At 43.0% G+C, this 144,179-nt stretch overlaps 1 protein-coding gene across 5 annotated transcripts; it reads right to left on the reverse strand.

The window, feature by feature from the left end:
- Window positions 1–8,011: 8,011 nt before the first annotated feature.
- Window positions 8,012–66,248, reverse strand: LOC307125513 (uncharacterized protein). Of its 5 annotated transcripts, none has more exons than XR_013816385.1 (17): window positions 66,218–66,248; window positions 66,055–66,101; window positions 64,664–64,784; window positions 64,423–64,579; window positions 64,292–64,319; window positions 64,032–64,118; window positions 63,772–63,864; window positions 63,584–63,651; window positions 63,392–63,490; window positions 63,220–63,323; window positions 62,999–63,137; window positions 62,572–62,741; window positions 62,188–62,481; window positions 62,011–62,075; window positions 61,818–61,905; window positions 61,606–61,723; window positions 52,278–55,068 (listed from the first exon to the last, which is right to left on the reverse strand). XR_013816385.1 is itself a non-coding variant. In XM_079815389.1 (8 exons), exons 4-8 carry the CDS (start codon window positions 55,027–55,029, stop codon window positions 8,649–8,651), a joined length of 555 nt encoding a protein of 184 aa, XP_079671515.1. In that variant the 5' UTR covers window positions 55,030–55,068; window positions 61,606–61,723; window positions 61,818–61,905; window positions 62,011–62,075; the 3' UTR covers window positions 8,012–8,648. The 5 variants fall into 5 exon arrangements, 1 of the variants encoding a protein (XP_079671515.1); XR_013816386.1 differs by having other exon boundaries at window positions 54,260–55,068; window positions 64,032–64,078; XR_013816387.1 differs by lacking the exon at window positions 66,055–66,101 and having other exon boundaries at window positions 54,260–55,068; window positions 64,032–64,078; window positions 66,218–66,247.
- Between the last annotated feature and the right edge of the window lie 77,931 nt (window positions 66,249–144,179).

Consider the following 144,179-nt stretch of genomic DNA (forward strand, 5'->3'; position numbering starts at 1 on the left):
AAGAGATCCTCGGACGCCTCGGGGTATCCGCCATTTCGGCCGGCCAGTTATTCCACGAGTGGGAGTTCAAGCCACGACGCCCAGCCCGCGCCCAAGCCGCCGAGCTCTCGCGGCTTGTTCGTCACTGGTTGCTCGAGGGAACCCCCACCGCGGGTCATGTTGCGGAACGGGTGACGATCGATCGGATGCTCCGAGCTCTCCCACCGCAGGCGCGACGCGCGGTGGGAATGACGAACCCAACCTCCATCGGCGAGCTCGTCGAGGCCATCGAGCTGGTGGAGGCGGCGATCCACCGCGAGCCCGGGGAGCGAGCGCCGTCCTTCCCTCGGAGGGTGGTCCAGGAGCGACGCACGCCGGAAGGTACCCCGCGACCAGTACACAGGCCAGCGGCTTCCGGCCCCGTCGACGAGCCGATGCCCACTGAGGAACCTGCCCCGCCAGCACGCACGTGGTTGGCTGGCTGCAGCCTACATCAAGACCCGCCCCGCGGGCGGAAGTTAAAGTCAATGGACGATCAGTACTGGCCCTCCTGGATTCCGGAAGCTCGGTCAGTCTCGTCCAAGCCACCGTCCTACCGCCACAGAAGACTTCCAAAGCCCAGCTGCCTATCACCTGCGTTCACGGCGACACTCGTCACGTCCCGGCACGGCGAGTGACGATTTCTGCTGGCCCCGGCGCCTGGCCGGTCGAAGTGGGCGTTGTGAAGGATCTGCCTCTTCCTGTGCTTCTTGGACGGGACTGGCCGGGGTTCGAAGAGCTTCTTCGAGCCACCACGCAGCCAGCCAGCCAGGCCGGGAGCCGCCACCGAAGTCGCCGCAGCCGACGGAGAACCGCCCTGCTGGCGTCGGACAGCGGGAGAGATGGTGAGTCCCCCTCCCAGGATTCTAACGTGTTCCTTGATGTCTTTCAACAGGTCCAGGGAGGGGGCTCCTTAGCGAAGGCCCAGCCGGAGGACGACCGACTGAAGAATTGTTGGTCACAAGTCCGAACGGTAGATGGTCAGGACCACCAGCCAGCGCCCCATCCTCTCCCGCACTTCGTCGTGAAGAGTGGCCTGTTGTACTGTGTCGCCCAGCGGAGGGGGGAGGTAAAAGAGCTGCTCGTGGTTCCCAAGCCAAAGGTGGAAATGGTCATGGAGCTGGCCCATAGCCATCCAATGGCCGGCCACCTGGGGGCCGCCAACACCATCCAACGCATCCGGGACCGTTTCCACTGGCCGGGCTTGGATGGAGACGTGAAGCGGTTCTGCCAAGCCTGTCCCCCCTGCCAAAGAACCGCGCCACGAGCTCCTCCCCCCAGTCCACTCATTCCGCTTCCCATCATCGGGGTACCTTTCGAACGGATTGGAATGGACCTGGTGGGGCCGTTGCCTAAGTCTGCCCGAGGACATGAACACATCCTGGTGATCGTCGACTACGCCACCCGGTATCCAGAGGCCATTCCCTTGAAGAAGGCAACGGCAAAGAACATCGCCAAGGAACTCTTCCTCCTCTGCACCCAAGTCGGCATCCCAGCGGAGATACTGACGGACCAAGGGACCCCCTTCATGTCCCGGCTAATGGCTGACCTCTGTCGGCTGCTGCAGGTAAAACAGCTCCGGACCAACGTGTACCATCCCCAGACGGACGGCCTTGTGGAGCGGTTTAACCAAACCCTGAAGCAGATGCTCCGGCGGGTGGCAGCCGAAGACCGGAAAGACTGGGACCTGATGCTGCCCTACGTCCTGTTCGGAGTCCGAGAGGTGCCCCAACCCTCTACCGGGTTCACCCCGTTCGAGCTGCTCTTCGGTCGTCAGCCAAGAGGCCTCCTGGACGTGGCCCGAGAAGCCTGGGAGCAGCAGCAGCCGACCCCTCTCCGCTCCGCCATCGAGCATGTGAGGGAAATGCGTGAGCGGATCGAGAGGGTCATGCCATTAGTCCGGGAACACCTCACGAAGGCCCAGCGGTCCCAACAGCAACACTACAACCGGGCGGCCCAACCACGTGAGTTCCGACCGGGCGACAGAGTCATGCTGCTGGTCCCCACCTCAGCATGCAAGTTCCTCGCGACCTGGCAGGGTCCCTACACTGTCGTTGAGCGAGTTGGTCCTGTCAACTACCGGTTGCGCCAGCCGGGTAGGCGGCGTGAAGAACAGTTGTACCATATCAACCTTCTAAGGAGGTGGGTGGGGACCCCGGACCAGCTCACGGCTCTGGCCTCGGTCGAACCCCCGGTGGTGGACGTGGGAGAACAGCTGTCCGCCACCCAGAAGACCGAGCTGAACCATCTGTCCGTCAGTTCTCTGATGTGTTCTCCACCCGTCCCGGGCAGACCAACGTCATCCAGCACGACATTCGCACACCACCCGGACTCGTCGTAAGGCAGCGGCCCTATCGGGTCCCCGAGGCTCGGAGACAGGCCATTGAGGATGAGATTTGTGAGATGCTCAAGTTAGGGGTAATCGAACCATCTCGCAGCGCCTGGTCCAGCCCCATCGTCATGGTGCCGAAGCCGGATGGCACACTCCACTTCTGCAATGACTTTCGCCGACTCAACGAGGTCTCGGAGTTCGATGGCTACCCGATGCCCCGTGTAGACGAGCTGTTGGAGCGCTTGGGGAGGGCCCGGTACATCTCGACGCTTGATCTCACCAAGGGGTACTGGCAGGTCCCCCTGACAAACTCTGCCAAAGAGAAGACGGCGTTTTCAACTCCTAGTGGGCACTGGCAATACCGGACCCTCCCCTTCGGCCTGCACGGGGCCCCCGCTACCTTCCAACGGATGATGGACATCTTACTCCGGCCCCACCAAGCGTATGCGGCGGCCTACCTCGACGATGTAGTCATCCACTCCGAGACCTGGCAGGACCACCTGGAGCGGCTGCGGAGGGTGCTCCTGGAACTCCGACGGGCTGGACTGACCGCCAACCCCCGGAAATGCCATCTTGCCCTCGCCGAGGCTCAGTACCTGGGTTTCCGGGTGGGTCAAGGGCTCATCCAGCCCCAGAGAAAAAAAGTCGACGCCATCCTGTCAGCACCTCGCCCGGAGACCAAGACCCAGGTACGAGCCTTTTTGGGGTTGGCGGGATATTATCGCTGCTTTATCCCTAACTTCTCCACCCTAGCATCTCCCTTGACAGACCGGACCAGGAAGGGGCAGCCGGAGAAGGTAAATTGGGACAGCGCTCTGGACAGGACCTTCCGGGATATCAAGACCGCCCTGACCACGGAGCCGGTCTTGAGGGCGCCCGACTTCAACTGCCCCTTCCTGCTGCAGACGGACGCCTCCGATACGGGCCTGGGGGCGGTCCTTTCCCAGGTCCAGGAGGGAGAGGAGCATCCCGTCATATACATCAGCCGTAAGTTGACCCCAGCCGAAACCAGGTATGCGGCGGTGGAGAAGGAAGCCCTGGCCATCAAGTGGGCAGTCCTGGAGCTCCGCTACTACCTGCTGGGACGCCGCTTCACTCTGATGACGGATCACGCCCCGCTACAGTGGATGGCCCGCGCTAAGGACACCAACGCCAGAGTGACGCGGTGGTTCCTGGCGCTCCAGGACTTCCATTTCACGGTGGTACATCGGGCCGGGACGGCCAACTCCAACGCCGACGGACTCTCCAGGCTGTGGTCGGCTTACGCAGGTCTGTCAGGGCGCACTCCCCGCCCACCCCTATGTTCCCCGGTGTATGTGTGTAACTCTCGTTACAGGACCAGCGCGACGCTTGGGGGGGGGGGGGTGTGACAAGTCTCCCGAGCTCTCGTCAGCGTCGCCCTGGCAACAAACACGGATCACCTGCAGCCACTCAGCACAGCCCGGATCCGCACAGCTGCAGGCGATCACCACAGCCTTTAAAACACAGCACCATGGGACACCAGTTTGAGCACCAACTCCACTCCAACAAAGCGCTAACACTTCTCTCTCTCTCTCAGACAGCAGCCTGTGACACTCCGGCCACACCGTCTCACTGACGTCACCGCGAGCCACCCTGCACCAGAGGAGACACGAAGCACCGCGCACCAGCACTTCATTATCACCACGTTTGTTCAGACTTTGTGCAAATAAACCCACCCTCCGGGGGCTTCTCACTAGTCCTGTGTTGCGTGATTCTTCACCCTGCCACAATACTCACATTGTAACGTGATTTTAAAATACAAATAAAAGATGTAATGATAATCTAGAAAACAACCTAAACAACACACACTCACACCCCAAGCTGTCTTATCTAATTACTTATTAAAAACACCCTTTTCAAAAATGAAGATATCTGCTTCATTTTGGTTATGGGTGTGTGTGATTTATGATGCAGAACAAAACGTCAACGTTATGTTTACCACAGGTTTTATATTACACATAAATCTAAAAACTCCATAGGAAAATCTCAAAGGAACCAGCGGCAAATTAGACTTCCGGGTTCTGACTTCATACCTGCACTGCACCACTATATGTCAGACACCTGAAAGGTACTTATTCTTTTTCATTTAAAAGTACAAAGGGTCACCACAACCATCCTCTCACTGGCAACCCTTTTTGCCTTCCTCTAGGACTACTAACTGTGAGTAATGTCACTTCTAAAAGCCTACTGGAGGAGGATTTTCAGTTACACTTTATTTTTAAGTATCCTCGTTACAGTATAATTATACATTTAAGTACAGAGTAATACTAATAAGCTACATGTTCTTAGGGTTAGGATTAGGTTTTGGTGTAGATTTTCCAATCTTTCAAGCTTATATGAATAACGTTTTCATTTGATGGACTGATTTAGAGGCAGCTACCTTCCCCCTATCCTGCTGGCAAGCTTATCTCATGCAAATACTCAGAGACATCCCCTTTAGCCTGACCTTTCAGTTAACCAAGCTGTAATTTCAGCCTCCTTAATATGCTTTTCCATATCTCAAGATTCATATCTGGTGATTTTATATTTTTAATTATCTATCAGGACTTTCTTAAATGGCAACATGAGTTTAGATGCTGAAAAATCCCATTGCCATTCCAGTTAGTGAAACACACATGGTCCTTTCGGACTGCTTTAAGTCACAGTATGCCCTCTAAACTATCAAAAATACAGGAGAGATGATCTCTGCTTTATCGTGTTATGAGCTGTTATCAGCTGTTTGCCACAAAAATGTGTGCCACATATACTGTAGGTTGTTTATTTTTACACCCAAGTCTCATCATGTAATCTGAAGTTTAATGTTGTGTAACTGTATACGGAAATTATTTATGAGCAAAGACAAGGGATAGTTGTACTGGTCTGGGTGTCATAGATGTCTTTTGGACCAATAATATTTGAGAAAAGTGGGGAAAAGTACCTCCTCCGCTGGTGTACGGAAGATGATGAGCGTTAACGGTGTTCCGTACAGGTTACAATGATGTTCCGTACAGAGCGAATACCTTGATTTCAACTGCGAAAAGTGACATTTATCTGATAAATTGTGAGCTGTGTGTTTATTTTAACTAAAGAAAACATAATTTAAATGAATAATAAAGGTGAATAACTTTTTATTTGGTTAAAATGTAAGTTAATTGCAGGTTCAATAAGTGAACCATGCGAGCTACGCATGATCGTCGTGATATTAATTATGGCATGTGAGTTAAGCATGAACCATGTGAAACATTGCGGAATAATATTACCAAATATTTCTGAAGACAAAGAAGGGCAAACAATGTGCATTGATTACTTTTTTTTAATGATAAACAAATGTGTAAACTTCAAAACTCTGCCTGTCTCAACCTGAGTGGCGCCAAGCGGTCATCGCCTGAAATTTAACGTTTAAAAAATCCCATTTAAAAGCATTTATTCAACAAAAGGTCATATATTTAACAATTTGTGATGACATAATATTCATTTAATAGACTGTAATACTCTGAGAAGCATGAATTAAATCAAAATGTACATTTTCGCTGCTCTAGTCATCTCCCCACACAAGCTGCACTCTGACGTGCAGCTTCCCCACCGTCCAATTTCAAGCGCAGTGGGCGCACCATGCAAATTTCCTGAAATCTCACTGGAACAAACGGCGGTAGGGGCTCTGTCTTGATCGGATGTGAAAGAGGGAGAAATGACGATGACACAGATATATAGTTTATGTATGACCAGGAAGTATTTACCCAGCGATCAGCGGTAAAAGTTCATCTGTACGGAACATCGTTGTGTACGGAACATGGTTAGTCTACGTTATATGACATTCTTCTTTCAGACTAATACAATCGGAGTTACATTAAAGGGCCTGTTCTTCGTGATCCCATTTTTCAAACTTTAGTTAGTGTGTAATGTTGCTGTTAGAGCATAAATAATACCTGTAAAATTATAAAGCTCAAAGTTCAATGCCAAGCGAGATATTTTATTTAACAGAAGTTGCCTTTCAAAGCCTACAGCGAACGGCCGGTTTGGACTACAATCTGCTTTAATTACGTCAGTAGAACAGTTTGTTGACTAACCTCCCGCCCACAAGAATACGCGAAAAAGGGGGGCGTGGTCTTGTTGCTCCCTCGTGGAGAAGAAGAAGTGTTGCGTTCGGTTCGGTTCGGTTCGGTTGCGTTTGTCGCCATGTCGTTCAGACGCTGTTATTTTCATCCCGGAGTCAAATCACCTTTGTTTGGCCTTCAGGGGCTGTAGTTTGAGCTCGTTCATCTCCCCGTTATGGTAAGAGGCGTGACCTTCCCGGGCAACGTGCGGTAAGCTGCTGTTGAATCACAACACGGGAACCGCTGACACAATCAGAACTCATTACGTATTTCTGAAGGAGGGACTTCATAGAACGAGGAAATTCTCAGGCCGTTTTGAGGACAGTGAAAACAGCGGTATACAGATAAGTAAATTGTGTGAAAAATACTGTGTTTTTTACACATGAAACATGAACACATGTTATATTGCACACTGTAAACACAATCAAAGCTTCAAAAAAACACGAAAAACGGGACCTTTAACCCTCAGAGCCCGACGGCATCGCCCACGACGTCACACGGCACCTCCGATAAATATCTATATTATTTCATGAAACTTTTATCGATTTTCTTACTGTTTTTTTCCAGCAGAAAGCTAACGACCTAGCCATCACGGGGGTGTCTTTGGTGTCTTTGTAGCCTTTACAGAAGGTTTTCTATCCAGCCTGGAACATGTGCATCTTTTTGGAGTTGTTCAGCAATAAATCAAAACGCTTACATCCAAGATATATCCACTTGATGTCCATAATTTATAAATTTTCCGTCATTTTTGCCGCTAGCGCGATGCTAGCTGCCATTTTGGATGAGGGTTTGACCAATGACAGGCTGATCCGTCATCCACGTTGGTGTGCGTCATTACGCATGAACCACAGCTCTGTTATTGTAGAGAGATAGAGACGCACGGCTAGTGTTGAGGAGAGAGAGAGAGAGACACGCGCTGCAGTTTTGTGGAGAAAGTTTGAGGAAAAAGTTTGAGAAGAAAGTTTGAGGAGAAGTTCCTGATAGGAACTGTTTTGAGGCTTGGCACCAGTAAATATCAAAAATCCAAAGAGGCCAAAAGCGCCTGGACTTTTTTTGGAAAAATGTAAATAGTTTTGGTTCTGTACAAGTTATCATGTTTATTCCTGAGTTCCAGGACTCCAAAGACTTGAACAAACTGTTTTCCAGAGGAAATATGCTTAGCTTTTATTTATTTGTGTGTGTTTTCAATAAATATTTAAGTGATTCAATTTCCGTTTTATGTTTTCATTTGTCTTTATGGTCCCATAACTTATTTTACATTTAGGTAACATCAATGCAACACAAATATACTGACAGTGCAACTTGTCTTAAAAAAAAAAGAGGTGTGTCAATTGTCTGTGCACAAGAGGGTTGATGTTTTACAAGCTTTTTTAGTAAATAACACCAGGCGGAAAATTAATTGTAAAAATACCCTTAGGTCTTAAAAGGGTTAAAAAATGTCCTGGTTCTTCCCAGCGTTATAATGGCAGTGAATGGTTGTTTCTGTTCCATAAAAGTGAATGTATTCATCATAAAAGTGCTCCACATGGCTCCGGGGGTTAATAAAGGTCTTCTGAAGCAAAGTGATGCATTTGTCAAGTCAAGTCACCTTTATTTATATAGCGCTTTTTACAATGCCGATTGTTTCAAAGCAGCTTCACAGTGTTGAACAGGAAAATAATGCAACAGAATTTGATTTGGCTGTACAACCGCTCTGGAGAAAACGGTGATGTCATCCAGCTCATTTAAATTGTCATATAGTGACAATGCGGGCAGATCAGTAATTTAGTTGAAAATGTATTTGAATAGTTAGTCGAATATTTAGTGTACCCAACTAAGCAAGCCAAAGGTGATGGTGGCAAGGAACCAAAACACCATCAGGTGGCATAATGGAGAAACATTTTTTTTTTGGGAGAAACCAGGCTCAATCGGGGTGCCAGTTCTCCTCTGGCCAAAGAACAAACAGTATATGATTATGATTCTGGCAACATTACAGGTCAGAAGTCATAGATCGGAATGTTCGAAAGATCGAAGTCATCACGCCGGAGACAGGTTTATTGAGGATGTCGAGTCGATGAGACATTTATTAGATAGGAATATTCGAAAGATCGGAGTCATCACGCCAGAGACGGGTTTATTGAGGATGTCGTGTTGATGAGGCTATTTCAGGGGGGAGTCTAATTGACACGGTCTCTGCAGACACTTCAGGGATGCGCTGGTCATTTCTAGGCGCAGGTCCACCATCTGATCTGGATACGGCCTGGATCCGGCTGACTGCCGTAAACCTTGGGATAAACAGAATGACTAACATTATTTTTATGATGTAACGAGTACATCAGGTGTTATGGGAAGTGTTCCTGGTTCCGGCTGAACTAGTTAATGCAGCCAACCAATCATTTAACTGATTTGAATAATATAAATTAAAAATGTTTTATGTGTATGCCATAGTAAAGAGATGTGTTTTTAGTTTAGATTTAAACTGACAGAGTGTGTCTGCTTCCCGAACAATGCTAGGAAGACTGTTCCAGAGTTTAGGTGCTAAATAGGAAAAGGATTGACCGCCTGCAGTTGATTTTGATATTCTAGGTATTATTAACTGGCCAGAATTGTGAGACTGCAATAGAGGTGATGGAGTATAATACGTTAAGAGCTTGCTCAAGTACTGGGGAACTAAGGCATTAAGTGCTTTGTAAGTAATAAGCAAGATTTTAAAATGTATGCAATGTTTAATAGGGAGCCAGTGCAGTGTTGACAGAACTGGCCTAATATGGTCACACTTCCTGGTTCTAGTAAGAACTCGAGCTACTCTGTTTTGGACCAGCTGCAATTTATTTATTAAACGAGCAGGGCAACCACCCAGTAGAGCATTACAATAATCCAGCTTTGAGGTCATGAACACATTAACTAATTGTTCAGCATTTTGCATTGAAAGCATGTGCTGTAATTTAGATATATTTTTAAGATGGTAGAATACAGTTTTACAGATGCTAGAAACGTGGCTTTCAAATGAAAGATTGGTATCAAAGAGCACACTCAGGAGCACTTGACAGAGCAGCCATCAAGTGTTAGACATTATTCTAGGTTACTGCTTGTGGAGTTTTTTGTCCAATAATTAAAAAATCAGTTTTTTCTGAATTAAGTTGCAGGATATTACTAGTCATCCAATTTTTTATATCAGCTATGCATTCCGTTAATCTTGTGAATTGGTAAGTTCTGTCAGGGCATGAAGAAATATAGAGCTGAGTATCGTGAGCATAACAATGAAAACTAATGCCATGCTTCCTAATGATATCTCAAAGTGGTAGCATTTACAGGGTGAAAAGCAATGGTCCTAGCACTGAGCCCTGTGGTACTCCATACTGAACTTGTGATCGGTGTGACATCTCTTCATTTACTGCTACAAACTGATAACGGTCAGATAAGTATGATTTAAACCAGGCCAAGGAAATTCCACTAATGCCAACATAATTTTCGAGTCTATTCAAAAGAATGTTGTGGTCAATAGTATCAAATGCAGCACTAAGATCGAGTAACACTAAAAGAGAGATACAACCACGATCGAATGATAAGAGTAAATAATTAGTAACTCTGATGAGAGCAGTCTCAGTACTATGATACGGTCTAAATCCTGACTAGAAATCCTCACAGATACCATTTCTTTCTAGAAAGGAGCATAATTGTGAGGACACTGCCTTTTCTAGTATTTCTGACAGAAAGGGTAGATTTGAGATTGGCCTGAAATTGACATATTTTGTAGGATCAAGTTGTGTTTTTTTTAATAAGTGGTTTAATAATAGCCAACTTAAAAGTTTTCGGTACATATCCTTATAACAAGGATGAATTAATGATATTAAGAAGAGGATCTATAACCTCTGGAAGCATCTCTTTTAATAGCTTAGTCGGTATAGGGTCGAGCATACATGTTGTTGATTTTAATGATTTAATGAGTTTTCTTCTTCTCCTATAGCAGTGAATGAGTGGAATTTTTCCTCGGTGACACTACAATGCACTGTCTGATGTGATACTGTAGTAGACGGCTGCATGGTTATACATTTTTTTCCTAATATTATCAATCTTGTACATAAAGAAGTTCATAAAGTCATTACAGCTGTGCTGTTTACAAACTGTTTACAGAAGTTGAAGCTTTATTTTTCGTAAATGTATCCACTGTATCAAATAAATACCTAGGGTTGTGTTTGTTTTCTTCTAAGCGAGTCGAGAAATAAGCAGATCTAGCAGTTTTAAAAGCCTTTCTGTATGCAATCATGCTCTCTTTCCATGAAATGTGAAAAACCTCCAGTTTTGTTTTCTTCCAGCTGCGCTCCATTTTTCTGGCTACTGTTTTAAGGGCCCGAGTTGGCTCTTTGTACCACGGTGTTGGACTATTTTCTTTAATCTTCTTTAAGTGCAGAGGAGCAACTGTGTCTAAAGTGCTGGAAAAGAGAGAGTCAATAGTTTCTGTTGCAACATCGAGTTCCTCTAGGCTCTCTGGGATGCTGAGGAGATGAAATTGATGAGGAAGATTATTTACAAAGCAATCTTTAGTGGCAGCGGTGATAGTCCTGGCATATTTCAAATGAGGGGACGGCTTTGCAGCCTTAGCTAAATTAAGTATACATGATACTAGGTAATGGTCTGAGATGTCATCGCTCTGCTGCATAATTTCAACAGTATCAACATTTATTCCATGTGACAGTATTAAGTCTAAAGTATGATTATGACGATGAGTGGGTCCTGACACGTGTTGCCTAACTCCAATAGAGTTTAGAATGTCTCTAAATGCCAATCCCAATGGATCTTTTTCATTATCTACATGGAAATCACCAACAATTAGTACTTTATCTGCAGCCAGTACTAACTCTGATCGAAAATCAGCAAATTCTTTGGTAAAGTCTGTATTGTGCCCTAGTGGCCTGTATACAGTAGCCAGCACAAACGTCAAACGGGATTTATCATTTACACTACATATCGTTACATAAAGCACCAAAACTTCAAAATAAATTTATAGACTTCTAAGGACATCAATTAAATTTTTAGCGTTAAATGGTTTTGATGTTTTTTTTTTTTTGTATTTACTAATTCGGGGAACAGACACAGTCTCTATGTGATAATATCTAGGTGTGAGAATCTCTGTGTGTTGGGATTTATCTGACTTCTGTGACGTGAGACAGCTAGTCGACAGTCGGTTAAGCCAGACCGTCTGCTTCCTGACCTGGGCCCCAGTTAGTCAAGGTTTAGCTCAAAGACTATGTGCCAAATTACTAGAGAGAAGAGCGGCACCATCCCAGGAAGGATGGATGCCATCTTTTTTAAACAGGTCAGGTCTGCCCCAAAAGCTTTTCCAATTGTCTATGAACCCCTTGGTTATTTTGCGGACAACCAGCCATTGAGTGATGATAGTCTGCTAAGTATCTCATCACTCCGGCGAACAGGGAGGGGACCAGGGCAAAAATCTTTAATGTTAATTTTGGTGATCTCTGACTGGCGAAGTTGAACATCATTAGTGCCAACGTGAATCATGACATCATGACAATGACAATCATGACTCAAAACAAGGCATCATGAAGCTTCGAAGCGTTATGAATCAGTGAGCCGAATCATGATTCGGATCGCGTGTCAAACCGCCAAACTGCTGAAATTTGGCGATTCAAACCACTGATTCGACTCGCTGATTCATAACACTTCGAAGCTTCATGATGCCTTGTTTTGAAATCGTCATCACTATGTAAGTCGTTATTTAGGGTTTTTTTGCGCACAAAAACTATTCTCGCCGATTCATAAAGTTATTTTAGAAACACTGTAGTGAGATGGACTTTGTAACGATGTATTTAGTACCTTTTAAGGGTCTTGAGAATGTAAAGTGCCATTGTGCCGATGGAGGCCTTTCAGAGCCATCAGATTTCAACTAAAATATCTTCATTTCTGTTCCGAAGATGAACGGAGGTCTTACGGGTGTCGAACGACATGAGGGTAAGTAATTAATGACAGAATTTTCATTTTTGGGTGAACTAACCCTTTAATTAATCCAACTCACCACAGTTGTTTGATGGACTCTATTGACTAATCCAAGACACCAGAGTTGTTTAATGAACTCAGAAAAAAGGAGACTGGAGACCCGGATGAAGAGATGGCAGGCTAACAGGCAAGTGAAATGCTAACGTGATAGCGATTTAGACTAAAAGCAAGCGATGACAGATTTAATGTGATAGAACATTAGATATCTATGTGATCTATGTGATATTAGACAATATATCTATTGTGTAAGAAACATATCCATATTTAAAACGTTATAGACTAAAATAACTAGCTTCCGGTGGATAGCCATACGCAAGTCAACTTACGGCAATAGAGTAACCCCTGATGCGATGTATAGGAGCATCGCAAGCCTCTCTTGACGCCTCTAACGGATAGTACTGGGCAATAAACTCAAGCCCCTCTTCTCTTATATCGAAATCCTCTGCCATTTCTCTTTAAAAATTCTTGTTTTAGACATCTAATTCATGACCGGGGATTTGTTTTGCTCCATCCTATGTGCTTCTGCGTTCGTCAATATGTGTGCGTCAAGGGTTACTCTTTCGCCGTAAATCGACACGTACGGCGGTCCGCCGGAAGTTAGTTATTTTAGTCTATAAAGTTTTAAGTATAGATATTTTTCTTACACAAATGCATCAATTTGCTCCAGAAGGCCTTTATTAACCCCCCAGAGCTGTGTGGACCACTTTTAAGATGGATACATGCACTTTTATGGACTTCAAAACAGAACTTCCCTTTCACTGCCATTATAAAGCTTGGAAGAGCCAGGACATTTTTTTATATAACTCCGATTATATTCGTCTGAAAGACAAAGACAGATTAAGAAAGATGGATTAGTTAGAAAGAAAGAAAGAAAGAAAGAAAGAAAGAAAGAAAGAAAGAAAGAAAGAAAGAAAGAAAGAAAGAAAGATTAATTATAAAGAAACAAAGAAGGAAAGAAAAATGGATTAGTAAGAAAGAAAGAAAGAAAGAAAGAAAGAAAGAAAGAAAGAAAGAAAGAAAGAAAGAAAGAAAGAAAGATTAATTATAAAGAAAGAAAGAAGGAAAGAAAAATGGATTAGTAAGAAAGAAAGAAAGAAAGAAAGAAAGAAAGAAAGAAAGAAAGAAAGAAAGAAAGAAAGAAAGAAAGAAAGAAAGAAAGAAAGAAAAAAGATGGATTAGTTAGAAAGAAAGAAAGATGGATTATTTAGAAAGAAAGATAGTTAGAAAGAATGATTAGTTAGAAAGAGATAGATAAATAGAAAAAGTTTGAAGATAGATAGATAGATAGATAGATAGTATAGATAGACCATAGTATTTTTTCCCCCTACTAAGGTAGTGAATGCTTGCTCTATCTGCTTGGTTACAAACATTCTTCAAAATATCTTCTTTTGTGTTCAGCAGAACAAAGAAACAAATACAGGTTTGGAACAACTTGAGGGGGAGTAAATGATGACAGAATTTGCATTTTTGGGTGAACTATCCCTTTAAAGCAGTAAGAACAGAGCACTACTCGTCAATCATTAGACCCCAAACCCCAACAAGATATTTAAGATGATCAACAGTATTTTTGCACCAATTAAGCCCAGTGCTTGAAGTGGAAAAAAATAAAGTGCCGGTACTCACCAAAGGGGCGGGGCGTGGTTTTGGGGGGATTGTTTAGTCAATCATTCAAGAAGGTCTTTCTAACTTGTACTGAGCCTTAAAACTAACATATAGTTGTTGTAATTGATTAACTATAGTATTTGTTACAATAAGGGTTTATTTACAAAGCAAGACCAATGTTAACTTTTTTCTTTCTTTTTTTTAATCTATAGCATTTGTTATGAAAAATAGCAACACAGATAGAAACTATAGCTACAACATGCCACAGGTGTAATATACATATTTAGTGAAAAATCTATTCCCTTAACTGATCTATTATAAATTCTACAACTAGTCAAAATTGACCACAATAAATACAACAGAACGTGATAAATTCTTGTAAATATGGTCAACATGAGTTTAAAAAGCTTGCAGGATGATTTTTCCCCTCTTTTCATAGGTCATTTTAGTGGCTGTTTTAGTTCATGTTCGACTAGTGTTTTACTACACTCTCAATAGAATTAAAATGGGTCGCACATTTTATCATCAGTGTCGCATAGGAACGGCTTAACACTTTTGGAGCGCGTTGGTGAATGCACCTACAGTGATTCGCACACCACTTAATTAAACAATTGGGCTTCAGTCACAGTCATATTACACAGACAATTGATCCATTATAAAAGCGAGAAGTAGCGGTACGCAAGAAAAAGTGCAGGTACGCTTAAGAGTCAAATGTAGAAGTGCCGGTACTGAGTACCAGTAAGTACAGCCCCACTTCGAGCACTGATTAAGCCACTAATCTGTTCCTCAGTGCAGGAGTGTCACAAGTTTCTTAATTTCTTTATGGAAAGAAATTAAATAATCTATAAGTCTATCAGTTTGGTCCCCTGCTCTGCAGTTCCTGAGACCTATCCAATTAGTTTTCCTGAAACTGCATTCTCCAGCTTTAACACAGTCACTACTGATTGTATTTTGAAATTAGTGATGACAATGAATACAACTACATGTACTCTCGACCCAATCCCAACATCTGTTCTTAAGGAGTGTCTCTCTTCAATCGGTCCCCTCATTTTAAACATTGTAAACACCTCCCTTGCTACTGGTATTGTTCCAAAAGCCCTTAAAGTTGCAGCTATTACACCAGTCCTTAAAAAGCCTGGATGTGACAAGTCTGACCTATCAAATTACAGACCTATCTCAAATCTGCCCTTTCTTGCTAAGGTTTTAGAACGTGTGGTTATGGCACAACTCCACTCACACTTGTCTTCCAACAAGCTTTTCGAACATTTTCAGTCTGGGTTTAGAAAGGGACACAGTACAGAGACAGTTTTGAATGACCTGCTTGTCTCAGCTGACTCTGGAGCTTCTACCATCTTGGTCTTATTAGATCTCACTGCAGCATTTGACACAGTGTGCCATTCTATCCTGCTAAATAGGCTGGAGAGATGGCTTGATATCACTGGTACTGTGCTTAATTAGTTTAAATCTTACCTCACTTATCGTTCTTAGTTTGTTGTCTTGAAACAACAATTCTCAAATTGGACAGGTCTGCCATGGTGTTCCCCAGGGATCTGTCCTGGGTCCCATATTGTTTAGTGTTTATATGCTTCCTTTGGGGCAAACCATTAGGAAATATGGCTTGGGGTATCACTTTTATGCCGATGATACCCAAATTTACATGAGCTCCAAGTCTGATCCTACTATCACCTCTACAGTTCTCTCTGAGTGTGTGCAGGAAATAAAAACATGGATGCACCATAATTTTTTTTAATGAATTGTTCTAAAACAGAGGCTGTAGTTATTGGCACACCAGCGGCTATTCATTAAGGTATCAATTTTAACTTGATTGTCCATGATAGTGTCATATTTCCATTTGCTCAAGGTGGTTACCATGGTGTGATTTTTGACACTCTTCTGATGCTAGACTCACATACTGTATTACGAGTATTACGAAATCTGCATTCCATCATCTTAGGAACATTGCAAGAATTAGGCCTTTCCTCACTCCGCCTGATGCTGAAAGACTTATTTACGCATTTGTAACTTCCAGGATTGAATATTGTAACGCACTATTTGTTGGGTTACCTGCTAAATCGATCAAACGGCTGCAGTATATCCAGAATTCAGCAGCACATGTTTTTACATATACTTCATCATGTCAACACATCACAGGCATGCTTTATAGTTTGCAGTGGCTTCAGTGTTCAGTCGCATATTGTTTTTAAAACTCTCAAACTAACTTACAAAGCTATAAATTGAATAGCCCTTTCTTATATCTGTGACTCAGTCACCCTGTACACGCCTTCTCGTTCCCTTCGGTCAGCTGATTCTCTTACTCTTCAGCAGCCTCCCTGTAGATTAAAATCTATGGGGGAGAGAGCTTTCTCTGTCGCTGCACCCAGGTTATGGAATGCACTTCCTCTCACTGTTAGAGATGCTCCCACATTAGACAGTTTCAAGAAACTGTTAAAAACGAATCTTTTCAAAATTGCTTATATAGATTGTCGTGATTATTTTTATTTTGTATTGTACTGTAATGGTTATTTTATGATTTTATAATTCTTTGTATTGCATTATTTTATTTGTATTTATTTTTTTGTTTTGGGTTTGGGTTTTAGAAAAGCGCAATAAAAATAAACATTTATTATTATTAATCTATATTTAATCTGTTCAGTAAGACTATGCAGTGTTATTTTACATTTGATTATAATTTTTTGTTGTAGGCTATTACTGAATACCACCGTTAGTACATCTTCCTGAAATACTTAAAACACGGTTTATTTAATTAGTATTTTCATTCTGTTGTATTTTTCTGTTTTGCTTGTAATTAGCTTCTTTGATCTTATTGTATTGCTGATTGTTTACTTGTCTTATGAAATTGTTTTGAGGATCTTTTTCATACATTAGTTAACTTATTATTTTTTGCTGAAGTATCGATAATTGTGAAATTTTCCTGATATTTAAAATGACTCATATCAGGAAATAAGACTTTGACCAAAATAATTGTGATTATGAGTATGATCAAGCCACATCCAGTTCCAATATTAGCTTCACTTCTTGTCTCCTGAGATACTGTCAGGATTTACCAAACTCAAGAGATGTGAGAATTGGTGTAACTTAGTTTCAGATCATTTATTTAACAGTATGTGCAGAAACAGAAAATGAAAATGTCAGAAACTGCCAGTAAGCTGTTTTGAGCCTTATATGTTTGAACCAGAGTCGGACAAGGATGGACAGACTCAAAAAGTGACAACATGCAACAGGACGTTTCTGAAAGGTTAATTGATGAATTTATGGAGTTGATGTGGAGTTAACTATCTTTAAGTCATCGATTAGCATGTTCCGTCATGATAATATATACATCGCTGTACAGGTGTTTTTGTGGGAACTGTTGTAAAATGCCAGAGAATATATGCTGTATGGCGATAGAACAGGTATAGTTAAGTTTAATTATGATTATATCTTATGTTGTCATCTTGCCTTCATGAAATGCCATTGCATTGTGTTACATACTGTATTGCAATTAAGGTGAAAAGACAGATGCAACAGCTTGAGCAGACTCCCAAATGAATGACAATCATGTAATGAAGCCTGTTTGTTAAAACGTGTATTCTCTTCAGAGAACGTAAGATTTATCGTGGTGACAATTACTCCAGGTGATATGTGAGAATAATGTTCAGTTCCCCTTCGAGGGAAATCGAACTGCGTCATCATGACGACACTTTGGGGAACGCCTCTAGCGTAAAGCGTCTGAAGAATTAATTAAATCAGCCCAATCCTGATTGGAGTTGCATGATGACGTAGTATGTGACGGCATACCCGGAAGATACAAAGAGACGTCTGAACGTCTGAGAGATAGATTTTTGCTCTTCAGCCTTAGCGCTCTGTGTTGTCAGTCTTATTTTGGTGTTGTTGTCTACCATCTCTGAGACTATCTCTGAGAGATAGATTTTTGCTCTTCAGCCTTAGCGCTCTGTGTTGTCAGTCTTATTTTGGTGTTGTTGTCTACCAACGTTGTTTTCACAAGCATTTCTCAGGGCTCGCGAACTCCGTGGCTGGTCCCGTGCCTGTTGAGGCAGCCCGGTTGATCAATCACGGACTCGCAGATGGGTCTGTCAAGGGAACCTGAGAGTGCTGAGGCATCTTCCATTGTTCTCCTTCCCTCTGATGATTATGGCTGCATTTAATTCTAAGGAATTAAATAAAATATGATCTGACTTTGAGGAGTTAGATATTCAGCCTATCATTTCAGACCATGTTTCACCGTATTGTGGCTGCATTTAATTCCGAGGAATTAAATAAAAATATTATCTGACTTTGAGGAGTTAGATGTATTTTTTACTCAGCCTATCATTCAGACCAGGTTGCACGGGTTGGGTGATTATGATGACATTTAATTCTGAGGAATTGAGTGTCATGTTATCTGACTTTGATAAGTTCGATACTTTTAATCAGTCTGTCGCCCAAGCGTGTTTGACTTGTCTGGATATTCATCTAAGATGGGAGCAATCATGCATGGGCAGTTCCTGAGGGGGCTGCTTCCATGCATGGTGAGGCTGTTCCTCCTTGGAGCCCTCCGGAAGTTGATGTCGTTCTCGCCGCCTTATGGCCTGCGGGACACATCAGTTTCAGGCAATTGCTAATCGCAGTGTCCGCCCTAGTGTTGCGGCCCTGTCGAGCTGCTCCCTTAGATGAGGCCCCTGCTGGCCAGCCCCCTCTCCCGGGTAGGAGCGATCGAGTTTGCCTCCCCTGTGGAGCTTTTGGGAATCGATGCTGTGCTCCCGCCGTCTAGTACACTTCGGGCCACATCGTTTCTCCGTGCACGCGCGCTGCACCAGCCGCCTCTAGCAAGACCTGCGGCTGTCCAGCAAACGCGTACGCACACCGAAAATCTTCCTCAATTTCGCCCTGCCGGTTAGCCGTTTCAGGGGGTCGGGGAGGAGGCTCGGTTGACACCCGAGGCCGGCCGCGAGAGGATGGTTCCCTTAGCAGATTATCTTGGCGCATGGTTATGTCTCCGAAAATATCTGCATGGGCCCTGCATACTTTAGAACGGGGTTACAGGCCGCAGTTCAGTTCCCCTCCCCCGAAGTTCAACGGGGTGGTCTGGACTGTGGTCAGCCCAGAGCAGGTGCGGGTTATGGAACAGGAAGTACACTCCCTGCTGTTTAAGGAGGCTTTTGAAACGTATTCCTCCGCCAGTCAGGGAGTCCGGGTTCTACAGCCGGTACTTCATAGTTCCTAAGAAGGATGGCCAGTTGCGTCCAACTTTAGATCGGAGGTACTTGGATCGTTCTCTGAGGAGATTCAGATTCAAGATACTTGAGCATTTCCTTGTCGTGATTCAGATCCAATCTGAGGACTGGTCTGTCACGGTGGATCTAAAGAGGACGCATACTTCCATGTATCCATCCTTCTGTGTCACGGGGGATTCCTGAGGTTCGCTTTCGGGGGCGAAGCGTATCATTATCGGGTTCCTCCATTCAGCCTGGCCATTCAGCAGTTCGGCATTAACATGTCGTCCTTGGCTGCTATCAGTGCTTGGGGGTGAGACTCTACACGCAGTAGCGTGTTGACGCCTTCTCAGAGAACCGTGTTCCTGGGAGCCGTATGGAATTCTCTACGTTGTGGGCACAATTGTCCCCCGCGCGTATCGAGTCCATACGGGCGATGGTCTCCAAAATGAAGCTAGGCCGCAGCATCACTGTGTAGCAGTTTAGGACTGCTGGGACTTGTGGTAGCTGCGTCCAACAGAATTTCTCTTGGCCTGCTGCACGAGACCCCTACAGTGGTGGCTAGGAGCCAAGGGGTTTTCCTTGAGGGGAAAACCATTGTGTATGATCAGGGTAACGCGCAGATGCCTTCGTTCCCTCGTCAGATGGAAGAGACCTTGGTTCCTGTCCCGGGGGCCAGTGCTGGGAGCATCATGTTGCCAGAAAACCGTTTCAACTGATGCCTCCCTCACTGGTTGGGACGTGGTCATGGACGGCCGCTTTGCGAGAGGTCTGTGGGAGACCCAGCATTCTTCCTGGCACATCAACTGCCTGGAAATGCTGGCGGTCTAGAAGGCTCAGAGGAGCTTTCTCCCGGACCTCCGCGGCCACCATGTCCTGATACGGAAGTGAACCAAGGGGCTTTCCTTGAGGGGAAATCCATTCTGTATGATCAGGGTAAAGCGCAGATGCCTTCGTTCACTTGTCATATGGAAGAAGCCTTGGTTCCTGTCCCAGGGGCCAGTGTTGGGAGCGTCCTGTTGCCGGAAGACTGTTTCAACAGACGCATCCCTCACTGGTTGGGGCGCGGTCATGGAAGGCCGCTTTTCCAGAGGTCTGTGGAAGACCCGGCATTCTTCCTGGCACATCAACTGCCTGGAAATGCTGGCGGTCTACAAAGCTCTGAGGAGCTTTCTCCCGGACCTCCGCGACCACCATGTCCTGATACGATCCGACAACATGTCGGCTGTATCGTATCTAAACCACCAGGGGGGCCTGAGGTCGCGCCCTCTTTGCAGACTGGCGCATCAGGTTTTCCTGTGGTCCCAGGGGATGTTGTCATCCTTCAGGGCGATGTACATCCCCGGGGACCAAAATCAGGGAGCAGACATCCTGTCGAGGCAGGGGCAGGGGCTGAGGCCCGGGGAATGGCGACTCCACCCCGAGGTGGTGGAAGCCATGTGCGAGCAGTTTGGCCCGGTGGAAGTGGATCTCTTCGCGTCTCGAGAGACGTCCCACTGCCCACTGTGGTTCTCCCTCACCCATCCGGCCCCGCTGGCGTCTGTATGCTTTTCCCCTTATCACTCTGCTCCCAGGAGTTCTGGAGCGTGTCCGCCGAGAGGGCATCAGCTTTCTCTTAGTAGCACCCCGGTGGCCCACTCGAGTATGGTTTTCCGACATCATCTACCTGCTGGACAGTCCCCCATGGCCTCTGAGGAGGGACCTGCTATCTCAGGACAATTTTCTACCCCCGGCCAGAGGTGTGGGGTCTCTGGGTCTGGCCCCTGAGGGGGCCCAGTACCTAGGAGAGGGCCTGTCGGCGGGTGTCGTGGAGACCCTACTCAGCTCCAGAGCTCCTTCCACCAGGAGGTTGTACAGCCTGAAGTGGAATGTATTTTCCACTTGGTGTAGAGAGCGGGAGGTGATCCCAGTTATCTGCCCGGTGGCTTCAGTGCTGGAGTTCCTTCAAGACCGCTTCTGCGCCAGTCTTTCCCCGTCCACACTTAAGGTGTATGTGGCTGCCATTGGGGCTTTCCACGCACCTTTAGATTATGGGCCGTTGGAAAGGCACCATCTGGTTGTACGATTCCTCCGTGGGGCTCGGAGGATGAGGCCTGCGGCTCGTTCCAGAGTCCCAACCTGGGACCCGGCGGTGGTGCTCGAGGGGTTGGCTGAGGCCCCCTTTGAGCCGCTGGAGTCGGCTGAGGCGAGAATACTGACCTTCAAGGTGGCCTTTCTCCTTGCCATCACTTCTCTGAGGAGAGTGGGGGACCTCCAGGCCTTGGCTATCACGCCAACCTGCCTGGAGTTTGCCCCTGGCGGAGTTAAGGCTATCTTGCATCCCAGTCCGGGCTATGTGCCCAAGGTGCCATCTAATTTGGCACGGTCAGTGGTTCTTCAGGCCTTCCATCCTCCACCTTACGTGACGGCGGAAGAGAGCAGACTTCACCTCCTGTGCCCCGTGCGGGCATTGAGGATTTACCTGGAGAAGTCTGCTCAGTGGAGAAAGTCAGACCAGTTGTTAGTGTGTTTTGGTTCACCCAAGAAGGGGCTGCCTGCTTCAAACAAACAATCAGTAACTGGATTGTCCAGGCTATAGCCACGGCTTATCAGGTGCGCAATCTGCCTTCACCGTTAGCCGTGAGGGCTCATTCCACCAGGAGCGTGGCCTCCTCTATTTATTTATTTCTATTTATGCATTTGGCAGACGCTTTTATCCAAAGCGACTTACAGTGCCCTTATTACAGGGACAATCCCCCTGGAGCAACATGGAGTAAAGTGCCTTGCTCAAGGACACACTAGTGGTGACCGCTGGGATCGAACCTACAACTTTCTGCATATCAGTTCAGTGGTTTAACCCACTGGACCACCATCTCCATCCTCGGTGGCCCTCCTTTCTGGAGCCTCTATGCAAGAGATCTGCGAGGCGGCTGGGTGGGCCACTCTGCACATCTTCATTGGATACTTCGGTCTGCATCTTCCTGAGAAGCCTGGCGCTAGAGTGCTCGCCCCCTAGTTGTGCCTGGGTTCCAGCTTCGCACTAGGTTGGGTATGATTGGTGCGGCATAGTGGGTACTCGTTCCCCAAAGTGTCGTCATGATGACGCAGTTCGAGTTCCCTCGAAGGGGAACGTCTCGGGTTATGACTATAACCCTTGTTCCCCGAGAAGGGAACGAGACACTGCATCTCGTGTCCACCCAATCAGACAGAGCGCTCGCTTCATCGCAAGAACGCTATCTCTGTTGTGTTCAGACGTCTCTTTGTATCTTCCGGGTATGCCGTCACATATTACGTCATCACGCAACACCAATCAGGATTGGGCTGATTTAATTTATTCTTCAGACGCTTTACGCAAGGGGCATTCCCCAAAGTGTTGTCACGATGACGCAGTGTCTCGTTCCCTTCTCGGGGAACAAGGGTTATAGTCATAACCCGAGACGTTTTTCATAAAAGCATGAAATTTGGTACACATGTACAGTTTGGGGCCCTGAACATTTTCAGAAATGGAGCCATGGCAAAAACGCCTCGTGGTCACCATGGAAACCTTTTTACTTTCTACCATAACCAAATTATGCATTTTGTATAATATATCCTGAATCAAACATTATAACACAGAAAAGGTGATGTCTACCCCTATGTTTTGATGGTCAAGGATTACGATGATACCTAAACTGTTCAGGTGAATAGCTAATGATGAATTCAGTGACGTGAGAAGGAAATCACAGTATCTGAGAACCTAGGCTATAGACTTTATAATATCATGTCTATTGCATGTTGTGTTGAGTTAAAAAAGCTTAATCCTTTTTTTTATTGACCCTGGCAATACAGTAACTGTAAAGAGTAGAATATTTAATGACCGTAGCGACATAGCTTAAAAAGAATATCAAACAAAGATTTACTTCAAAAATCTACACTACTAAAAAAATGTTTTAAATAATGTAACACTTATATCACACATTGGATCTCAATTAATAAAATATTCAATTTGAAAATCTTTATTCATATACATTCTGTAATAAAACAAAATTATCAACACAATACACTGAGGGCTGGAATAAAAAAAATCACACCAAAAATCAATGTAAAAAAAGTTGCAGGCTGGTCCAACTTGCATAAACTTCATCACAGAAACTCATAATGTAAGTCAGTAGTGTGGTCTGCACAATGAATACAATTTCTAATCATGATTACATTTATGGATGCCACAATTATGAAATCGTTCAAAAGTGCCATTACAAAAAAACAGACAACAAAAAAAAGTCCACTTACAGTAGATTATTTTGTGTGTTTAAGAAATGTGTTTTTTTCTTTCAGGTTATCTTAAGGTTTTTTTTCTCTTTGTTTTAATTTTAGTTTTGGTATAACATTATAGTCAAGTCAATCACCTTTATTTATATAGTGCTTTTTACAATGGAGATTGTTTCAAAGTAGCTTCACAGTGGTAACAGGAAAATAATGCAACAGAATTTGTTTCGGCTGTAAAGCTGCTCTGGAGAAAACAGTGATGTCATCCAACTCAATTCAATTATCATATAGGCTAGTGTCAATGTGGGTGGATATAGTTGAATATTTAGTGTCCAGACTCGCGACAGAGGCGGCGGTGGCAAGGAACCAAAACTCCATCAGGTGACAGGATGGAGAATAAACCTTGGGAGAAACCAGGCTCAGTCGGTGGGCCAGTTCTCCTCTGGCCAACGAACGAACAGTGTATGAATAATCATGATTCAGGCAACATTACAAGTCAGAAGTCAGATTAGATCAGAATATTACGAAGATTTGTCCATTTCCATATTATAATACCGTTTATTTAAAAAAAGAGCAATGACATTTGAGACTTCATGCTATAGAAAAGTAATAAAAGTCTTTCCGGAAGAGTGTTTTCAGCTTGCTTATTTTCATATAATTATGTATAAAAGCTATTCAAAACATCATTCAGTGTAAACTGTGATAATTGTAATAATAAATTACAATTACAATTTCAAGGGAATAATCAACAATTATAATTTTTGTTATAACTGTGAAGCCCTAGTAGTGCCTTTGTGCACTCACAACAACATCTGGGCATGCCTGCACATAATGTCCAAGAGGTTCTCAATTGGATTCAGGTCTGGGGAACGTGAGGGCCAGTCAATGGCATGCCTTCTTCATCGAAAAACTGCACCAAGAGGAACCCAGGGCCCACTGCACCAGCATTAGGTTTGACAATGGCTCTCAGGATTTTATCCTGGTAACTAACAGCAGTAAGGGAACCATTGGCTAGCACGTGGAGGTCTGTGCGACCCTCCAATGTTATTTCTCCCCAGACCATTACTGACCCATCACCAAACCGGTCATGCTGGAGGATGTTGCACGCAGTATAACATTCCCCACGGCATCTCCAGACTCTTTCACGTCTGTCACATGTGCTCAGTGTGAACTCGCTCTCATCTGTGAAGAGAACAGGGTGCCAATGGCGGACATGCCAATTCTGGTGTTCACTGGCAAATGCCAATCGAGCTGCACGGTACTGAGCTGTGAGCATGGGTCCCACTAGAGGACGTCCGGCCCTCATGCCACCCCCAAGAAGTCTGTTTCTGACAGTTCGGTTTGAAACTTGGACACTAGTAGCCTGCTGGAGGTCATTTTGTAGGGCTCTGGCAGTGCTCCTCCTGTTCCTCCTCGCACAAAGATGCAGATACCGGGCCTGATGCTGGGTTGTTGCCCTTCTTTCTTGGGTTGTCTTGCTGTTGCCTCTCCAGTGCACCTGTTGCATACCTGCCAACATGTACGCATTTTTCGTACTCGGCACGCATTTTGACCCTTTGGTACGCTTGTAAGATTCGCTGCTCTCCATGTATGCATTTTGTTGCATCTCGCATTATGCCGGTTTCAGTGCAATCTATGACGTTGATTCTGCTGCTGAGTCACAGCGTGTAAGTGGAGTGTAAAGCTTTCGGCCAATCAGAGCGCTTCATTTTAACCCTCCACTCACATGCCCCTCCTAGCCAAATGCTTCAAATGCTTAGAGTGATATAAAAATGGCATCGGACAATGGCAGCACGAGATGTTCAGAAGAACGCAAGAGCTAAACTTCTACAAGCTCAATAACATCCACAACAAAAAAAATAAGGTAAGAAAAATAGTCGAAAAACATTGCCCATCGCTTATTAGCAGATGTGCAAGGCAAGCGGGCAAGTTTTGGGGTTGTTATGGACAATGAAAATGTGAACATGCACGTTGCGCGGTGAACTTTCAGCGAATTTCAGTGAATGAATAGAGTTGGCGTTTCTGTAATATCAAAGCTCCATAATTAGTTTCTTGTATGATTTTTTTAGGCCTGCTGGTATAAAATGAATTAACGTAACTGTTGTGTTGCGTCGCGTCTTGCCACATCCAATGTAGAAAGCATTGCTTTCGTTTGAGGGTGCTTAACTCGCACCAGGTGTAGACAAAAAGTTACCTGATTGTGTCAGATGGCCGAATTCACATGACATATTATAAATTAGCATTATAGTCTGCCATAGCCTACCCTATAGAATCAAAAAAGACCAAAGCCCTGTGATGCAGGGAAGATGAAAAATGGGGATAAAGACAGAGGTAAAGTGATGTAATGAATGAACAGTTTATCTAATTGCATAGTATTAAGATACTAGTAAATGAATGGCAGTTATTTTTACCTTAAAGTTTATGCAAACAATAATCCTGGGTTGTCTAGAGGCACCAGACTTTGTCACAATCTTGTCAGTTTTTAAAAAAAATGCATGTAATATCAGTTTTTTATTAATGTTTTTACTCTACAGTTCTGTAGTTTTGTGTAGTTGTGTTAAATTAAAATAATTTGTATTTATGAATTAAAATTCATTTTTAATTTCATAAAATATTTAATTTAATTTACATGTAAATTAGTAATAATAGGCTATTTATATAATAGCAACATTGTATGTCAAATTCAAATAAAATATCTACTACTCGGTTTCATTCATAGTGAAAATATGAAATGCGCCATAGTTTAGTGGAAGATTGCTGCCATCTACTGGAAAACAAACACTTTTGCTAGTGAATAGTTTGTTATTAATCTTGCTATTTGTGTTTAGTCTGTCTTTGGTTCTATTTTTGTATGACGTTTAACCATCATCAGCCTTTTTTTGTTTATAATATCCTGAACACAATAATGGGGGTGCAGTAACTGTATAACATTTATGGTCTACTTGTATTTGGTTATGGAGTAATTAATAAATCATAATTGGTGAAAGTATATTGTGTATATTTTAGTGTTAAGTATCTCATAGATTTCTTACTGGTGGGTGGACAACGGTGGAGCGTGCATTGGCGGAGGGGGGGGGGGGGGTATTTGACTGTGTTTTTAAGTTTAATAATACTGTGATGATTGAGTGTTCCCTTAATTTTTTGGAGCAATGCATTTCAGAAACACATTTGATTGTTATGTTGTTGTTGTTGTACCTATTATCCAATGTCTCCATTACAGTCTTCTCTACATTGACACAGAGCTGTGCACTTTAATGAGGCTTTTTTTTGTATTGCAGCCTCAACTTAAAGAGTGGACTGGCTTGCCTGTGTAAGGGTTGACCTCAATGGTCTCCAATCCAACAGTGTCCTCCTTGGTACACTGCTCTTTTGAGGTGCTGCACCAGTGCATCCTTAAAGGCAGGGATTTGTTCCATTCCTCTTTCTTTCTTTGTGAACAACTCAAGACGAGCTTGATCGATGTTGAGTTGATAGCTGGTGCAATCGTAGAGGAGAATTGTTAAGCGCTCCACAATGGAAATTACCTCCTCTGGAATGCTTTTTGGAGCCGCTGACAGGGCATCGAAGGTCTATGTTGTCATGTCATCTGCAGTCCAGGTATCCCCTGCTGTCTTCTTGCCCCTGGTTGCAAATGTAGATACTGGGCCCTATCTTGCACCCAGCGCAATTGACTTTGTACACTGACGCATGTGTCATTCCTATTTTGCACCCGCGCAAAGCGCGCTTTTCCCTCCACAGAAGCACGTCGCTAAACTAGTGAATGAACTTGCGCTACCTGGGCGGTACAGCGCAAAAAAGGAGGCGTGTTCCGGCGCAAACAATCCCTGGTGCTATTTTGCTGTTCCATTAAACAATTGCGCCACTGACCAGAAAAAACCTAGTCTAAAGTCAGTGGCGCGTTGCGCGTTGTTCATTATGCTATTTTAAGGGCGCATGCTTGACCATAATGTATAGCGTGCACAACGCGCATACACTTTTCTCATGTAATCTACACAGATGCAACAGTTATTTTTGCAAATCATAAATTGTTACACTAAAAAATATTAACACATGAGATGACGGAAATCATTGCGGTGTGCCACGAAGATGTGAAAAAATAGGCATAAATCTAGCTTACAAATTATTCAGGCTAATTGTAGTCTAATAATTAAGGAGACCTGTTTGCCCAATAGTGGCAACTTCTGGCAAGACATATATGTATATAAGGACATCTAACAAATTGGTTTGTCCGTCAAGAACCAGGAAAAAAAATCGGTGAGGGTGGACGCAGCGATGTCCTCTGCTGGCGTCAGGTCCTGAGTAGAGGCAGATCCACATCCCGTTACACGGCGTGCCTGATTGATGCTGGCAAGCTTGGACTTTCCCCGTCTTCTGATGTCATTGTAGCGCTTGCGGCACTGGTGCGACGTCCTGGGGATGCCAGCTGATGAAACAATTGTGGCTATTTCCTCCCACGCCTGTTTAACCGACGCTATTTTGGGTGGGTTTCTCCCATTCCCATACAACACAACTTCTCTGTCTTTCACTGCTCTTACAAGAACATCAGTCTCCTCGGCTGTGAACCGCTCCTGGCGTGCGCCTGGTAAATACGCCATAATAATAGCAATCCATAATGGAACTTGCGCACCTGCTTTTACAGGGAATGTTGGATGACGCTCTGATTGGTTTATTCACGTTACGCCCAAACCACACCTATGAATAATGAAGCTACTTCAGACCAACCCATTTTAGATTTGCGCCGGGCGCAAGAGCCATTTATCCCGCCGGGAAAATAGCAACCAGCGCCGAGACCCGCCCACAAAGTTACTTGCGCTTCGCGCTTTGACACTTGCGTTTCAGATCGTTAAAATAGGGCCCACTATGTCACAGTGGTGACAAGCAGATGACAAGCAGTGGTGACAAGCAGATTAGCAAATAGTCTTGATTCAGTGTACTGGTTGAAGGCCCATGTCATCAGGATATGTAGACTACTGGCAGTTACAAATTCAAGGTCCTTCCTGTTTTCTATGCCTTCACTGGATGTGACAAAGTATCTGCACTTGTAACCAGGGGCAAGAAGATAGCACAAGATACCTGGAACACAGATGACATGGCAACAGAGGCCAAACCCCACCAACCAAGGATATACTGGTGCAGCACTTCAAACAAGCAGTGTACCAAAGAGAACACTGTTGAGGACAAGCACTTGAGGTGGCAACAAACTGGGGTTGGTTGGACCCAAGCATTTGGAGACCATTGTGGTCAACACTCTCCACAGCCAAGCCAGACCATCCTTGAGCTCTTAACCCTCTCAAGTCGGCGTTTTTTCTTATCTGTGCCCAAGAGACTCAAATAACTCTGTTGTTTTTTTTATCATTCAGGCAAGTGTTATACATCATTATAATCTGTTAAGTTTCTATTTTTTGTGTACAGTCACAATAAAAACAAACTGTTTTGCTTTTTGCAAAATAAAAAAAACAAACATGATGCGCGATCTGCAGCCTCTCGGTCAAAGACGTTCATTCTGATAGTCTTCAGAAAAGGAACTCTAGCTTAGTGAATACTTGTCTCACAAACATGAGACATATGTCTAAAGAAACCTTGAAATGTAAGGTTTTAATCAATGTAAACAACATCGAAAACAAATATTCTGTGTTTATGTAATCTGGATGAAAAGTGATAGATGTCAGTCTTTCGTGAGCCACTTCATTATCCGCTAATGCGACCACGCTCTTTCAGATTCAAATACTGACGATCCCTGCATCAACGCCCACACATCAACTCATACAAACACATCTAGTGAAGCGCTATAACGTTACTTCAGCTACATCGTTTTGAGACGCTTTGAGCTATAATTCACCTCATGAAAAGCTGTTTATTTCTTAAAGCAACGGATTCAGGGCTGATTGTAAGGTAGGCTTTATTCTATTAAGTTTATTCTGTTGGCATCTGTGAATATTAAACACACAAAAACCATGTAAATATGAATCCTGCTGCATGTCATACACGCAAGACTGTTTAGACAAGATTTATTTGGCCTGTTTTGGACAGATTATAATGTGTTTAATGTAAAAGAGCCTAGTGTCACATCAATAAAGCTTTTATTCACAAATGTCTGCTCAGATGCTATAAATATAGTAGGCTATACCAGTCAAACGTATTTTTATTCATATTGATGTTTAAATATTATAGCCTAATGTTATTTTTTTAATTTAATATCAAAGTTTGTTTTATCGAGTTAATATCGAGTTTTGTTTTGTAGAAAGTTAATTTTTGTTTTGTAGAAAGTGAATTGCTTTCTTTAAAGTGAATTTCGTTTTGTATAAATTGTATCTTCATTTTAATTATTACTTTTTTTAGCATGAGACTACTTTCAAAAGCATAAAAAATAGTAAACATTTTTTTATAAAAAATGCTCTTCTTAGTAATTTTTGTCCTTTTTCTAGTCTAAATATTTAAATCTTCTTATTCTTAAATCAAGATGCATTTACTGTTGCTCTCAGTCACACACCTGAATTAAGCTCATTCATTATGCAGGACATGCAGCTCATTATGCGGGTTATTATGTTATTTTGTCCTCTCAGGTGATCTCCATCATTATTCATTAGATATCACGCCTCCTTGCATACGGGCTTTGTGAAGAAAAACTGTCTTACAAATTTTAAATCAGTGTATTGTTTTATGTGAATGAGTAGGCTCAATGATTCTCACATCAGTTTAAAGCAAAAACTCTAGACAAATACACCCATGAGTCAAAAGTCTTGTGGACACATACTGTATCTATTGTGTGTTTTAAGGCCTTCATTTTAAAACAATTTTTTTTTTCTTCTCAAAGACCATGCATAAACATTTTTCTCTCAAAAATACAAGCATGTACATACATGTTGCTCACATATTATGGTAGCCCAGTTTGTGCTGAATACAGTGTAATTACACTTTAGCCATTAATGTGTTTATAAGCAACTGAAAAAAAACACAAATGGCAGAGCATGTCAAAACTTCTAAAGGGCCCCAAAACAGCTCAGACTCCTAGGGGTTAAACTGCTGCTGCAAGAAAGGCTGCCAGTCGGCACTGCAAATAGGAACAACAACAACAAAACAATCAAACACACTGAAATAGATTTTTTTGAAATAAATCTTTGTTTGACATTCTTTTTAAGCTATGTTGCTATGGTCATATTGAATATTCTACTCTTTACAATCACTGTATGGTCAGAGTTAATGAACAAAATGATTAAGCTTTTGCATGTTACACAACATGTATGCAACAAAGTCTAGCCTAGGTTCTCAGATACTGTGATTTCCTTCTCATGTCACTGAATTCACCTTTAGCTATTCACCTCAACTTTTGGTTCCAAAAACAGAGGTAACTTTGTAAGTAGCCATGGCAACTCACTTTCTGAACATAACCTGCTCTGGAGAAGCTTGTGTTCCAAGGTTAGTTTGCTTAAGAGCTTTTCAGATGTGTGTTATATATTGAATATAGTTATGTTAATATAACTACATTTGTTATATAGTAACAGTTATATAATATACAATATTCTATATTAATTCCAAAGCACTATTATAACAAGGTATGTTTAAATGTTAATTCAATTCACATATATTTATTATTTCTTTTATTTTTCATCTAACACAAGGATCTGCATTCAATTAATTAGCTTCAAACTAACAATATAATCCTTAATCTCAGTGAAAATATTACTTAATCAACGAAAAGATAGAAAAAATTATTGCACAACCAACAAATAGGTGGCGATGTGCACTAAGTAGGTTATGTAAATTATTTCATAAACAAAATCGTCATAAACAAAGAAGAAGAAGGAAGTAGAATGGCGAATCATCGATTCGTCGCTCTGTTGAGAATGTCTTTGTGTATTAACTGGGAACATACTCTGAGTTTTCTGAACCTACTCCTGGACGTGTTTTTGGAACCAGCTTACCTCGAGTAATCAAGGTTTGGGTTAATCAATCGGTTCAAGGTATATGTGAAGCTAAGTTAACCTTGCTTTCCCCCAGGGATACCCCCCAGGTAGATAGAGGGGTAAAAACATTATCAATAAATAATAAAAAAACGAATATAATTAAAACATATATATATATATATATATATATATATATATATATATATATATATATATATATATATATATATATATATATATATATATATATATATATATATATATATTATTACAAAGGTTGTTTGTAAAATGGATAGTTCCAGTCATTGATTATTATTGGTTGAGCCACGTTCGAAGCTGTTGTAAATTATTCTACAAACATACACCTGTGGCCTCTTTACATCAGTATTACTGCACCACTGTCTGTATGTTGCAGCATCTTTCTGTTGCTTGGCAACCATTCCACTTCTGAAGAACTACATTGTTTAGCAGAAGAATATTTTATTATCAATAGCATTACATTTTTGTGTCTGTGTTTTAGGGTTGTTTAATCGATTAATCGCGACTAATCTCATCCAAAATAGAAGTTTGTATTTACGAAATATATCTGTGTGTGCTGTGTATAATTATTATGTATATTTGAATACACACGCATACATGTATATATTTAAGAAATAGTTTCATGTATATACTGTAAATATATTTATATTTTCTTAAATATACACATGCATGTGTGTGTATTTCTATAATCATAATTATACACAGCACACACAGATATTTTATGTAAACACAAACTTTTATTTTGGATGCGATTAGTCGCAATTAATCGCTTAACAGCCCTAGTGTTTATTTTTTGAAACCTTGTCATGTATGCGAAATAACTGTTTTATAAAGGCAATAAGCCCAGTGAAGCCATAATTTACAGTGATTTAGAACAGCTAAGAGTGTTTGAGTTGATTTAACAATGACTAAATGTTGTTAATTAATATTACTCAGTACTTAATTATATAATTACACTTTAACAATGTCATCCTTTAAATAAAGTGTAATCGACAACATATACATATCTTATGAATAATTCACTGGACTGCACCAAGAATCTCTTTGTTTTTCTCCCCAAATCCTCACATCTCCTCCAGGTTTATTTTCACACAGATGTAGGCCTGTCGCGATAGTCAATAAATCAATTAATAGCACAATAAAAAAAATTAGCTTGATCATTTTTCTGGCCGCAATAATTTCCAGTGTCCGTTTATATATCCTTTTTGCTGAGCGTTACATTATATGATCACGCTCTTATACATGTAAATGCTTCTAAGCGCGTCAATGTGTGTGTGGCTGCGTCTCATGTCAGCTAATCGAGGGACACTCTGACACACACACACACACTCGACGCACAGACAGACTTTCGTCAGTCTCCTGCTCACATCGAGTTCTCTTTTGTTCTTGAACAAACAATAACAACAACACAGATAATTTTGAGTATTCTCATATTAGGAGTCTTAAATTAGTTAAATAACGTCTTAAATTTACTTAAAGAGTTGTGAGGAAATGAGATGCGCGGGACAGCGCGTGAGATCCGCATTATGTTCGTCGGCGGCCGTTCTTAAAGTGACAGGAGCACTGATGATGCCTGTCATTAATGTTAATCAAAGAACAACGGGAACAGAGAAAATTGTAGCTTTAATGATGATTAATCTATATTTCATTTATTATTTATGCAGTTAAGAAAGGTGTTTGATAACTATTACATTTCTGTATATGTCTAACAGGGAAGGCCACAGGTAAAAATAACATTTATTATAATGCGGTTATGTAAAGATTGTTTTAAGTTCACTTAAATTAAAAGTTGCTTTTTTAAAGCCTAATAAATGTTGAGATTGGGAGCTTTCAGTTATACTGTAATGTAACGTCATTAATGTTTCATAGAGACATCAGTGATACTGGCCTGAAAATACAACACAAATTTAAAATATGCTGTCAATAAATTGTTTCTACATTCATTTGGAGAGTAACTGAAATTATTTTATATGCATTTTATTATTATTATTATTTTTTTTTTTTTTAATCGATTCCCAGCCCTACCTAAAACACAATAATCCGTTGCAGTTTTCCCAGCTGTTTATTCAAGTGCATTTGTTTGTTAACAGACTGAGAGTCCATTGCTTTTTTTGTTTTGGTTGTTTTGTTCATTTATTGTGGATATTTAAAATGCTTTCTGTTTTCAGTGTTAAATAGTCTTTAGAAATAAAAGTTTATTGATCTTTGAAAAGGTGTACCTGCATTATTATGCCATTATCATTATTTTAGATTAAAATGGTCTCAGATCGACAATATTATCGCTTATCGCAATAATTTCTAGGCCAATTTATCGTCCAGCAAAATTTTATATCGTGACAGGCCTACACAGATGTTATTGTCTACCCTTTTCACTTCTAATCTCTATGAGCAGAGTTTACTGGAATGTTTCTAAAGCAGGTAAACACAATATTTATTGTTTGTCAAAATCATTGAAATATCACTCAATGTTCCAGTTAATTCACATTTTTGATTAAGGCAACGTATGTTACACAATACAGAGATATATTACTACAGTGATATATTTAAAATTTACTTTTAATGTTTGATGGTTGAAGGGTGAGTAGAATAATGTCATGTCATTGTACCCAGTTTTTGAAAATGCTTATAATTGCATTCACAGAGCAAACCTTTCACTGATTGTTTACAGTTTAACGGAAGTTACTCCCATAATTTGAGCAAAAAAAAAATCTAGAACACAAGCCCTTCTCTGCATAGCAATGGTTATCTATGTTGGTTTCAAACACGTTTTTGCCACATTTAAACATCTCTTTGGGAATTTTTTTGTATCGACAACTAAAGGCAATGATCAAATATATTATTGACCGTTTAACTGAAAAGTTGGAACGGTGTTCTTACATGTTGTCACATTGATTTGTTCATACTCACACATAAACACTGACACACTTTTTCTCATTTGTTTCTGTTGTACATGTTGTAATTTTATACAAATCAATAACTACAAAATTGTTGTAGTCCAAAACAAATGAAACAATACAAAACAAATAAAACAATACAACATACACCACAGACTTGCAATGAAGGAGGGGCCCGAGCCAGATCTAACGAATCTCATAGAGACTTTTGGGGTGGGCTCCTTTGACTTGGGCCAGCATGTAATCACATAGCCATCACCCAGCACACTCTAGCAACAGCATAGCAATATGCTAAACAACCACTAAAAACACTTTAGCAACTGGATAGTAACACTATGGCAAGAACCCAGAACAAAATCTGGCATTGTGGCAGTGAGATTGACATGGGCATGCACCACTGACTTTTTCTTCCAGAAATTCTAGTTGTATGTTATATTTCCACAATAGACGTACTTGCTTAAATTACTGCTAATTTTAAAAAAATTGACCCTTATGACTGGTTTTGTGGTGCAGGGTCACATATACAGTAGAGTGTATATATATATATATATATATATATATATATATATATATATATATATATATATATATATATATATATATATATATATATATATATTAGTACAGTTAGATAAATGCTCAATATTTACTGCCAATAAGTAGTCAAAATCATTTTTTTTTTGTAATATGTTTTCCGTCATGCATTCAGTACTAATTGGCTATGAAAAATTAATTACATTTGTCCTTCCATGCAAAAGTTGGATGCTATTGAAGAAATTAAAGCTGTATGCTTTAAGCTCTTTACCGCATTCAAAGCCATTTCCTTAATGTTTCAAAACTTGCTTGGCATCCTATTTGCACGTTCCTGCAAATGTTGCCAAATGCCAACCATGATGACTGCCCTGTTGTGCCCTGCAGCTCAGTCTTGTCTGAGCCAAACAGTCTACAAAAACAAGTGCTATATATATATACTTGCTCTCTTGGCCATTTCTCTTACAGGACATGTTAGATGTGTCTGTGTGATGTAAGTGGCTCAGAGGGTGGGGTCAATCCTTGTTCAATTATGGTAAATAATCCTATAGAATATATGTAAGCAAAACATGTTTAAAAATCAATTGCTATTCTGTTGTCAATGCCAATGATGGTTACAACTTTGTCTGAAACTAAACTTTTTTCTTTATCTAAGACTAAAATACATTTAAGAAATATGCAAGACATTTTCAAGGTATGGTAGAGACAATATGTTTGTAAGGGACAGTAGTGTGAATGACCTGTACATAGATGTGTATGTAGAGTACATTCAGGCCTGCATTTCAATGCTTGCAGTCTACTGTAATGAACTCTGTGTATGAAAGTATTGTCAGTAACGTGGCAAAGTGTATTAGAGAAGTATGCAGTCAGGCAGCTTGGCTTCAAAGACTCTAAACATTTAAAACGCATTAAGATGAGAGGTTGACAGCTTCACACCTGCTGTGTTTTTTACTACAATGGAATTGCTATCATTGTGTAAATAGTCTGAGTTCAGCAGCTCATCAAGGCTTCTCTGCAGAAACAATTGATAGCCACAAACCAGCCAACAACTATCAAGCTTCTCATCACTCACAGCCCTAAATAACTTCAGGGGATATAGTGTTTAGCTCAGAAATAAACAGCCTAAGCAGAACATGATTTACACATAGCATATACTGTGTTTTGAGTTCTAAAATGTATATATTTTTTAAATGACAAAAACAAAAAAACTGCATTAAATGTTTTAACATGTTAATTGTCAAAACTCATGGAACCACACTCATTTAGAGTTTATAAATATAAATAATTTTGCTTTGTTATTTCTAACTTTTTAAATCAAAGTTAACATTTTAAATTATCATCTACAAACTGACTAATTCAGCTGCATAAAGTTTCAGTAGAAAGAACAATCTTCAAAGGGTTTAATACATTTATATCAACACAGTCATCCCGACATCCAGAGTTTGCTTTTATTGGTCATGTCCCATACAAGGTCCTGAATTATGATACTTGTGTGCAATGACCCAAATCAAATGACTCCTGTCCTGACATGTGAAAAGCGTCTGAACCGGACACCCACATTCCCCTATCTTGTTTCCGCTGTCAAAGCTACATTTATTTCTGACCATGCCAACTGCTAACATGGACATATAAGACGTTTAAACAAACAGCTGCAAGCTTAGCTCAGCTCCAACTAATTACCTGGCAAAATTTAGTTAACTGCAGTCCTGAGATTTGTAAATTAAATAATGTATTTAAAATAACACGTATTATGACAAGTTAGGTCTTAAAATCAGTTTCTTGATAACCAACCTAAAGGTAACATATAGTTTAATTTAATGGTAGCTTCTTTTTTGTGTGTATTGAACTAATCAGAAAAATTTGTTGCAGAATTGCTTTAGAGTAAACCTCTCTAGTGGAGGAGTTCAAAGATGACTCTTCTCATTGTTTCTAGACTGCTGCAGTGTAAAAAAGAGATTCACTTATAATGACTCATTGATCATTTGATATTTATATGACGGGTGTTTGAATTCATAACAAATGTCAGTCTATATTTTAGACTATTATTATACATTTATTTATAAATATTCTATACTTTGAATGTAATCATTTTATTTCATCCCTTTAACATGAAAACGTTAAAGGACATTTAATGTAGACTCCAAAGGGAAACAAAAAACAGTCATCCTGTTGACTGATACATTTAGACCCCATTTTACAATAATAGTAAAGACAAAAATAGAAGTATGGATATTATGCAGTGTATTAAAATCACAAAACTAGCTTCTTTAAAGTAATGGGTCCGTCATGGATGCTTTTCCTTTACTCTTGTCCAATTAATTATTGGACATGTCTAAAATTTTTAAATTAATATTATATTTGTAATAAGTGTAAATTTCAAGCATTGAAGTATGAATCTTTAGATCAAAGGGCCAGATCATTAGAAACATACATTCAGTCGAGTGTATCAGAGCTTTTGACTGGAACCGTAAAAAGGAGTCAGTTCTTTGTTTAGAAAACTTAGCGTGCTCCCTCATGTGGTCATTTAGTGTAACTGGATGGCGAATGTTACTCGATAGAAACCATTTCTAATGGGAGGACAGACAAAGTTGTCTTCTGCCAGGGGTTGCAATGGGTGCTCCAATAGCAACATTCTCGATCCAAATATCAGGAAGTTGTTTGTCTCATTGGAAACATTACTACACTGAATTGTAATACTTTAAAATCCTATAATAATTCCTACACAAAGGTGTTATATACAACCAGTCTAATGACTCACACAAGACATATTAATGGAAGTCCACTCCAGTAAGTACAGTAAGATAAATGCTCAAAATTCACTGCCACATCCCAAAGACGTTCAATGAATTTAAGGTCTGGGCTCAGAGGTGCTAATTCATATGTGAAAATGATTCTACATGCTCCCTCCCAAACATTCTTTCACAACTTGAGCCTGATGAATCTTGACATTCTGATCCTGGAATATGGTCATGATGTGTCTTCCTACATGGTTGTTTAAGAAATGAAAATATATAAGGCTTTTTTAAGGTATGGTAGTGACAAGATGTCTGTAAGAGACAGTAGTGTGAATGACCTGTACATAGATGTGAGTACATTCAGGCCTGAATTTCAATGCTTGCAGTCTACTGTAATGAACTCTGTGTATGAAAGTACTGTCAGTAATGTGGCTAAAAACATATTAGAGAAGTATGCAGTCAGGCAGCTTGGCTTCAAAGACTCTTAACATTTAAAACGCATTAAAACACATTAAGATGAGAGGTTGACAGCATCACACCTGCTGTGTTTTTTGCTGCTTTGGAATTGCTCTCATTGTGTAAATAGTCTGAGTTCAGCAGCTCATCAAGGCTTCTCTACAGCAATAATTGATAGTCACAAACCTGCCAACTATCAAGCTTCTCATCACTCACAGCCCTAAATACCTTCAGGGGATATAGTGTTTAGCTCAGAAATAAACAGCTTAAGCAGAACATGATTTACACATAGCATATACTGTGTTTAGAGATCTAAAATACATATATTTTTAAATTACAAAAAAAAAAAAAAATGCATTAAATGTTTTAACATGTTAATTGTCAAAACTCATGGAACCGCACTCATTTAGAGTTTATAAATATAAATAATTTTGCTGTTATTTCTAACTTTTTAAATCAAAGTTAACATTTTAAATTATCATCCACAAACTGAATAATTCAGCTGCATAAAGTTGCAGTAGAAAGAACAATTAAATCTACTTTTTTTTAAAGCCTTAAATATTTGATTATTTTGTTTATCATGTTTGAATGAAAAGGGTTTAATACATTTTTATCAACACAGTCATCAAGACATCCAGAGTTTGCTTTTATTGGTCGTGTCCTATACAAGGTCCTGAATTATGATACTTGTGCAATGACCCCAATCAAATGACTCCTGTCCTGACATGTGAAAAGCGTCTGAACCGGACACCCACATTCCCCTATCTTGTTTCCGCTGTCAAAGCAACATTTATTTCTGTCCATGCCAACTGCTAACATGGACATATAAGAAGTTTAAACAAACAGCTGCAAGCTTAGCTCAGCTCCAAATAATTACCTGGCATAATTTAGTTAACTGCAGTCCTGTGATTTGTATATTTGTATATTAAATATTTTATTTAAAATAACACAACGTTATGACAAATTAGGTCTGAGGCCCTACACAAATTCAATTTCTTGATAACCAACCTAAAGGTAACGTAGATTCATTTAATGGTATTGAACTAATCAGAATCATTTGTTGCAGAATTGCTTTTAGAGTAAACCTCTCTAGTGGAGGAGTTCAAAGATGACTCTTCTCATTGTTTCTAGACTGCTGCAGTGTAAAAGAGATTCACTTATAATGACTCATTGATCATTTTATATTTATATGACAAGGGTGTTTGAATTCATAACAAATGTCAGTCAATATTTTAGACTAGTATTCTATATTTTTTCTAAATATTCTATATTTCGAATGTAATCATTTTTATTGTATCACTTTAACATTAAAATTAAAGTTTAATGTAGACTCCACGGGGAAACAAAAACCAGTCATCCTGTTGACTGATACATTTAAACCAAATTTTAGAATAATAGTAAAGACAAAAAAATAAGTATGGGTATTATGCAGTGTATTAAAATCACAAAACTGGTTTATTTAAAGTAATGGGCCCGTTATGTATGCGTTTCCTTCACTCTTGTCCAATTAATTATTTAATTATTTCTAAAATTCTTAAATTAATTTTATGTTTGTAATAAGTGTAAATAAATACACCCAGTCGAGTGTATCATAACTTTTGGCTGGAACTGTAAAAAGGAATCAAACATAACATGTCTTTATTTAGAAATCTTAGCGTGCTCCCTCGTGTGGTCAACTAGTGTAACTGGATGGTGAATGTTACTCGATAGCAACCATTTCTAATGGGAGGACAAAGTTGTCTTCTGCCAATGGGTGCAATGGGAGCTCAAAAAGTAACATTCTCGGTCCAAATATCAGGAGGTTGTTTGTCTCATTGGAAACATTACTACATTCAGAGAAGTGTAGTGCTTGTCTGTTTGCAGCTGAATAGGCTAATATTCACTGAATAATTGCATTCAGGAACTTCAGTTACCCATGAAGTGAAAAGGACAGTTTTAACCCATTGTAGGCTACCCCATGATCGTACCTAATTCATGTGTAACAACTTCCAGACCGCTAAATTTCTGGCAGAGCTAAGCTTAGTTCTCCATCTCATTGCCACTCGCTATTGCGCCCCCAGTGGAAGAACAGACTTTCTCGAGATGAAGTTGTCCCAAATCATCTTCTTCTTACGTTTTTATTGGTGGTTGGCAAACCAGCTTATAGATGCTTTACCGCCACCTACTGGACAGGAGTGTGGATCAGAAAATTTGGCAAGATGTGGGGAATAAAAAAAAAAAAAAGAATATATATATATATATATATATATATATATATATATATATATATATATATATATATATATATATATATATATATATATATATATATATATATATATATATATATATATCTTGGTGATTTAAGAGATTGTTTAGCTAACATATCCACTTCTTAATTTCCTTTCACACCGACATGTGCAGGAACCCAAACAAACCTTACACTCAAACCTTTATTATGTAATCTTATTATTGTTTCATATATTTCAATTAGCATATCAAGCCTGCATGATTTCCCTGATTTTATACTTGTGAGTGCAGACAAACTATCCGATGCAAACGTTGTTTTGGTTATATTCTTCTGCCCACTGAAATCCCAATATAATGGCTATCAGTTCTACTGTATAAACTGAAAGATTATCTGTTGTTTTCTTGACAGATTTTACACATTGTGGGATGTACACAGCAGCACCTGTGTGTCCATTTTCAGGGTTCTTTGAACCGTCTGTGAAAATCATTATTTTATTAGTAAAATCATTTTCTAAGTAGCTTTGGACAATAAACCAGACAGATATTTGCTTTGAATGATCTTTTATTTCCTCATGTATTTGTAAATCAATCAATGGCATTATAAACATCCAAGGAAGGATATTTGAATATGGGACAGTAGGACAATATTTTATACTATTCAAAGATATTTTCCTTGTTTTTGCATTCACAACCCATCCAAAACTCCTGAAATAAGATTTACAATGTTCCCAACACTCCTGTACCATAGCTAGTCTTTGCAGGATGTGATTCAATATGCCCTTGCAGGTTAACCCAATATGAAAACATAAGTTTAAGTCTTCTAATACCCAACGGCATCTCTCCCATTTCAACCTAAATTGCTGCAACTGGAGATGTTTTAAAAGCCCCACTACATATCCTTAAGGCCTGAGCTTGTTCTGTATCTAGTTTTTTAAGATTAGTTTCAGTTGCTGACATATTAACAATACAACCATAGTCAAAAGTTGACCTCATAAGGGCCCATTATATATTTCGCAATGAAGACCTAGTTGGTCCCCAATCTCGTCATGACAAGCAACGCAATATATTTAGGATTTTCTTTGATTTTGTTTTCATTTCATTTTGTCTCCCTTGTAAGCTTTTCATCAAATACAACTCCAAGAAATGTAATCACCCTAACTTGCTCAAGTTCATTACCATATCATTTCAATTAAATTTGTTTATGTCGCTTAGAGAAGCAAATTATCTGAGATTTGATTGTAGATAATTTGAAACCCCATTTATATGATCATTGTTCTACTGCCTTAACTGCTGTCTGCATTTTCTTTGTTCCATGTATTCTAGATTTCTGCCCCCAATCCAAAGGGCCCCATCATCCGCATTTCCCTATACCATGATCAACTTGTTCAAATCTATAATTTATCATTATGTTAAATATCAGTGGACTATATACGCTACCTTGCGGTGTTCCATTTTCTACAAAGTGCAAACTAGGATACTCCTTACCTACCTTTATTTCTATTGTTCTACCAAACAAGAAGACTAATACCCAATAGTATATACCTAATTTATTTAGTCTAATAAGGAGTCTTTCTTTCCACAGCATATCATATGCCTTTTCGATATCAAAAAAGACAGCTACTACGATTTCTTTATTTGTCTGGGCTTTCCTTATCTCTGATTCTAGATATAATAGAATCCATAGTATTTCTTCCTTTGGGGAATCCCCTTTGATATGGTGAGAGCAAACCTTTACTTTCTAAAACATATGCAAGTCTTTCAGTTACCATCCTTTCCATTGTTTTCCCTAACTGGGAGGTTAAAACTATTGGCCTATAGTTTGATGGGTCTGATGAATCTTCCCCATGTTTTAGACTCGGTACTATAACTGATTGCTTCCATGCTGATGGGATTTTGCCTGTTTCCCATACTCTGTTAAATAATCAAGTTCAGCAAGTGAGCTTCATATGAGCTAACATTGTATAGCAGATATTGCCTTTTCTTGGAGATGTGAGCCGTACATTTAAAAAGGCTTTCTTTAATTCAAACATATTAAAAGGTAAATCTGTATTATCCCCTATCATAATTATTTTAATTGGTATGTGGATTTAGTTCAAGTATGTTATTACTTTCTTGATTAGCTTCAACTGATACATTTTCAAAGCTTTGAATCTTCACTAGCACTTGTGATATCATCATCTTATCTATATTACTAAAAGCCATTTTACTATTTTGACATAATACCGGTATTTCATGTTTTCTTTTTTATGCCACTCATTCTTCTAATAATTCCCCAAACATCTGATAATTGAGTCTCTCTTCCTATACTATTGCAACAATTCCTCCAATATTCACGTTTTTGCTGTTCTTATATTTTTCAGAACTATTGCTTGTGCTCTTTTATATTGTAATAACGTGTCTAATGAATGATGTTTCTTTAATTGTCTAAATGCTTTATTTCTATTTTTGACAGATTTCCTACAGTTTCCATCCCACCAGGGAACATTCGTTTTCCCCTTACCCTCTTTAGATTTTGGAATTGTTTCCTTTGCTGTCTGTATAATTGTGGAGACCAGTTCTTCCATTAAAGTCATCCACATTTGTTGGATGCTTCCTAAAAAGTTCTTCACATTTACTTTTGTTTATTATTTGAAACGTATCCCAGTCAGCTTTATTAAAATTACATTTAGCTGTTTTTGTTGACTCATCCTGATACACTTCTATTCCAACTTTGATCATAATTGGATAATGATTACTGCCAATTAAAGTTTTATTAAACACTTCACATTTTGTAATACCTGCTATCTCACTTGACATCAGAGTCAAGTCAATTGCTTTATTTTGAGTACTATTGTATCTAGTACCTCTCCCATCATTTATACACACTAATCCTTTTTCATCTATAAACTCTTCTATATTTGAACCATTTACATCAGTATACCTACTTCCCCACATTGTCCTATGCAAATTAAAATCTCCACTCCACATTATTTTACCCTGTATTTGTCCACCAATATTGCACAGTATGTCACAATTTAGCCTTTTACATGGGTTATAATAATTAATGATTGGTATGTCCTCTTGCCCTGCCCAAATCCTTACTGTTATTGATTCTTATTAACAGTTCTTTCTCTTCTTATTCTTTCCCTATGATTATATTATATTTAATAACATTCAGCAAAAATGTTGCCACATCTCCACCTTTTCCATCTTTCCTATCATTTCGTACAACATTATATCCATAATAAAATCCCATTCTGGCTTCAACCATGTTTCTTGAACATATATAACATGAGATTTATCTTGTAAATTTAATATGAAATGTTTAAACTCTTGACTATTAGCAACAAGACTTATTGCATTCCATTGCAGAATATTTAATGTATTACTGTATCGCCATCCCATGTTTAAGAACTAGTAGCTCCCCCACTTAACATTTTCTCAACTGATTCCCTTCCTAGGCCTTTAACTCTGAGCTCAGAAATTTCAGCACGCTCCTCAGCCTCCTCAAGCTCATCCAGCACCTTTCTCAACTTGGACAGGTGAGTGTTTGCTTGTTCCTCCTAAAGGTTTATATATATATATATATATATATATATATATATATATATATATATATATATATATATGTGTGTGTACGTGTGTGTGTGTGTGTGTGTGTGTGTGTGTGTGTGTGTGTGGTTCATGTATCATGTCATCGAATTAGCATTCCAATATAAATAATTACAGTGTCAAGATGTTCTATTAGATTTTACATACCGCCTCTTCACCATGCCTCTTGTAGACTTTGACCTTCAGCTGCAATTTGTCCACCAGATTCTGGAGTCTGCTGATGTTCTTCTTGTCCTCGTCAGTCTTCAAAAACATACACATTTACTAGATTAAGTCTTGATCCTTCACTAAAAATAGGCATTGTCAGTACATACACTATTATACAAACTCTTTTGTCTGAACAAACTTATGAGGAATATGGTCATACCTGGTAGGTGAGCTCCTTGACTCTCCTCTCATATTTGAGGACACCCTTAACAGCATTAACTCCACGTCTTTGCTCTGTTTCAACTTCAGCCTCCAGCTCATGGACCTAAAGAAGATAATTTTTAGTCAAACAAATCATAATATACACTCACCTAAAGGATTATTAGGAACACCATACTAATATTGTGTTTGACCCCCTTTCGCCTTCAGAACTGCCTTAATTCTACGTGGCATTGATTCAACATGGTGCTGAAAGCATTCTTTAGAAATGTTGGCCCTTATTGATAGGATAGCATCTTGCAGTTGATGGAGATTTGTGGGATGCACATCCAGGGCACGAAGCTCCCGTTCCACCACATCCCAAAAATGCTCTATTGGGTTGAGATCTGGTAAATGTGGGGGCCATTTTAGTACAGTGAACTCATTGTCATGTTCAAGAAACCAATTTGAAATGATTAGAGCTTTGTGACATGGTGCATTATCCTGCTGGAAGTAGCCATCAGAGGATGGGTACATGGTGGTCATAAAGGGATGGACATGGTCAGAAACAATGCTCAGGTAGGCCGTGGCATTTAAACAATGCCCAATTGGCACTAAAGGGCCTAAAGTGTGCCTAGAAAACATCCCCCACACCATTACACCACCACCACCAGCCTGCACAGTGGTAACAAGACATGATGGATCCATGTTCTCATTCTGTTTACGCCAAATTCTGACTCTACCATCTGAATGTCTCAACAGAAATCGAGACTCATCAGACCAGGCAACATTTTTCCAGTCTTCAACTATCCAATTTTGGTGAGCTTGTGCAAATTGTAGCCTCTTTTTCCTATTTGTAGTGGATATGAGTGGTACCCGGTGGGGTCTTCTGCTGTTGTAGCCCATCCACCTCAAGTTTGTGCGTGTTGTGGCTTCACAAATGCTTTGCTGCATACATCGGTTGTAACGAGTGGTTATTTCAGTCAAAGTTGCTCTTCTATCAGCTTGAATCAGTCGGCCCATTCTCCTCTGACCTCTAGCATCAACAAGGCATTTTCGCCCACAGGACTGCCGCATACTGGATGTTTTTCCCTTTTCACATCATTCTTTGTAAACCCTAGAAATGGTTGTGCGTGAAAATCCCAGTAACTGAGCAGATTGTGAAATACTCAGACCGGCCGTCTGGCACCAACAACCATGCCACGCTCAAAATTGCTTAAATCACCTTTCTTTCCTATTCTGACATTCAGTTTGGAGTTCAGGAGATTGTCTTGACCAGGACCACACCCCTAAATGCATTGAAGCAACTGCCATGTGATTGGTTGATTAGATAATTGCATTAATGAGAAATTGAACAGGTGTTCCTAATTATCCTTTAGGTGAGTGTATTAGAATATAACAAACTTCCCTTTGCCCACATCATAACTATAACTATTACTCTGGACTCCAACTTCTGGAGTTGTTTCTTTTCTCCCTTCATGGCCAGATTCTCCTCTTCATCCAGATGGTGCTGCAGGTCCTTCACTGTGACCTCCAGATTTTTCTTCACCCTCTCAAGGTGAGAACTTGTGTCCTTCTCCTTCTTCAACTCTTCTGCCATTAATGCAGCCTTTTGCATGAATGCAAAAATTCCTTAGATCCACTTTTTTTTAAGTACACAAGTGTCTTGTGAAACATTTGACAGATACTGTTGCTCACATCAGTGATGGCCTTCTTGGCTTTCTCCTCTGAATTTCTGGCTTCCTGTACAGTGTCATCAACTTCACTCTGAACACGAACAAGGTCAGCTTCAAGCTTCTTCTTGGTGTTTAGGAGACTTGTGTTCTACAAAATGGTGAATGGTGAAAACATTTTGAATGGTGCTCTCAATTTCCTTAATTTCGGGGAAACAATATGCACTTACCTGAGAGTGCAGCAGCCCAACAAGCTCACTGATATCCACCAGCTCTTGTTCAGACACTTTGCGGCCTCTCTCTGTCTGCTCCAGAGCAGCTCTCAGCTCCTCAATCTCAGACTGCATCAGAGTGTTTCTGTGGTCCACCATGGTCACCTGCTCCTTCATGTCTTCCTGTCCTCTCAGGGCATCATTAAGGTTCAGTTGGGGATCCTGAAAATAACAAAAGCTTTACAATGAGCATTTGACGTGGTTTCTGTTGGGCTTTACTTAACATATGTTAGATTATAAAAAAATATATGAATACATCCTAAATCGAACAGATGTCACATACCTTGAGCTGTCCCTGAACATTCCTGAGCTTATAGGAACTCATCAGAGTCACCCTACTGACTTGTATAATTGTCAGGTCATAAGGAAAGCCCAATCCTTTTAAATGAATTCTTCCCATCTCCTACAGTCTGAATTTAATTTTCAACCTTCGGGACTTAGATTTAGATTCCCCACTGTTAGAAGCAATAGGTATAGACATTCATTTATTCCTACTGCGGTTTCTTTGTTAAATTCGGGAATGGGAGGAGTTGTGGGAAGTAGGTAGACTTTTGGGCTGCTGCAGTCTTGTTGTGTTGTTTTTTAGGTATTTTTAATGTTTGTAAACTGTTTTTATGTATGTATGTTGGTCTTGTTGCAAAACAAATTGCCCTACGGAGACATAATCGAATAAAGTGAATTGAAGTGAAGTGAGCTGTTTTTGGGCCTCAGCAGCCTGGCGATTGGCGTGGCTCAGCTGAATCTCCATCTCATTAAAGGGGTTATGAATTGAGAAATCAACTTTCCCTTGAGCTTTTGATATATAAATGGTCATGGTAATATAATAATATCCTGTAAGTTTCAGAGCTGAAAACTTCCTTGTTAGTCAAAGAAAAGCTTTTATTGACACCCGGCCCAGCAAACAATCAATTTCAGAATGTGCCTGGCTACGACGTGAGAGTGTAGTGAAGCACCGCCTCAACAGAAGAAGAACAACGCCTGATTCTGTAGCCCAACCCACCGACTCGTGCCACTAACATGACAGCTAAGAGCAGCATAGAGCTAAACAGCATCGAATTTCTAAGCAGCAAACATACCACATAAGCTTCATTCGGATTCCAATATTATGAATGCATGGATGATCTTTATTTTTAATGAATATCCAGCTCACATGGGGAAGACATTGCACGCATTTTCATTTAACCACGGAGTCATTTGTAGACTGGATTTGCAGACAGGATGAGATTACATGTGCGTCTATACCTTCGCTCGCCTGAGAGGTTTTCTGGGGAAATTTGGATCGCCGCTTGATCTTCGCAGGGCCTGCAGCTCCCCGTGAGTAAGCTAAGAATGATCTTCTTTGCAACATTATGTGGTTGTGTGTGAATACCTCACTTTCTGCTAGTAGAGTCTGCTGCCTCTCCGTGCTATGTTTTCCCCCACTATGTGGGTAACTGAATCGCGCTCTTGCCCGAGGGCTTGTAGTGTAAGAGGCGAGCTGTGTTTTTCCTAGCGTAAAAGTGGGAAGTAGCTGAAGACCGGGTATGCACTAACGCACGAGCTGTAGTGAGATCTGCGCCCAGCTCTGCGGGGCTTTGGGAAAAGGGTTTTTGGGGCCTCATTGTGTATATTAGAGGTGATAATATTTCTTTCCCGGGCCCTGAGTGGATCTAGTGCGGACTTATGTCGCACCACTTGGCCTAGGCTTTGTCAAGGATGGGGGCGTTCCCTTTTAATGAAGTTGTTCGCCCCTGGCCTGTCTTTTTATATAAGAACATGGCGTTGTTTATGCATCCTTGTTTCAGCCTCCTCTGTTTCAGAGTCGTCCGGCCAAGGCCCGCCCCCTTTCTCTGCGTTCTGGGGTCACAAGGAATGCAGACGAGGTGTTGCAGGAGACAGCGACTTCGCCAGTGGTCGTGGGGTGGAGTTAAGCGTCTTTTCGCCGGTATTGCGATTAGACTTTATCTGCAGTGTCCGCCTTTCGGAGCTTGGTGGCCGCCATCTGCTGGCGGCCCCCGGCCTCTTCCTGGAGGATGGTACGGCCGGTGGATTTCATATTTCTGTGATATTGTTCCCTTGCTTTATGTCTCTGCTTCACCTCCTTTAGGGCCCGGGTCGAGCTGAACATCGGATAATCCTTTTGTCTGTACGGTTCTGGTCGGATGCTCCCCTGAGGCCCGAGCATTGCCAATGGCTGACGCCCTCGCACTTATGTTGGCCGCTGCATGGAAAGTAGGCAGCCGCCCCTATGCAGGTGACGTAAGTTGTACTCCCCTCGCTTTAGAGGGTCTTTGTTTAAGCACTTCCGCTGAGTACACTGCTGTTGGCAATGTGATTAGGTCTATGTTTGTAGGCACTGTCCGAGAGACTGCGCCGTCCTGGGGGCCCTAGGACACGGCGAAGCAGTTGTACCTAGCTGCCTCTGGGATGGAGCCAGCCCCAGGTGTGGGCATAGGAGCCAGCTGGCTGTGAGCGGCCAGCTTGGGCGGTCTGGGCCGCAGGACTTCAAGACAGGTAGTAGGCGTTAACCGGCCTCCTTGCAGGAAAGTCCCGACACTATGGCCCACGAGTGGGCCTCGGAGGCTCTTCTCCACTGGTGTCGACGTCAGCAGTGACCCGTCATTGGCCCTGGGCATGAGTCCCCAGGTGTTAAACTGGATTTCCAGGCCTTCGTCAGCAGCAGACAGCTGCCGTCAGCCCAGGTAGCAGCAGCCAGCCTTCTTAGAAAGTCACGGCAGGATCCTTGGAATCTGCAGACCCCCTATTCGGGGGGGTAGGTCCTGCCAGGCCTCCCTGAGGGGTAGGCTCCCGGTCTGGGTTACCTTCGCTTAGGAGTTAGGCCCTGTCTGGCCTCCCTGAGAGCCTGCTGTGGTCAGCAGGCACCGCCTGGTCTCCCCCGAGGGGGCACCATAGGCATTAAGTCCCTCGACGGCTGGTACGAGCTGCTAAATAGGTGGTAGGCGCTACTGGGCCTCCCTATGGGCCTGCTGTGGGGTAAGCAGGCCCACTTGACCTCTTCTGCGGATGGCGTTCCTGGGCCCCAGTCACTGGATGGCTAGCACGAGTGCTAGTAGGTAGTAGGCCTCATCCGGCCTCCCTGAGTGACCTCCCTGGAGGCAAACTCCCGGTTCCCAGCCACTGTGGCGGTGAGCATGAAGTGCTATGAGTAGCACTTTCTGCTATCAGGTGGTAGGCACGGTGGCCTCCCTGACGATGAGCTCACGGTTCCCGGTCGCTGTGGTAATGAGCATGGAGCGCTATGGATAGCACGTTCTGCTGTTGGTTGGTAGGCACTGTGGCCTCCCTGACGACGAGCTTTCGGTTCCCGGTCGCCGTGGCAATGAGCATGGAATGCTACGAGTAGCATGTCCTGCTATCAGTTGGTAGGCACGGTTGCCTCCCTGAGGGTGAGCTCCCGGCTTCCGGTCGACTGTGGCAATGAGCGTGAAGTGCTACGAGTAGCATGCTCCGCTATCAGGTTGGTAGGCATTGTGGCCTCCCTGAGGGCAAGCTCCCGGTTCCCAGTCACTGTGGCAATGAGCGTGAAGTGCTACGAGTAGCACGTTCTGCTTTCAGTTGGTAGGCATGGTTGCCTCCCTGAAAGCGAGCTCCCGATTCTCTGGCGCTGAGACGACTAGTGGAATGAAGAGCTATGCGCGGCGTGCTCTGCTATCAGTTGGTAGGCATTGTTGCCTTCCTGAAACGAGCCCCCGTTTCTCAGGCGCGGAAGTGAGACGGTTAGCGAAGTGCTATGGACGGCATGTTCTGCTACCAGGTGGAGGCATTGCGCCTCCCTGGAATCGTTCCCCGGTCCCCAGTTTCGGTAACAGATTGTAGCATGGGCTGCTATCAGGCAAGCTGCACGGGCTTCCCTGAGGGGATTCGCTTTGGAGTAGTAGGCCCACGTGGCCTCCTCTAAGGGCACGCTCTGGCTCGTGGTTCCTGGTCAGTTCCAGTCACTGAGCAGAGGCCGGCTCACCGGCCGCTGTGGTGGATGTGAAGTGCTATGAATGGAAAGCACGTTCTGCTATCAGATGGTAGGCATGGTACCTCCCTGAAGCCAGCTCCCGGTCCCCAGCCGCTGTGGATGAGCATGAAGTGCTATGAGTAGCACGTCCAGCTAAGCTGTGACAGAGGAATGCCCGATTTCTTTGCAGTTGGTAGGCCCGCAGGGCCTCCCTGGTGAAGCGAGTCCCTGGTCTTCCCAGCTACCTCGAGGGCTAGCGAGACTGCGATCAGGTCTTTGGCCCGTTTTTGGCCTACCTGAGGGCGAGCGCTCCTGTTAGATGCGCGAGCAGTCGACACATGTTACCAGGTGGAGGCCCCTCCCGGCCTCCCTGGGGAACGAGTTCCCCAGGCGGGAACACATAACTGGCTTTACGCTGACAGCTAGTGGTCACCCGCTATCAGGTGCCGGTCTCTGGCCGTTCGCGATTCCTGAAGGCGATGTTCTTACCCTAGCATGACGAGACGTCACTGCGGCTATGCGGTCCATGCAGGAGCGGGACCTTCATAGTCTGCCTACGGCATGGTTTCCTACCTGGCACGCTTATGAGCTCCTCTCAAGTGAGGGTCTGCTATGAGCTTACGGCTGCCTGGCGCTGATTTATGGTTGTAGGCCCCTCGGGGCCTCCCTGGTGTATCAGCCTGTAAGGCCCTTTGGCCTCCTAAGCACGTTTTAAAGTAAGTGCTTGGTAGATCCGAGGATTGAGCGGCTTGACTCCCCTCGCTAGCAAGGGTCTTATAGCACTTCGCTGAGCGCTGCTCTCCGGGATAACCCGTCTCTGAGGTCCGGCTAGTCGGTGACACTGCCTTTCTTGCAGCACCCTAGCGGGATGTCTCTTCGGAGGCGAGTACCAGAGGCTCTGTACTGTACAGACAGGGTTGACCGTATTACGTGTCCCATAGCAGACTGGGTCACCAGGTCAGGTCTCCCTGGTGGCATTCGGTGAGAACCTCCCGAATAGTGACTGGCATAGGGTTCCCTCGTAGTTCCCTTGCCACGCTCCCTTAAAGGAACCCCTTCTGAGTCGAATGGGTTGGTTCCAGGCCTTCGAGCAAGGCCCCGGAGGGAACTCATGTGTGTGAAGGTTTCCTTCTCAGGCGATAAGCTTGGGCTTTGACCGTAGGGAGCGCTGTCACTGACAGCCTAACGTGACCAGAAGGGGAGTGGTTCAGGCATTTCAGCAAGATTTGCTTGTCTTGACAGTTGTCACTGCCAGAGGGCATGCACTCCCGTCGGCATGGCGGCGTGGGTATATCGTTCCCCGTAGCGTCGAAGCTGACGCAGCGCGAGTTCCCTTTCGAAAGGGAACGTCTCAGGTTACGAATGTAACCATTGTTCCCTGAGAACAGGGAACGAGACGCTGCGTCACTTTGCCATGCCTCAGGGCCTGCCTGCCAAAAGAAAACAGTCCCTTCAGACGAGTAGATACTGTCATGTTGGCAAGGCTCCCTTATATACTTCCTGGTCGCACCTTGATGACATCATAGGCTGTCGCCGGTCAATAGGATTGACGTGATTCAATGTGATTTCAGGCACCAGTCACGCTGGAGGCGTTCCCCGTAGCGTCGAAGCTGACGCAGCGTCTCGTTCCCTGTTCTCAGGGAACAATGGTTACATTCGTAACCTGAGACGTTTTTAATGCTCACTGAAAATTAGAACATTTAAAGGGATAGTTCACCCAAAAATGCCATCATCATGTTGTTCCAAACTCGTGAGACTTTCATAAATCTTTGAACTCAAATGAAGATCTTTTTGATTAAATTTGAAAGCTTTCTGCCGCTCCATAGACAGCTATACAATTGACACTTTGATGCTTCAAAAAGTTCATAGACTTTAGACTCACAAAACTTGTTATACGCTGGAAAAATTTGTCACAATTGTAAGGATTGGTTTTACTGCTAAGACAAAAGCTGAGATCCAACACCCTGGAATAAAACAATAAAACTCACTAATCTGGAGAGAAGTTCTCACAGAAAGTGTGTAGGACACCGACCTGCCCAAACTGTCTTAGAGACACTCACACACACTATGTGTCCTGTGACAGATAGGATGACTCTGAAACTATTTTCATATTACTAGTAATTGTGTTTAATATTTTATGCTGATCAGTTGTGTAACATGGATTCTTATTTAATTATTTTTATTTAAGTTCTGTCTGGCCAAAATAAATGTTAATCTTGATTTATTCTGTATCTTTCTGAAATCATTATTTGACCAATGCTGATTTCTGACTGTCACTGTTATTAGCTAGTTGCAGCTTTCGTAACTATTACTACAATTACACTTGTTATGAGTAAGCGTGTGTGACCTGGCAAGGTAAAATAGTCACTCTGCATCCATTCTGCACCAGAACTGGCTAATTTGTGTCTGTGAGCTAATGTAATTTTGCGAACATTAAAGGGGTGATGAATTAAGAAATCAACTTTCCCTTGAGCCTTTGATATAAAAAAAGTCATTGTGATATAAGGATATCCTGTAAGTTTCAGAGCTGAACACGTCCTTGTTAGTCAAAGAAAAGCTTTTATTGACACCAGGCCCAGAAAATGAGAGACCTCAGAATATGTCGACCACTGACGTCATAGAATGCAGAAGCACCGTCTCAAGCCCGCCCACTGACTAGTGGAGCTAAACGTGTCGCACTACCGAGCAATAAACATGCTGGTTCCAGTGACGTGCGTAAGACATTGCGTGTTTGTTCGCTTCATTTCACCACAGAATTGATTGTAAACAAGATACAGGTCGAGACTGGATTTGCAGACATATTGAGATTAAAACACAATGCTGTGCCTTCAATATTGGATCCGACAGGAACGGTGCAACACACTTATGTGAGTAAAACATGTTTTTTATACTGTATGTGTTAGTATTGCATTGTTACAGATCGTTTGATATCTATTGATTACATACCTTAGCACGCTGTCACAGGCTGGAGAAGGTGTTATTGGTTCATTCGTGATCAGACTCGGACTTGTAACACCAGTGCTCGCAAAGGCCAACGTCACGGGGCTATGTGTTTTTCAGACGAGCATCCAAAACGTATCACCAGCCTGATGACGGGCTATCTTAAATAGTGAAATAATGAATAATTCCTTTCTTGCACACGCGTGTGTGTGTGTGTGTGTGTGTGTGTGTACGGGTCGTGGTTATTCACCGATCGGGCGGGCCAAGTATTACAAAAATAACATTCCAATCAATCGCGGGTGGATGAGAGATGAATCATTGTGTTTGTTTGATAAAGGCATTTTGCAGGCCCTGTGAGCGTTTCCCCAGACGCTTTTAACAAATCCCCACATGTACTGAGGGAGCTGAAGCTCATTAAATATGCAAATCTTATCCAATCCTAGCTGTGGGCATTTACTTCCAAGTCTTCAGTGCGGCACGCCCATCAAAACCGAGCGTTTTTCAGAGAGCCTCAAAACCATGGCAGAAAATAGCCTATTACTTATTCATTATAATGTGTTTGAATGTAAAAACCATGCGAACGTCATAAGTTGACCTCAGACAACAGTATAAAAACATTAAAAAGCCAGTTCATGACACCTTTAAGTCTCTGTGCGACCTCAGGTCCCTTTGTGGAACGAATATTTGAAAATAAGAGATACTCAGTAAAATCAATGATCTAAATTAAATCACAACTAATCTTATGATCAGCTGTTAAGTTACAAACGTAACAAATTTAACGAAATCACAAAATTGGTGTCAGATCAAATTATTCATGGAGTCAGAGTTAAAATTAGATATCAATAAATTAAGTGAACTTCACAGAAATGCTGAAAAGGCTTACATGCAGAAATCCTTCAAACACGCTGTTAGATTCCGTTGTTGAGCTGATGGATGGACCTTACCCAATCAGCACATTTACGAAAATGTAAATTATTTTCACTATTAAAATCATTAATTCTCTATTAAAACTCCCATCATCCAAAATGATGTATGATTTGTTGGAACCAGACAAAAAAGGACTGAGCTACACCTATCAATCAATATTAGTCAATTTTGTCATTTTTTAAAAAAGTTTTTTTTGTCATTTTTTTAAAAAAGGTTCCAAAACAAAATCACCTAGCAACCATACCTTAAAATCCCTGGTAATGCATAATCCCACGGTAAAGTAACACGCCAAGTCAAAGCCCATACCTATAGGATTTTTTTGTTCCATGATACTACAGTAGTTTGATTAACATTAATGAGACAGACCACCAATATATTAAGATCTACTGTAATGCACGGATCTAATATAATGTTACACATCAGATGTTTTACCCCGACAGTTAACCAAACGTACACTTAAGACATAACAGATCATGTTTACATGAATACTTGCCAAGACAGATATTTTGAAATACTTAAATTCTATGTTCATGTGCATATACGATCGTCTAGGAGGCATATTTGTGCGCACACTTCTGTCAGTCAGCCAGGTAACATAATTTTGTTTACATCAGCATCAGTTTGAAAATCACATTTTATTGGTTCAGACCTGACAGAAATGACTTGTAACGGAATTTACAAAACATAGATAAAATGTTAGCATATCAATTGATAATCATTTATGAATGTTTTGTAAATGATGAGTTCATCATTAACTAACCACTTATAAATTACTTACAACTGAACGTTATTATAAAGTGTTACCCTTGTGGTAAACCTTCATCCATGGCCAGTGTTTGACATTCATGAATGAGCGGATGTTGTATTGAATAGTGTAAAAGGACTCCCTGTAAATAATGCATCATTAAATGGCATAATCATCAATATGTACTGTTTGCACTGTTATCATTGATGTCATCTTTACTCATGACAATACTCACCTCCTCTCGGTCATTTTCACATACGCCTTCCTCATCACGTAGCCACGGCTGTGTCATTGTGACCAGAGCAGCCAATTTCTCATCACGCATCTCCTCAAGAGTACTCAGAAGACCAGCTTTGAAGAACACCTGAATTTATGTAAAACAATAAATCAGAAGATATTGATTTTACCTGTATTGGCAATATGATCATGATCAGTGAATCTTTGAAAGTTGTAAAGCTGAATATGAACCTTTGTGTGTCCTAATTTGTACTTGTCATGATCAATGCCGATGGATCCCAGGAGTTCCCATTCAGTCGGTCACGTTCGACGTACGTCGGACGTACCGACGAATTGGGATCACTTCTGGGAGCCCCTATCAGCTTCGAGCTATCTAGAACCGGCCAATGAACAATTGGCGTGCGAGATTTGCATCTCGCGCTCCGCCCCGCGGGTATAAACAGGAAGCGAGAGCGAATGCACGCTGTCATTCACTTCGGAGCCAAACGGCAGATGAAGAGGACTCTCATTCATTTAATGAGTATATCGCTACTATCAACAAGACTTCAAAGAAAGAACCGGAGATTCCAGGAGACGCGTGTTGGAGAGACGGCACACTTCAGCGGGATCCGCGCTGACTCATCGGCTGCCTCTGCAAGCAGAGAAAAACTGCTGTTATCACAGCAACAGCAAATCTGTTGGTCTGGTTGGGCGTGTTTTCCTGCTGAGTACAGGCACGAGCTGCACACAATCCCGTGCGCTGTCGCGTTTCCCCCTGAGTGCTTCAGCACAGAGCGTTTCCTCACAAAAGAGCTTCACGGGTGACGCTGCGTCTTTTTCAAGATGTCATACCACCCGTGCGTTTCTGGATGCGGTCGTTCCCTGTCCCCTGCTGACGGTCACAATCGCTGTCTCACGTGTTTGGGCACACAGCACGCTGAGGCGGCGTTTGTGGATTGTTCATGTTCTCACTGCGGGATCGAGATCGAGATCGAGATCGAGACTCTCCTACCTCCGGGCTGGGGGAGTCCCCTTACCCATCGCACGAACTAGGTCTACCCCTAACCCGGGTGGACCTTTTTCTTTGGATGGCCAGGGTGATCTGAGGATTACGTTTAGGGCAAACCCGCCGAGCGAACCTCCGCAGGCCCCTAATCCCTCAGCTCCGCAGCCGGTAGACCCTCCAAGGGAACCCGCTGGACCCTCCCACGGGAGACCAGTGGTGACTTTTGGAGCTCCAGCAGACGAGCAGATGTCAATCGCTGCATCGGAGGGGGAGTTTCAGTCCTCGGAGGATGAAGGGTCAGCTGTACTGCCTCCCTCTGGGAGAGTGGCAACGGCTGCCCCGGACCCTGAGATGGCTGCTATGCTTGCCCGGGCCGCCGAAAGGGTTGGGCTCGAGTGGAACCCTCCACCGTGTCCCGAACCCTCTAGGTTGGACGATTGGTTCCTCGGGGTGGGTCGAGCTGGTTCTCAGCGTCCCGCCCCGACACCTTTCTTCCCGGTGGTGCATGAGGAGCTCACGAGGTCGTGGACGGCACCTTTTTCTGCCAGAAACCGGCCGAGTGACTCCTCCCCCCTTACTACCCTCGACGGCAGACCAGCCAAGGGTTACGTGGGGATCCCGCCAGTGGAGCGCGCCGTCGCGATGCAACTGTGTCCGGCGACCGCCTCTAACTGGCGCGGTGACCCATGTCTCCCGTCCCGGGCCTGTAAGTTCTCTTCCAGTCTGATCGGGAAGGCTTACAAGGCTTGCAGACAGGCTGCGTCCGCCTTGCATGGCATGGCGTTGCTGCTGGTCCACCAGGCCCAGGCACTCCTTGACATGCACAAGGGTAGGCCTGACCCAGAGCTCCTCCGGGAGCTCCGGACGGCAACGGACCTCGCCCTCCGGGCGACGAAAGTCACCGCCCGTGCCATTGGTCAGGCGATGTCCACGCTTGTGGTCCAGGAGCGTCATCTCTGGCTTAACCTGGCTGACATGAGGGAGACCGATAAATATCGGTTCCTGGACTCCCCCATCTCGTCAGCTGGGTTATTCGGCGACGTGGTCGAGAGCTTCGCCCAACAGTTCTCGGCCACCCAGAAGCAGACGGAGGCGATCAAGCACATCCTGCCCCGGCGGCTTGCTGCTGCCTCCACCCCGCCGCCGGTGGCACCGCCTCCGGCTACTCGTCGCCGAGGACGTCCACCCGCAGCCACCTCCGCCCCCGCCAAGGCACCGCAGCAGCCTAACACCAGCCGACGGCGTGGGGCCGGCCGTGGGAAGGATGTCCAGCCCGCTCAGGCCGCTGCCAAGCCAGGTGGCAAGCGTCGTCGCAAGCGACCCTGAGACGGGCCGCCCAGAGATGGAGGAAACTGCCAGCGGCACCCAAAACTTCAATAAAAGAGCAGTTTCCAATATCTCTGGGTGCCAAGAGAGCGCGCTTGGCGATGGTCGACGCTCCCATGCCTCGCCACCCTCAAGTACCTCTCCCTTCGCCAGCAGGGGACGCCGGCTGTCGGGACGCACACAAGCGGCCTCCCCACACTCGCACGTCCCCTCCGCGGATGCAGGTAAGTGTTGCACAGCACACTCAGATCCCGCTTCGGGCCGCTCCCATGCCGTCCGAGCCGGATCCCTGCGTTCCGCCTCGCTGCCCCGCTGCGGGTACGTCTGTGGTGCCGATGATCCCCCTTGCTCGGAGCCTGGGAGCCTGGCTAGCGCTTCCCAGCCCGTCTCGGTGGCTCCTCCGTACCATCAGACTCGGCTATGCGATTCAATTCGCCCGGCGTCCCCCCAAGTTCAGGGGCGTTCACCTCACGACTGTAGTGGAGGCGAACGCCCCCGTGCTCAGGGCGGAGATCGCTGTCCTACTGGCCAAGGACACGATAGAGCCGGTCCCTCAAGCCGATATGAGGTCCGGGTCCGTACTTCATTGTACCCAAGAAAGGCGGCGGGTTACGACCAATCTTGGACCTGCGATTCCTGAACCGGTCCCTTCACAGGCTGCCGTTCACGATGTTAACGCAGAAGCGCATCTTCAGGTGCATCCGTCCCCGAGATTGGTTTGCAGCAATCGACCTGAAGGACGCGTACTTTCATGTCTCGATTCTCCCTCGACACCGGCCCTTTCTGCGCTTCGCGTTCGAGGGACGGGCATATCAGTACCGCGTCTTACCCTTTGGCCTGTCCCTGTCGCCCTGCGTCTTTACGAAGGTTGCGGAGGCGGCCATTGCTCCCATGAGAGAGCATAGCGTTCGCATCCTCAACTACCTCGACGACTGGCTGATCCTTGCCCAGTCGCGAGAGCAGTTGTGCGAACACAGGGACAAGGTGCTCAGTCACCTCAGCCAGTTGGGACTTCGGGTCAACTGGGAGAAGAGCAAACTCTGTCCCACACAGAGGATCTCTTTTCTCGGTATGGAGATAGACTCGTCGCCATGACAGCGCGCCCCACCGAGGAGCATGTCCAGTCAGTGTTGAACTGCTTGAATTCGTTCAAAGGCAGGACAGCGGTACCACTGAAACATTTTCAGAGGCTCCTGGGGCATATGGCATCCCCAGCCGCAGTAACGCCGCTCGGGTTGCTTCATATGAGACCGCTTCAACGCTGGCTACACGATCGAGTCCCGAGATGGGCGTGGCACAGCGGTTCCCTCCATGTCCAAGTGACTCCGAGGTGCCGCCAAACCTTCGGCCCGTGGTCAGACCCTTTGTTTCTCCGTGCGGGAGTTCACCTAGAACAAGTGTCCAGACACTCCGTTGTCTCCACGGATTGGGGTGCCACGTACAACGGGCTTGCAGTTTCGGGTCTGTGGATGGGGCCTCAACTGCAATGGCATATCAATTGCCTCCAGTTGTTAGCAGTTCGTCTTGCACTCAGCCGCTTCAAAGTGCCGCTCAGAGGCAAGTACGTTCTGGTCCGGACGGACAACACTGCGGCCGTAGCGTACATCAACAAACAGGGTGGTCTACGCTCCCGTCGCATGTCGCAACTCGCCCGCCATCTCCTCTTATGGAGTCAGAAGCATCTGAGGTCGCTTCGTGCCGTTCATATTCCGGGCCTGCTCAATCGTGCGGCCGACGAGCTGTCACGTCAGCAGGTGCTTCCGGGAGAATGGCGACTCCATCCCCAGGTGGTCCAGCTAATCTGGAGTCGTTTCGGTGCCGCACAGGTAGACCTGTTTGCCTCCCCAGAGACAACCCACTGTCAGTGGTTTTATTCCTTGACCGCGGGGACCCTCGGGTCGGATGCCCTGGTCCACAGCTGGCCCCGGGAAGAACGCAAGTATGCGTTTCCCCCAGTGAGCCTTCTTGCGCAGACACTGTGCAAAGTCAGGGAGGACGAGGAGCAGGTCCTGTTGGTCGCTCCGTAGTGGCCCAACCGGACTTGGTTCCCGGAACTAGTGCTCCTTGCGACAGCACCTCCCTGGCCCATTCCTCTGAGACAGGACCTCCTGACTCAGAGACGGGGCACCCTATGGCACCCGCGTCCAGACCTCTGGAAACTCCATGTCTGGTCCCTGGACGGGACGCGGAGGTTCTAGGTGTCCTACCGCAAGCGGTAGTTGACACCATTACTTCCGCTAGAGCCCCCTCTACGAGGCGCCTCTATGCGTTGAAGTGGAACCTGTTCGTCGATTGGTGCTCTTCTCGCCGAGAAGACCCCCGAAGGTGTTCGATCGGATCTGTGCTTACCTTTCTACAAGATGGGTTGGAGCGAAGGCTGTCTCCCTCCACCCTCAAAGTCTATGTCGCCGCTATCGCCGCTAATCATGAGCTTGTAGATGGAAAATCTCTAGGTAAGCATGATCTGGTCGTCAGGTTCCTTAGGGGAGCGAGGAGATTAAATCCGCCTCGTCCTCCCTCCATACCCTCTTGGGACTTAACTCTGGTGCTAACTGCACTACAGAGAGAACCCTTTGAGCCTCTGCAGTCAGCTGAGTTGAAAGTTCTGTTGTTAAAGACAATACTCCTGACTGCCTTGGCCTCCATCAAGAGGGTAGGGGACCTGCAGGCATTTTCGGTCGACGAATCGTGCCTGGAATTCGGGCCCGGTAACTCTCATGTGATCATGAGACCCCGGCCTGGATATGTGCCCAAGGTTCCCACTACTCCCTTCCGGGACCAAGTGGTGAGCCTGCAAGCGCTGCCTTTGGAGGAGGCAGACCCAGCCCTAGCTTTCCTCTGTCCCGTCCGTGCTCTCCGGACTTACGTGGACAGAACGCAAAACTTCAGGACCTCAGAGCAGCTCTTCGTCTGTTACGGAGGACAGCAGAAGGGAAAGGCTGTCTCCAAGCAGAGGATGGCCCACTGGATAGTGGATGCCATCGTCTTGGCTTATCAGTCCCAAGACGTGCCCTGCCCGCTCGGCTTAAGAGCCCACTCCACAAGGGGTGTTGCCTCTTCCTGGGCGCTGGCTCGTGGCACCTCGCTGACAGATATTTGTTGAGCTGCGGGCTGTGCGACACCTAACACGTTCGCTAGATTCTATAGCCTCCATGTAGGGCCGGTATCTTCCTGTGTGCTCACTTCCCATAGTCAGTAACACCGAAGTGCCTGTTCTAGTGTCGGCTTGCTGCGCCATTCCCTCCCCTATGGTAGACGGATGCGTGCGCTTATTTTGCTCCAGTCGAGTTCCCCGGAACGGCGAACCCTGTTGAGTCCTCCGCAACCCGCGGCAGTCGGACGTGGCGGAGCGTTCAACGCCAGGTCTAACACTCGTATGCATTGGTGGAACTTGTGTTAGGCTGGGTTCCATATGTAGTGACCCCCACGGCGGTCCCATATGTGTATTCTTCCACGGTACGGCTCCCTACGGCGAGCCCGTGTCTTTCCCTCTTTAGAGTGTCCTCTGCCATCCCAGGTACGTGTTGTCCCCCTCCAATGATTGGCTGGGGCCACCCCTGGGACTTCCGTATGTTGTGCTGCCCACGGCCAGCCCATACGTGTATTCTCCACATGGTAACTCCCTCTGGGCATGATGTGGCTTCCGCAGCTGCCTTCACAGGCACGCTTTCCCAGCGTTATCCAATACAGTCAGCTGAATGGGTCTTGCGGAACAGCAGCTTGGACTCTCCCTGCGTGAACTTTCCCGCCCGCATCATATCGGGGTCTGAGGGGCTCATCGCGGGGCGCTGGAAGTGGTAGTTACTATGGCGTTTTCCATAGGGATCCCAATTCGTCGGTACGTCCGACGTACGTCGAATGTGACCGATTGAATGGGAATGTCTCGGTTACGTATGGTAACCCTCGTTCCCTGAAGGAGGGAACGGGGACGTACGTCCCGTCGCCACAGTTGCTGTACCATCACTGCAGGTTGAGCCACTACGTTTGGCTCCGCAGTGAAAAACAGCGTGCATTCGCTCTCGCTTCCTGTTTATACCCGCGGCGCGGGGCGGAGCGCGAGATGCAAATCTCGCACGCCAATTGTTCATTGGCCGGTTCTAGATAGCTCGAAGCTGATAGGGGCTCCCAGAAGTGATACCAATTCGTCGGTACGTCCGACGTACGTCTCCGTTCCCTCCTTCAGGGAACGAGGGTTACCATACGTAACCGAGACGTTTCTCACCGGCCTTCTTGTTATCCATAAACTGTCCATATGGGATAACACCGGCATTCAGCACCATTAATCAAAATACTTAATGTATTTTAATTAGGAGCCTCCTACAGGAAATTATATTTTCATGTGGTCCCATTTACCTCTGCTTAAAGTCACTATATTGGATTCTGCTGGGGAAGCCCTTTCTGCAGATTCTGATACCCTCCAGTACACCGTTACATCTCAGCTGGTGGATAACCAGGAAGTTGTCCATGAGACCTATAACGAACAGTTCACACCATGAACTTGGTAAATTAACTTCATTATATATATATAGAGTGACAGAATATCTGTAAGCTTTTTGATACTTTACCTGGAGTTTTGGACTCATTAGGAATCAGGCAGCGCACAAAGTGAGGGTGAGTGCTCCTCAAGTTGGTCATGAATTTTCCCAAGTTCTCCTGTGGAGAATAGAAAAGGGTTGGCATGCTTTGCTTTGCATTTCATTTTTCTTTTTACCTCAAATAAAGCAATATTGCTGTGATGTCATCTCTACACATACATACCCTGAACTGGGAGGACACAGTCTGCATGTAACCACCCTTCGTCTTGCCTCAGTTTTTAGTATTATCTATTGAGATAAAAGTACAGAGGAACATGTATAAATGCAAAAAAAAAAACAAGAAAGAAAGTTCAAAACTGAATTAAAGTTCCGTTAAATTATTATTATTTTTTTTCTTTACCCTCAACAACAGGTGGGTAAAGAGTAGCCAGAAGCTTGTTAAAAGACTTCTGGTACAGCAGTAAAACAGAATCATTTAATGGATCCTTGTTCTTGTCCAACCAGCCAGTGACGTATTCCACAGTTCCAGCATAGTGAACCAGGGAGAAGTGGGCTTCTGCCTTGCCTTTGGCAGACTTTGGTTTCTCCAAAGCTTTGTTCTTGCCAAGATGCTGATCATACAGCTTGTTCTTGAAGCATCTTAAGCCTTGGGGAACATGCACTCCTCTTCAAGGATGAGGAAGATACCCATGGGCTGTTTATAAAAGAATGTTGTTTATTTCCAAAAATTTTAGATTTTGAGAATAGACAATGGAAATGAATAAATTCATAAACCATTAAAAACCTTCTCAATGAGCTCTATGCAAGAAGCCAAGTCCATGCCAAAGTCAATTAACTCCCAAATAATGCCCTCCTTCTTATATTCCTCTTGTTCCAGCACAAACATGGTGTGGTTGAAAACTGTTGAAGTTTCTCATTAGTGAAGTTGATGCACAGCTGCTCCATGCTGTTGTACTGATGGAAAAAAAAATTACAGAAACATTTACTGACTAAACCTTCCGACCTTGACTCTGGGCTAGCACAAAGCTTTCAGCATATCAGCAGAGTTCAAACCCAGTTATACACTTCTAATTTATATTCACACTAAACATTTTACACACAATTTCTGTGATTTATCAGCAAAGTCGATGCAACTGTCGCTATTGTAAAGGTCAGAATAAAACAGAACCAATTAGAATGAGAAGACTGACTAAAAAGAACACAAGTCTCACCCTCATTGCCATCAGGCTCAGCCTGCTCCTCACGCTGCTTCTGCTTGAACTCCATGTTACCATAATGAAGCACAGCTCCAGTGAACTTGTAGATGCCCATTTTCTCCTCAGTATTGAAACCCAGAATGTCAATAGCATCCTGTAAATTACAGAGAAGAATGAGATCTATGATTTTCCATTTTTATATAGAATATGTCAATATTCAAATAGCAATGACTCACATCAGTAGCATCCAGCTCCTCTTTATCATCAATGCTGGCCACTGTGATCTGATCCGGACTGCACATGGGGAAGTCATAGGGGTTGGTGGTGAAGAGCGTAATTTCTGTAAAATACATAGATTTTTTGAAAGAGGATCTTACAATAAACACTGAATGAAATATGTGAACCTACCAATCAGCTCAGGCTTATGGTATGTCATCATCTGGTAGAAGATGTGGTAGCCTCTCTCATCTGGAAGCTGGAATGTCACTCTAGACTTCTCCAGCAGATCTGTTGAGAGAATGTATTTGAGTCACAATCATCTGAAGAGTGACAGACAAAGACAAATGTGCAGGATGGATCAATGAAATTATATCCACCTACATGTCTCAATGTCACCACTAGCCAGTTTTCCAGATGTACGGAAGTGAATTCTGATGAATTTACCCTGTCTAAAACAAAATAGCATAGCACATGAATAATAATAATTAGCGCTAAATAAAGAGAACTCTGTATAGGAAAATCAAGCACAACTGACCAACTTTACTGTAAATAAAAAGTGGTTAACTTACAAAACGAGAGGAGTTGTCATTTCTCATGGTCTTGGCATTACCATAAGACTCAAGCAGAGGGTTGGCAGCAATGATCTGGTCCTCAAAAGAGCCCTGTGTTGTTTGAAGTTTTTTTTGTTTTTTGTTGTTGTTTTTTTTAAAGTTATTTTACATTTCATGTCTAAAGACTATTGCACAAATTTACACATCATATAGTTTGTGAGACAAGTTTAACATCTTTCAACATCTTTCAAAATAATATATATGGCAGTTTTATATACCTTTATTTTGCTGTCCTCTTTCTTCTTCTCACCACCTGACACTGCAACTGTGGCAAAGTACTGTATGACATGTTTGGTGTTCACAGTCTTTCCAGCACCAGATTGATCAATCAAAAACAGATGATTAAAAGACATGTAGACTTTTCAAAGTAAATTCAAATTATATTTCGTAATAAATATCTCCAAAAAGATTTGCCATCTACATTATACTTTACATTTTTAATTTTTGTCAAGGTCTAAGATTAAAAGAAAATACTTACATAATCAGGACAGACTGGTTTTCTCTATCTGTTGAAAGAAATTTGTAAAATATCCCATAAATAATTATTATATTAACATCATCTAATTCACGTTCATAAATTCTATAGAATTCAATTCCATAATGTCTTACCAGTCTGCATAAACTGATAGGCATTGTCAGAGACAGAGAAGATGTGGGGTGGGGCCTCCATACGCTTTTTGCCTCTGTAGGCAGACACCACTTCTGAATCATACACTGGGAGCCACTCGTAGGGGTTCACAGTTGCACAGAAGAGTCCAGAGTAGGTCTGAAATGAGCAGAGAAGTGGTCAGATTGCAACAATACAGACAAATTGAGCTTAAATGCTTTTTTATGTTGTTTCAGAATTTACGTATATCATCCATGCAGCATAACGCTCTTTGAGGTTATACAGCACAGAGGCTTCATTGAGATGGGTCATCATGGCCATGTCCTCAATCTTGTCATACTTGGGAGGATTCATTGGCGGCTTACTAAAGAGAGAAATATAAACTTATGCATTAAAAATTTCATAAATATTCCATGTAACAATAAAGGCAAGACTCATGAAATGAAACACATGAATTGTGTTAGGAAAGAGGCATATTCCTAAATTTAGGCTTAGACATGAATACAGACACATAAAACAATACTAGATAAACATTTAGATAGCAAGCAAGAAGCAGGTAAGGGGCCCATGAACGTCAAAAATTGAATATATAGAATATAGAGACTGAATATGTCTTTCTGGTGATGAAAATGATATGCTGTTGTCAGGACACGGCACATAGAGTAAAATATGAATTGTGGCATATAAGAAGTTTCAGGTCAATACAGAGATTCTCACTGTCGACTATGAGTCTCACTTGTGGACTTTCTGCTCGAGTGCATCCTCCGGCCACAAGCATGTATTAAATAGCTAATGCTCACAACACCCCATATTGGGTAAAAATAGAAATAATATATTTTTTTCTCCACTGTAGATAAGTGTTTTTGTTTTTCTCAGTGGATGCATAAGAATTCCCGACAAAAATTAAGAAATTATGCAAATGTCATCATGGATTATGATAGCAACACTGCATGTCAACAGTTCTGTAGTTAGAGCCAATTTCATGTTTTGCTCTATTATAGCATCATCAATTGGCCCTTTTTTCACTTCTTTTTCCCATTTCCCCAGAGTCTACACAGAAAGGTGTCAAATTTAGTGAAAACATTTAATTTCATTTAAGAGATATAGCCACTTATATTTATATGAACATTAATAGTTGACATACGTGTATATATCATGACTGAAAATTAGATCATAGGGAGCAATCAACTCACCATGAGTAAAGATTTTTGTTGTTTCTTACAGTTTTCAAGTTATTAGCAACAGTACTAGTATGGATAGTCTGTGGTGCTAGAGGGTTTGAGTTAGAGACTCCACATTTGCTGTGTTTCATGTCCAGACTGTACTCTATGCTTGTGCCAAATTTGTATAACTTTCCCACAAGGGGTTCTATGGGCTCTCATAGACTCAAAAGTGAAAGGAGAAAAACAGAATACAATACAACACACAATAAAAACCAAATACAATATGCTTGGCCCTTAAATAAAGGGTCAATGGGACCCCTTCCTTAAATTCATCTTACAATTTTAACACATTTATTTGTGAATAAATTAACCAAGTTTTTGAAAGCAACATGCTTCCCCAGTTTTTGTCTATTGTACAGAATATAGACTGTTTTCCTGTACCGTAATCCACACACTGAATCATAAACTTACTTGCCTTTTGTCCTGTGAGACCAGATACAATTTTCACTAACCTTGAACTAAAAGAAAATTAAATTCATTAAGATGTATAAATAAATACACAGTTACTTTAAGTACAGATGCATATGTGATGATGATAAATTGCCCTTCAGTCACAGTCAGTGCATGCTCTTACCACTGGATGGAACTTCTTCTTCTCTGCATCCCTTCTGCTCTACCCTTTTGGCTTTTATAGAAGTTGATCATGCACACTAAGCAGAATCTATACATGGGTAACCTAAAATATTCTGATATATGATAAGCTTTCTTGACCCATTTTATAAAAAATGTATGGACAGATTCACTAACATCCTACCTGTAGGAATCAGTCATAAGTAAAACCTTTATTGCTTAAAAATATATATCGGTAACAGCTTCAATCTCAAAGTTCATATGTATTATAATTATGTATGTTTAGTCTATTAATATCTTACTTTGACATATGACACACACTGAAGTAAATAATCCTTCTTTGGGAAGAGGGTGCATTAACCCCAATACCCCCCCAAACCCCCCCCCCCCCCCCCGGTCATCCCCCCCGTCCCCCCTTTTTTTTAATCAGAAAACATTTCACCTTTTCACCCATGGATGTTCTTGTAGCAGGCTAGTGTGGCAGCAATAGGGCTAAACAACAACATATGTTTCAAATCTGACAAGATAGTTCAAAAAATATATAAGAATATAGAAAAATACTGGAAAATATGTCTAATACAGTGAAAACACACAACAAATGGCAGTTTTTCAGACTGTTCTGACTCAGGTTCCTATATCTTTTCTAACTGATCGGACTTATGGTTTTTCTAAAATGACGATCAAAACTCTGAAAAATCCCATTTACATTGACGGAATTTTACATTGACGGAATTATCCAATGAGTCAACGTTGTTTAAACTCCAAAAAAAAAAAAATTAAACATCCAAAACTGGCTTAAAAAATGTGTGACATCATGTATAACTTAAAAAGTTGAAAATTGCTTACGGGCGGCAGTGGCTCAGTGGTTCATTCCAGATGAATTTGAAGTGTTTTAACTCATCATCTTGTAATGAATGTCATTTCAGTTCTACTTTATGTATATGAATTATCATATGCAGTAAAAGACACCAAGCACTGTAAAGGTTTTGCCAAAAACTCAATTGACTGGCTTCTGTCCTGTATGATTGTCTTTTCAGACCTCAGAACTGCACATGAGCTTCTTTTGACCTCCTAACTGAACTCCTTCCAACAAATTGATCATAGATATTAAGTGCAAACAATAACCATAATAGCCTGCGGCAGTGGCTCAGTGGTTCATGTACGTTGTCTACAAACCGGAAGGTTGGTGGTTCGATCCCCGGTTCCACCTGACCAAGTGTCGAGGTGTCCATGAGCAAGACACCTAACCCCAGCTGCTCCCGACGAGCTGGATGGCGCCTTGCATGACTGACACCGCCGTCGGTGTATGAATGAGTGTGTGAATGGGTGAATGTGAGGCAAAATGTAAATCGCTTTGGAGGGCCGTAGGTCTGTTAAAAGCGCTATATAAATGCAGTCCATTTGCTTAACTTATTTTGATGAATTAAAGCAATGTTAAAACATATGTCATAACTTTTTGATAATATAATTTTTTACAGTGTAGGCATCGTACACTTAACGACTTTGTAATAGTTACAAAGGAAAAACTGGGTATCAAACACTAAATGACTGAGAAACATACAACTAGAACCACTGTAGTGAGATGGACTTTGTAACGACGTCTTTAGTACCTTCTATGGGTCTTGAGAGTGTAAAGTGCATTGTGCCAATGGAGGCCTTTCTGAGCCATCGGATTTCAACTAAAATATCTTAATTTGTGGTCTTACGGGTGTCGAACGACATGAGGGTAAGTAATTAATGATAGAATTTTAATTTTTGGGTGAACTAACCCTTTAAAGGTAAGTGTTCTTGTGTAATGTGCTTACAAATTTAATGTCATAAACTGCTGATCTATGTTACCTTGCTAATAAATAGTGTTTTCACTATCGTTTGGATATTAATATTCACTGCAGAGTTGATATTACGGCCCGTTCAAATGAACGCTGGACAAGTTATTTGCACAAAATATGTGACTCTTTCAAAATTCCCTATAAATTAATTAATAATTCCCTTTGAGCTAAATAGACATGTTTCCCTTATGCATGTCTTACATAAATATCGGTTATCACTATATATATATATATATATATATATATATATATATATATATATATATATATATATATATATATATATATATATATATATATATATATATATATATATATATATATATATCTCCCAAAAATATGTCTTGTAAAGATTATATTTAAATGTTCTGTTTATGATCAAAGCTCTGTTTTCTAGTTTTTATTTTGGGGGGGAAACATATAATGCAATGCAATACAATGATTGACAAATGTACAAATAAACGTTCCTCAAAAGCCTGATGTTTCATATTCGTTACTCACATTTTAACGAGATTTTAAATTACAAAAAAATAAATAAAAAAGTATTGACAATCTAGAAAACAAGCTAAACAGCACACACTCACACCCCAAGCTGTCTTATCAAGTTTTTCGATTTCAAAAATGAAAATTCGCAGTTTGGTTATGGGTGTGTGTAATTTATGTTGTAGAACAAAACGTCAACATATCGTCAAGTTATGTTTACCACAGGCTTTATATTACACATAAATCTAAAACCTCCATAGGAAGTTTAAAAAAAAAAAATCTCAAAATTCTGACAGGTTTTTAGTGCAGGTTCTGACTTAATACCTGCACCACTATATGTCAGACATCTGAAAGATGTTTATTCTTTTTATTTTAAAAGTACAAAGTGTCACCAGTACCATCCTCTCACTGGCAACCCTCTTTGCCTTCCTCTATGACTACTAACTGTGAGTAATGTCACTTTTCAGTTATTTTCAGTTACACTTTATTTGAAGGTGTCCTTATTACAGTATAATTATACATTTAAGTACAGAGTAATACTAATTAACTACATGCTCTTAGGGTTAGGATTAGGCTTTGGTGTAGAGTTAGTTGCACGTAATTATGCATAATTTATAGTTATTACTACGTGTAACAATGACACTGTAAAAATAAAGTATTACCAGATTTTCCAATCATTTAAGCTTATATGAATAAAGTTTTCATTTGATCGACTGATTTAAACTGCTTTTTTCTTCTCACAACAATCTATACCAGCAGCTACCTTCCCCCTATCCTGCTGGCAAGCTTACCTCATGCAAATACTCAGAGACATCCCCTTAAGCCTGACCTTTCAGTTAACCAAGCTGTAATTTCAGCCTCCTCAATATGGTTTTCCATATCTCAAGATTCATATCTGGTGATTATATATTTTTAATTATTATCTATTAGGACTTCCTTAAATGGCAATATGAGTTTGGATGCTGGAAAATCCCATTGCCATTCCAGTTAGTGAAACACACATGGTCCTTTCGGACTGCTTTAAGTCACAGTATGCCCTCTAAACTATCAAAAATACAGGAGAAATGATCTCTTCTTTAATGTTATGAACTGTTACTATTTGCCACAAACATACTGTAGGTTATTTAATTTTACACCCAAGTCTAATCATTTAATCTGAGGTTTAATGTTGTGTAACTGTATACGGAAAGTATTTATGAGCAAAGACAAGGGATAGTTTTACTGATATGGGTGTCATCAGGACAACCTATCAAACAAGTAGTCGGTTAGGAAAGGTTGTTGCCAGTTGGATTTCCATCCAAACGCAAAGTGAATCTTTTCAAAATTTGGGAAAAAAACTAATGCAAATTAGGTGCGTTTCCATCAAGTTGTTTGATTGTATGACAGTGGTATTGGTAACTCTAGTAACCAACAGTAAATAAAACACCATCAGCGGAAACAGGCGATTAGTCACATGGTTTTAATGTTCGCTGTGTCAAAATTTATTCAGCAAATGCTTTTCCATTTCATTTTTTGCATTAACTCTTTTTCGCACGACAAAAACCACCTCAAGCGAGCATAACAACTTTTTTGCAAATTAAGAGATTTTTTTCCCCTGCAAAATTTGACGCAATCTGATGCCATACTTGTGTACAAAATGTGCATGAAAACAGGGTGATGGGAACAGCTAGTGAGAAGTTCTTGTTGACATTTTCTCTTTGGCACTTCTCTTGAGTGTAAAAGTATTGTCTTTGTGACTAGGTCATGGGCTGATAATCATCCCTTCTTCTGCGTTCAATAATCAGATTGTATTTGAACCAGGCCCGGTTCTGCGGGGGTGCTAAGCACCCTCAAACGCAAGCAAAAGCACCCTCAGTTGATACAGTAAGAATATTGGCGAAACAGATTTGGCAGATTTGCTAATTTGTGTCCGAGCTCTGGAGAGCGTCAAATACATCTATTTACAGCGTGTTTTTGCCGCGGTGAGTAATGTAACCAATCACTGTTGATCTCTTGAATACGATCAGGGGTGTTTAAGTTAGTCAGAATCTCACCGCTCAAAACGGCAGTTTTTATTCAGTGCTGAGTTAAAGCAGGCTCGTGAAACCTCTCATTATCAAACAAAGTCAAGACATGATGTAAGTAAGAGATTTATTGTTGACATTTTTATAACGTAACTTTATGAGATCGTGATGAACTGACAAAGCAACAGCATTTTAGTGATCGTATAGCGATCTTGGCTCACTTTGGAGGCTACAGTCTATAAAATTCATTGGATAAAAGTATTGTTGCTGAGAGGACCGATGGCCAAAGTTTCGGAAGTGACATCTAAATATAAATGCTACTGCACGAGACAGAAATATCCTCCTGAGACCCAGATTAGAGGTTTTGCTAGTGTAGAGGACATTATTTAGCAAATTTCTCTGACAACATACACAGTTTTAAGTCTGGATATTCTTATGAAATATGAGACATTTTTATGAAAATATTATTACATATCTTTTTACATGACATATTGTCCCAGCAAATTAGATACAGTGTATAGATGCATTGCCTATAATGGGAATGGCATTTATGGCCATGTTTACACACATATTGCATAAAGTGAAATGGTATATCAAATTATTCTGTTATCTTTCAGGGGTGGTTTAAACCTTTTCATCTCTTCGATTGGACATATAAACACCTAATCAGATTGAAAACTGAAACTGAAATGTTCTGCGCATATGCAATGATGCAGAAATGGCGCAAGGATGTATGACGCACAGAATGAGCTGTTGTTGAGTATTGTGTAATAAATGACAGTTCATCTGTGAAGGGGTGCCAACATCAGGAAACAACATCAGGATCTTTTGTGCATGTCAGAAGATCAATTCTGATTTGAAACTTTATTTAGCATTCATCTAAATACTATGTTCGGATTCATTAACTGAAGTGATTTAATTCTGGTTGAAACAAAAGGTATCCATGTAAACATAGCACCTGAGAGTGTGTTGTAGTGTATAGGCCCCTTCTTTAAGCATAATTGAAGAATGAATTGTTGTGGCATAATTTAAAAAAAAGAATGGCCAAAACTAAGTTAATTTGGTGTTTTTTCAGGAGTTTGAAAAAGCTTGACAACGCTATTTTTCTGGAAAAGTTCACTCCAGCTGTTAAACACATTTGGTGTTTGCTTCACTGCGGAGTGCTTTCGTTTCTCTCTAAAATGCCAAACTTAACATCCAAATCAGCCAAATAAGTGTGTTGTAAAATGCAGTCTCTGCTGTAAACTGCAGGACATGTTGGATAATAAACAGTGTTATTAAAGGCACATTATAAAGTGCATTTCAGTGTGCACGCTCCGAGTTGGAGTCCAACGAAGATAAGCAAATGGGCTTTGGAAACGCGGCTAAATGCATACACAGAAAAATGTCAAAAAAGTCATTTTTGGAGAGTATTCAAGTAAACACAGTGGGTTATGTCTTAAGTAAACGTACACAGTCGAGAAAGAAAATGCGTGTGTAACAGTATTGTGACATTGCGCACTTTCCCAGGGGATACAGACAGGAAACGAGAATCCAGTTTACAAGCACCAACGGCTGTGGTTTACAACCTAAAACACGGGTATCAGGAGGCATTTTATTTGTCCCAAAAACAACAAAATGACATGAGATCGACACAAAAACAGACTAACACCTTTGAAGTTTTCGCTCATTCTTCGCTTAAACCTGGAAGAACCTGATTGCAAATCTCTACCATCAAACTAATGAAACATGAAGGCTTTCTTACGAGGCGGCATCTGGATGCTCATTCAATGACTATGGCATAGCAAGTATCCCACATTTACCTAACTAAACAGGTTTAGTCTAATATGTAGACCCCTTACTACCAGGGGGCTTTAAAGGGTACCTAATATGTCCCTTTTTGCAGGATGTAAAATAAGTCTTTGATACCCCCAGATTGATGTAAAATAAGTCTCTGATAGTATGTGAAGTTTCAGCTCAAAATACCCTGTTGATCATTTTTATAGCATGTTAAAATTGCCACTTTTGTGTGTTGAGCTTTGTTTTTGTGTGTGTCCTTTTAAATGCAAATTAGCTGGTGGTCCCAGTCTCCTTTCCAGAAGGGTGCAGGGATTCAAGAGCTTCTGCTCCGGTGTTTTCTCACGCACTGAAAAGGTCAGAAACTGCCAGTAAGCTGTAATCAGCCTTATATGTTCGATCCAGAGTCTGACAATGATGGACAGACTCAAGAAGAAGTGACAACATGCAACAGGACGTTTCTGAGTGGTGTTACGTCATCCTGGCTCAATGTGAAGCAAGATAAGAAAGGGGAGGCCACACATGGAACTCAATTTAACAAATAAACATTCAATAGAAAATTAGTCCAATTAATAAAACAACAACTCAAGAAAAAATTAAGAAAAGAAGAAAAACAATCGGAACTGGAACTGAAGAGGAAAGATGAACGGCCACAGTCCAACTCCGCCATCCTTTTGTACTCACGGGCCATTTCTCAATACCAAGTATGCGAACTTCTGACTTGCATCCTTGGTATTTCAGACTTGCAAGTTCGACTCGGGAGAACGAACTCCAGAGGACGGGAGGAATCGTCATCAATCGTCAATGGTGAAACGTCATCAGTTGTTGCCCAAGTACTGTTCCAATTCAAAGTTCACATCTAGCCAAGTACAGTTCAAATTCCCGGATGTGTCCTTGATCCGCCCCTTTTATCGAGGATGCATCGAGAGGAGACTTGTGGACTTCAGACAGACCGGTATCCCAGAATGCATCTCACACCAACGAGCAAACGTCAATAGCGGATGAGAAACCCCTCGTAATTTAAAAATACTACTGTTAATGTTTCACCAAATGTAGTTTTAAGACTTTTTCAGGCGAGAATGTACCTGTTTAAAGCTCAAATCTGTGGTTTATTTATAAAGAGAGCGCCTTTTTGAAAATTTTATCTGGCGTTTTCGGAGTTGTGAGATCCAGTCGATCAGCGGGCGCTCTCCCCACCGAGAGCAACCTAAACACGGCAAGTCCTTCTGGCGTCTGCTGCTGGCTCTGATGTCTTCAGATATAATTCGTCTACGGGCGATCTTTGGTCTCATGAATCTATCATTTGTTCCCTGGCAAATCGTTATGACTGAGTGCAAAGTGAAGTTTTAGAACTTTATATTTTTAGGCTATTAAACACATTAACTGACATTTAACAAAAATAGACTGGGTTGTGTTTTACGTCATAATTCATTTTATTATACTGATAATCACACTTGTCTGAACCACATATTAATGTTTTTTTTTATGTAAACGAAAAGAGGCAGGGTTTTTAATATTTCGTTTTGTTATAAATATACATGCAATAACATTGCCTGCACTACATTTTTTAGTGAAAATGAAAAGAGGCAGAGTGGTGTTTTATCATATATTTTGTTTAATTGTAGCTTAAAATATACATATATACACTGAATAACACTATCAAGAACGCTGCTGTTCCATTTGCAGAGTACCGGACTATTGTCCTCCCGTCCTCGGGAGTTCGTTCTCCGGAGTTTGTTCTCCGGAGTTGAACTTGGCGAGCCTGAATTAACTACCACGGACGCAAGTCAGAAGTTCGCGTAGGCCTACTTGGTATAGAGAAACGTATATTTTAGGCTACAATAAAACGAAATATGTCATGAAACACCACTGCCTCTTTTCATTTTTTTTGTACAAAAAAATCTTAAACATATTAGCCACACAAATGTCGTTCAGGCAGCTACATTGATTATCTTATATATTTATAACAAAACAAAGTATAAAACACAATCCTGTCTCTTTTCGTTTAGATTTAAAATAACAGGCCTAAATTAAACATTAATATGTGGTTTAGGTAAGGTGACCAGATTTCTGAAATGGAAACCGGGGACATTTCCTATTTGAGTGGTCAAAATATCACTAAAATCTAATTTGTTATTATCTTTTAATTAAAAAACATTTTAAATGTTTTTGTTTCTTTATTTGTTGTTGTTGTTGTGGGCTCTCTATATTATTATTAACATTAATAATTATTATGATTTAGTTTGATTATTAGGATTTTTATGTGGATTTATTGCAATTCAACTTAAAACAGTTAATAGTTGCCATTGTAAATAACAAGCAGTTCAAAACAATATTACAACATGACTTAACAAAAACACATTACAAAAATAAAACATAAATATGATAAATAAAACTATTTAACAAATATTTTAACATTTTACAATTGTATTTAATATTTTAATTTTCACAAGTTTATACTACTATATAAGTACTAAATAAAATTTTTTTTTTTTTTACTTCAAATGTTTTATTAGGCTTGTGCTTAAAAATAACTCTATCCTAAATTGGTTTTGTTTTGCATTTTAGGCTTATTTTAAGTAGAAATTAAGTGTATTCTGGATGTGTTGCAAGTGACAAAACAATGCCATTCCCTGTTGAGACTGTTATAAAGCACATGCAAACAGTATTACTTTAATTGATGATAATGCCGCTCTGCTCTCGGTTACGTTCTTAGTAGTAGAGGCTCGCGCACAACCAAGTTCAGCTTATCATGCGGGGGTGTTGGGGGGCATTTATGATCGTTGCGTCCGTTGGTGCGAGATGCATTCTGGGATACCGGTCTGTCAGACAAGAACGCATATTGAGAAACAGCCATTGTCTCTTGACTCAAGCGCAATCACCGGTAACACACCACACCTTTTCCTGACACTCACTCTAGAACACGGAACAATGCCACCTGGTGGAAAAACACTGTAGGCCGTAACACCTCCCCTCTAAAAACAGAGGCCCCTAAAAGGGAACTCTGCAAACAACAAAAATAACAAACTGCAACAACCAAGTGTGCACAAAGTCTTGGGCTCATGTACAATTATCACTTACCCTTTTTCTTTTCATCACCTACCCAAACTCCATATTTCAGTGTTCTCAGGTGCCTTGAAAACACTAAAACAGATAAAACGAAGATCAAATGACAAGGGCAAATGACATTTCATATCACAGTTGGTTTTATTCATCCACCGGAGAACGGGACAAAGCATCTGCCATAACATTATCTCACCCTCGAATATGGTGAATCTCCAAACTATATGGCTGCAATAATATAGCTCAAAGAATGAGTCGTTGGTTAGGGCTTCGTAATAATTGTAAGAAGGTGAGTGGATTATGGTCTGAAAAAACAACCACAGGCCTCGAACCACCACCCACATACACATCGAAGTGTTGCAATCCCCACACCAACGGCAATGTTTATTTTTCAATAGTAGAATATTTTGATTGATAGGAATTTGTCACGGCTGGTAGATCCGCTGTCTCATTCTAGTTTCATGTGTGGTGTGTGTGTGTGTTTTGTTACGTCATGGTTAAGGGGGGGCTTGTGTTGTGTGCTGTGTGTTATCATCTCAACCTATTTAATGCCCTCCATCCCATTTCATGTTGTCAGATCGTTGTTTGAGTTCCCGTCTTCATGCCTGTCCTGTTCTCCCGTTGTTCCCTGTGTTCTGGACCTTGGATGACTTCACTCCTGATCTCACCACGGATTCACCTTCACGTTCACTCTGCACTTCCAGATTCCCATCTCAGTCTCTGCGTCACGCTCTCCTGCCAGCTATGTTCCTGGTCTTCTGCCATCTCTGCTGGGACTGTTATTTGCATCGATCTATCTTTTCCCTTGAGTATTTGGTCTAATAAAGACTTTGTGGCGAGGGGGCGTGGTTTAGCGAGGTCTGTGACGGGAGAGAGAGTCAGAGGACGTGCCGTAAGTGAATCAAGTGCAAATGATTGACACCTGTCTCTTGTTGCAGTAATTGGCGTGGGGAGACAGGTTAAAAGCCATGCAGGAAATGAGGACTGGAGAGAGAGATGCTGGAGACGCACACATACACACACACGCTGGGAGCTCGGACAGAGAGTACGTGCAGAGAGGAACTGCCAAAGTGAAACCGTTGATACATGAGAATTAGAAGTTTGTTTGAGTTGTGCGATGTGCACCGTGTTCTGTGACCTGAGTTAAAAAGAATAAACCTGTTCTGAGTTTCCAGCCAGCCGACCCCTCGTCTTCTTCCTTCCCAGTCTACGAACTTTTCTACAGACTTGTTGAACTTGCATTTGCTTCCGTCCTGTTTATCATTACAGAACGATCTGACCAACTATGGAAGCAGCAAGCGCAACGTTGTTTGAGGAGTTTGTGGGGCATAGCATCGCCAGGATGGATCAGCAGCAGGAGAGCATTTCTGCTACCGGACGCGCTGTTCAAGCGCTCGTGACGCAGGTGTCCGGGCTCACCCAGCAGATCCAACTACTCAGCGTTCCCACTGTGCCGCCCACACCGATTGTTCCCCCCGTCATTTCTGAGAGTCCTCATCGCCCTGAGCCACGCCTTCCTGTTCCAGAGAGATATGCTGGTGAGCCTAATTTTTGTAGAGCGTTTCTCACTAAATGTTCTATGAATTTTTCGCTTCAGCCTATGACATTCGAGACTGAGGAGTCTAAAGTGGCATTTGTTCTGACTTTACTGAGGGGTAAGGCGGCCCTCTGGGGAACGGCGGTGTGGGAGAACCAAGAACCATGCTGCGCCTCATTACACACACTAGCCGCCGAGATGAAGAGGGTCTTTGACTTGAAGGTAGCGAGCAAGGAGGTTGCCTGAAGACTCGTCGACCTTAAGCAAGGAAGCTCCTTGGTGGCTGACTATTCGATAGAGTTTCGTACTCTGGCGGCTGAGTGTAAGTGGAACGAGGAGGCACAGTGGGATATGTTCCTGCATGGGCTGGCCGACCGTGTTCAAACCGAGATTTATGTGTTGGATTTGCCTCCTCGACTCAACGAGCTCATCGATCTGGCGCTGCGGGTGGACGCTCGTATTAACCAGCTGGACCAACGCGATAAATCAGGTCACAACTACGGAGCTGCCAGATCTCATGGCGGCATGGAGGAGAGCACGGTCGGTCCCAGCGATCACGAGCCCATGCAGGTGGGGAGAGCCCGGCTTTCCCGGGAAGAGAGAGAGAGGCGGAGGTCCCAGGGACTATGTCTGTACTGTGCTGGCCGCGGACATTTTCTACACTCATGCCCGGTAAAAGATCAAGCCCGATAGTAAATTTGAGGCTGCTGTCGGGTGTGATCTCCGCCGAGAAGCCTTCACCATCCACTCTCCTTCCGGTAAGACTGAGATGGGCCAACAACAGAACACACACATGCCAGGGACTTGTGGACTCTGGGGCCGAGGGGAATTTCATGGACACTCACCTGGCAGAATTACACCTCCCCATCTCATCTCTCCCTCACCAGATTTCTGTCAGTGCCCTGAACGGTCAACCTCTTCCCAACATCTCCCTCTCCACTGGTCCCATAACCCTTGTCAACTCCGGAAACCACATGGAGACTATTCCCTTCCTCCTCATGGATTGTCGCACCTATTGTGTTGGGGCACCCCTGGCTGGTGGAACACAACCCTCGGGTGGACTGGGGCTCTAACTCTATTTCCATGTGGAGCGAGTCCTGCCACAGTTCCTGTCTTGTCTCTGCTTGTCCGTCTGTATCTGTTGCTGTGTTTCAGGAGAAGGCAATGGATCTGTCAGACGTGCCCGCGGAGTATCTGGACCTGAAGGAAGTGTTCAGTAAGTCTCGGGCTGCTTCTCTTCCTCCGCATCATCCCTATGACTGTGCTATAGAGCTAGTGGCAGGTAAATCTCCGCCTAAAGGCAAGCTTTACTCTCTTTCTATTCCCGAGAGGGAGGCCATGGAGAAATACATTTCTGATTCTTTAGCGGCCGAGTTCATCCGACCTTCCTCTTCTCCTGCAGGGGGCGGGATTCTTTTTTGTGAGTAAAAAGGATGGTTCACTGCAACCTTGTATTGATTTCCGAGAGCTGAACAACTTCACGGTAAAGAATACGTATCCTTTGCCGTTGATGTCTTCAGCTTTCGAGAGGTTGCAGGGAGCGTCCATCTTCACAAAATTAGATTTACGTAATGCATATAATTTGGTTCGCATTAGCGAGGGGGATGAATGGAAGACCGCTTTCAACACCCCCAGGGGTCACTTTGAATACTTGGTTATGCCCTTCGGCCTTTCCAACTCCCCAGCGTTTTTCCAGGCACTCGTCAATGATGTGTTGAGAGACATGGTAGATCAGTTCATATATGTTTACCTGGATGACATATGGATTTTTTCTTCGTCTCTCCAGGAACACGTTCAACATGTCAGGCAGGTGCTTCAGAGGTTGCTTCAGAATGGACTTTTTGTCAAGGCAGAGAAATGCGATTTTCATGCACAGTCTGTTTACCTCCTAGGGTACATCGTCTCTTCTGAGGGAGTGCGCATGGATCCTGACAAAATTAGGGCTGTGATAGATTGGCCAAGTCCAGATTCCCGTAAGGCCCTACAGTGGTTTCTGGGATTCGCCAACTTCAATTGGCGTTTCATTCGCAATTTCAGCCAACTAGCCACGCCTCTGACGGCCTTGACCTCCCCCAGAACAACGTTCAGGTGGTCTGATACAGCTGAGGCTGTATTTTCCAACCTCAAGAGTCGCTTTGTTTCACTCCCATCTTAGTTTCCCCTGATCCCACACGGCAGTTCGTGGTGGAGGTCGATGCATTTGAATCTGCGAATCTCTATTTTGATATACTTTCTTTGTTCTACTGCTAAATATAACTTACTCATCACCATACATTGTTTAAATATTGCCTATCACATTAAATTTGACATCGCTAGCTTTTAATCTAAATCACCATCACACGTTAGCATTTTGCTAGCCTGTTAGCTTGTCATCTCTGCACCCGGGTCTCCTGTTTTCTGAGTTCATTAAACCGTGGTGAGTTGGATTAGTAAATAGTGTCCAGCAAACAATTGTGGTAAGTTGGATTAATCAACCTACATGGTAAGTCATATAATCTCCTGTCATTGTCACTTGCACTGCATGATGCATGTTTAGTATAGGCTACTCCGCTGGCGAACAGGGCTTCACATATGATAAATGTAAGGAGATAGTTAGGCTGACGGAGAAGATTTCAGAATTAGAAACACGCATCCATACTTTATCTGAGAGTAGTGAGAATGTAACAGCTTTAGACACTGATTTGGATGTGAATAGCTTAGTGAACTATGTACATTCTTCGGTTCCGGCTGCAGGGCCCCCGCAGAAGGGAAACTGGGTGACAGTGAGACGGCATAGTCGCGGATCTTAAAAACGCTTTTCCGTTCCGGTTAGAACATCAAACAGGTTCTCCCCTCTCAGTGAAGTACCCACTGAGTATCCTGTTGAAAGTGCCCTAGTCATTGGTGATTCTATTACACGGGACGTGAAAATAGAGACACCAGCCACCATAGTCACATGTTTACCGGGAGCCAGAGCGCCTGACATCAAAGCAAATTTAAAAGTGCTGGCTAAAGCTAATCGTAAATTCTCTAAGATTGTTATTCACGTCGGCACTAATGATGTTCGACTTCGCCAGTCGGAGATCAACAAAATTAACATTAAAGAGGTCTGTGAACTCGCTAGTACGATGTCAGAGGCTGTTTATTGTTCTGGACCGCTCCCTGTTAAAAGGAGTGATGAGATAGTTAGCAGATTTTCATCACTCAATGGCTGGTTGTCTAAGTGGTGTCCGCAAAATAACATAGGGTTCATAGACAATTGGAAAAGTTTTTGGGGCAGACCTGACCTGTTGAAGAAGGATGGCATCCATCCCTCCTGGGGTGGTTCCGCTCTTCTCTCTAGTAATTTGGCACATAGCCTTAGAGCTAAACCTTGACTCACTAGGGCCCAGGTCAGGAAGCAGACAAACTGGCTAAACCGACCGTCTGCTAACTGTCTCACGTCACCGGAGTCAAATAAATCCCAGCACATAGAGACTCTTTCACCTAGATATTATCATATAGAGACTGTGTCTGTTCCCCGAATTAGTAAATACAAAAAAACATCAAACCATTCAACAGTAAAAATGTAATTGAAGTCCAACAAATAAACAACATATATAATACAGATGAACAATTGATAAAGCTTGGGTTGCTGAATATTCGATCCCTTTCCCCAAAAGCGCTTATTGTTAATGATATCATTACAGATAATAATCTAGATATGCTTTGTTTGACAGAAACCTGGCTAAAACCTGACGAGTACATTACTTTAAAAGAGTCCACCCCCCAAGATTACTGTTATAAACATGAGCCGTGTCTGAAAGGTAAAGGGGGAGGGGTTGCTGTAATTTATAATAATATCTTCAGTATTACTCAGAAGTCTAGTTTCAAATATAATTCCTTCGATGTGTTGGTGCTTTATGTAACGTTATGTAGTGTAAATGATAAATCCCGTTTAACATTTATGTTAGCTACTGTAAACAGGCCACCAGGGCACAATACAGACTTTATCAAAGAATTTGCTGATTTTTTATCAGAGTTAGTACTGGCCGTAAATAAAGTACTAATTGTTGGTGATTTTAATATCCATGTAGACAACGAAAAAGATGCATTGGGATTAGCATTTGAAGACATTCTAAACTCTATTGGAGTTAGGCAACACGTGTCAGGACCCACTCATCGCCATAATCATACTTTAGACCTAATATTGTCACATGGAATAAATGTTGATACCATTGAAATTCTGCAGCAGAGCGATGACATCACAGATCATCACCTAGTATCATGTATACTTAGCTAAGGTTGAAAAGCCGCCCCCTCGCTTCAAAAATGGCTGGACAATCACTGCCGCCACTAAAGATTGCTTTTTAAATAATCTTCCTCATCAGTATCATCTCCTCAGCATCCCAGATAGCTTTGAAGAACTCGATGTTGCAACAGAAACTATTGACTCTCTCTTTTCCAGTACTTTAGACACAGTGGCTCCCCTGCGCTTAAATAAGATTAAAGAAAATAGTCTAACGCCGTGGTACAACGAGCACACTCGGGCCCTTAAAACAGCAGCCAGAAAAATGGAGCGCAGCTGGAAGAAAACAAAACTAGAGGTCTTTCGTAATTCGTGGAAAGAGCACATGATCGCATACAGAAAGGCCGTATATACTGCTAGATCTGCTTATTTCTCGACTCTCGAAAACAAACACAATCCTAGGTATTTATTCGATACAGTAGCTAAATTAACCAAAAATAAAGCTTTAACTTATGATGTTTGTAAACAGCACAGCAGTAATGACTTTATGAACTTCTTTACATGTAAGATTGATAATATTAGGAAGAAAATTTTAACCATGCAGCCGTCTACTACAGTATCACATCAGACAGAGCATTGCAGTGTCACTGAGGAAAAATTACACTCATTCACTGCTATAGGAGAAGAAAAATTGGCTAAACTCGTTAAATCCTCAAAATCAACAACATGTATGCCTGACCCTGTACCGACTAGGCTATTAAAAGAGATGCTACCAGAGGTCATAGATCCTCTTCTTAATATCATTAATTCATCTTTGTCATTAGGATATGTACCAAAAACTTTTAAGTTGGCTATTATTAATCCACTTATTAAAAAAACGCAACTTGATCCTACAGAATTAGTCAATTATAGGCCAATCTCAAATCTTCCCTTTCTGTCAAAAATACTTGAAAAGGCAGTGTCTTCACAATTATGTTCCTTTTTAGAAATAAATGGTATCTGTGAGGATATCCAGTCAGGATTTAGACCGTATCTTAGTACTGAGACTGCTCTCATCAGAGTTACAAATGATTTACTCTTATCATCTGATCGTGGCTGTATCTCTCTATTAGTGTTACTCGATCTTAGCGCTGCATTTGATACTATCGACCACAGCATTCTTTTGAATAGACTCGAAAATGATGTAGGCATTAGTGGAATTGCTTTGTCATGGTTTAAATCATACCTATGTGACCGTTATCAGTTTGTAGCAGTAAATGAAGAGATGTCACACCGATCACAAGTTCAGTATGGAGTACCACAGGGCTCAGTGCTAGGACCGTTGCTCTTCACCCTGTACATGCTACCACTGGGAGATATCATTAGGAAGCATGGCGTTAGTTTTCATTGTTATGCTGACGATACTCAGCTCTATATTTCTTCACGCCCTGAAGAAATTTACCAATTCACAAGATTAACGGAATGCATAGCTGATATAAAACATTGGATGACCAGTAATTTCCCTTAACTCAATTCGGAAAAAAACAGAATTTTTAATTATTGGACAAAAAAGCTCCACAAGTAGTAACCTAGAATACTGTCTAACACTTGATGGCTGCTCTGTCAAGTCCTCATCGTCAGTGAGGAACCTGGGTGTGCTCTTTGATACCAATCTTTCGTTTGAAAGCCACGTTTATAGCATCTGTAAAATTGCATTCTACCATCTTAAAAATATATCTAAATTATGGCACATCCTCTCAATGCAAAATGCTGAACAGTTAGTTCATGCGTTCATGACCTCAAGGCTAGATTATTGTAATGCTCTACTGGGTGGTTGCCCTGCTCACTTAATAAACAAACTCCAGCTGGTCCAAAACGCAGCAACTCGAGTTCTTACTAGAACCAGGAAGTATGACCATATTAGCCCAGTTCTGTCAACACTGCACTGGCTGTCTATTAACCCTCTGGAGTCTGAGCTCTTTTGGGACCCTTTAGAAGTTTTGATGTGTGTGTTTTTTTCAGTTGCTTATAAACACATCATAATATGTGAGCAACATGTATGTACATGCTTGTATTTTTGAGAGAAAAAATGTTTATGCACGGTTTTTGAAAAAACAAAAAACTTTTAAAATTTTTTAAGTTTTAAAATTAAGGTCTCAAAACACACAATAGATATGTGTTCACAAGACTTTTGACTCCATCTTGTATTTCCATAGAGTTTTTTCTTTATACTGATGTGAGAATCATTGAGCCTACTCATTCACATAAAACAATACACTGATTTAAAATTTGTCAGACAGTTTCTCTTCACAAAGCCAATATGCGAGGAGGCGTGATCGCTAATGAATAATGATGAGATAGCACCGGAGATAACAAAGGACAAAATAGCCTGCATTAATGAGATTTATAATGAATGAGCTTCAGGTAGGCCTATGTGACAGAGAGCAACAGAGCAAAGGAAATATATTTTTTTTATTTTATTTTATTTGGAATGTAGTCAACAAAGGCCTATTATATTTTAAATCATCAAAAGATTGGACTACACTGCAAAAAATGCTCTTCTTATTTGGTATTTTTTCTTGTTTTCAGTCCAAATATTTAAAATTCTTAAATCAAGATTAGTTTACTACATAAGTAAAAATTGCTGGGGGGGAAATCAAAATGAAGCGAGTTTTTGATTAGTTAACTTTATTGTCCCCAAGGGGAAATTCTGCTTGGGCACAGTGCAGAGTTGCTTCATAAAGTTAGACCAGATAACTTAAAATATATTATCTGCCACAACAATTTATGATTTATTACACCAATTTATTAAAACACAACAATTAATGAGATTAAAACCATGTTTTTACTCCAAACTTACTTTATATCACAAGTCAAATGTTATAAATAGCCAAGCCAACATGGTATAAATACCACAGATAAGCCATATATTGTCGCGATTGTGTGTTTATTATCTTCAAACGTGTCTATCTGCATGTTAGAGCGATTTCTGGAAGCTGTTAATGTCAGAGAGAATGTCACATGGTATCTTCTTCATGCGTGCTATATATGGTCTACATGTGCACGGAGCGCCCTCCGGCTACCAGTATGAACTGAAAACACAACAGATTGAAATAACACTTCTCTGTATAGAAATTTGACACAGACATATGAGAATCTATCAATATTTCTCCTCATCAGCACACTTTTGAACTAAAAGCCCTGAGAGATGTTGTTTTGTAGGGAGTCTTCATGAGGAGAAAAGAGGAGTTTTTTATGAATGAGATCAGCTGACGCTCATATTACAATCAAAGGTACCGACGCGGTTTTCATATTCATAATTCCTGACACATATTAACAAATTACGGTCAATATATGACTTTGAGAATAAAACTTTTAGATCTTTTAAATAATGGATAGTTTGTCAAGGTAATTACTTACATATGACAGTAATTTTGAGCTAATTTAAACAAAGAAAGCTTCAGTGCGTCCTTGCGCAGGTTTCTGCGTTTAATATTCACAGATGCTTACAGAGTAAACTTTGCCTACTTACACACAGCGGTGGATCGTTTCTTTCAGAAATGAACAGCTTGTAATGGAGAATTATTCCAGGATTATTAAACGCATCTCAAAACGATGTACTTGAAGTAGGAATGCAGTCCTTGATGCGTTAGTTTGAGATGATGTGTGTGTGGGCGTCGTCTCCGGAGCCTCAGTATTTGAATCTCAATTGAGCACGTGCTTCATGGGCGTGGTCGCATTAGTGTATAATGAGCCGCTCAGGAACGACTAACATCTCTCTGCTTTCAACCAGATTACATAAACACAGAATATTTGTTTTTGATTTGGTTTACAGTGTTTAAAACCTGATATTTCAGTGTTTCTTTAGACATATGTCTCATGTTTGTGAGATAAGTATTCACTAAGCTAGAGGTCATTTTCTGAAGACTATCTGAATTAACGTCTTTGACAGAGAGGCTGCAGATCGCACCTCATGTTTGATTTCTTTATTTTGCAAAAAGCACAACAATTTGTTTTTATTGTGACTGTACACACACAAAAAAAGAAATGTTACAGATTATAATGATGTATAACACTTGCCTGAATGATAAAACACGACTCAATTATTTGAGTCTCTTTGGCACTGATAAGAAAAAAGCAAGCCAATCACGCCGGCGCGACGGCCAACTCGAGAGGGTTAAACATTGCATACATTTTAAAATCTTGCTTATTACTTACAAAGCACTAAATGGTTTAGCACCCCAGTAATTGAGCAAGCTCTTAACATATTATACTCCATCATGTCTACTGTGGTCTCAAAATTCTGGCCAGTTGATAATACAGAGAATATCCAAATCAACTGCAGGCGGTCGATCCTTTTCCTATTTAGCACCTAAACTCTGGAACAGTCTTCCTAACATTGTACGGAAAGCAGACACACTCTGTCAGTTTAAATCTAGACTAAAACACATCTCTTTACTATGGCATACACATAAAACAATTTTTCAATGAAATGATTATTAGGCTGCATTAACTAGGTCAGCCGGAACCGGGAACACTTCCCATAACACCTGATGTACTCCCCAGCCAGCACAGTCATGTGGGGCCCATATGGGCGTCACCTGGGCTGTCTAACTGGGGCCCAGCCAGTTTTGTCCTCAGTTTCCATGGAGGCCCCACATGGGCTAGCCCAGATGAACTGAACACTGCTCAGTGTGCACACTACAGGCTGTTAAATGTAACTGAATCAGTGTTGGAGTTAATGAGATAATTAAGTGATTAATAGAGTAATGACTGAATATTACTGAAGACTCCTGATGATAACAAGCAGAATCACTGAAGGACATAGAAACACAACAGACTTCAGACACAACTTCACAAAAGCATTATCAGCTTCCCTTTTTACCTATTAGATTGACTTTCTGTTATCTTAGTTTTTATTGATAATTCCCACTGAGCAAAGGTGTACGTTGAAAAGACGTCCACTGAGGAGCCAGAATGAACGTTTTTATGACGTCTGTTTTTGACGTGTTCTGCACGTCCGATATAGACGTTCATGGAACCTCAGGGTTAAAAACTAGTTCAAATGTGCTCATTGTGGACATATTTCCCATTTGTAATTGCAAAGCAACTCACAGACAGTGTGTGTTTGTCCAGAAATCATGAAAATAAAAGAAACTTAGCTCACACCTTTAGACACTTTAGACAACTTAGCATCTGTAATTCACACATCTTTGGATCGTGAGAGAATCGTGGGATTCAATCCAGGATCTTCTTGCTGTGAGGAGACAGTGTTTCCCACTGAGACACTGGTGCTGCCCTTAATCACAGACATAAGACTCACTTTGACTATTTCTGTCAGACGTCTACAGAAGCTCTTACTGAGAATTAACAGAGCTTTAGATGTTGATGTTTATGGTTAATTTGAAGTCACCATTGTGGTGGGAAGTGTTTGCTTTAGTTGGGCTCTTGGTCCCTGTACTTGAGTTAGCATTTCTTTGACAGCTGTAACTGTGTGTGTTAAACACAATACTTATGGCTGAGAAAGCAAAGATAAAGTGACTTCAGGTGTTGTCAGCTCCTTGTTGATGACTAAATCATCAGAAGTCTAGAATCTGATGTTGTGCTTTTGAGTTTTAGGTTCTTGTTCGGCAAATAATAATTTGTTTATATACTATAACCTTGTGAATCTGCTGTATTGACACCAATAGCAATAAACAAATCACTCATCCTGAAAGATGATAAAACAGCAGGTGCACATTGTTTTGAGAAAATATTTCACATAGTCACACACGGACATCAAGATTTTGCATATGATTCACAACAACGGTGACAATCAAGCATGAGTTTTGTACTTTGAAGCTACCCATCATGCATTGCAGCATGAAGTTTTGTTTGTTATGATTGTCACCGTTGTTGTGAATCATATGCAAAATCTTGATGTCTGCGTGTGACTATGTGAAATATTTTCTCAAAACAACGTGCACATGCGGTTTTATCATCTTTCAGGATAAGTGATTATTTTATTGCTATTAGTCCCGATACAGTGGATTCACAAGGTTATAGTATATAAACAAATTATTATTTGCCAAACAAGAACATAAAACTCAAAAGCATAACATCAGATTCTAGACTTCTGATGATTTAGTCATCAACAAGGAGCTGACAACAGCTGAAGTCACTTTATCTTTGCTTTCTCAGCCACAACTATTGTGTTTTACACACACAGTTACAGCTGCCAAAGAAAAGCTAACACAAATACGGGGACCAAGAGCCCAACTAAAGCAAACGCTTCCCACCACAATGGTGACTTCAAATTAACCATAAACATCAACATCTAAAGCTCAGTTAATTCTCAGTAAGAGCTTCTGTAGACGTCTGACAGAAATAGTCAAAGTGTGTCTTATGTCTGTGATTAAGGGCAGCTCCAGTGTCTCCTCACAGCAAGAAGATCCTGGATTGAATCCCACGATTCTCTCACGATCCAAAGATGTGTGAATTACAGATGATACGTTTTCTAAAGTGTCTAAAGGTGTGAGCTAAGTTTCTTTTATTTTCATGATTTCTGGACAAACACACACTGTCTGTGAGTTGCTTTGCAATTGCAAATGGAAAATATGTCCACAATGAGCACATTTGAACTAGTTTTTAACCCTGAGGTTCCATAAACGTCTATATCGGACGTGCAGAACACGTCAAAAACAGACGTCATAAAAACTTTCATTCTGGCTCCTCAGTGGACGTCTTTTCAACGTACACCTTTGCTCAGTGGGAATTATCAATAAAAACTAAGATAAAGAAAGTCAATCTAATAGGTAAAAAGGGAAGCTGATAATGCTTTTGTGAAGTTGTGTCTGAAGTCTGTTGTGTTTCTCTGTCCTTCAGTGATTCTGCTTGTTATCATCAGGAGTCTTCAGTAATATTCAGTCATTACTCTATTAATCACTTAATTATCTCATTAACTCCAACACTGATTCAGTTACATTTAACAGCCTGTAGTGTACACACTGAGCAGTGTTCAGTTCATCTGGGCTAGCCCATGTGGGGCCTACATGGAAACTGAGGACAAAACTGGCTGGGCCCCAGTTAGACAGCCCAGGTGACGCCCATATGGGCCCCACATGACTGTGCTGGCTGGGTCGTTACATCATCAGAAGAATGGCATCTATGCTAATGTTAGTCTCTCTGTTTTATCCCAAGGTTTACTGCAGTCAGCCGGATCCGGGCCGTATCCAGATCAGATGGTGGACCTGCGTCGAGAATATCCAAATCAACTGCAGGCGGTCGATCCTTTTCCTATTTAGCACCTAAACTCTGGAACAGTCTTCCTAACATTGTACAGAAAGCAGACACACTCTGTCAGTTTAAATCTAGACTAAAAACACATCTCTTTACTATGGCATACACATAAAACACTTTTTCAATGAAATGATTATTAGGCTGCATTAACTGGGTCAGCCGGAACCGGGAACACTTCCCATAACACCTGATGTACTCGTTACATCATCAGAAGAATGGCATCTACGCTAATGTTAGTCTCTCTGTTTTATCCCGAGGTTTACTGCAGTCAGCCGGATCCGGGCCATATTCAGATCAGATGGTGGACCTGCGTCCAGAGAAGACCAACTCATGACCCTGAAGTGTCTGCAGAGACCGTGTAAATTAGACTCCCCCTGAAAATGCCTCGTCGACAAGGCATCCTCAATAAACCTGTCTCCGGCATGATGACTCCGATTGTTCGAATATTACAATTTAATAATTCTTAAATCGATATGTCATCCTCAATAAACCCTTCTCCAGCATGTTGCCTCCGATCCTTAGAATATTGCACTTTAATAATTATTTAATCAATACATCATCAACACAATCAACACAACATCATGTTGCCTCCGATCCTTTGAATATTCCGATCTATTATGACCTCTGACCTGTAAAGTTGCCAGCATAATAATCATACACTGCTTGTTAATTGGCCAGAGGAGAACTGGCCCCCTGACTGAGCCTGGTTTCTCCCAAGGTTTATTTTTCTCCATTAGGTCACCTGATGGGGTTTTGGTTTCCTTGCCACTGTTGCCTCTGGCTTGGCTTGCTCAGTTGGGGACACTAAATGTTTCAACTAAATATCCAAATAAATCTAATTATTAAACTAAATTAACCATATAAACTAAATTACTGATCTAATTACTGATCTAATGCCCACACTGTCACTGTATGATAATTTAACACTGTAAAGCTATACGGCTATACGGCTGAATAAAATGATGTTGCATTATTTTCCTGTTTAACACTGTAAAGCTGCTTTGAAACAATCTGCATTGTTAAAAGCGCTATATAAATAAAGTTGACTTGACTTGACTTGCATCAGAGGTGGGGGTAGATGCAGTTCTCTCCCAACGCACTTCCTCAGACGACAAGAAGCACCCTTGCATGTTTTTTTTCAATCGTTTATCACCAGCCGAACGTAACTATGACATTAGTAACAGAGAGTTGTTGGCCGTCAAGCTAGCGTTGGAGGAGTGGTGTCATTGGTTAGAGGGGTCAGGGGTATCTTTTATCGTCTGGACCGATCATAAGAACCTTGAATATATAAGATCTGCCAAAAGACTCTTTGACTTTACTCTCTCGTACCGCCCGGGTTCCAAGAACGTAAAACCCGATTCCTTATCTCGTATTTTTGAGCCATCCAAACACCCAGTTACTCCCGAGTGTATTTTACCAGAGAGGATAGTTATCTCCACACTCGTATGGGAGGTCGAATCGAGGGTCAAGACGGCCCTGGAAGGGGTAACGCCTCCGCCCGGCTGCCCACCGAACCGGTTGTTTGTTCCGGAGGGGTTATGGTCCCACGTTATTCGATGGGGTCATTGCTCCAACATGGCTTGTCATCCAGGAATAAGTCGCACTGAGCACTTAGTAAAGCTACGGTTTTGGTGGCCATTAATGGCTCGCGATATTCATGATTTTGTTTTGGCTTGCTCGGTGTGTGTCGTTGGTAAGACATCTAACCGACCTCCTGATGGGTTACTCCAACCGCTGTCTGTACCTTCGAGACCCTGGTCCCACATTGCGCTAGATTTTGTCACCGCCCTCCCATCCTCTAAGGGGATGATGGTTGTTTTGACCGTAGTGGACCGGTTCTCGAAGGCAGCACATTTCATTCCCTTGCCCAAATTACCTTCAGCCAAGGAGAAAGCGGTTACCGTTATTGATCACGTCTTTCGGTTACATGGCCTCCCGATGGACGTGGTCTCTGACAGGGGTTCTTAGTTTGTGTCCAAATTCTGGAAGGAGTTTTGTAGTTTATTAGGAGCTATGGTCAGTCTGTCTTCGGGTTATCATCCCCAGAGCAATGGTCAGTCCGAGCAAGCCAACCAGGATTTAGAGAGAACGTTGCGATGTTTGGTTTCCAAGAATCCTTCTTCCTGAAGCCAACAACTTTCTATGGTGGAGTATGCCCATAACTCGTTACCAGTGTCATCCACGGGTCTCTCTCCTTTTAAGTGCAGTTTAGGGTACCAACCACCTATTTTTCCGAGCCTGGAATCCGAAGTCGCGGTCTCCTCCGCTCACACCTTTGTCCAGAGGTGTCACCGTACTTGGACTAGAGCCCGTGAGACTATACTCCAAGTGGGGGGGTGCACCAAGGCTAAAGCCGATCGCCACCGGTCTAAGCCACCCGTACACGTAGCTGGTCAAAAGGTGTGGCTTTCTACTAAAAACATTCCTCTCCGCTCCGTTTCTAATAAACTTGCTCCCAAATTCATTGGCCCATTTACTATCACCAAGATCATTAGTCCGGTGACAGTCTGCCTCAACCTTCCTCCAGCGTACAGGAGAATTCATTCCGCCTTTCATGTTTCTAAAATAGAGCCCGTGTTTCATTCACATCTTAATCCGCCTACCCCAGTTCCTCCCCCGCCGCAACTCGTAGATGGGGAACCTATTTATACGGTGCATCGTATTCTGGACTCGAGACGGAGGGGACGCGGATTACAGTATTGGGTGGATTGGGAAGGTTACGGTCCGAAGGAGAGGAGTTGGGTGCCTGCTCGAGACATCCTAGATCACTCTCTTATCGATGATTACCATCGGCAGGTAGGGTGGTCTGGGAACGCCAGGAGGCGTTCCTAGGGGAGAGGGTTATGTCACGGTTGGTAGATCCGCTGTCTCATTCTAGTTTCATGTGTGGTGTGTGTGTGATGTGTGTTGGTACTATGATGTTGACCTGGACAGCTCCAGGTTCGTCAGTGCTTCTGTCCTGAATGTGCCACAGACAGGCATTTTGGTTTTATGGCGTTTTGGTATATCGTTCCCAAAGCAGTCCTAGTGGACGCAGTGTGAAGTTCCCTCGAAAGGGAATGTCTCAGGTTATGACTATAACCACTATAACCCTTTGCCATACTCCCTGCATCCCTGTGGTCGATTTGCTTTGGCAGTTTAGCTGAAGCCGGTCGGACCGGATGTTTTTTTTTATCCATTCCTGGTCATGACGTTACCCGCCCGTGATGTTCATTTTCGCCATTGGCTAAGTTGACATACGTGCCTCAGACGCAATCACGCTGAGGGCGTTCCCAAAGCAGTCCTAGTAGACGCGGTGTCTTGTTCCCTTCTCAGGTAACTATGGTTATAGTCATAACCTGAGACGTTCAGTCACGTTATCCATCAGAAGTGACATTGGGCCTCTTACCTTGTGACCAAACACCAAATCGTTAGGGCTAAAACCAAGGCTCTCTTAACAACTTTGCGTGCAACTAACATCAACCAAAGAATTCCCTCTTCCCAGTCTTTTTTCAGTTCATTACAGTACGATCTCAACAGTTGTTTTAACGTTTGATGAAAATGTTCGAGAGCTCCCTGGCTTTCAGGATGATACGCACTACTTTTATGATGTTTCACAAGCAGTTGTTGCAAAACCTGATCAAACATATGAGAGGTAAATTTGGTTCCTCTGTCAGTTTGAATAACTTTTGGAATACCAAAAACTGAAATAAACTGGGACAGAGCTTTTACCACAGACTTAGTGGAAATTGTTTGCAGGGGATAGGCAGCAGGATAGCGAATTTTCTGACACATGACAGTTAATAAATAGTAAGAACCTGCCTTCGATGGATTTAAGGTGAGACACGACAGGTAAATATGGATTTTTTTTATATTAGAAGATATCATTGTGAAACTTCTCCAGTTTATTACTGGCATAAACATAAGAAAAAAAATGTATTACAAGTTTTGTGTAAATTAATGTTTTAATATGCAAATGAGGCCTTATATACTTAATATACGCTCATTTGCATACATTTCCAAAAACAAATTCTGGAAATTGGAAAGGACTAGGTTTAAAATTCTTGGTTCTATTTGTTGACATGTGAGATGAAAAGGCTTATACAAAGGGGATTCTAGTGTAAGGGTTGTCTCGGATCAAATAAATCAACGGGGAATTGAATTACAATGAAAGAGACCCGAATTACATATAAATAATTCAGAATTAATGTTTAACATCTTATCAACTTATTCGTCCTCCAATTTGTCGATATTAGAGTATTTTTTATCAATTCTGGTCAGGATATTACTTAGTGGCAAACGGTAATAATATCATTAATTTTATGAGTATAATTTTAAAATTATATGAGCACAGTAGCAAAATCGATCAGTTTGAGGCAGTAACTTATAAACACAAAGCCCGAGACACTTGTATAGATAAAAAGGTAAACAAGGGTTTATTGAAATATTCTAAACACACAATCTAATCTACAAAGACACACAAAAACGCATTCATTCATACAGTTTGCAGGGAAAGTGATTGGAAAGGAATGGAGTCCCAAGTTTCATTCAGACACGATTTCTTAACCACAACCTGAGAGCAGGGCCGGCTCTAGCTCTTTGGTTGCCCTAGGCGAGATTGAGTTTTGCGCCCCCCCCCCCCCCCCCCTTAATTGTTAAGCCCACCGGCAACTATAGTTGCCAGTGTATAGTTGTCATTTTCATTCTGTAAGTATTTTTCTAGATATTATCCATGTTTTATATCTTAATGACACACAAGCAGACAACCAAATAAAGGATTTCAAGAAAAAAAAAAAAGTATTAATTTCCTTCCTGTCACATGAGACTGCCCACTTCCTACCCCTACTTCCAGGGAGCACAACGAAGGCAAACCCTCCCAAAGAAAGGATATTTTCATGTTACTAATAAGTATTTTTTGTTGACATATATCAACATAATCATGAAGGTCTCTAGAATCATCCAAACATAACAAATCTTACAACAGATCTATAGTTTTTAGTATACTTAGTCAAACATAATAAATTTGATTATGAATACAGATTGATCTGTTGAAAGCAGTTATTTTGAGTTAGATGCTAAATGTTCTCCTCTTATACATATTTGACATTGAAGGGGTGCATAGGCTACAACATATTTGCCCACCGGCAACTATAGTTGCCACAGATTCAAATACGATTTTCAAGAAAAAATACAAAAACCTGGGGAAAATAAATGCAGGACATGCCATTCAGAAAAAAAATGGGCACAAATGGGTTAAGTATTTATAAAAACTATACAAACAAAAATGCTCCTATAGTTACTCCAAGACTTAAAAAGCTAATTATGACTTACATGATACACTCTAATAAATTGCACATACAAAAATGTTACAAAGAACGTTGGAGGATATTTAACAAATTATGACTCAAACTATGGATGAACAAACAAAAATGCTTTTATAGTCACTCCAACACTTAATCAAGAAAATTAAGACTTGAAGGATCAACTGCAATAAATTGTTCATACACAAATTCTAGAAAGAATGTTCAAGGATATTTACCAAATATTAACTCCATAAACTGTGCAAAAACACTCTTAAGCACCTGCAAAGACACTTAAGCAAATTATGACCCATAAACTGGATTAACTATACCCTCTACAAACAAAAGTGCTATTATGGATACACTGTAGGCCTACTTACCACTACAAAATTAAAATATATAAGGTCTTGTAGCTCTATCCCTATCTTAATAATAAAAGATGAACAGTTGTTTCTGGCATTTCTATTCACCTTCAAAATTGACGCAGCATTAAAATTTGGCTCGTCTGGATTTCCTTATTGTCAGTGAAATGCGTAGTAATATGTAGATAGCTAGCTAGTTATAGCTTAGTGACAGCAATAAAACGTCCAATGCCGTCCAATATTAGTTGATAATATCGATAATACGAAGTAAATTTATTTCGTTTGACAGCTTTATGGCTGAGATGAAAAGACTTACCTCTATACTGGGCTTTCTTGTGATCGTCTGCCTTTCTCTTTTTCCGTCCCTGTGCACTCAAGGGTTTAGACCGCGTCATTTTTGAAGAACGCGCCAGTGATGAGCACATGCCTGACCAACCGCCTGAACTCCTGTGCTCGACAATACTCACTATCAATTCAATCTAATAATCAGGTTAAGTAATTAAACGTGCGGCTGAGGGGGCGCCCAAGGATGATCATGTTTAATAAACAGTATGTTTTATTTCGCTTGTGTTATTCTATGCTTAATGGGAAGTAAGTTTAAGGGCGCCACTAGAGGGCGCCTGGCTGCGCCCCCAACACATTTGTCGCCCTAGGCAACCGCCTAGCTCGCCTATAGCAAACGCCGGCCCTGCCTGAGAGAATCAATATACTAGCAATTCAACCTTAGTTTATTCGCTTAGATACGATCATCACCAGTTCAGCCAAAATGGAGAGTTATGTACTTGCGTTTGGATACTTCTATGAGCATGAGTTCCTCTCAGGACGGCGTTGCTTGGCTGGCGGTCAGTTGTTGTGTTCGGAGGGACACTTGGTGATTGGATGGATAGTTGGTTTTGCAGGGGAGCCTCGTGGTGAAGAATCCTGGATAGCGTTAGCTGGTTGCTACGCAACGGGAGTTTCTCTGAGTCTCGGTGAGCGGCTGCGCGGACTCCAGGGAGTCTTCTTCAGTGAGGTACAAACAGAGTTTCGGTGTTTTGTGGAGAGCTCTTGGTAGCTCAAAGGGCAGTGAAATGTGCTGGCAGGAGCAGAAGTCACCGCAAAACCATGGCAGTCAGCATAAGCATGAAGCAAATGCAAAAACATATTGTTTGTCCTTTGTTTATAAGCGTGTCCCAAAGTCTGTCCTTGAAAATGTCACCAACCAATCGGCTGTGGTTTTGTCCGTGTCTTATGCCCACTTCTACTGTGCTGGTATCATTAGCATAATGTCCACACTATCACATGCTGGCATTCTTTGCAAGTTTGGTTAAACACTTTTTAAAAAAAACTTTCATAGTGTGATTATGGTGCATTTTACACAAATCTACCTTACATCAAAACGATGGAAATCGATGGATGGTTATCAAACAGCCTATGTTTCCCATGATTGGAGTAGAAGATAAGGTAACACTTTACGGTAAGGGTACATGAATTATCATGAATTCATCATGAACTAACACAAGTTCAACGTTTTTCATTCATGACTTCATGGATGAACAACTCGAGTACATCATCATGAATTATGATTTATTACACATGATCATGATGTTTTCTTTGTTTACAAAAAATTGGTCTTTCCTATCCATTGTGGATAAAGCTATGGTTATGGTACATGAATCATCATGAATTCATAATCATTAATTCATGCATGTAAGACTACTCTTCGAAATATTATTAAAGGAATATACAAAAATCCACATTACCTCATGCATGCATACAGACTAGAACAGTATATCAATTAATGTGAGAACTGTTTTTCTGAATAATGATCTGAGTTATCCAGCATGATCATGTCTTCTTCATAGCCTGCAGGTAAATGGACAGATCCCAACATTGGCCAATCACAGCTCATAGTACATGAATTCTGTTGGCATTCAAATACAGTAGTCATCATTAACTAGCATTATCTTTTAATGACTTCATCATGTGTGTGGCCCCTCAACTAAAGTGGTGACTTGGTCCTTTGAAACACTGATGAATGTGTTATTAGTGACGGCATAATTGTGAAATTACATTAATAGGAACATGAAATTTCAAGCCTTTACACAGTTTTCTTAAGCTTTTTCATAATTTAATGTGAGGTACAGATGAATATTTAAGTCGTTAAATTCAAGTTCACATAAACTCTTCCCTCCCTTCTTTGCGGATGTCAGTCGCTCTCCATTCAGAATTCAAACTGTTGCGTTTGGTTACGACAGTGTAGCGTTTTGGCCACATATATTATTAAATTAAATTTAGCTCAATAGGGAATTATGGGTATTAATATTTATTGATTTATGATTAATCATAACAGGTTATAATTGAATCATAAATCTCCAAAATCACCCAAAAAAGGGGAATATGGTTAACAACAATTTATTGCAATTGACTATGGATATATATCTATATTAAATAATTACAGAATAACCTTTAAGGAGTTGATTCAAAATTCCTCTGATCCGTTCCGTTTAACGAACAGTAGAACAGAGCAGTAATCCTTTATTAACTCTCACAAGGTCTATTCTTTCTACCCAATTTTCAGGAAGTTTATCCCTTTAGCCACAAAGGATAAACTTTCCGAACTATGATATTAATTAAAGCATTCAAAGATACTTATAAGAGCTTGTAGCAAGATCTAAACATTAAAGGGACTTATGTTTTGTGAGCGGCAACCATGACAAATCAAATGTGGATAAACTGGTTTAATAATTGATGCTATGATTACATTAGATTAGATTAGATTAGATTCAACTTTATTGTCATTACACAAGTACAAGTACAAGGCAACGAAATGCAGTTTAGGTCTAACCAGAAGTGCAATAGCAGCAAGTGCAGGATATACAATGGATGCGTAAGTGCAGGACATGGATATGTACTGAATATGTATAAATATGTATAAATAGAGAGACGTTATTACTATAAACAGAACTGAATTTACAGGTGAATATGTACAGTGAATAAATATACAGATGGCTATTACTATAAACAGAATTTACAGGTGAATATGTACTATGAATACAATATACAGATGGCTATTACTATAAACAGAATTTTACAGATAGAGGTATACAATAATATGCTAGGCTAATATGAGGAATAGCAGTGGATTAGGGTAGTGCAATAAATTATGGACAGAGCTATCCGGAAAAAAAAGTGTAAAGTGCAGTGGAAAGTGGTTGCATATTACAGTTAGAAGTACAGTGCAAAATGCAAATGTAAACATTGGTACTATAAATACAGTCGGCAGTGCAAATGAGCATAATCCAGTTAAGATATGGCAGTGCAAGATGCATATGTAAACAGTTGTTACTGTGATAAACAGTCGGTAGTGCAAATAACAAAGTGAAGGAAGATGTGAGGTAGGAGAGTTATCAGTTTATGAGGGAAGTGGATCAACGGGGGTTTGAGTTCAATAAAGAGACAGCTCTGGGGAAAAAACTGTTCTTTAGTCTGCTGGTCCTGGTCCGGTGGATCCTGAAACGCCTGCCGGAGGGCAGGAGAGAAAACAGTCTGTGGGCTGGGTGAGAGGAGTCCTTGAGGATGCTGCGAGCTCGATGCAGGCAGCGTTTCCTCTGGATGTGTTCGATGGCAGGCAGTGGAGTCCCTGTGATGCGCTGGGCAGTTTTCACCACCCGCTGCAGTGCCTTGCGCTCCGCAACAGAGCAGCTCCCATACCACACTGCCACACAGTTGGTCAGGATGCTTTCTATTGCGCAGCGATAGAAGTTCACCAGGATGGCCGAGGAGAGCCGATTCTTCCTCAGTGTCCTCAGGAAGAAGAGGCGCTGGTGAGCCTTCTTGACCAGGCTGGAGGTGTTGGTCGTCCACGACATGTCCGCCGAGATGTGGATCCCCAGGAACTTGAAACTGGAGACACGTTCAACAGCCATTCCATTGATGTGGATGGTGTCGTGTGTGCCTCTTGACTCCTTCCTGAAGTCCACGATGAGCTCCTTCGTTTTGGTGGTGTTGAGGAGCAGGTTATTATCAGCGCACCATGTGGCCAGGTGCTGGATCTCCTCCCTATAGGCAGTCTCATCGTTGTTGCTGATGAGCCCAATCACCGTAGTGTCGTCCGCAAACTTGACGATGGAATTAGATCCATACACAGGCTTGCAGTCGGCGGTGAAGAGGGAGTAGAGAAACGGACTTAGCACACAGCCCTGTGGTACACCAGTGTTGAGTGTGATGGATGTGGAGCAGGTGAATCCTGAACGAACATTCTGGGGTCTGTCAATTAGGAAGTCCAAAATCCAGTTACACATTGAAGTGTTGATGCCCAGGTCTCCAAGTTTGGCTATTAACTTGGATGGGATGACAGTGTTGAACGCTGAGCTGAAGTCAACAAACAGCATGCGTGCATACGTGTTCTTATGGTCCAGATGGGTGAGCACAGAGTGCAGTGCCATGGAAACGGCATCCTCTGTGCTCCTATTGCTGCGGTAGGCAAACTGGTGTGAGTCCAATGTGGATGGTATAGAGTCTTTTAGGTGTTCCAGGACCAGCCGCTCAAAGCACTTCATAACGATGGGTGTGAGTGCTACAGGGCGGTAGTCATTAGGGCACCTCGGGTTAGAGTGTTTCGGCACTGGCACAATGGAAGTGCGTTTAAAGCATGTCGGTACAGCTGCTTGGGCAAGAGACAGGTTGAAAATGTCTGTAAAAACCCCAGCGAGCTGCTCCGCACATGCCCTGAGCACACGTCCAGGGATGTTGTCTGGTCCAGCAGCCTTGTGTGCGCTGATCCGGCTCAGTGCCTTGCAGACATCTGTGGAGGAGAGTGTGATTGGTGGGTGGTCAGCTGAGGGTTTGAGCTTGGTGGCAGTTTCTCTGTTGTCTCTTTCAAAACGAGCATAAAAGTAATTTAGCTCGTTCAGGAAGTTGACATCAGTGGCTGCGGGGGTGGAGTGGGGGGGTTTGTAGTCACTGATGGCCTGGATGCCCTGCCACATGCGTCGAGGGTCAGAGTTGGAAAAGTGACCCTCTATCTTTAGCTTGTAGCAGTGCTTGGCCTTTTTGATGCCCCTCTTCAGGTTAGCTCTGAATGTACTGTAGGCTTGTGCATCACCTGATCTGAAGGCAGTATTGCGTGACTTCAGCAGGAGTCGAACTTCCCTGTTCATCCAAGGCTTCTGATTAGGGTATGTGGTGATCTGTTTCTGGGTTGTAACACTGTCGATGGTGGTATTGATATGATCCAATACAGAGGAAGTGAATGAGTCAATGTCCGTGTGAGCGCCACTGGTGGCTTGAGAAGCAAACATACTCCAGTCTGTGTTTAGAAACCTTTCCTGGAGTGTGGAATCAACCCCCGCAGGCCACACCTTGATGGTCTTTACTGATGGCTTCACACGGTTGATGAGGGGTGAATATTTGGGTGATAGAAACAAAGAGAGGTGGTCTGACTGTCCCAGGTGGGGGAGGGGTGTCGCAACGTAAGCGCCAGCCATGTTTGTGTAAACATGGTCTAAGGTTTTGTTTCCTCTGGTGTGGCAGGAAACATGCTGGTGAAACTTGGGTAGCACTGACTTTAGGTTTGAATGATTAAAGTCACCTGCAACAATAAACGCAGCTTCCGGGTGATCAGTCTGTTGTTTACTGATGGCTGCGTGAAGTTCTTTCATAGCAAGCTTGGCATCAGCATCCGGGGGAATATAGGCTGCAGTGATAATAGTGGAGGTGAACTCCCGCGGTAGATAAAACGGTCTACATTTAACCATGAGAAACTCCAGGTTAGCTGAACAATGACTCCCAACAATAGCAGAGTTTGTGCACCAAGCTTTGTTAATATAAATGCACAATCCACCCCCTCTGCTCTTCCCGGAGCCATCTAGTGTTCTATCCGCCCGGAGTGTGTGGAGTCCCGCTAGCTCAATAGCGGTGTCCGGTATTCCGCTGTTTAACCAGGTTTCAGTGAAGATTAGGACGTTACAGTTCAAAAGTTTCTTACTGTGTGTAATGCTGAGTCGAATCTCCTCCATTTTGTTCACTAGCGATCGTACATTGGCAAGGAAAATGCTGGGTAAAGAGAGCCGGTAAGGAGTTAGCCTTAGCTTAGCTCTTAGACCTCCACGCTTACCCCGCCTTTGTTTACGATCACAGCGCCGCCTTCTAGCACTTCCGCCCGGCCGGGCAGAGCGCATCGCCTCGGGCGTCCTAGCGATCTCAGGAAGGAGTCGAAGATTGTCCATAAAACTGTCGGAAATTCGCAAACCAATATCCAAAAGCTCACAACGGGTGTACGATGTAAAAGCACAACTGTTCTGTACGAACAGACCCGAGATGAACAAGAAAAATACCGCAAAATTGCAGAATCTGGAGAGACGCTGAGCCTCGCGATGTACTCGCGCCGCCATCTTGGTCGTTACATACAACTATAATAAAGAATACATGTATATATAGGATAACAAAAGTAATGAAAAAGAATGAAGGGAAGAGAAATAGAGAGAGAGAGAGAGAGAGAGTAATGGCAATTTCACGAGCAAGTACCCTTGCGAGCCAGCAAGGAACATTAATCACCTTAAACAGGGGTACAATATCTTAACGCATCTAAATTTCGATAGAATTTATACTTGCATGGTTCTTTGTGTTGAGTATAAAAGAATGCGTGTGAGTCCTGCCGAGCTCCCTTGAGCTTGAGTGTTCCTTTAGCTGGGGCATTCTCCTTCAATTTCCCCGGTCGGGTTCCCGATCCGTGGGAAGTTTGAACGTTGGTGCTTCAGAGTGGGACTTTTGTTACTAGTAAAAGAACTAAAATACATTATAATATTTAATGTGAGACCACTATCAATATTACTTTTTATACAAAATATAGCTGTCGCACAGTATTGGTGTCATTTCCACCACAACACTTGTCTGGCTATCACCAGACCAAGCTCAATTTAAGATTGAACATTGGTCTGGGGAGTCTGCTATGTATTTTCTACTGCACAAGAGGCGTGATAAATGAGCATAAGTCAAATGACTCTGTATGCAATTGGATAGTCCTTCAACCAATCAGACCACAAGAGGCGTAATCAACGGGCATCGATCCATCGCTTCTCTATCTGTCATCGTGTTAAACCCGCCAATAACGCGCCAGGTGGATAAGCCAGTCTGTGATTGGTTCCCGCAAAAGTGTAACAGAAGCAGTAGAAATGAATGTACAGCTTTCCAGACTGAGTTGCAGGGCAATATCAAATCGTCGGCAGATCAGGCTGGGTTTACCCAGTCTACCACAACACAGTAATGTCCCTTAAAAAAGTTTGTGTGAAAGATTGTTTACGTGGTTTCTGTGGAAATATTCAATGACATCAGAGCACATGTTGGACATGGAGGGAATTTACATTTTTTATTTAAATTGTAAATTTTCATCAACAACAAATGAAGAAAAATCAAGCAAAATATTGCTTGAACAGTCTAAGTCATTTCCAAACATGCGGTACCTTCAAGGGTGCTTTTAAAAAGCTAAACATCAGAGCACATGTTGGACATGGAGGGAATTTACATTTTTTATTTAAATTGTAAATTTTCATCAACAACAAATGAAGAAAAATCTAACAAAATATTGCTTGAACAGTCTAAGTCATTTCCAAACATGCGGTACCTTCAAGGGTGTTTTTAAAAAGCTAAACATTTTAAGTTAAATAAGTGTATTTTGTATAAAATGCTAAGTATCAATTCAAAGCTAATCAGTGAAGCTATCGTAAATTTTTTCAAAAATTAAATTTTTTCTGTGGTTGAAATTACAGCATGTGGTGGAAATTACATTTATGATTACAAAGTTCAATTGATATGGATTGCCAGAGTAGATTTGTGAAATAATTTTTATATTATAATATATTACAATACTTTTTATATTTATCTATTGTTTCTCTACATTCATGTTAATTCATTGTCATTTCCACAACACCATCATTTCCATCACCACACACATTTTTAGAAAATATTTTAAAAGTTCTCACCACACATTAAAAATGTATCCAACATTTATGAGATCATGCTTTACTTAATATAAAAATTCAAGTTATTTTTTTTTTCTAATAAGCTCTTACACAAAATAATATTAAATTTCAGAGTGTGACAGGTGTTCAGTTCAGTATTTGGTCCTTAGGGCAGTTAATTTATCTCGTTGACATATGTATAATTATTGTACATTGTGGACAAACTGGTAAAAGTAGTTACAAAAATGATCTTAGACAATTCTTGAGTGGCATAAGTTATTTTTAAATAACAGCTGTATATTGAGATGTGGTGGAAATGACATTTGTTCATTGCAGGTCGGAAATTTTTGTAAAATAATAACAATTTTTCTTGTAATCTAAGTTTGTCCTCTGACAGACCTTAAAACTAGACAAATTATTTAAACATATGAGACTGTGTTACATGACTTTGAACAAGTTTTTTTTATTCAACTTCACATGGCTAAAAGTGCCCCTAGTTGAAGAAACGCCCATAATGTTGCGTATTTTGTTTTACAAAATTAGGAAAGTCAAGCCTGATGCCTTGCACAAAAGAATGATCCAGGTCTCTTACACGTGAGGCATCATTTATTAGTTAATTATGCACTTTTTTTAAATTATTATTTTAAAATTGGATCGGTACTTTGAATCACACTTATCGGTATCAGAGGCAAAAAAAAATCCCTAACTTTAAGCACCAATTCGGGGGTCTGACCATTTATCTGCAGGCTACTATGAAGACATGAACATGCTTAACTCAGAGATCATGATTAATGAAAAACATTTGTTCTCACATTAATTGATATACACTCTAAAAAAAAGGTTCTATATGGCACTAAAATTGATTCTTGGCTCGTAATCATAGGGGAACCTTTTTAAGTGCTTCAGTGGTTATTTTGCTAAGGTGCTATATAGCACCGCTACCAGATACAGAACATGTTAAGATATGGTGCTATATAGCGCCAAAAGTGGTTCCTCTATGATTACGACGAAGAACCACTTTTAGTGCCATATAGAACCTTTTTTTTTAGAGTGTAGCCTACTAGTCTAGCCAGTGCATGCATAAGGTAATGTGTATTTTTAATAATTCAAGTAGTCTTACATGCATGAATTAATGTTTTTTTTTTTTTCATGCATGAATTCATGATGATTCATGTTGGCTAACATAACCATAGCTTTATCTATAGATAGTAAAGATTTTTTTTTTGTTGTGAACATAGAAAACATCATGATCATTTGTAATAAACTATAATTCATGATTATGTACTCATCTTAGTTTTAGTTTTAATTAACCCCTAGGAGTCTGAGCTGTTTTGGGGCCCTTTAGAAGTTTTGATATGCTCTTACATTTGTGTTTTTTTCAGTTGCTTATAAACATATTAATGGCAAAAGATATAAAATATCCCGCATAATGACCTGCATAACGAGCTGCATAATGAATGAGCTTCATACCTGACTGAGAGAGCAAAAAAATGCTTTTCTTATTTAGTTGAAAACTGTACTTATCTAGTAAATGCATTATTTAATCATGTTTAAATATTTAGACTAGAAACAAGACAAAAATTACTGAGAAGAGCATTTTTTTAAAAACATTTTTTGTACTATTATTTATGTTTTTGAAAGTAGTCTCATGCTAAAAAATAAAACATTTAAATTAAGATACAATTTATACAAAACGAAATTCACTTTAAAGAAAGCAATTTACTTTCTACAAAACAAAACTCCAGAATCATTTATTTAGAATGTAGTCATCAAAGGCCTATTATATTTTAAATTATCAAAAGATTTGACTACACTTTAAAAAAAAATGCTCTTCTTATTTAGTTAAAAATGTTACTTATCTAGTAAATGCATCTTGATTTAAGAATGTTTAAATATTTAGGCTTAGCCTGGATGCCAGCCGAACTTAGCCCCGCCCACAACATTTTAACTCGGGCAGTTTGGTCTGGACTTGATCCATAGAGAAGTAATTATGCCCGAACAGAAACTGTTCGGACCAATGAAATTGTCAGGGCGGGCTTTGGACGATGATGGACAGATGATAAACAGTAACGTAATCATCCACGTCCATATCTCCGTAAAATATATGTTATTTTGGCAGGGCTGCCTGCTAAAATTCATATTCCTGGGTCTGTATATCACATAATTGGGGTCGCTTCAACCCGCAGACTTGGCAACACAGTGCAGTTGAGTTCTGTTGACATTTGACAACTAACGTTATGCGTCGCTCCGATGCATCTATCCAATTGAGGTATTTCCTGGTTCGGTTGAAACACGCCCCATAATCACAGCCCAAAAGAGCAGTATCAGACTCAAATTCTGACTAGAATTGAGTATGACGACGTCAAGCTAATTTAGACTAGAAACAAGACAAAAATGACTAAGAAGAGCATATTTATCTTTCTACAAAACAAAACAAAAAAATCACTTTCTACAAAACAAAACTCCAGAATAATTTCTGACAAATTTTGATATTAAATAAAAAAATATCATTAGGCTATAATATTTAAACATCAATATGAAGAAAAATGAGTTTGACTGGTACTATATTTATAGCATATGAGCAGACATTTGCGAATAAAAGCTTTATTGATGTGACACTGTTACAATAAACACGTTATAATCTGTCCAAAACAAGCCAAATAAATCTTGTCTAAACAGTCTTGCGTGTATGACATTTAATGTTGCCGCAGGATTCATATTTAAACGTCTTTTCCGTTTAATATTCACAGATGCTTACAGAATAAACTTACCTACCTTACAATCAGTTGCTCTTAGAAATTAACATCTTTTCATGAGGAGAATGAATCCAGGATTACTGCTGATCTAAACGCTTCTCAAAACGATGTAGCTGAAGTAACGTTACAGCGCTTCACTAGATGTGTTTGAATGAGTTGATGTGTGGGGTTGATGCGGGGATCGTCAGTATTTGAATCTGAGAGAGCGCGCTCTGTGTGGGCGAAGTCGCATTAGCGGATAATGAACTGGCTTGTGGCTGACTGACATGTATTGCTTTTCAACCAGATTACATAAAAACAGAATATTTGTTTTAGATTTGGTTTACATTGTTTAAAACCTGACATTTCAGCGTTTCTTTAGACATATGTCTCATGTTTGTGAGACAAGTATTCACTAAGCTAGATTTCCTTTTCTGAAGACTATCTGAATGAATGTCTTTGAGAGAGAGGCTGCAGATCGCGCATCATGTTTGTTTTCTTTATTTTGCAAAAAGCAAATCATTTAGTTTTTATTGACTGTAAACAAAAAAAATAAAAACTTAACAGATTATAATGATGTATAACACTTGCCTGAATGACAAAAAACGACAGAGTTATTTGAGTTATATTTCTTTGGCACTGATAAGAAAAAAAAAGAGATCCGATCGCGCCGGCGCGACCGCCGACTCGAGAGGGGTTAAGGAGTTTTTCATCCGTTAAGTCATGAATGAAAGACTTTGAAATCCTGTTAGTTCCTGATTATTCATGAAATATTAATACATGTAGTTATGCATAAGTCATGCATGAATTAATGCAAGAATTCATGATAATTCATGTACCCTTACCGTAAAGTGTTATAGAAGATAATAAAGATTCATATGTGATAACTGTCTACACATATCAAAAAGACTATAAAAAGTTATATAAAACACACAAAATACATCCTACATGTATATATCAGGCACCTACTGGTGATTAAATCATATTATTGGCATTGATTCTGAGGTTGTAATCAAGCCTGGTCTTTGTGTGATTTTCAAAGGGTCTTTGGAATGTGTAAACTGAGGAGAGGGGTGTCAATGCTTAGGATCTGTGATGATATCAGGACCTTCGTTTCCTGATAAGATACTAGATCTCAATGAGAGTCACAGCAGGGTTGATGTTGTGGAACAAAGAAAGGTTTTCTTATTGGTCAACTCTGTCCTTGCAAGTTGGGGTGAGATTAGGCAGGCCTGGCCCCCCTCCCCCTTTTTGGTCAGTTCGGCTCCATAGATTAGTTTTATGGCTCGTTCATGGTTCGGAGAAGGGGCTCCGAAATGCTTTGTTGTGTCGACTCGCTGCCTGTTCATACATATTCTTATATATTCCCCCTTTCGGTCAGCGATGTTCCACACAAGGACATCGGTGAGCGCTGGAGAAACAGGCAGAGAGAGAGAGAGAGAGAGAGAGCGAGAGAGAGAGAGAGAGAGAGAGAGAGAGAGAGAGAGAGAGAGAGAGAGAGAGAGAGAGAGAGAGAGAAATTGAAATTTTATAACACTTTATTAAATACAAAAAACTAAAACATTACAAAGTCATCATTAAATTATCCCAAAGTCTCAGCAAAGAAAAACTCATCATTCTCAACCCAACACAGCCAATTGTCTATGCTCCAAATGCCTTTGAACTTTTCAACATCTTTCAAAAATAGATAAAAAACAAAATAATGCCTTACTCTTGCTTTTATAAGCCTTTTAAAACACAATTCAACTACACAATTTGAGTCATAATGAATCTTGTACCTTCTAGTAACATATATAGCCATTTTAGCTTGTCCTAAAATGAAGTTTAACAGCCGTCCTTTCCTTTTCTTTTTTTTTTACAATATTCAAAGGCAAAAATAAACACAGACATTGTAAACATTGTAAACCCCATTGAATCAAAACAATATCTCCTAAAACATTTGAGGTGGCTGAAGAATTGTCCATTTCTAAGACAGTTTTTGGTGTCACCATGCTTGGAAAGCGATCCATTTCATTTGGGACCGTTTGCAACGATAAAAAAGTCCAGTCTTCTTTACTCCACTTCTCTCTAAACTTTTTCAACAGAAGATAAATTGTCCTTGTTGATCTTATGCCCAGTTTCTGTGCAAATGTAATGGCATTGTCCAGAGTCTTACCAGCCACTTCCACTAGGCTCTTCATTTTCACAACCTTAGCACGTGTTAAAACCTGTTTTAACCAAGGTGTTGCATCGTCACATATATCAAACCGAGCACCGTTAATCAGAGGTTCTTCTAAAAACCACTGTAAAGAATTGTGGGGCAAAGATCTTCTGATTTGTACCCCACACCAAGCTTTTCTCACACTTTCATAAAAAGGAGAAATGAAAGCTCTAGCATAAGTTCTGCTGGGGAGACTCAATTACTACGTCACTTATTGCCTTCATTCTAACCCAATTATATTCTCATGCTCACCGTATAAAAGCCCGGTACTTACACATGTTTGAGTTCGCAGATACTGAAGTGACGATTACGCAGATCTGAAGCGACGATTCCGCAGATCTGAAGTGACGATTACGCAGATCTGAAGCGACGATTACGCAGATCTGAAGCAACGATTACCCCCATCCTCCCCACCACCACCAGGATGGTCCTGTCCATACCTCCCGGGGGGTCAGCTGCGCCCCTGCCCTTGTCTTCAGGCAGGAATTGCAGATCCGATACCCTCGGATTATGCCTACGGACGGGGCCTACGCCAAATTGACTTTGTATATTATTAGCTTGCTGAGCTATTATTAAATGCACTATTGTCGATATAATTCTCCCGAGTCTTTCCTGCAGAAATAAACCCAAAATCAAATTTATTGCAGTCTGTCCAAAAAAGATTTTTCCCAAAATCCCACCCACCAACCTTGCCTAGAAGGCAAAATGTTAATCCAGTCCACAATACATTTGATTTATACAAGAATTTCTGAACAAATTGTAACCTAAAGGTTGCTTTTTTACTCTTGAGGTCCACAATGCCTTGACCACCTTCTTCCTTCGGAAGATACAACACAGCCCTAGGTACCCAGTGCAGTTTATTCCAGAAAAAAAATATCATTTTAACTTGTATTTTATCAAGAATCCCAACAGGAGGCTCTGAAACAGATAATCTATGCCATAACGAGGAGGCTACCAGATTGTTTATAATCAGAGCTCTTCCCCTGAAATACATTTTAGGCAATATCCATTTCCACCTGTCTAATATTCCTTCAACATTTTCACATAAATTCTCCCAATTTTTCTTATTGGTTGATTTATCGCCTAAGAAGATTCCAAGATATTTTAAACCGCACTGTGACCAGCTCATTCCGCCTGGCAAAAGCAATTTTTCCTTCCATTCTCCAAATAAGTATGCTGCACTTTTGGCCCAATTAACTTTTGCAGAAGAAAAAGTTCCATAACTATTAACAATATCAGCTAGCTTATTAATATCCTTCTGCCCACTAATCAAAACCATTAAATCATCAGCATAGGCTGACAGTCTTATCGGTGGAAAACGATTATTATATTTAAAGCCGTCTAACTCTAATCTGATTTTGTTTAACATTGGTTGTAAAGATATTGAATACAGCATGCCTGATAGGGCACAACCTTGTCTTATGCCTCTTTTCATTTTAAAGGACTACATAAGCCACCATTGACTTTCAATATACTTTCAATGTCACAATAGAGCACTTTGATCATAGCAATAAACTCAAGTGGGAGACCGAATGCCTTAAGAGTATGCCATAAAAATGTATGTTCCACCCGGTCAAAAGCCTTTTCTTGGTCCAAAGAAATCAGACCAACCTTTTGATCAAAGAGTCTAGCGACTTCCAAAACATCCCTGATTAACGAAATGTTGTCCACTATCGATCTGTTGGGGACACAATAAGACTGTTCTATATGGATGACCTGCCCCAAAACTCCCCTCAATCTGTTGGCCAAAGTTTTCGACAGGATCTTATAGTCGGTGCATAACAAGGACACTGGTCTCCAGTTCTTGACCTCTTTGAGGTCACCTTTCTTTGGGAGCAGAGTTAAAACTGCTCTCCTGCAACTTGTTGGCAGTCGCCCTTCAGACAGACTGCTACTTAACACTGCAAGCAAATCTTCTCCCAGGAATTGCCAATAGGCCTTATAAAATTCCACAGGCAGCCCATCTAAACCTGGTGCTTTGCCATTTTTCATGCTTTGCAGTACCTTGAAAAGTTCATCTGTAGTCAAAAAATGCACCAGACCAGCACACGACTCCTCAGTCATCTGTGGAAGATCTGCAAGGAAGCTATTGGTTGACTGGTCAGCTCCACATTCACAGGTATACAGCTCCTTATAGAAGCTTACAGCCCTTTTCCGAATGTCAGAGTCCCCAGCCAGATTTTTTTCCATCCACAGACCGTAAACATCGGATACAATTTTTTTGGCCATTTTTCTTTTCCAGACTAAAAAAGAATCGGGACGGGGCATCCATTTCAGAAATGCTTTGAAATCTAGACCTAACTAACGCCCCTTGAGCTCTAGTCTCCAACAGATCAGCTAGTGCAACCCTTTTATCCTTAAGAGTCTGAATTTGGCCTGGATCTCCATGAGCTCCACACGGCCCCTGGAGCTCCACAATATCCAACTCTAAACTCTTAATACTTTTGAGAGTGTCCCCGGTGACATTAGAAGTATATTGATTACATAGTTTTTGTATATTCAGCTTCCCAATATCCCACCATTGCTGTATTGAAGTGAAATTAGGCTTTTGACTTCTCCATCCCATCCGGGAAAAAAAAGGCAACATTGTCTAAAAGCAGCATCCTCGATCAAAGCATTGTTAAAATGCCAATACGCACTCTTTTGTTTAACAGATTCAATAAACACACAAGCTTCCACCATTGAATGGTCAGAAAAACCAACCGGACAAATAGAACAAGACTTAAAACACTGTACTTGATGTTTAAGACAATAAAAATAATCCAATCGTGCTAATGAAACACAATTGTCTTGCACATGAGCCCAAGTGTATTGCCTATCTTTAGGATGAAAGTTTCTCCAAACATCACAAAGTTGGCATGATTTAATGATGTTTAACAATTTACGGCTTGAAGCCATATGTGGTTCAACATGATTTCTATCAATATCACAACATGTACAATTAAAGTCACCAGCAAGAATAAAAGTGTTTTCCATATCACACTGTGTAAAATTCTCACACAAGGTTTCAAAAAACAACATTCTTTCAACAGGTTTAACAGGCGCATAGACATTAATTAGTTCCATTGTGACATTTTCAAACCTTGCTATTAGCTTAAGAACTCTACCTTCTATTATTTCAAAACTATCACAAGACATTGGCAAGAAAGTTTTTGAAAACAAAACTGCTACCCCAGAACTAAGAGAAGTCTTATGACTAAAAAAGATATTTCCCTCCTAATCCGTCAGCCATTCTAATTCATTTTCTTTTGTAGAACCAACTGGTGCCTACCCAAAGGCCCATCACCCAACGGTGTGTGGAAAGCCCCAATGGCAGCCACGTACACCTTGAGTGTGGACGGGGTAAGCCCTGCAGAGAAACGCTCTTGGAGGAACTCCAGCACTGAAGCCACTAGGCAGTTAACTGGGTCCACCTCACGCTCTCTACACCAAGTGGAAAATACATTCCACTTGAGGCTGTACAGTCTCCTCGAAGACGGAGCCCTGGAACTGAGTAAGGTCTCTATCACCTCTGCCGATAGGCCAGCCTCTAGGTACCCGGCCCCCTCAGGGGCCAGACCCAAAGGTTCCAAATCTCCGGGTGGGGGTAAAATTTCATACCCACCGCCTGATATAGGAGATCCCTCCTCAGAGGAATCTCCCACGGCTGACCTGCTAGCAGAGCTATGATAACCGAGAACAAAACTCGAGTCGGCCAACGGGGTGCTACCAGAAGTAGGCTGACCCCGTGTCGCCGCACCCTTCCAGGACTCCTGGGAGCAGAGCAATCGGGGGAATGCGTACAGACGCAGCCGCGGCCACGTCTGAACCATGGCATCCAACCCCAGCAGGGTCTCTAGAGAGCAGCGTCTCTAGAGACGCAAACAGGTCCACTTCCACTGGGCCGAACCCCTCGCACATGGCCTCCACCACCTCTGGGTGGAGTCACCACTCCCCGGGCCTCAGCCCCTGCCTCGACAGGATGTCTGCTCCCTGATTTTGGACCCCTGGGACATACATTGCCCTGATGGACAACAGTTTCCCTTGGGACCACAGGAGGATGTGATGCGCCAGTCTGCATAGAGGGCGCGACCTCAAACCCCCCCGATACCGTGTCCCAACCAGTGAGGGAGGCGTCTGTTGAAACGGATCTCCAGCAACAGGACGGTCCCAACACTGGCACCTGGGACAGAAACCAAGGTTTCTTCCACATGACTAGGGAACGAAGGCCACTGCACGTTACCCTGATCATACAGAATGGATTTCCCCTCAAGGAAAGCCACCTGGTCTACTTCCGTATCAGGACATGGTGGCCGCGGAGGTCCGAGAAACAGCTCCTCAGAGCTTTGTAGACCGCCAGCATTTCCAGGCAGTAGATGTGCCAGGAGAAATGCCGGGTCTCCCACAGACCTCTCGCAAAGCGGCCGCCATGACCACGTCCCAGCCAGTGAGGGAGGCGTCTGTTGAAACGGATTCCCGGCAACAGGACGCTCCCAACACTGGCCCTTGGGACAGAAACCAAGGCTTGGACAGAAACCGTAGCTGTGGGTTGCAGTCCAGACCACCCCGTTGAACTTCGGGGGAGGAGAACCGAACTGAAGCCTGCAACCCAGCTCTACAGTCTGCAGGACCCACGTAGACACACTCGGAAGGCATGACCCGAGATGCGCCGAGATAATCTACTAAGGGAACCAGCCTCTCGAGGCTGGCCTCGGGTGTCAACCGAAACTCGTTCCCGACCCCCTGAAGCGGCTAACCGGCAGGGAGCAGTCGAGAACGATTTTCGGTGGGCGCACACGTTCGCTGCCCAGTCGCAAGTCCTGTTGGAGGCGACGAAGGCGGCCTGCGTGCGCGGGAAATCAGTGAGGCCCGAAGCGTCTTTGACGGCGGGAACACAGCACTGATTTCCCGAGAGCTCCTGGGGGAAAACGACCTCGGTCGCTCCTACCCGGGAGAGGGGGCTGGCCAGCAGAGGCCTCATCTAAGGGAGCAGCTCGACAGGGCTGCAACACTAGGGCGGACACTGCGAATAGCAATTGCCTGAACCTGATGTATCCCACAGGCCACAAGGCGGCGAGAACGACACCAACTTCAGGAGGGCTCCATCTTAGATGAATATCCAGTTCACAAGTTAAACACGGTTGGGTGACAGAATTAAAGTATCCAACTTATCAAAGTCGGATAACATGACACTCAATTCCTCGGAATTAAAATGCCATCATAATCACCAAACCCGTGCCACCTGATCTGAATGACAGGCTGAATAAAAATACATCTAACTCCTCAAAGTCAGATAATATTTTAATTTGATTCCTCAGAATTAAATGCAGCCACAATAAGGTGAAACATAGTCTGAATGATAGGCTGAATATCTAACTCCTCAAAGTCAGATTATATTTAATTTAATTCCTCAGAATTAAATATAGCCGTAATCATCAGACGACACTGTTTTATTCGTATTCATATGGACTCATAAACCCCGCGTTGCCTCAGCAACGTGGTTCAAGCCGTCATAATACAATTGGCTTTCATCCCTCGAGAAAAAAGCCAAACAGTATCAAACAATACGGTTAAACATGGTCTGAATGAAAGGCTGAATATCTAACTCCTCAGAGTCAGATCATATTTCATTTAAATCCTCAGACTTAAATGCAGCCATAATCATCAGACGATACTGATTTATTGTACTATACGGACTCGTAACCCACACGTTGCCTCAGCAACGTGGCTCAAGCCGTTAAGCCAACCAGTATCTCATGCACACTGATCGCGTGTGTTCACTTTATTTGCAGACCCATAACCTGCGCGCTGCCTCGGCAATCGCGCTTATAGAATCTTGCATACATATAAAAGTGCTTATAACTTCGACTGCCTCGATGCTGAGCACGTCTAATTCCTCAGAATCAGACCGCTCAAGCATCGGGTCCTCCGCCCCGGGGAAAGAAGCCGCAGCGCGGGCTTCCACACGGGGAAGGAGAACATCTGAACTGTCAGACAAAGACTGGAAAGATGCCTCAGCAGTCCCAAGTCCCGCTGACAGTCCATCCGTGAGCCCCATGACAGGCCTCGCCGCACCGCCTCGGCGGATGCGGGACCGATCCACGGGGGGTCACGAGGCTGGCCGGCCTCATCGAACACGGCCAGCCAAGAGCGGAGCAGCCTGAGTGTCAGCTTTCATATAATGCTTGTAAGCGGCTCCCTCGAGAGCCGCCCGAGCATGCTGAACACCCAGACACTGCACACTCAGCAGGTGTGCATCCAAGCCCGACTTGTAACGGGGACACGGATGCACACACTGCTTAAACTCTCTCACTTTTCAGTCGCCATTTCACAAACACTTTCACTTTTTGACAAAAAACAATAAATAGACAGACAGTTTCACAGAGAGCGCTATGCTGAAGAGCGATAACTGCTGTTACTATGCCCAGGCTCCCCTTATGTATCTTCCGGGTATGCCGTCATAGCTACGTCATGACGCAACACCAATCAAGATTGGCATGATTTCATTCAGACTTCAGATACGCTGTTGCTTAGGGAGTGTCCCCAAATTCGTCGTTCCGATGCAGTGTGAGTTCCCTCGAAAGGGAACCACAACCACCCTCCGTGTCACACACTCCACTCATTCAACAAACGCTCAAGCAGAGAGAGAGAGAGAGAGAGAGAGGCACACATGCAAACACAACACAACACTCCATCACTAGCTGAACTCAGGTGTAAGAATTCAATTTCTTAGACAGGATTATGGTCGGCCTATGGCACAACTAATTAGTAACTATGGTGGTCCTTGTCGGCTTTCATGGATACCTTAGTGCTTGTGGTGCAACACAAGGGTAAGGGCGTAATTTCACCGTTTGCCTACTTGCTCAGTTGCGAGAGTGTCATGACGGGTAGCTCATGGGTCTCTGCAATCCATGTTCTGGACACAATGGAGGTATTGGGTCAATCCTTTTGTTTAGTCCTAGACTCAATTCTCTGTTAGTTTCCACTTGTTCAGGTAAGAGTGATGAAAGGGGAAAGAAAGAAATGAAGGGAAAGGAGACACCTGTGGGAGAAGAATTTCTTTGTTAGTGGAGACAATCTCAACAGGGTGGACGTACTCTGATAGCTCGAGTTATCAAATGTCGTTACAACAATTGAATCTGTTACTACATGTGGTGTGGTGTGTGGTGAACTTGATCTGTGTCAGACACTTTTGGTATTCCCCCTTTTAGGTGGTTGGTGCTCTGGGTGGTTGCAGTTTCTTTTCTTCATGGCTGCTCATGCCGAATCTGATATGTCCCATTTCCTGTCCTCTTAATTGCATTTGAAGAATTCTCTCATGAGTAGCTGCATAAATTCTTGTGCATCGCTGCTTTGCTTGTGCCAGCGGTCGTCTGGTTGTTTGGGTCTGGCTCTGGCATGAGAGTCCCATTCTCTGCTGACAGGAGATTCTTGTCGTTCTCTGTGTGACGGCTTGATGCTGCCGTGATGTTGGGTGCCCTCTAGGGCCAGACCTTGGTGTTGCGTGTTGAACTCATAGACTGCTGGTGGCTTGGTCCCTTTTTCTGAGTCCATCTTCTGTTTGCCATAAGCTTTGTGTGCCAAATGCCTCAACTGTGGTGTAGTCATTGTGCGGGGACAGGCCAGGATGCTGGCTTGGTCCCTTTTTCTGAGTCCATATTCTGTTTGCCATAAGCTTTGTGTGCCAAATGCCTCAACTGTGGTGTAGTCATTGTGCGGGGACAGGCCAGGATGCCTAGGTGATGGCTTACTCCCAGATGCAAGTTTTTCAGGAAAAGGGTCTTAAAGTGGAGGTCCTCCTCCATGTTAGTGGAGGTCCTCCTCTACACCGGTAGAGAGAGTGAGCAGCTTCAAATACCTGGGTGTGAACATCTCCGAGGATCTGACCTGGACTACACACATCCAGACACAGGTGAAAAAAGCCAGGCAAAGACTGTACCACCTGCGCCAGCTGAGGAAATTCAGGGTTTCACCAGCCATCCTGAAAACTTTCTATCGAGGGGCGATAGAAAGTGTCCTGACTCAGTGCATCACAGCGTGGTACGGGAACAGCACCAGTCACGACTGCAAAGCCCTGCAAAGAGTGGTGCGCTTATCCGAGCGCATCTCAGGCTCAGCTCTCCCGTCTCTGCAGGACATCTACACCAAACGCTGCAGAGGTAGAGCTACCAAAATCATCAGAGACATTAATCACCCTGCAAACTCTCACTTCACCCTGCTGCCATCTGGTAAGCGCTTCCGTAGCCTGATGGCAAAGACTGAAAGACTCAGGAGGAGTTTCTTCCCCCAGGCCATCAGACTCCTGAACTCAGTCACGTGACTCACTTCACCCCCGCACACGCATAAACATACGGTCTTTCAACATTAACATCCACATACTGCAATTGCACTGCACTTTACTTTACGTCCCTATTGTTACTGCGTAACAACCTGTAATAAACCTTGCACATAATACTTCTTTATATATACATATTATATATTTTATGTTAACCACTTATTTTTAAGTCTACAGTTTATCTCACTTATCATCCACATATTTTTTATATTTTTATTTTTATCTTATTTCCTATTTTTATCTTTTACTTGATTTATTTATAATTCTACTTATGTTAATACTTTTTATTCTAACTTTATTCTATTTCTATTTAATTTCTTGTAACTGTTATTTGCACTGTCCATGGAGCGGACCTGTTTACATTTCACTGCCAGTTGTATATTGTGTATATAACTGTGTATGTGACAAATAAAACTCTTGAATCTTGAATCTTGAATCTTGAATGTTAGGTTCGTTACGTGTACCGAAGTATGCTTGTCTGAGTTGGTTGTAATAGGCATGGGGGTTCTCATGCTGGCCCAGTTTGGTTTCTAGGGTGCTCCTCTGAGAGAGCTGGAGAGAGTTTTAGTGGTGCTTCTTCACTTTTCTTGTGATATAGCGGTCCCCGGCTAGGGGACGCAGCTCTACTATGCGGGGGTAAAATCATAGGCCACCCTGTCCTTGATGGCCCAGGGTTCAGCGCGTAGGCGTGCTTGAGCTCCTCTCTGATTGAGTCAAACTCTTCTTTAATATCATCCAGCTGTCAGTTCAGACGGCGGACCTCATCTCATGCCCCTTCAAGATGATTTTCAAGGGCTTTTATGTGGCCGTTCTTGTCTTTGAAGTCTGCCTTGGCCTTTCCCAGTAGCTGCTCTGCATACTGTAGCTTGTTGGCCAGATCATCTCGGCCAGACTTTGATTGTTATAATTCTTTGGTTGTGTTCGCTAATTTTTCTTAGAGCTTTTCAATCTCTTCTTTGTCGCTCTGCTCCATCTCATCTGACCTTTTCCGTTGGTCCAGTGCTTCCAGTTCCAACTGGTCTACGCGTCGCTTGGCGCGGGTCAGTTCTTTCTGAAGGTGAGTTTCCTTTTTGTCGCTCAGTTTGAGTGTGGCTATCAGCGTGTGGCTCAGGGATCCCGTGATCTTGGCTAGCTCTTTGTGGTTGTAGCTGTGGGTTGGATCTTGTGCCATGATGTCTGACATGTTGGCATCCAGTTGCTCTTGGGTGTGTTGCCATAGTTTGTCGGCAGCCTGGGGTAAGAGGCTGTCTGTCACTGCACTCAGCTATGTCTCTAAGTCTTCCCAGTGGGCGACGGGGTTATTAGGGCGAGGCATGTTGGCACACAGCAGAGAGAGACCTGGAGAAGAGCCTGACACAGATCTTTAAGAGTGTGTGAGCTAAATGTGTGATGGGTAGTTAGGTGTTGCTTGCTGGGACAGCGAGCCTCTAATGAAGTGTACTGCTACTTGGAATCTCTGTGGAAGAAGATAGTGCATACAACTTGAGGGGCCCAGCTGTGGAGGGAGAAGCAAAGAAGAAAAGGAGAGAGGGAGAGAGAGAAAAGACACAGCAAGGAAACGATCCAGGTAATAATGAAGAAAAACTTAGGGAGAGAAATGTTTATATATATATATATATATATATATATATATATATATATATATATATATATATATATATATATATATATATATTGTGACAAGTCTCCCGAGCTCTCGTCAGCGTCGCCCTGGCAACGAACACCGATCACCTGCCAGCACTCAGCACGGACCTTATTGGCACAGCTGCTGGCGATCACCACACCACATAAAGCACCGCACATGGGAACACCAGTCTGAGCACGAACACTCCATGAAGCAGCGCACTAACCTTTCTCTCTTTCTCAGACAGCAGCCTGTGACACTCCGGCCACCCAGTCCCTCTGATGTCACCGCGAGTCACCACTGCACTACCGGGAAGAAGGAAGCACCGCGCACCAAAGACTTCACTACCTCACTGTTTGTTCACTTGACCACAATAAACCCACCCTCCGGGGGCTTTTCACCTAGCACTGTGTTGTGTGATTCTTCACCCTGCCACAGTGGTGGAGAATGCGGGCAAGAGCGTGAAGAATCACCAACCATCCCCGGACTTTTATTTTGTTTTTTTTTCTGTTTCCCCAGTCACTCACGGAACCCGGAAGTAGGGCGGCGCTTCTCCCCGTCATGGAAGACCTGCTCAAATGCTTAACGGAAGTGAGTGCACGTCAGCAGCAGATCACTGAACACCTGGCAGCCCGTCAAGCCACCATAGAAGAAGAGTTCGCCGCCCTCCGCCTCTCCGCCGCCCATCACGTTCCGCTTCCTGATCCGCGTGTCCGAGCAACCCAACTACTGCCAAAACTGACCTCACAAGATGATGTTGAACTGTATTTGCAGATGTTCGAGACCACGGCAGTTCGGGAAGGCTGGGAACGAAGCGAGTGGGCGCGGGTCCTGGGACCCCTATTGTCTGGTGAGGCTCAAAGAGCGTACTTTTCTCTTCCCGCTGAATCGGCTGATAATTATGATGAACTTAAGAAAGAGATCCTCGGACGCCTTGGGCTATCCGCCATCTCCACAGCCCAGCTGTTCCATGAGTGGGAGTTCAAGCCTCGACGCCCAGCCCGCGCCCAAGCTATCGCGGCTCGCACAACACTGGTTGCTCGAGGGAACACCCACCGCGGGTCAGGTTGCGGAGCGCGTCACCGTGGACCGGATGCTCCGAGCTCTACCACCACCCACCCGGCGGGCGGTGGGAATGAAAAATCCGGCAACCATCGCCGAGCTCGTTGAAGCCGTCGAGTTGGCGGAGGCGGCGATGCACCGCGAGCCCGGGGAGCGAGCGCCGTCCTTCCCTCGGAGGGTGGTCCAGGAGCGACGCACGCCGGAAGGTACCCCGCGACCAGTACACAGGCCAGCGGCTCCCGGCCCCGTCGACGAACCAATGCCCACGGAGGAACCTGCCCCGCCAGCACGCGCATGGCTGGCTGGTTGCAGCCTACACCAGGACACACCCCGCGAGGCTCCGCGAGCGGAGGTGAAGGTAAATGGGCGGACGGTCCTGGCCCTCTTGGATTCCGGAAGCTCGGTCAGTCTCGTCCAAGTCACCGTCCTCCCACCGCAGAAGGCTGTCAAGGCACAGCTCCTGATTACCTGCGTTCACGGCGACACTCGTCATGTTCCGGCCCGCCGAGTGACAATATCAGCGGGCCCTGGCGCCTGGCCAGTGGAGGTTGGCATGTTGAAAGATCTTCCGGTTCCTGTGCTTCTTGGGCGGGACTGGCCGGGGTTTGAGGAGCTTCTTCGGGCCACCACGCAGCCAGCCAGCCAGGCCGGGAGCCGCCCCCATAGTCGTCGCCGCCGGAAGAGGAGCCACAACACCGCCCTGTTGGCGACAGACAGCGGGAGAGATGGTGAGTCCCCCTCCCCGGTTACTGACGTGTTCTTTGATGTCTTCCAACAGGTCCAGGGAGGGGGCTCATTCGCGAAGGCCCAGCTGGAAGATGACCGGCTCAAGCATTGCTGGTCGCAGGTCCGGACAGTGGATGGCCACGAGCACCAACCAGCACCCCATCCTCTCCCGCACTTCGTCGTCAGGAACGGCCTGTTGTACTGTGTCGCCCAGCGAAGGGGGGGAGGTAAAAGAACTGCTCGTGGTTCCCAAACCAAACGTGGAAATGGTCATGGAGCTAGCCCACAGCCATCCGATGGCCGGCCACCTGGGAACCGCCAACACCATCCAGCGCATCCGGGACCGTTTCCACTGGCCGGGCTTGGATGGAGAAGTGAAGCGGTTCTGCCAAGTCTGTCCCACCTGCCAGAGGACCGCGCCATGAGCACCTCCCCCCAGTCCGCTCATACCGCTGCCCATCATCGGGGTACCTTTCGAGCGAATTGGAATGGACCTGGTGGGGCCGTTGCCGAAGTCTGCCCGTGGACATGAACACATCCTGATGATTGTCGACTACGCCACCAGGTATCCAGAGGCACTTCCCCTACAGAAGGCAACGGCAAAGAACATCGCCAAGGAACTCTTCCTCCTCTGCACCCGAGTCGGCATCCCAGCGGAGATACTGACGGACCAAGGAACTCCCTTCAAGTCCCGGCTAATGGCTGACCTCTGCCGGCTGCTGAAGGTGAAGCAGATCCGGACCACAGTATACCATCCGCAGACAGACGGCTTAGTAGAGCGCTTCAATCAAACCCTCAAGCAGATGCTCCGGCGAGTGGCCGCCGAAGATAAGCGAGACTGGGACCTGATGCTTCCCTACGTCCTGTTCGGAGTCCGCGAAGTTCCCCAAGCCTCCTTGGGTTTCACCCCGTTCAAGCTACTCTTCGGCCGTCAGCCACAAGGGCTCCTGGATGTGGCCCGGGAAGCCTGGGAACAGCAGCAGCCGGCACCTCTCCGCTCCGCCATCGAACACGTGAGGGAAATGCGTGAGCGGATCGAGAGGGTCTTGCCATTAGTCCGGGAACACCTGACGAAGGCCCAGCAGAGCCAACGGCAGCTGTACGACCGGACGGCTCAACCCCGCGAATTCCAGCCCGGCGACAGGGTCATGGTGTTGGTCCCCACCTCCGCCTGCAAGTTTCTGGCGACCTGGCAGGGTCCGTTCACGGTCATAGAGCGAGTGGGTCCTGTCAACTACCGGCTGCGCCAGCCGGGCCGGAGGCGTGAAGAGCAGCTATATCATATTAACCTGCTGAAGAGGTGGGTGGGGACCAGAGACCAACTCAGCGCACTGGCCTCTGTCTAGCCCCCGGTCGTGGACGTGGGAACACAGCTGTCGGCCCCCCAGAAGACGGAGCTGGATCATCTGGTCCGTCAGTTCTCTGATGTGTTCTCCACACGTCCCGGGCAGACCAAAGTCATCCAGCACGACATCCGCACACCACCCGGCGTCATTGTGCGGCAGCGGCCCTACCGGGTCCCCGAGGCTCGGAGACAGGCCATCGAGGACGAGGTCGGTGAGATGCTGAAGTCGGGGGTAATCGAGCCATCACGCAGCGCCTGGTCCAGCCCCATCGTCATGGTCCCGAAGCCGGATGGCACCCTCCGCTTCTGTAATGACTTCCGCCGGCTCAACGAGGTCTCGGAGTTCGATGGCTACCCCATGCCCCGAGTGGAGGAGCTACTGGAGCGCCTGGGGAGGGCTCGGTATATTTCGACGCTCGACCTCACAAAAGATTACTGGCAAGTTCCCCTCACCGACTCCGCCAAGGAGAAGACGGCGTTCTCCTCACCCAGTGGGCACTGGCAATACCGAGTCCTCCCCTTCGGCCTGCACGGGGCCCCCGCTACGTTCCAGAGGATGATGGACATTCTTCTACGTCCCCACCAAGTGTACGCGGCGGCGTACCTCGACGATATAGTCATCCACTCCGAGACCTGGCAGGACCACCTGGAGCGGTTGCGGAGGGTGCTCCTGGAACTCCGGCGGGCTGGGCTAACCGCCAACCCCCGGAAATGCCATCTCGCCCTCGCCGAGGCTCAGTACTTGGGTTTCGGGGTGGGTAGAGGACTGATCCAGCCCCAGCAGAAGAAAATAGACGCCATCCTGTCGACGCCCCGCCCGGAGACCAAAACCCAGTTACGAGCCTTTTTGGGGTTGGCGGGGTACTATCGCTGTTTAATCCCCGACTTCTCCACCCTAGCATCTCCCCTGACAGACCTGACCAGGAAGGGGCAGCCGGAGAAGGTGCAGTGGGACAGCAGCCTGGACAGGACCTTCCGGAAGATTAAGACCGCCCTGACCACGGAGCCGGTCTTGCGGGCGCCCGACTTCAACTGTCCCTTCCTGCTGCAGACGGATGCCTCGGACACGGGCCTGGGGGCGGTCCTTTCCCATGTCCGCGAAGGTGAAGAGCATCCGGTCACGTACATCAGCCGTAAGCTGACCCCAGCCGAAACCAGGTATGTGGCGGTGGAGAAGGAAGCCCTGGCCATCAAGGGGGCAGTCCTGGAGCTCCGCTACTACCTGCAGCGCTTCACCCTGATGACGGACCACGCACCTCTGCAGTGGATGGCCCGAGCCAAGGACACCAACGCCAGGGTGACGCGGTGGTTCCTGGCGCTCCAGGACTTCCACTTTACGGTGGTGCATCGGGCCGGGACGGCCAACTCCAACACGGACGGACTCTCCAGGCTGTGGTCGGCTTACGCAGGTCTGTCAGGGCGCACTCCCCGCCCACCCCTATGTTCCCCAATGTGTGTGTCTAACTATCCTTACAGGACCAGAGCGACGCTTAGGGGGGGGGGGTGTGACAAGTCTCCCGAGCTCTCGTCAGCGTCGCCCTGGCAACGAACACCGATCACCTGCCAGCACTCAGCACGGACCGGATTGGCACAGCTGCAGGCGATCACCACACCACATAAAGCACCGCACATGGGAACACCAGTCTGAGCACAAACACTCCATGAAGCAGCGCACTAACCTTTCTCTCTTTCTCAGACAGCAGCCTGTGACACTCCGGCCACCCAGTCCCTCTGACGTCACCGCGAGTCACCACTGCACTACCGGGAAGAAGGAAGCACCGCGCACCAAAGACTTCACTACCTCACTGTTCGTTCACTTGACCACAATAAACCCACCCTCCGGGGGCTTTTCACCTAGCACTGTGTTGTGTGATTCTTCACCCTGCCACAATATATATATATATATATATATATATATATATATATATATATATATATATATATATATATATATATATCGCTAACTACAATGTACTCAGAACATATTATTGTTGTTATACACTCACCTAAAGGATTATTAGGAACACCTGTTAAATTTCTCATTAATGCAATTATCTAATAAACCAATCACATGGCAGTTGCTTCAATGCATTTAGCTGATTCAAGCTGATAGAAGAGCAACTTTGACTCAAATAACCACTTGTTACAACCGAGGTATGCAGCAAAGCATTTGTGAAGCCACAACACGCACAACCTTGAGGCGGATGGGCTACAACAGCAGAAGACCCCACCGGGTACCACTCATCTCCACTACAAATAGGAAAAAGAGGCTACAATTTGCACAAGCTCACCGAAATTGGACAGTTGAAGACTGGAAAAATGTCGCCTGGTCTGATGAGTCTCGATTTCTGTTGAGACATTCAGATGGTAGAGTCAGAATTTGACGTAAACAGAATGAGAATATGGACCCATCATGCCTTGTTACCACTGTGCAGGCTGGTGGTGGTGGTGCAATGGTGTGGGGGATGTTTTCTTGGCACACTTTAGGCCCCTTAGTGCCAATTGGGCATCATTTAAATGCCACGGCCTACCTGAGCATTGTTTCTGACCACGTCCATCCCTTTATGACCACCATGTACCCATCCTCTGACGGCTACTTCCAGCAGGATAATGCACCATGTCACAAAGCTCGAATCATTTCAAATTGGTTTCTTGAACATGACAAGGAGTTCACTGTACTAAAATGGCCCCCACAGTCACCAGATCTAAACCCAATAGAGCATCTTTGGGATGTGGTGGAACAGGAGCTTCGTGCCCTGGATGTGCATCCCACAAATCTCCATCAACTGCAAGATGCTATCCTATCAATATGGGCCAATATTTCTAAAGAATGCTTTCAGCACCTTGTTGAATCAATGCCACGTAGAATTAAGGCAGTTCTGAAGGCAAAAGGGGTGTTCCTAATAATCCTTTAGGTGAGTGTGTATATATATATATATATATATATATATATATATATATCACTAGTTGATTCTCACAGGTTTGGCTCCAGAAATGGCATGGATGAGAAGGAGAAAGTGTTGGAGAAGAAGATGGAGTTAGGAGAGAATGAGGGAAGGGAGACTGACTCGGCTGGCAGGTGGATCTAGTCGACCAATTGCTCTGCTCTTATTATGCTTGTCCACTATGCCTATCTGTGAGTGGAAACTGCTGTTATTCGATGAACACCTAAATAAAGCAATGTCAAAAAGGGAATCGTTTCCACTTTATCATTGTAATGTTGGTTCGACTGTGGGGGTGTGGGAAGGAAGAAGACGGGGTCGGCTTGACTGGGACTGCACTCAATTTATTACTCAGATTCGTTACAAACATAAAGCACGCACGAGGGTGTTCAAAATAATCACAATACTCAATAATGCACTCAGTTTCAGTTTTCTCAAGAAGCTTTTCCTGTAGGGAAAAAGGGAGAGAGAAATTAGGAGCTTGTAGGAGCGGCCCACCACACAGAGCAGCCTTTATCTGGATGAAAGCCTGCTGACACAGCTCCGTCCACTGAACTGTATCCGGTATTTCCTTTTTAGTTAGATCAGTCAGCGGGATAGCGAGGTCCGAATAATTAGGCACAAACCTTCTGTAATATCCCGCTAGCCCCAGGAACTGTCTAACCTCCTTTTTGGTCTTGGGCCTTGGACAGGTCGCAACCGCTGCGGTCTTGTCAATTTGGGGAAGCACCTGCCCATGTCCCAAGTGGAAGCCCAGATATCTTACCTCCACCCGCCCAATCGCACACTTCTTCGGGTTGGCCGTGAGCCCCGCCCTTCTCAGCGACTTCAGGACAGCGCGCAGGTGCTGCATATGCCGCTGCCAGTCCGCACTGTAGATGATGATATCATCCAAGTACGCAGCGGCATACGCAGCATGCGGCCGGAGAATCCTGTCCATCAGACGCTGGAAGGTTGCGGGAGCCCCGAACAAGCCGAAAGGAAGGGTGACAAATTGGTGTAACCCAAACGGCGTGGTGAAAGCGTTTTTTTCTTTGGACATTGGAGACAAGGGGATCTGCCAATATCCCTTGGTTAAGTCCAGTGTCGAATAAAAGCGAGCGGCCCCTGGCCGATCAAGCAATTCGTCCACCCTCGGCATTGGGTACGCATCAAATTTCGACACCGCGTTTACTTTCCTATAGTCCACGCAGAAGCGGACCGAGCCGTCAGGTTTTGGGACCAAAATAATCGGGCTCGCACAATCGATGCTGGACTCTTCTATTACCCCCATTTCCAACATAGCCTCTAATTCATCCTGAACTACCTTTTTCTTGTGTTCAGGTAAACGGTATGGCCGGCTGCGAACCACCACGCCCGGCTCTGTCTCAACATGGTGTTGAATAAGGTCTGTGCGACCAGGCAGGGGCGAGAACACGTCAGCAAACTCTGCTTGTAATGCTTTGACGTCAGCGAGCTGCGACGGTGAGAGGTGATCCCCGCCTGGGGCCAGAGCGAGGGATTGAGATTTTTGAATCGCTTCTGGCCCGAGATCATCCTCTCCACTCACCACCGTCGCAAGCATCACTGACTCCGTCTCAGACCATTTTTTTAGAAGGTTGAGGTGGTATATTTGACGTGCTCCCTCCCTATCTGAGCGCACCACCTCATAGTTGAGGTCCCCAACTCGCCGTGTGACCACAAAGGGCCCTTGCCACTTTGCGAGTAATTTAGAACTGGATGTGGGGAGTAATACAAGAACTTTATCTCCCGGTGCAAATTGACGAAGTCTAGCCCCTCTGTTGTACAGCTGTCTTTGTCTGTCCTGAGCCTGTAACAAATTCTCCATTGATAGCCGCCCCAAAGTGTGGAGTTTTGTTCTCAGGTCCAGGACATACTGAATTTCATTTTTACTTGCGGAAGGTCCGTCCTCCCAAGCCTCCCTAAGGACATCCAGCACCCCCCGAGGCTGGCGCCCATAGAGAAGCTCGAAGGGGGAAAACCCCGTGGAGGCTTGCGGGACCTCGCGGACAGCGAACAACAGAGGCTCTAGCCACTTATCCCAATTTTTGGCGTCCTCGTGAACGAACTTACGAATCATGGATTTCAAAGTGCGATTAAATCGTTCCACCAGACCATCTGTTTGTGGGTGATAGACACTGGTGCGAATCGATTTAATGCCCAATAACTCGTAAAGTTCGCGAATCGTCCGTGACATGAACGCCGTGCCCTGATCGGTGAGAATCTCTTTCGGGATTCCCACCCGGGAGATTAGGGAAAACAGTGCGCTCGCAACACTTTTCGCCGAAATAGTGCAGAGCGGAACTGCTTCCGGGTATCGCGTTGCATAGTCCACCAAAACCAATGCAAAGCGATGCCCACGTGCTGACCGTTCTAATGGCCCGATGAGGTCCATGCCAATTCGCTCGAAGGGGACCTGCATCAGAGGGAGTGGGCACAATGGTGCTTTTGGGGTGGCCGGTGGATTCACCAACTGACATTCACGACAAGACGCACACCACCTGCGTACATTCTCGTGAATGCCTGGCCAGAAAAACCGGGCCATTAGACGGTTCAGTGTAGCCGTTTGTCCTAAATGCCCGGCCATGGGATTAGAATGAGCCGCCTGGAAAAGCATTTCCCGGCGGCTTTTGGGTACCAACAACTGTGTTGTATCTTGTTTGGTCTGGGCGTCTTGGGTCACCCGATACAACCTATCTTTTAAAACACAAAAATAAGGATAAGAGAGCGGCTGGTCAGGGTGGAGGAGGTGGCCGTCGATGGAACGGACCTGGCTAAACGCATTTTTTAGCGACTCATCCTGGGACTGTTCCAGGGGAAAATCATCGCGGTCTGCGAGAACAGGCATCTCGAGACCGCTCGGTTCCCCCGGAACAGCACCCAGAGGTCCCGAATCCACCTCTCCCACCTGAGCAACCGACTCTTTCCTGCTTACACGGTTTCCCCAAAAAACATCCGCACACAAGTGCCCCAATAATTCATTAAATGCTGGCCAATTGGTCCCCAGAATCAGCGGATGCCGGAGGTGCGGGTTAACTGCTACCTCAACACTATGCTTTTGACCCCGAAATAGAATATCCACGGGCAACAACGGATAATTAACCACTTCCCCGTGCACACACCTCACCGTAACCGTGCGGCTAGTACCCAATGCCTTAGGGTGAATCAGGCTTTGGTGGATAGAGGTCTGGTTACAACCCGAATCGACCAAGGCTTGATAAGTACCCCCCTTGATACTCACAGGAATTAGGTACAACCCAGCTTGATCGAGGGCGGCTTGCGGAGCGTCGGGGACCCGGACCAGTGTCCCGACCTCCATGACGGGACAGCGGTCGATGAAATGACCCGGATCCCTGCAGCGCCAGCAAGCCGGCCCAGACTTCCCCGCCGCCCTAGTGGCCGGAAATAGGTCCGGCGATTGGCGTGGAGAGAGCGCTGGAGCAGAGGGAGAGGCGTGGGGATCCAAAGCGGTCGCCCCTCCCCTGGGGACCGGACGGGGTGGTGCTGCCGGTTCGCTGGGGCCACCCGTCCTCCACCTTGGGGCTGGTCTCGGCGGGAACAGCCCACGCGACCTGGGAAGGGGAACAGGTTTGGGGAGAGAAGGGGAGGAAACAGAAGAGGGTAGAGAGAGAGAGAGAGAAGCCGATGGTAAGGGTTCGCCGACCCCGTGGCCTGCACCATGTGGTCCTCCGCCAACTGGATGGCCTGGGTTAGCGACGTCGGGCGGTGGCACTGGACCCACTGTGCGGTCTTCTGGGGAAGCCGCGCGATGAACTGCTCCAGCACCACACGGTCGATGATTCCCTCGACGCCGCTTCCGTCGGCCATCAGCCACTTGCGGCATGAGTCCCGGAGCTGGTGCGCGAAGGTGAAGGGTCGGCCGGATTCGCTGAGGGTCAGGGTCCGGAACCGCTGCCTCTGTTGTTCTGGGCTCCGGCCGACCCGCTGTAGAATGGCGCGCTTCAAATCTTCGTAGGCCAGGAGATTCTGGACTGGCAGTTGGTGTGCGGCTACCTGCGCCTCTCCGGACAACAGTGGCAGGAGCCGCATTGGCCAGTCCGACCGGGGCCACCGCCGGGACTCGGCGGACCTCTCGAAGAGGTCGATGAATGCCTCCGGATCATCCTCCGGGCCCATCTTCGAGAGGTGGATGGTAGCAGCCGAGTCGGTGGTAGACGGGGGGGAATCTCCCGGGCCATCCAACTCCGGAACAGCTCGCGGTCTTCATGCTGGGCGAGGAGGAGGGCCTCGAAGCGTTTATCCTGGTCGGCCCTCACTGCCAGCAGGTCTTCGTGTGTCTGTTGGTGAAGACCGGCGAGCGATTGGACGAGGTCCGCAAGCGGCGTCTTTGGCGGGGTCTGCATGGCGGCGGCAAACTTCTCCCTTCCCGGGTTTCGGCACCAGTGTAATGTTGGTTCGACTGTGGGGGTGTGGGAAGGAAGAAGACGGGGTCGGCTTGACAGGGACTGCACTCAATTTATTACTCAGAATCGTTACAAACATAAAGCACGCACGAGGGCGTTCAAAACAATCACAATACTCAATAATGCACTCAGTTTCAGTTTTCTCAAGAAGCTTTCCACTCTCTCTCCGGCAGGCAGTCCCAGTCCAGATCTCCCTCTCTCTCTCACTCCCGACAGCGGCTAAAATGCGGTCTCTCCACGCCAATTACTGCAACGAGACACAGGTGTTAATGATCTGCACTTGACCTATTTACTCACCGCTCGTCTCCTCGCTCTCTCTCTCCCGCTACAGACTTTGCAAAACCACGGCCCCTCCGCCACAATCATTAAAATTAAAATTACCGTACAGGAAACAAAAACATTGGGAAAATCTTGGACACTCTAATCTGCCTCTGCAGACAAAGTAGGATTCACAACTGGAAGTACCACCCCACCCCACACACTATTTCCAGCCAAATTATTTCCTAAAATTACATCTACATCTTCCACGGATAACAAAGTTTGCAACGCAATTTCAACTTCCCCACGCGCCAGTTCAGAATCCAACTGAATCCTGTGCAAAGGAGCAGAGAATAGTTCTAACCAAATTCCTTGGATCTGAACACTATTCCCTGTACTAGATCCAGCAGAAAAATTCAACTTTGAGTCTAAAATAAAGGATACAGAAGACCCTGTGTCACGCAGAATCCTTACTTGTACTTTAACTGAACGGTTAACCAGAGAAACATACCCCGTGGTAATAAAAGGACCATAATCTGCCTGGGACCCTCTGTACTCTGTACCATCTGCATTTAGATTTTTCCCTCCATCAGGAATTCCCACAGCCCATGATGTTTCGTTAGGAATAAAAGCTGACGCAAGCCCAACAGCTTTAGTACTGGCCTTATACTTGCCTTTCAACACCGGGCATTCTTTTTTCCAGTGGCCCTTTTCCAGGCAATACCAGCAAGTGGAATTCGGATCTATTTTTCTATTAGGCCTATTCTCTGCCTTTAACAACGTCGATTGTTCACTTTCGAAGGAAAGTCCTACTTGGGATATAACGTCACAGCATGACAGGTGTCTGAAATTACTATCAAATCCTGGTAATCCTATTGACCGGCGACAGCCCATGATGTCATCAATGTGCGACCCGGAAGTATATAAGGTCGCCTTGCAAACACACATAAATTTTTTCGTCTTCAGGGACTGTTCTGTCTGAAGCACTTCGAGTTAAGGTAATACAAATTCATTATTTAATGCACATGAGCTGTGTATTTACTGCCTGGGATCAAGATAATGCACCGTCAGTTCTTATGGAGCTGTTTGTGTGAATTGTGAGCGTTTTTCAATCGGAGATCGCTCCGCTCTCGTCTGCTCTCTTCTTGAGGGAAGAGGGTTCGGCATCTGGGATTGGTCATGTCAAGACAGTGCACTGACACACATCATGGGTTTCCCAGATGGGGCTCGCCGATCGTCGCGAGAGGGGTGTTATCCTCTCAGACGATCTGGCGGCTGACGAGACTTATCAGTGAGTGCTCTTAGGGATGGCTGGTGAGAGTAGTAAAAAAATCCTGAATCCTCTCAGCCACCCTGTTCGTGTATGCTGAGCTGATGGATGTTATGGAGCACGCTGCAGGCCGGCTGCTGCTGCCGCCATGTCAGCGCGTTAGAGGAGAGATTGCTTGAGATAGATTGTACGGTCGATTTCTCCCAGGCCATAAATCATCGGCTCAGGTGAGCCTTCCATTCCTTCCTGATCTTCTTACAGAGATCGAGAGGACATGGAAGAACTCATATTCAGCCCGATATTCATCGACATGAATGCTACCTCGCATATCTCACATATGGGTAGGCATCAACACTGAGAGCTCCAACCCTGCTCTAACCTCTCAAAACTACGTTGTGCTTTAATGGCAGGGCATACACGGCAGCAGGTCAGGCTGGTGCTGCTTTGCACACCATGGCGGTGTTTCAGGCATTCCAGGCAGATCTGCTGAAGTATCTCAATCAAGGTTAGGTTTTGTAACCTCTGATGTGGTGGTCGAACTGCGCCGCACCACAGATCTGGCTCTCCGTGCCACCAAACAAAGCAACTGCTGCGATCGGTCGATCGATGGCGGTGATGGTCGCCGCGGAGAGACATCTCTGGTTGAACTCGGCTGATATCGTGGAGAAAGGAAAAGTGGTCAGAGTGCCAGTATCGTCTCTCGTGCGCCCCCTCAGAGGAGGAGTAAGTCGCAAAAGAGGCAGGACTCCCAGAAGAAGAAGGATTTGAGGGAGGTGATCCATCACAAGCGCAGTTAGCGTCGATGATGGATCTACTCCTTGGTGAAAACCTGACCCTCATTGTTCTTCTTCATCGTTTCCCCAGGCGCTTCTTACATCAGGCCTTGGGCTGGTTGGACAGATATTTGATGGCCCGCCTTGGCCTGATCAGTGAGAGCGCCCCTTTCAAGCATGCAAGTGAGAATATGAGAACTGTGTGGTGAGTCTTCGCTCTACACACCGCAGGTGAGATGAGGTGGTCTGTTTGTGTGAATAACACTAAAAATGTTTTTCTGTCCAGACCTTCATTTCCTGTATAGAGTATGGGTTTATGTCACTGTTTGAAAGGTAGGGAGAAGTTTGGGGCCTGAAGTTTTCCCCTGTTAGGTGGCAGAATAAAGCACCAGTTTTGGGCTTTGTATGTGAGTATGTGTTGGCTTTCCCCTTTGAGGATTCACAGGGCGACCCACCGCTCATTTTTGGATGTGTCATGTAAAAGAAGAGAGTAGTTTGAGGCCACCGCTCATTTCCAATGGAATGTTAGCGGAGTTCTAAGCGACAGGGCGTCCTTCTAGGAGAATGGAGTGCTTGCTGCCGCTTGGTGTTGTTAACGGTGTTGTCTTCGGTTCCATTAGCCACCTCAGGGTAGAGTAGTTTGTCTTTTCTAGAGAGTATTTACTATAGACTGATGCTGGAGCTTCAGATGGGTTTCTGCTGGTTTAGCTGGCCTAGGCTATATTAGGGATGATGGAGGTGCTTTGCTGAGGCATTGTCACCTCTGGCCCTTCACTACGTGAATGTGGGTTTAACTAGCATCCCTAATGTCAGCCTCCTCTCATGTGAGAGTCGTTCGGCCAAGGCCCGCTTTCTTTTTCTGTCTGGGGGACATGCATAGCAACTGCAACCAGGTAGCTAGCCTTGAGAGGCCTCCTGTGGGTGGCCCCAATTTGATGAATTGGTGTGATATGCTTCCCAAGGACGTTGGTTTTGTGAAGACTTTTTATTAGCTAGTAGGCCCTACGAAGCCTCCCTGAGGACGAGTCCCCATCCGTGATGGGTATTTATTAGTCAGCCAGTGGTCTAACTGTCAGTCAGTTTTTAGGCCATCCTGAGACTGAACCCCAGAAAATCTGGGTTCATAGCTGTCAGTTGTAACTTGCTACCAGGCCTCCCTGGAGGCGGGTTCCAGAGTTTGGATACTCTGGTAGCTAGCATGACTTGCTATCAGGTGGCAGGCCTCATTAGGCCTCCTTGAAGGTGAGTTCTGATGTGTGACATCTGGACAGCTAGCCTGACTGGCTATCAGGTGGTAGGCCTCACCAGGCCTCCTTGAAGACGAGCCCCAGGGTCTTTGTGGTTACTCTGACAACTGGCATAAATTGCTATCAGATAGTAGGCCTCACTAGGTCTCTCTGGAGGAGTGCTCCAAGTCTCAGTCACTTTGATAGTTAGCATGTATATTGCTAGCAGGTAGTAGGCCTCACCAGGCCTCCCTAGAAGACTTGCTATCAGATAGAAGGCCTCGTTAGGCCTCTTTGAAGGTGAGTTCCCGAGTCCGGGGGCTCGGGCAGCTAGGCAAGGCAAGTTTATTTGTAAAGCACATTTCATACACAATGGCAATTCAAAGTGCTTTACATAAGAAATAAAAATATCATGTGTAAGAATTAAAATTAAAAACAAGGATAATTAAAACAGTTGTAAAGTGAATTTAAAAGATAAAAATAAAATGGTGACAGATGCATAATAAATATAAATATACAGTTGTAAAGAGAACTAAAAAGAATATAATTAAAACAACAATGAACAAAGGAAACTAAAACAGTTAATAAAAGAATAAAAAGATGATGCATAGATAAGCTTAACCTACAGCTGGGGGTTATCCACCAGGCAGGCTCAGGTGCTCCCCTCACTGAGGGTCATTTATGAGCCTGGTAAATGTATGATTTATGAGCACGTCTGAGTCTGATCAGACGGTCGCAGGCCTCTTGTGATGCCTACCTGTTAGATCAATCCGTAGGCCTTTGCGGCCACCTTAGTACTTTGAATATAGGTGCTTTGTAGATCCTTGATTGAGCAGTTAGATAACCCTCGCTAGCAAGGGTTGTAAAGCTCTACGCTGAGTATTGCTCTCTGGGATACCCGTCTCTGAGATTTGGTCAGAGAAGGACTGCCAGTTTTTCAGTGCCTCAGTCTGGATGCCACACTGAGGCAGTGTCCGGAGGCTCTGTTTCTGAACTGACAGGTTTGGCCAAACCGAAGTGTCCAAGATAAAGGGCACCAGGTCAGGCCTCCCTGGTGGCATTCAGGTGAATATGTTCCCCGGGTAGTGATTTGGCTGGGGTTCCTTTGGGTCCCCTAGCCACATTCCCTTAAAGGGACCCCTTCTGTTGAAGTGGTTGGTCCCAGGCCTTTGAGCAGTAAGACCTCAAGTGAAGAGCATAAAGATTCCTCTTGAGGCTTATAGCTTGGGCTATGACCGTAGAGGATGCTGTCACTGACAGCCCAGAGTGACCTCAGGCAGAGTGGTTCAGGCATTTCATGTGAACTTGCTTGTTGTCACTGCCAGTGGGCAGGCATTCCCCTCATCATGGCAGCGTGGGTATTTAGTTCCCAAAGCGTCGTTACGACGCAGTGTGAGTTCCCTTCGAATGGGAACACTCTCAGGTTACATTGTGCCTCTTTGCCATGCCTCGGGCCTGCCTACCAAACAGTCCCTTCAGACGATAAGATGTGTGTTTGCAAGGCGCCCTTATATACTTCCGGGTCGCACATTGATTACATCATGGGCTGTTGCTGGTCAATAGGATAACCGTGATTCGATAGTAATTTCAGACACCTGTCACGCTGTTACGTTATATTTCAAAGCATCGTTACGACGCAGTGTCTCGTTACCTGTTCTCAGGGAACATAGGTTACATATGTAACCTGAGAGTGTTTCTCAAAGTGATTTTCAAAGTGATGATCTTTTTGATAAAAAACAGAATTATTGTCAAGTAAAGTCAACTTTATTTATATAGCGCTTTTAACAATACAGATTGTTTCAAAGCAGCTTTACAGTGTTAAACAGGAAAATAATGCAGCATAATTTTATTCAGCCGTCTAGCCATTCTGGAGAAAAAATGTCATCAGTTCATTTCAATTATCATACAGTGACAGTGTGGGTTTTAGATCAGTAATTTAGTTTAAATGGTTAATTTAGTTTAATAATTCGATTTATTTGGATATTAAGTTGAAAAATTTAGAAAAATTTAGTGTGCCCAACTGAGCACGCCAAGCCAGAGGCAACAATGGCAAGGAAACCAAAACCCCATCAGGTTACCTAATGGAGAAAAATAAACCTTGGGAGAAACCAGGCTCAGTCAGGGTGCCAGTTCTCCTCTGGCCAATTAACAAACAGTGTATGATTATTATTCTGGCAACTTTACAGGTCAAAGGTCATAATAGATCGGAATATTCGAAGGATCGGAGGCAACACGCCGGAGACGGGTTTATTGAGGATGATATGTTGATTAAATAATTATTCAATTGTAATATTCAAACAATCGGAGTCAACACGCCAGAGACGGGTTTATTGAGGATGCCATGTTGACGATGCAATTTCAGGGGAGTCTAATTGACACGGTCTCTGCAGACACTTCAGGGTCCTGCGTTGGTCTTCTCTGGGCGCAGGTCCACCATCTGATCTGGATACGGCCCGGATCCGGCTGACTGCACCTCGGGATAAAACAGAGAGACTATCATTAGCATAGATGCCATTCTTCTGATGATGTAAAGAGTACATCAGGTGTTATGGGAAGGGTTCCCGGTTCCGGCTGACCTAGTTGATGCAGCCTAACAATCATTTCATTGAAAAAGTGTTTTATGTGTATGCCACAGTAAAGAGATGTGTTTTTAGTCTAGATTTAAACTGACAGAGTGTGTCTGCTTCCTGTACAATGTTAGGAAGACTGTTCCAGAGTTTAGGTGCTAAATAGGAAAAGGATCGACCGCCTGCAGTTGATTTGGATATTCTCGGTATTATCAACTGGCCAGAATTTTGAGACCGCAGTATACGTGATGGAGTATAATATGTTAAGAGCTCACTCAAGTATTGGGGAGCTAAACCATTTAGTGCTTTGTAAGTAATAAGCAAGATTTTTTAAAATGCGATGTTTAATAGGCAGCCAGTGCAGTGTTGACAGAACTGGGCTAATATGGTCATACTTCCTGGTTCTAGTAAGAACTCGAGCTGCTGCGTTTTGGACCAGCTGGAGTTTATTTATTAAGCGAGCAGGGCAACCACCCAGTAGAGCATTACAATAATCTAACCTTGAGGTCATGAACGCATTAACTAACTGTTCAGCATTTTGCATTGAGAGCATGTGCCGTAATTTAGATATATTTTTAAGATGGTAGAATGCAATTTTACATATGCTAGAAACGTGGCTTTCAAACAAAAGATTGGTATCAAAGAGCACACCCAGGTTCCTCACTGACGATGAGGACTTGACAGAGCAGCCATCAAGTGTTAGACAGTATTCTAGGTTACTACTTGTGGAGCTTTTTTGTCCAATAATTAAAAATTCAGTTTTTTCTGAATTGAGTTGCAGGAAATTACTGGTCATCCAATATTTTATATCAGCTATGCATTCTGTTAATCTTGGTACGTTTCTTCAGGGTGTGAAGAAATATAGAGCTGAGTATCGTCAGCATAACAATGAAAACTAATGCCATGCTTCCTAATGATATCTCCCAGTGGTAGCATGTACAGGGTGAAGAGCAGCGGTCCTAGCACTGAGCCTTGCGGTACTCTATACTGAACTTGTGATCGGTGGGACATCTCTTCATTTACTGCTACAAACTGATAACGGTCACATAGGTATGATTTAAACCATTACAAAGCAATTCCACTAATGCCTACATAATTTTCGAGTCTCTTCAAAAGAATGTTGTGGTCGATAGTATCAAATGCAGCGCTAAGATCGAGTAACACTAATAGAGAGATACAACCACGATCGGATGATAAGAGTAATAATTTGTAACTCTGATGAGAGCAGTCTCAGTACTATGATAAGGTCTAAATCCTGACAGGTAATCCTCACAGATACCATTTATTTCTAAAAAGGAACATAATTGTGAAGACACTGCCTTTTCAAATATTTTTGACAGAAAGGGTAGATTTGAGATTGGTCTATAATTTACTAATTCTGTAGGATCAAGTTGCGTTTTTTTAATAAGTGGTTTAATAATAGCCAACTTAAAAGTTTTCTGTACATATCCTAATGACAAAGATGAATTAATGATATTAAGAAGAGGATCTATGACCTCTGGTAGCATCTCTTTTAATAGCCTAGTCGGTACAGGGTCAAGCATACATGTTGTTGTTTTTGATGATTTAACGAGTTTAGCCAATTCTTCTTCTCCTATAGCAGTGAATGAGTGTAATTTCTCCTCAGTGACACTACAATACTCTGTCTGATGTGATACAGTATTAGACAGCTGCATGGTTAAGATGTTCTTCCTAATATTATCAATCTTACATGTAAAGAAGTTCATAAAGTCATTACTGCTGTGCTGTTTACAAACATCAGAAGTTGAAGCTTTATTTTTGGTTAATTTAGCTACTGTATCGAATAAATACCTAGGGTTGTGTTTGTTTTCTTCCAAGAGAGTCGAGAAATAAGCAGATCTAACAGTTTTTATGACCTTTCTTTATGCGATCATGTGCTCTTTCCACGAATTGCGAAAGACCTCTAGTTTTGTTTTCTTCCAGCTGCGCTCCATTTGTTTGGCTGCTGTTTTGAAGGGCCCGAGTGTGCTCGTTGTACCACAGCGTTGGACTATTTTCTTTAATCTTCTTTAAGCGCAGGGGAGCAACTGTGTCTAAAGTACTGGAAAAGAGAGAGTCAATAGTTTCTGTTGCAACATCGAGTTCTTCTAAGCTATCTGGGATGCTGAGGAGATGATACTGATGAGGAAGATTATTTAAAAAGCAATCTTTAGTAGCGGCAGTGATTGTCCTGCCATTTTTGAAGCGAGGGGGCGGCTTTGCAACCTTAGCTAAATTAAGTATACATGATACTAGGTAGGGGTGTAACGGATCGCAGTTGATCTGTGATCCGTACGGATCACGACCCACGGTTCGGCACGCACGTGACCCGCGGATTTATTGTGCATTTTTTTTTAACTTGTGGATTAATCTGAACTGTTTAGCGATCGCAGACTAAAAGACAGTTTTTCTGCCGATGATGCTTTTTAAGTGATCTCGTTCCTTTAAACTCCATGCTGAGTTTCAGAGAAACACATGTTCACGTGAACAGGGCATGTTAATCAGTCAACAGTGGCTAGCGGAGAAGTAGAAGAACTTGAAAAGCCTCCCGCATCATTCAAATCGCATGTATGGGAGCATTTTGGCTTCCCCGTAAAATGTAATGATGACGGAAGAAGGGTGTGGACAAAACTGTGACAGTATGTAGGCACTGTGGCACGAGAAAGCCGTATGAAAGTGGCGCATACATCGAGCATGGCACCTGTGACGCCCGTTTCACACACTCCGTTTGCAGTGAGTATTTTTTCCGTACCCATGTTAACGGATACAGCTAGGAGCGCGTGACCATACAGCTGTGCCGCGATCGTTTCCGCACAGTCTATTTTTTGATGTGGTGGCGCTGAATTAAAGTGACAGCGCATCTGCATTAAAACAAACATGTATCAATGCGAAAATCTAGTAATTCCACCACAGATGCATGTAATGTAACGTCTACACGGTTTTAAAGTCAACACATGGCTTTTTGCCTCGAGTAAAGCAAGGAAAACGGCCCATAGGAGAAATAATGGAGAGCACCTGTCCTTTCTTGGAGGTGGAAAAACAAAGTTCTTTATGACCTGCAGGATTTCTTGTAAAAAGACTTAAAAACGGAAGAAAAGCGTAAGTTTTAATTTAAAATTTTTGTCATTTTAACATAATCTATTGTCTGTTTTGCAATTTGCATGAGTAACGTAATATATACATCTAAAGTAGGTATTAGGCTATATAAATACAAAGTAATGAATTCAATAAAACGTTGTTTAAGTGTAGTGTGTTTAAACATTATATCTATAAAATAGTGTATAGACCTACTACTCTCTCCCCAGAGAATGTTGACATCCTAATCTTTTTATAAAAAAAAAAGCTCCGGCCCATTTTCACGTCTCAGGTTGTTTTTGGTCAAATTTGATTTTTTCAGATGGTTATTTATTTATTTTATTTTTGTTAACACCAAAAGTTCCTTGTTAACCTATAAACCATATAGGTTATGTTAACACCAAAAGTTTTCATGTAATAAATGGAAAGCAAATAAAAAAAGTCTCCTCCCCCTTTTATTCTGATCCGAAAAATGATCCGATCCGTGACTCATGATCCGTAGTCGATCCGAACCGTGAGTTTTGTGATCCGTTGCACCACTAATACTAGGTAATGATCAGAGATGTCATCGCTCTGCTGCAGAATTTCAACGGTATCAACATTTATTCCATGTGACAATATTAGGTCTAAAGTATGATTATGGTGATGAGTGGGTCCTGACACGTGTTGCCTAACTCCAATAGAGTTTAGAATGTCTTAGAATGTCTAGATGCTAATCCCAATGCGTCTTTTTCGTTGTCTACATGGATATTAAAATCACCAACAATTAGTACTTTATCTACGGCCAGTACTAACTCTGATAGAAAATCAGCAAATTCTTTGATAAAGTCTGTATTATGCCCTGGTGGCCTGTATACAGTAGCTAACACAAATGTTAAACGGGTTTTATCATGTACACTACATTACATAAAGCACCAAAACTTCGAAGGAATTATATTTGAAACTAGACTTCTGAGTAATCCTGAAGATATTATTATAAATGATAGCAACCCCTCCCCCTTTACCTTTCAGACGCGGCTCATGTTTATAACAATAATCTTGGGGGGTGGACTCATTTAAAGTAATGTAGTCGTCAGGTTTTAGCCAGGTTTCTGTCAAACAAAGCATATCTAGATTATTATCTGTAATGATATCATTAACAATAAGCGCTTTTGGGGAAAGGGATCGAATATTCAGCAACCCAAGCTTTATCAATTGTTCATCTGTATTATATATGTTGTTTTTTTGTTGGACATCAATTACATTTTTACTGTTGAATGGTTTTGATGTTTTTTTGTATTTACTAATTCGGGGAACAGACACAGTCTCTATATGATAATATCTAGGTGAAAGAGTCTCTATGTGCTGGGATTTATTTGACTCCGGTGACGTGAGACAGTTAGCAGACGGTCGGTTTAGCCAGTTTGTCTGCTTCCTGACCTGGGCCCTAGTGAGTCAAGGTTTAGCTCTAAGGCTATGTGCCAAATTACTAGAGAGAAGAGCGGAACCACCCCAGGAGGGATGGATGCCATCCTTCTTCAACAGGTCAGGTCTGCCCCAAAATTTTCCAATTGTCTATGAACCCTATGTTATTTTGCGGACACCACTTAGACAACCAGCCATTGACTGATGAAAGTCTGCTAACTATCTCATCACTCCTTTTAACAGTGAGCGGTCCAGAACAATAAACAGCCTCTGACATCGTACTAGCGAGTTCACACACCTCTTTAATGTTAATTTTGGTGATCTCCGACTGGCGAAGTCGAACATCATTAGTGCCGACGTGAATAACAATCTTAGAGAATTTACGATTAGCTTTAGCCAGCACTTTTAAATTTGCTTTGATGTCAGGCGCTCTGGCTCCCGGTAAACATGTGACTATGGTGGCTGGTGTCTCTATTTTCACGTCCCGTGTAATAGAATCACCAATGACTAGGGCACTTTCAACAGGATACTCAGTGGGTGCTTCACTGAGAGGGGAGAACCTGTTTGATGTTCTAACCGGAACGGAAAAGCGTTTTTAAGATCCGCGACTATGCCGTCTCACTGTCACCCAGTTTCCCTTCTGCGGGGGCCTTGCAGCCGGAACCGAAGAATGTACAGAGTTCACTAAGCTATTCACATCCAAATCAGTGTCTAAAGCTGTTACATTCTCACTACTCTCAGATAAAGTATGGATGCGTGTTTCTAATTCTGAAATCTTCTCCATCAGCCTAACTATCTCCTCACATTTATCACATGTGAAGGCCTGTTTGCCAGCGGAGAAGCCTATACTAAACATGCAGCAAGCAGTGCAAGTGACAATGACAGGAGATGACATGACTTACCGTGTTTGTTGATTAATCCAATTTACCACAATTGTTTGCTGGACACTATTTACTAATCCAACTAATGAGCTCAGAGAACAGGAGACCCGGTGCAGAGATGACAAGCTAACAGGCTAGCGAAATGCTAACATGTGATGGTGATTTAGATTAAAAGCTAGCAATGTCAAATTTAACGTGATAGGCAATATTTAAACAATGTATGGTTATGAGTAAGTTATATTTAGCAGTAGAACAAAGAAAATATATCAAAATAGAGATTCAAACGCAAGCAAGGCTGTACAGAGCTACAAACAAGGCAGGAGGCAAACAGGAGACAGGAGCAATCGATCAGGAGCAATTGTTCATCAACACTAATTTGTCAGCTAAAACTGTAGCTTCACCTTTTGTTATGTACGTCACTATCCGCTCAGGAAAAATATTTTTGAACTGCTCCAAAATTATCAGGTCACAAAGACTCTCAAAAGAATCTATTCCTAATGAAGCACACCAACGATTAAAGTGGGCCATGAGCTCTCGTGCCTCTTCAACATGCGTTTGCCTTTATCCATCCCCTAAACCGCTGACGATAAGCTTCAGGGACAAGTTCATAAGCGTTTAAAATGGTATCTCTCACGATCTTATAATCTTTTCGATCTGCTGCTGAGAGTGAAATAAACGCTTATTGAGCTTTACCCTCAAGAACACTTTGAAGTAAATGAGTTTGTTCAGCATCATTCCAACCTTTATCATCAGCAACACTTTCAAACAGAGAGAAAAAAAAAGTCTAGATTTTTTTCATTAAACCTAGGCAGCAACTTGGTCATATCTGAAATATTTAATGCCTTATTTGAAACCAGTTGATCACCCGAGGAGTCAACACTAATACTCCCTATTTTCCCCTCTGCAATTTCTGAAAGTCCCTTTCATGCTCTCGTTCTTGAATTAATTTTTTTTTTTTTTATTCAAGCTGTCTGTCTAGATCACGTTCCTTACTCTGCAGGTTAAAAATGTCTAACTGCTGCTCAAAAGTAAACCCGCCCTGTACTCCTGTCATAACAAGCAGTGTTGACGTACCGTCTGGTGAAACCACTTCTTCTGATTGTGCATCTGCAGTTAAAATCATCCTCTCTACTAATTTCTCTTTTACGACATCCCGAAAATGTTTTACCTTCATACTTTTTGTTACCGCTACCTCAAAATTTAAATTTTCAACTACCTTATACAATTGATCTTTTGAAAGACCACTCAATTTCCCCAACGTAGGAGCAGCCAAAAAATCCTGCAGTTGATCGATTTTATCAAAACTTCACGTATAAGATTATATTTTCCCCTCGAAGTCAAAACAAAACTGCCATTCTCTCTTACCCAATTTCCTGAGATCACAGACCAGAAGAAGACGAAATGCACAAAGACCAGCGCAAGGCAGATAGCACCATAATTCCAGAAGAAAATATAGCTGCAAGCAGCCATTAATGGGGCCAAGCGCAACAGAAGCAAACAAGGAAGATAGCAGCAGACTAACTGAAAAAATGAGTAAGGACATTTAAAGCAAAACCGTTAAAACACCACATTAAAACATTGAGTTGTATAGTGCCAATGTTATATTTTGTTCTATCATAGCGCCACCAAGGGGCACAATCCTACAATTTTTTTTATGTTTCATCGGAGTGAGCCCATACATGTGTGTGTCAATTTTGGTGAAAATATCTCATTTCGTTTTGGAGTTATAGACATTTATATGAAAAAATATGTAAAAAATGACTGACACTTGACTTTGATTGAATTTTACTACCCCTTACTATCAATATTTTGACATTTGGGCTGTGCCATATTGCTATTGACCTATGTTTCAGATTTTCTGGCGCTGGTTTCGTCTCGATCAGACTAGCGGTTTCGAAGATATCAGCTAACGTTTTTTAAGCGCTAAATTACCGCGCTGCACAAACCATACGCCGAAACCCGGCAAGGATTCAGGAGACAAAAAAAGTTAGTCCCATGAAAATAAGTCAACCCCACCCAAAGTTATAAGCGTTTGAAAAAAAATTCTCCACTAGGCGTTGCTGTTTTGAAACTTGTCGTGCTGATGACCCATACCGAGTTTCGTAACAATCCGTTCATGTGTTCATAAAATACAGCATTTTATTACTTAATTCAAAATGGCCGACAGTCAAAATGCCCGATATGGTAAAATTGGATATCAGACGACTCGGCATGCCGTCCTGAATCTAACGAGACCACTTTTATTATTTTTGGACAAACAGTTCAGAAGTTATAAGCAAAAATAGCAATTTTTCGTATCTCCGGACCAGTAGGTGTCGCTGCGCCGAAATGCTGCATGTTGCCTCAACTCCTAGGAGGAGTTAGAAAAAGTTGGGTTTCGGTTAATTAAAAATGGCGGAAAAATTGTAATGACGGAAATGACGTTATAGGGTGCGATCAAATCGGCTTGAGCCAAGGAATCGAAAAGATTTTGTTTCTAGCCCTTATGGTTCAAAAGTTATTAGCAAAAACATGAGTCAAATTTTGGACAGGTGGTGGCGCTAGAGAGATTGATTTAGAGACTCCAAAATTGGTGTGGTTATTAGTGGTAATGACCTCTATCAGTGTACCAAATTTTATCATTTTCCCGCGAACGGTTTTATGGGCTGCCATAGACTTCCATGGCGGAATAATACTAAGAAGAAGAAGAAATCTAACGATTTCAAGAGGGGCTCCGCACCTTCGGTGCTTGGCCCCTAATTAAGAGCCATCCCATATCAAACTAAGAAATCAACTAAATAAACTCAACCCTAGTCTTCAGCATGCCCAAATGCGGCTCAACGGCTAATCCGTTTACCCGAAGTCCGACGTACCAAAAACTATAAACTAAAACAAAAAATTTAAATAAAAAACAGCATCACTGCTCTACCACCTAACACTGGAGTTCACGTGGCTCTGATGATCTAATCAGACTCTTTAATACTTCTTGGCAATTATAGTACAAATCTGTCTTACCTCTAGTCATGCAAAACATGAGTCGACCACGTCAAAGCCCCAATACTTTGACTGCAGGACGATGTTTTCCTCTCCAGCCACAGCAAATTAACAAATAATTTAAAAAAAAGCAAATTTCAAATGTTCCATGTTGCTTTATCCCCGAGAATAATTTTAACCAAATTATTACTTACCAAATAATCAGCCAAAAAGCCTCTCCCATTATGTTACGTCCACCTGGCACAAGGTGAAGCAAAATAAGAAAGGGGAGGCCACACATGGAACTCAATTTAACAAATAAACATTTTATATAAAATAAGACAAATGAATAATACAACAACTCAAGAAAAAATAAAGAAAAGAAGAAAAAACCTGGAAATGAAGAGGAAAGATGAACGGACACAATCTTCTTCTTCTTCTTCTTCTTTTGGCTTTTTATGGCAGTTGGCAAACAAACGATAGGTGCATTCCCGCCACCTACTGGACTGGAGTGTGGCCCATTGATGAATATGGAAGAACTAAGTAATTAAATCAATAAATTATAAAAAGAGAGAAAAAATAAATAAATAAACAAATAAACTTTTCAAAACCTTTTAAATCCTATTAAACACATCTACCTTTCTTAAGAAATCCATTAATGCATTGTATATTCTATGATGGTTTAGTCCATTATTCAGCATTGTTTTAAGTGTAAGTTTGCCTATCCCCAATTCTTTTAATTCTTCAAATAGAAATACTCGTTCATTTTCATAAGCATTACAATATAATATTACATGCTCTACAGTTTCTGCTGATCCACATAAACTACAATTCCCAGACTCATGTTTACTCATTATATAGAGAGAATAATTTAAAGCCGTATGCCCAAGGCGAAGTCTGGTAATAACTGTATCTTCTCTTCTACTACCAAAATTAGCTCTTTCAACCCCTACTTGATTTTGAATACGAAAAAGATGTCTTCCTCTTCCCTCCTCATTCCAAAATTCTTGCCACTTTCTTTTAATTTCTGTTCTAATTTTAGCCTTAACTTCGTCTTTACTTAGTGGTATCTTGATTTCTATATGTGCAAATTTCAAAGCCTGTTTTGCTACATGATCAACTTTTTCATTTCCATCCACTCCCACATGTGCTGGAACCCACAGGAAACACATCATAATTCCCAACTTACTCACTCTATACATACTTAAAAGAATTTCATATAAAATATCTTGTCTTGAGGATCTTCCACTAATCAGACTTGATAATGAAGAGAAAGAATCTGAACATATCACCACATTCATTGGCCGATTATCCTCCATCCACCTGATAGCCAATAGTATTGCTACCATCTCTGTTGAATATACTCCTACTTGATCTGATACTCTTTTGCCCATTTTAACTCGAAAATGTGGGACATATATAGCTGCTGAAGCTCGACCTGTTTCAGGATCTTTGGAACCATCAGTAAAAATTTTGATATCGGAGTTATAATTCTGCTCAATATACTGCTTAACCATAACATCCTTTGCCATTACTCGACTTCCATTATTAATCATTTCTTGCAAATTAAAATCGACCAATGGCAAAGGGAATAGCCAAGGGGAAATGGGTGACACTACTACTGTAGGACTCAATTCTATATTTATTATTCCACATGAATTGGCTACTTCTTCTGCAATCCATCCAAAACCACTTAACTTGGCCGACTCATATTCCCAACAGTTTTCTAATACCTTTTTAATTGGATGATTCTCATAATGTCCCTTTACCGAAATCCAATAATTCAACATTAATTTTAATCTTCTTATATCAAGAGGCATGTCATTCATTTCTACCTGTAAAGCAGGAATAGGAGAAGATCTGAGAGCACCACAACATATCCGTAATGCCTGTGACTGAATCATTTCTACTTTGTGTAGCAAAGTTTTGGATGCAGCCCCATATGCTATACATCCATAATCTATAGTTGATCTAATTAACGCACTATATATTCTTTTCAAAGAATGACGTCTAGCTCCCCAATCCACCCCAACTAAACATCTTAAAATATTTAAAACTTTTTTGCATTTATCAACAATTTTTTGAATATGAATTGCAAAAGTCAGTTTTGTGTCTAACCATACCCCCAGATATCTTATCACATTTACTTGTTCTAATTGTTCGCCATATAATTGTAATCTTATACTTGGACATTCTCTCTTTTTTGAAAAACAAATAACCTGTGTTTTCAGCACTGACAAACGAAATCCCCATTTATCTGTCCACTTTTCCACCTCATTAATTGCATTTTGCATACTTTTAACCACATGCATAACATTCCTTCCTCTCTTCCACAGTGCTCCATCATCAGCAAACAGAGACTTTTCAACTCCTGCACTAACTTGGGAAAATATGTCATTAATCATTACATTAAATAATATAGGACTACAAACACTTCCTTGTGGAGTACCAT

Source organism: Gobio gobio (genome assembly GCF_949357685.1).
Source record: "Gobio gobio genome assembly, chromosome: 4".
NCBI classification, from domain to species: Eukaryota; Metazoa; Chordata; class Actinopteri; order Cypriniformes; family Gobionidae; genus Gobio; species Gobio gobio.

What these genes read in the sequence shown, in the direction of transcription:
- LOC307125513 (XM_079815389.1), bottom strand. Translation starts at nt 55,029, where the DNA reads ATGCGTGATGAGAAATTGGCTGCTCTGGTCACAATGACACAGCCGTGG. An exon ending in TTGGGCTGCTGCACTCTCAG is followed by an intron (nt 44,329 to 46,104) that starts GTAAGTGCATAT and finishes TATCTTCTTTAG; the next exon opens with GTCCATGAGCTGGAGGCTGA. An exon ending in AGAGGCATGGTGAAGAGGCG is followed by an intron (nt 8,709 to 44,003) that starts GTATGTAAAATC and finishes GTTTATCCCAAG; the next exon opens with GTTTACGGCAGTCAGCCGGA.